We start from the raw sequence: 120,938 nt of genomic DNA, 5'->3' as shown, positions 1-120,938 counted from the left end.
TGGTCAGACCAAGTGCAAGGAGAGATTAAGAGAGATTCCACAGGGCAGTTCAGTGACCAGATCTGGTCAAGTGCGTGACCTTTAATGTGGGTGGGGGAATGAACATGTGAGATGAAACTGAGGGATTGAAGGGTTTCGGAAAACTCTTTAGAGGAAAGACATTCGGCAGGGTCAGAGGGCCAAAAATTAAAATCACCAAGAAGCAAAATGGACGAGTTGTTAACAGTAATGGTGGCCAGCACTTCCAAGAAATCAGGAAGAAACAGTAACGGGGATTGGGGAGGGCGATAAGTAAGAAAACAAGTCAGAGAGGGGGTGGTGGCAGTAGTGCGAATAACCAAGTATTCGGAGGTCGAGATGCCAGGAAGAGATAAAATTTGGAAAGGGAGGTCAGTACGAGCAATGACCGCTACACCGCCCCCAGTTCTGCCCGTAGAGCGGTCTGCTCGTAAGGCATATTATTGGGCAGGTAGAGTGGCTAAAAGGGCAGGGAGAGAGTCATCGCAAAACCAGGTCTCCGTTAGAAAAAGGAGATCCGGTGCATGGAGGTCCAACAGGACTGAAAGTTCATGCGCATGGGCGACAGCGGATCTGGTATTGAGATAGAGTGCCGTAAGGGCTTTGGGAGTTGCCGATGAGTTCACATCTTTGAACGAGTATAGGGGATCAACTGTGGATGAGGAGATGAGAGGAGCAGAGGCTAGGGAAAGACCAAGAAGGGAAATACGAGAATGAGTAAGGGCTGGGATGGGCCACGGTCCCTGGAGGTGGTGGAGCTGGTCAGGGGTGTAGATGATGTGGGGGGCAGAGTGACATGCCCCTCGCCCCGGACTGTCGCGGATGGGCGCAGACGGGCTTGCCTTTGGCGCGCCTTCGGCGCGCCATCGTCGCGCCCGCTGCGCCCGTCCGCTGCGCCTCCGGCCTAAACACATATTTTTATACAGGGATCCGAGGAAAAAAGGGGAGGAAAAGGGGCGTTGCCTGCAAGGTGGGCGGGGCTTACTCGCCCGCGATGGATGGCGGCAGCGAGGGAGGACTCCCCAAGGCAGCGCCCAAGTCGGCTGTCAGGGAGCTCCAAAGGAGGCAGGGGTAATTGCCAAGATGCTGGTCCAGTTTAAAAGCACACAGGTACAAAATACAATACAATTTTTAAAACGAGTGAAATCAGCGCTCCCGGCTTTCCGCCTCAGGAGTTAGTTAGAAGGGCGCGCTAGTGATCAGCGCGTGCTTTTAAACGAGTGAAAGGGGGCGTGGCCTGCAAGGTGGGTGGGGCTTACTCGCCCGCGATGGATGGCGGCAGCGAGGGAGGACTCCCCAAGGTAGCGCCCAAGTCGGCTGTCAGGGAGCTCCAAAGGAGGCAGGGGTAATTGCCAAGATGCTGGTCCAGTTTAAAAGCACACAGGTACAAAATACAATACAATTTTTAAAACGAGTGAAATCAGCGCTCCCGGCTTTCCGCCTCAGGAGTTAGTTCCTATCCACATGGAAGTACCCAAGCAGGTGACACTGATTACGGCTAGGGGGAGGAGCTAATCTGAGTATTCACCTGAGCATGGTGGGGCAGAACTGTTGAGAGGCGCTTTCATCTTCCTTATTACATGCTGGGCGCTGAGGAGGCCACGCGGCCGAAATGCATACGCCCGCCCGCGCCACTGTGCTCTTGCTGCATTAAAGTTTCTCCGCTGCATTTCCCCCCAAGTGGCCTCAGACTCTTCTTTTTGGAAGGCGTTTGGATATATATATATATATATATATATATATATATTTTAAATATATATATATATACACACACACATATACTTAAAGTTACCTTACTGATACTTACCTTAGTTATACTAATAATGCGTTGTAATGACGTGAGGTAAAAAAAATATGCATGCTAAAAAAATGCAAGGTAAAAAAGGCGTTGTAGAGGAATGCAATGCTTTTACCTGCGTTGTTCCGTCATACAACTGGCAGATCCAGGTAGAAGCACAGTGAGACAAACTTAAGCAGCTTATCACTAACTTCCCCGGTTTCAATGCCAGGGTGGATGGAGTGGTGTAATGAGTTTATTGTGATAGGTAAATTAAAACAATTTGTTCAGGAGTAAAGTGCCAGTTGGGACTTATTCCTTCCCCTGGAGTTGATTGAATGAAATCCACTCCAGCCACATTTACAATACATTTCCTTTGGAGCTAAGAACAGCAAACAAAGGTATTGCGTCTGGTTTGGTTTACTTTTATAACGCAGACCTGATGCAAAATCCTTTTCAGGATTTACAAGATAATGAAAATAAGTATTTGTGTTACTTTGTAAGAAAAAGTTATGCAAAGCAGTGCTTTGCGTTACTCTGCATCAAGGAGAAGTCCAATGTGGGAAGGGGGTACATGGGCTTTCCTGTGTAACCACCCATGTTTATTTTATGCAAACTCTGTCTACCAACAATAGTAGACACGGTTATGCACCAACAATTACCCCCACTTGAAAGCAGACATTAAAAAGGAGAAATGCTTTCATTTCTCCAAACTTGCATTGTACAGCACACATTCAAGGAGGGAAAAGATTCAAAGTTAGTCTTAGCATAGTATTTTGTACTGGAATGATAACCTTCTAGTACAAAATCTGTGCTCGATTCACGGAGACCCCTTTGCACTATGGTGCAAAGGTGTGTATGTGGCGCTGGTCAGCATGATTCTGCGCCTGTACTGGGGAGAGGGAGAGTAAGAAAGTGTCATAGCTCTATAGATATTGCACTTTTCTGCTGTCTCCCTGACGCAATGCTGCGCAGCAACTTTGGGTGCTGCACTGCCTTGTGTGACAGGATAGTAAATCTGGGCCTCGGTGTTACCATCACATTTACTTATGCATTGATCGCAAGTTGAGGCTCTCATTGATTTGCCAGTAATGCATTAATACCTTGAAAACTTGTTGTAATATCTGTACATTTATTTTGTGTTTGCTCTAAAGAAACTGTAGAAAACGTGGTGTATGAAAATGTATTATAATCCAAAGACCACAAAATATAGTATAGACTTATAGCCCATTGTAGTGGGCTATACCCGCCATTAAAGGCCCACTCCAGCGTTAAAGGCCCTAGCCAAAGGAGAGGACCTTTACCAAGGGAGTGGGACTTTAATGCCGGTATAGCCGCGCTACGGAAGGCTATAAGACTATTAAAACATTTCGCCACTAGAGGGCAGAATGTTCTAACAAATAAAACAAAGGCCTCACTGAGTTTGTTGACAGCAGCAGCTGTGAAAGGAAAACATTATAATGTTGGAGCTCCTGGCTTCTACCCGCCATTTGAAGCCCGGAGACAACCATTGTCTTCAATGAATCTCCCAACATTCCAATTTTCTAATACGAGATCACAGACAGGACTTTATATGCATCTTTCAGAGAAGGCAAGCCAAAGAGGATAAATGTGTGACTTTCTTGAAGGGTTGCTACATTATGGTGGCTAAGATGTCCACGTCTATAAGGGCTTCATGAAATCAGAGGTGCAAACTAAAAAGAGTCACCCTTGATCTTCAAAAATAGGTGTTGCGTCTCCCACTGGAAAGTACCAATCAAAGATCACTGGCAGACCCAGGCGGTACTTAGAGATGTTTATGAATACGTGTCTGAAATAAACGTTTTTACAGGTTTTAACCCCTCCCGTGTGCCCGCGATTTTGCGGAAGTGCGGCACTTCCGCAAAATGGGCGGGGCCGCGTCGGCCATTGGCCGACGGCAGCATAGAAGGGGTTAAGCATAAACAAGAGACCAGGAGAGAACCCCGAATCCACAATTGACTTGTCTAAGAATAGGCTTGGTGGAAGTGTATTTAGTTATCCAAAAAAAGCAAGAGCATCCAGCACACAGCAAAAGCAGCATCAACAAGGAATAGATCAATGGCAAAGACCTTTCCAAGAAAGTAATGGGGAACCAATGAAAGAGAAGTGTGCTTCCACAGGGATCGGTCAGAAAGCAAAAAAGAAGATACTGCATGCTGCTTAGTATGGTTCCAGCATGGGAGTGTGTTCCCCGAAAACCCAGTAGTGCTTAGTTGTTTTCAAGGAAGGAAAGGTTGGCGATCATCATGGAGCTTAGGCTCTGCCTGGACTGAGGCTACACGCTGTGGAGAACATGCCACATGTCAGCAAGCCAAAAACTACAAATCATAGCTGCCCACAGACACTTCTGTATTCTGGAGCAACAGCGACCATCTTGGATAGCGGAGCATAACTTTGCTCCTGTCCCATGCTGTCTTTGCAATGCAATTGTGATACTATTTGATTGCAGCCAGGACCTTGCTACACAGAATTCAAGTTTCCTTTTCTTCCTCTGGATTTGTATTGATGGACAAAAGATTCGGGAAAGTTGTGTTGTTGGTGACAGTGAACTTTAAACTATAATCTTGAACATTTATATGAACTCTTCTAAGACAGAGGTTGTTACATTATACTAAGGGTTATTCTGTGATAAACTAGGAAGGAGTCGTTTCTGTCCTGTAACTCCAGTTCTGTAGTAGGGGTATCTCTGTTATAGTCATAATCTAGTAAATAGTCCCGCCCATGTGCGTGGACCCCGGAGCAATCCTAAATAATCTCTTAAGGTGTCGAAAAATGCAGAACTGCACAGACACTTAAGAGAGAATTAAAGACAGATAATGCAGCCTATATCCACAGGCTACACTGTCCAGTACTTCAACTAGAAATGCCACCAAAAATCCACAAACAGCAAAGCCTGTCCAGATTTTCCTTGCTTTAACAGCAAAACCCCTCTGGAATGATAGAGAGGAAGACATGGACAGACAAGCCCCATAGGCTGCCATTATGTGGCTCAGAAAAGGATACTGTGCTTGTAAGAGAACTTTCCAGAACTTCACAGTATCCCAGAATGCACTGCAGGTCCCTTTTACTTTCAGTTCTTTTTGAAGGCGTAACACGCCAGACCTGTAGCATTCCTTACATGAATATCTCTCTCCACCGGGGAGGAGGGCGGGCGCTTATGACTATAACAGAGATACCCCTACTACAGAACTGGAGTTACAGGACAGAAACTACTCCTTCTGTAGTAGGGGATCTCTGTGTATAGTCATAATCTAGTGAATAGAATGGCAAGCCCATCCCCACACCAAAGCGGCGGTGGAGAAAAGAGAAAATAACACCACTACCGTGCGAACAGATTTCGCAGCGAAGCCTGCCCAACCTGAGCGTCTGCCCTGGCATCAGTGTCCAGGCAGTAATGCTTAGCAAAGGTATGGACCGACTTCCAAGTGGCCGCCTTGCAGATTTCTGCAATTGGAACATTACGGAGCAAGGCAGTCGTAGCAGCCTTGCCCCTGGTGGAATGAGCCTTAGGTTTACCCCCTAAGGTCTTACCAGCTTTTTGGTAACACAACTGTATACAGGACACAATCCACCTAGAAATGGACTGTTTAGAGGTAGCAAGACCTGTCCTGACTGATCCATAATTGATAAACAATTGGTCTGACCTACGAATATCCTTGGTTTTATCCAGATACAATTTCAACACCCTCCTGACATCCAGGGAATGCAGGGACCTTTCCGCTGGAGAGGAAGGATTATGAAAAAACGTAGGTAAAGTTATGGTCTGGTTAACATGAAAGTCAGATATAACTTTAGGAAGAAATTTAGGGTGAGTACGCATAACAACCTTAGCAGCATGAAATTCAGTATAAGGTTCTTGGCAACACAACGCCTGAATTTCACTCACCCTGCGGGCCGATGTAATGGCCACGAGGAACGCCGCCTTCCAGGACAGGTGCTACAACAAAGCCTTATGAATAGGTTCAAAAGGCTCCTTCATTAATCTGGACAGCACCACATTTAATTCCCATGAAGGCGAAGGAAGCCGGACAGGAGGGAACACTTTCTTCAAGCCTTCCAAAATATCTTTGATCACAGGGATCTGAAAGAAGGAAGTCTGTGAAGGGCATTTCCTGTAGGCAGTCAGCGCAGCCAGATGAACCTTAATGGAATGGACATTAAGGCCAGACTGCGCCAGAGGTAGAAGATATTGAAGGATAACATCTTCCTTACATGTCGTCGGGTCATAGTTCTTGGACGTGCACCAGATGCAAAACCTCTTCCACTTGTAAGCATAAGAAGTCCTAGTGGAAGGTCGCTTAGCCTCCTTCAGTATGTCCATGCAATCTTCTGGTAGATTCAGATGGCCATATTGCACTATCTCAGGAGCCATGCCGCCAAACTCAAAGACGAGAGGTTGGGGTGCAACATCTGCCCCCCGAACTTCGTGAGAAGGTCCGGCCTACACGGCAGCCGCATGTGAGGAAGGAGAGACCGGTGAAGCAGGTCCGTGAACCACCACTGTCTGGGCCAATCTGGGGCAATCAGTATCATCCGCGCCCTGGACTGGGACAGCTTGATGAGCACCGCCGGAATCAGGGGAATGGGTGGAAAAGCGTACAGAAAGCTGTTCGACCAGTTGATCCATAACGCATTCCCCAGCGTCCCCGGCTGGTAGTACCTGGAGGCGAAGTCTCGGCATTTGCTGTTTTTGGCGGTGGCAAACAGATCTACGTCTGGAGACCCCCACCTTGCGAAGACTTCTCCTAGTACTTCGTCGTTTATGACCCATTTGTGGTTTTCCTGAATCAGTCTGCTCAGTGAGTCTGCCTGAACATTCTGCACACCTGGTAGATGGGTAGCCGTGATCGTCAGTCCTCAGGCCAGAAGCCAGTGCCAGATCGCCTGCGCCTCCTGCGACAGAGTGCGCGATCTCGACCCCCCCTGCTTGTTGAGGTAATACATCGTGGTCGTATTGTCCGTCTGAACAAGCAGAGAGTTGGTCCGGAAGGACGGATGAAAGGCCTTCAGTGCCAAGTGAACAGCTCTGAGTTCCAGGAAATTGATGTGGTACGTAGACTCCGCCGGGGACCACGTCCCTTGAATCTGTAAGTCTCCGGAATGCACCCCCCAGCCGTGGAGAGACGCATCCGTCACGATAGTCTGCGTGGGAATGTCCTTGTGGAAGGGAACCCCTCTGAGGAGATTCTCCGCTGAACACCACCACTTCATAGACTGAAGAGCATGCAGAGACAGTCGTATCTTGTCATCCCAAGATCCTTTCCTCTGACCCCACTGATCCACCAAGCACTCCTGCAATGGTCTCATGTGCAGCCGTGCGTGTGGCGTGAGGAAGATACAAGAGGCCATCGATCCCAGTAGAGAAGACACCGTCCTCACTGTTGTAGATGGAGTGGTCATAAGAGCCTGAGCCTTCCGAAGGAGTGATAATCGTTCCTCCTCCGAAGGAGACACGCTTGCTGACAGCGTATTGATGGAGGCTCCCAAGTACTGTATGGACCGGAGTCGGGACAGACTTGGACATGTTGATGTGCAACCCCAGCTTGTTCAAAAGAACGCACGTCTTCTGGAAGTGTGCTTGAGCTTCCGAGAAGGAGGAGGCCTTGATCAACCAATCATCCAGGTACGGGTGGACAAACACCTTGTTCTTCCTTAGGTGTGCAGCTACCACTGCCATGCACTTCGAGAATGTTCTGGGTGCAGACTTCAGTCCGAATGGCAGTACTGTGTACTGATAATGATTGGCGCCGACTTGGAATCGCAGGAACTTCCTGTGTGTGTGTGCAATGGGCACATGGAAGTACGCATCCTGTAGGTCTATAGCACACAGCCAGTCTCCCTGTTGCATCTGAGGATAAATCTGATGCAACTACAGCATGCGCAACTTCTCTCTGCGAATCCACTTGTTTGCTTGCCGCAAATCCAGAATGGGCCTGAACTCGTTCTTGTCCTTCTTGCGAACCAGCAAGAACCGGGAGTACAGACCTCTTCCTCTTTGAGACAGAGGTACATCTTCTATCGCCCTTTTCCTTAACAGGATATCTGCCTCTGCCTGTAGCTCGCACAGTTGAAACTGCGAGCTGACCGGTGGAATCGATGGAGGCGGGCTGGTGAACCGAAGACTGTATCCATTGCAAACAATATTCAGCACCCACTTGTCCTGAGTAATTTTTCTCCACTCTACCAGAAAAAATTGAACGCTTCCCCCCACCGGAGCGGGTAACGGATGTAGGGGAAGTAACCGCTCAGGGTCGAGACCCGGCCACACCCTTGTTCGCTGTAGAGGACTGCTGACCTCCTCTACCCTTCTGGCGCTTCTGGAAGGGCCCCCGGAACTGCTGCTTTTGTTGCTGCTGCTGTCCCGAAGCCTGCCCTCGCCCTCTGCCCTGTGCCCCGAACCGTCTCTGGACCGGGCGGTAGGCTTTCTTTTCTTTGGGCTTCTCCAAGCCCACAGCCGTCAGAGTCTCTGCCTCCGCTTTCATGTGGGCAATCTCATCGTCCGTGTGCTTGCCGAACAGGGTTTCCCCCGAGAAGGGCAGATTGGCCACTCGCTGCTGGGCCTCCGGCTTGAGTGATGTGAGCCTGAACCAAGCATGGCGTCACAGGTTGATCCCATGACAGTACCCATGGGCCGCCAAAAGAGAGCCATCAGCGGCCGCGCTGATGACCTGGTTCAAAACCAGCATCCCTTCCTTCTGGATCTCCAGGAAATCCTCCCTCTTATCTTGTGGCAGGAGTTCCGTAAACTGCTGGAGGGATTCCCACAGGGCACGATCATACCGCCCCAGCAAAGCCGCATCGCTAGAGGCCTTCATGGGCGTAGATGCCGTCCCACAGGCCTTCCTGCCAGCTGAGTCGATCCATCGGCTCTCCTTATCCGGAGGCACGGTAGAAGACGGAGAGGTAGAGTGTTGGTTTCTGGCTGCCATCACTATAACGGAGTCCGGAACAGGGTCAATCCTCAGAAAAGCCGGGTCGGAATCCGGAGCCCTGTATTTCTTAAGAAGACGGGATGGAGCGGCTGTCGTCGCGGCAGGCGTGAGGAACAGCTCCTCCGCTGGCTCTACCAATCCTGGCACGAGCGGTAGTAGAGGGCGAGACAAATGCTTCTTGTGAAGTGTCTCAAAAATCACCGTGATTCCCAATTTTGCTGCACCCCTCAGGAGAACATCCTGGAACGTGCTGATGTCATCCACGGGAGACACCCTCGTCCCCGGGGAGTCTGACAAGGTCGGGGAGTAGGACCTGGTCCTGGAAGAGTCCGTGCGGGACCGTGATCCGCGCCTCCTGTGGCGCCGTCTTGACCTCGTAGAGGATCTCTGATGACTGCGCGACCTCCCTCTTTGTCCGGAGCTGGATCGCAACTTCCTTGGCTTCGGTCACCCTTCCGGTTCCACCGGGATGAGTGACTTTGGCTTGGATGGGGTCTTTGGCCGAGGGGTCCCCCTAGGAGGAGTCGGAAATCGTGGCAACGAACCTGTCCTCGGAGGAATCGGAGGAGGCTTGTCAGCCGGCAACTGGGGTTGCGGTTGAGGCTGAGGCCGAGGTTGAGGAGGAGGCGGAAGTGGAGGCGGGGTGGGAGCCCGCGGAGGAAGTCCTCTCGGTAACGGAGGAGGAGGAGGCGTAACTGTCTTCGGCCTAGCAGGGGTATACACAACAGAGTACACCGAGCCCGGTGACCCGCCCTCCTTACTAGGCAGGGACTTTGGAGAGCCCAAAGGCACTTGACACCTACCAGATTTACTCCTGGCGCCAGAACTCCTTCTGTGCCTTCTCGGCGTCGAAGAACGGCGACCGGACGGCGAGCATCGGCCCCTCGACGTTGAGCTACGTCTCCTTGACGGCGAGCGCCTATCCCTCGACGGCGAATGCCTTCGCCTCGACGGCGACCTTCTTCCCTCGACGGCGACCTCCTACGCCTCGACGGCGACCTTCTATGCCTCGACGGCGACCTTCTACGCCTCGACGGCGACCTTCGCCTCGACGGCGATCTTCTCCTCGACGTCAAGAACCCCCTCGACGACGACCTTCTCCTCTTCGCCGACGGCGAACGGTGGTGTCGCCTCGACGGCGAGCGCCGATGCCAGGCCTCTCGACGTTGAATACTCGACGACGACGCCGACGAAGGCGACGACGAAATCGTCAACGGAGACTTCGACGGCGGTCTGTTCAGTTCCCTCGACGCCGAGCGTCGACGTCGCTTCGACCCAGAGCCCTGGGGGGACGGTGAACAGACTGCAGTCATCCCTCTCGACGTCGTGGTCGGTGCAATCGACGCAGACAGAGAATGGGGACGTTTGCTGGTCTTCCTGCCCCTGGGGAGCCCCCCAGAGGCCTCAGCATGGGCAGAGGAAGCCCCTCCAGACCCACCTTGCGCCTTCAGCCTTCTGGCCTCCAGGCCCTGAAGTCTTATCTTCATTCTATCCCTCAGGGTCCTGCCAGAAAAACCCTGACAAATGTCACACTCCTCTGGGACATGAGAAGAGGGCAGGCAGATGATACACACCTTGTGTGGGTCCGATTTGGCCTTCTTCCTGGAGCACTCTGGACATTTGTCGAATAATGCAGGCATAATTCAATCAAAGAGTGCACCAAAAGACAAACAGGAAGAAAAAAACACCAAAGTACTTCAGAAAAGCACTCAAACAAATTTGAAAAAGTGAAAAAAATCACCAATAAACCCTTGAAAAGGGAGAGCTCAATGCTCCAGGGTCCTGCTTGCAGGACCCGGAAAAAAGAACTGAAAGTAAAAGGGACCTGCAGTGCATTCTGGGATACTGTGAAGTTCTGGAAAGTTCTCTTAAAGGCACAGTATCCTGTTCTGAGCCACATAATGGCAGCCTATGGGTCTTGTCTGTCCATGTCTTCCTCTCTATCATTCCAGAGGGGTTTTGCTGTTAAAGCAAGGGAAATCTGGACAGGCTTTGCTGTTTGTGGATTTTTGGTGGAATTTCTAGTTGAAGTACTGGACAGTGTAGCCTGTGGATATAGGCTGCATTATCTGTCTTTAATTCTCTCTTAAGTGTCTGTGCAGTTCTGCATTTTTCGACACCTTAAGAGATTATTTTTGATTGCTTCGGGGTCCACGCACATGGGCGGGACTATTCACTAGATTATGACTATACACAGAGATCCCCTACTACAGAAGGATTCTTACACTGGACTATATTGCACATGTTTACATGAATGTCACACACAAGGTTTCTAATGGATACTTCTAGCCACAGATTTCTCACCCTTACAATATTCCGAGATGCCAGACAGGATCTGGGAAATGTACAGCAATGCTCAAGTGCACTGATAAGTGGTGCCACGTGGCTCCAAAGGGATTCCGTACCACCCCAGATGTGATGGATCAGAGGTGCATATAAGCATCGCCCCCTGCACAATTTATCAGTTACTTTCTTTCTGCCCCTCTTATGTGGATCAGGAGCTCACTCTTAAGTTTGTTGGCGTTTTGACAACTCCAAAACGACCTCAAACAGAGTGCCAGGGAAGATGTCTTGCCTGGAAATCAAAGGATTCAATCCATGCCATCATTGCTGGAAGCACATGTCGGTTATGGTAAGACCGGAGGCCAAGTATCTAAAGTACTTGGCCTCCGGTCACAACTCAAGGTTCTATGATAAATGTGCCGTTATGCAATCAAAGGTGATCTGGGAGTGGGAGGAACAACTCTGTCACCAAACACAAGAAGAGGTCGCAAATGACACATAAATCCCATATCCACTCCAAGTCGCGGGGTCAATAGTGGTCTCTCTGAAGGAGCCAGTCCCTCATGAAATCCCAATCCCTGTTGAAGTCTTCAGGTAAGTTGAGTTAAAAACATGCTATTAAGTTCAAAAAAGTTAAACGTATCTCAACTCCATCCTACCACCCTAAATCAGTTTAGAAGGTGCAAGGGAATCAGTAAAAAGAGCGCACTCCAGGACAACTTCATGGAACTGTGAGGGACTCCAGTTGGACGTCTGTGGGTGTCCCTCCTTTGGCACTGACCAACTCCCAGAGGCCCATTCCTCGGCCTGTGCAGACTGCAGTTCAGAAATACTCCCTGGCTCCCGGGTCCATGCAATTACATTTTTGCCTACACCATCCTCAGACCTGCCTCCAATGCCATTCTCCGATCCCAGGTCTATGAGAGTATAAAGGCATAACCAGTCACCATGCAACCAGACTCTAATAGAGGGTAGAGGACCAATTTGGATCCAACACTGGTCAGTTCAGGGTACACAAAACGTTTTCCTCCCAACACTGAAGATGATAATAAGGAGGTGGGCAACCAGCTCACCCCTCACTACAGTGAGGATGGGTTACACCTGAATTTACAGAATTCCGGTGGGCTGGGCTCATCCTCAGAGACTGAGCCAGACTCTCCAGCTGGGTCACAAATGAAAGAAAGTGCCATTTTCTCTGTAGTAGCTTGAACGGCAGCAAAGGAGCTAGATTTACAGTTTCCTTCTATTGAAACTAAGGCAAATGTATCAACTGAGATCATTCAACCAGGTCCAAACTCTTCAATACAACTATTGCCATTTACCAAGTTGCTCGCAGACACTCTTACGGACACTTGGTCTAGGCTGTGCTCAGGGCCTCCAGTCAGTTGACTTGTAGCCAAGTGACATAGACTACCCCTGTTGATTCTGATTTTTCAATAAGGCAACTAATGCCTAAAAGTCTGGTAGTACAAGTGTCGACAAGTAGAGTCACTCATAATGCCTTTTCAACCAAACCTCCACGTAGAGTATTGAAACGTATTGATGCCTTTGAAAAGAGTATGTTTCTTTGGGTAGTTTAGCCTTAACATCCTTTTTTTTTTTTTTTTTTTTTTTTTTTTTAAAACCTTTATTAGCAAAAAATATAAGACAGGTATACGCCTACAACCCACTGGGCCGGCTAGCACAATATCACAAATCAACGTAAAATTACACAGCTCATCAGCCGACAACCAGGGGTCCGGCAGCCATGGTGCACGATATCAGTCAATTCCTGAACGACAGGATATGGAAAGGTTTCATTTTTAAAACAACCAAACGAGAAAAAATGAAGAGGAGAAAAACAAGGCTATGCCCTAGTTGCGTTGTCTGTTCCATATGATGCGGGGAGAGACAGTCCAAAGACATTATGAAAAGACAGGAGAGCCCTCAGGAGAACAAATAAAGGGGGGAGGGGAGGAGAACGGGGACCCAGAGCCAGTGAGCTATCGATAACACAATACAGGAAGGAGCCGAAACGCATAGTCAAGGGGAACAAGGCACGTCAGGGGGATCAATGAAAGGGGGGTCGCATATATCCCCATGGAATGAGTTCCATTGGTCCCATATCCTACCCCATTTTTTGGGCCTGCCACGAGAGATATAAACAATCTTCTCCCTGAACATGCACCAATCCATGTTGTCTTCCCACCTGGAGACCGACGGAGCCCTCTGGGAACCCCACAATTGTGCAATGTCCCTTTTCGCAACCATGTTCCCCAGCGTCACCCATTGAGTCTGAGCAACATTACAATCATTCAGTTCCCATACATTCAATAGACAGCGCCTGGCTTCAGGTAGCAGCTGAACATTCGTGACCTCACCCATCACCGCATGTACTCCATTCCAAAAAGACACAACCTCCGGGCACTCCCACACAATGTGGAGGAAGGTAGCAAGCATACCACAGCCCCGCCAACACAGTCCATCCTCAGAGAAACCCATATGCATCAATCGGGGACCTGTGACATAGACCCGGTGCAGAATTTTCAGCTGAACGAGTCGCAGACGCGCCGGAATCGCTACCTCTTTAGGAGAGGATATCGCGGCTTGCCAATCCTCATCATCCAATTCTAGCCCATCGTTAGTCCAGGTACTACGTAGGTGAACAAGCAAGTCCGATCGAGTATTAATACGTTTCTTATAAATAAGGGAGATAGTGCTGTCCGGAACATGTCCGTCCAGCACCCTGTCTTCCAGGGGGGAGCTCTCCGGGATGTCAGAACCGGCCGGAAAAACCGACCCAATGGCATGACGAACCTGAAGGTATCGAAAAAATCCCGAAGCATTCAAACCATATTCCTCCTGTAGCTCGGCAAAGGTCTTCACTCTATCCCTAACCCAGAGATCACCCAACTTACTGATCCCGATGAGGTCCCATCTATCAAACCCTTTTGAAGTCCATAGTTCACCCAGCCTCTCCGCGGCAAACAGAGGGGTCGCTCTGGTCAGCCTATCTGTCCATCCAGTAGCCGCAGTCGCGCTGCCCCATACCCGTACCGCCACTCCAGTGGGTCCCGTCAAATTCTTCCTAGCACCTCGAGAATAAAATGCCCTGTAGTAATCCCCCCTGGGCAAGAGCCACCGGTCCATTTCGAAAGCCGGATTCGGAACTGGACCATACATAGCATGATTTACGGCACTCAATTGAGATGCCCAGTAATACCGTCGTATATCAGGTAACGCAATGCCCCCATCGTACCAGGGTAGCGTGAGCTTAGCCAACGCAATACGGGGTCGGCCAGCCCACACTAGCTTCCTCTGGAGGCACTCAATTTCGCGAAAGTAGCCAGCCGGCACTAGATCAAGTGTGTTTTGCACAGCATACAGGAACCGGGGAAGAGACATCATTTTAAACAAAGCTGCCCGTCCCAAGGGGGATAAGGGCAGACCACACCAAGCCGCGACGTCCGACCGAAGCCGGGCGAGCGGAGGCAACAAGTTCCGGTCATACCGTAATGCAGGGTCAAGAGAAATAAAAATCCCCAAATACTTAAAACCATCAGTACAAACCGGGATCGGGCATACTCGGGACAAAGAAAGAGTATCACCGGTAAGCGGGAAGATACAGGATTTGGACCAATTAATAACCAGCCCAGAGTTACGTCCAAAGGAGCGCAGAACATCAAAGAGGACTCCCAGCGACTTACGAGGGGACGCCAAATACAACAAGATGTCGTCAGCATACAATGATACACGGTCCTCGAAGCCAGGGGACCACCGAATACCCTTTAGGGAAGGTTCCCATCTGAGCCAGGCGGCCAGAGGCTCAAGCGCAAGTGCAAACAACAGCGGAGACAAAGGACATCCCTGCCTCGTGCCTCGCCCAAGAGCGAAGGGCTCCGAAGCTCTACCATTAACCACCACCTGCGCCAACGGCTGTTCATACAGGAGTTTAATCCATGCAATAAATTTCGGACCAAAGCCGAACTTGGCGAGATTGGCCCACAAATATGGCCACTCGACTGTATCAAAGGCCATCGAGGCATCAAGAGAGACCAAGATGGCCGGTTCACTAAGAGATCCCGCCCTCGCGATGACGCCATGCAGACGACGAAGATTGAGGGCAGTGTTGCGCTGGGGGATAAAACCGGACTGATCCGGGTGAACCAGTCCGCTAATCACCGTCGCCAGTCGATTTGCCAGTATTTTCGCCAATATCTTGGGTTCAGCATTTAGAAGTGAAATAGGGCGATACGATGAGCAGCACTCGCGGGGTTTGCCGTCTTTATGAATGACCACAATAGAGGCCAGCCTTTGGTCTCTGGGAAGAGATCCAAGGTCACGCGACGCCGCAAACATATGCAGCAAATACGGCGCCATTTTGTCTGGGCAGAGCTTGTACAGCTCAACCGGTATACCGTTGGGGCCCGTAGCCTTCCCCGAACGAAGAGAGCGAATAGCGAGCGCAACCTCATCGACGGAGAAATCAGTCTCCATTAACGCCCCGTCTGACTCCGAGAGACCGGGCAACTCAAGATCACGAAGTAGCAAGCGCGAGTCCTCCTCCGGCAAGCCCGAAACCGGCGCGTACACGACCCGAAAGTGCTGAGCAAACACCTCAACTATCTCAACCGGGTCCACGACCCGCGCCCCATCGACTCTCTCAACCACAGGCACAACACGATTCATTCTATCACGCCTATCCAGCCAAGCAATCAACTTCCCCGCTTTATCACCCACATCATATAGACGCCCCTGCTGCATACGATGCAGCGCCTCAGCCGAGGCAGTCACCAAAGCCCTGTAATCAAATTGCTTAAGAGCCAAAACATGCAATATCTCAGGCGTAACCCCAGCCTCCAACCGTTCCTCCAACCCAGTAATCTCAGACTCCAAGCTCACCACCTCTTCTTGTTTACGCCGCTTCTCAGCAGCAACCAGGGACAGAGTCTGACCGCGGATCACAGTCTTATAAGCCTCCCATAGGGAGACCGGGGAAGACACCGATCCCTCATTTTCGGCAAAATAAAAATTCATGCATTTGACCACCTCAGATCTGATGATGGGATTCTGAAAGTGCCATGGATTGATTGGGGCAATTCGGCCCCCAGTCCCCAAACAGATATCTAAGTGGAGCCATATCGGGGAGTGGTCTGAGATCCCTCTAGCCAGGTGTTTAATTTCACGCACAGAGAACAACTGCACCATCGGCACGAGGATATAGTCAAGTCTCGAGAGACTTCCATGGGCTCCCGGGTGGAAAGTATACTGAAGCCGGCCAGGGTGCAGTTGTCTCCAACAGTCGGCCAGCCCGAAGGCATCCAAGAATTTCCCCAACCATAACTGTGATGTTGGGAGGAGTCTGGGGGGGCTACGATCACTCTCTCCATTCACCACAGAGTTAAAGTCACCACCCAACACCAGCAAACCATCAGGCAAACCCAGAATTACCTCACCCAAATCGGCAAATGTAGTGGATTGCAGCCCAGGCGGAACATTGATCGACAGTATGGAAATCAATTTCCCCTCCCATCTCCCCGTAATGCCTGCATAGCGGCCCCTGTCATCCAACACCGTGCCATCTATCTCCAGGGAAAGGGAATTCCTGACCAGGATACCAGCCCCTCTCGACCCCGTAGTGAAGCCGGAATGCGCCACCAAACGATAGCCTCTTCTATTCAATGCGTGACATGTATTGCCCACCAAATGGGTCTCTTGGAGCAGGACCACATCCGGGGAACACCTCTTCAAGTATTGCAGCACAATCCCACGTTTAACCCTGTCCCCAAGACCGTTAACATTCCAGCTCAACACCCTAAGCCCCCTACCCCGCATCCCGAAAGAAGACCGACCGCCCCCCCCATCTCGAAACAGTCACATGACAGTAAATGTAAAGCAAAGCACAGCCTCGAAACAAACAAATAGAAAAGAACCCCCCCACCACCCCCAGTGAACCCATCAAACTCAAACCCCCCTCCCTGCACCCCTGCGGTAGACCGAAGAGCCACCCCAACTTGCAGTGTGCCTGTCGCCCCATTAAACTAACCTACAAAAAGCGAGAAAAGTCCCCAGAGGAGGAAGATCCCCGGAACCCCCCCCCACCCCCGGGCATTCACACAATGCTTGAAACATACAGCCTGATTCATGAAGCGAAATAGCGCCCGCAATGGCTGCGAAAACGCAATTGCGGGTGCAAAACACGGAATCGGCATTCAAGTACGAAATAGCGAAATCGCTAAAAAATAATAGCGATCGGAATAGCGATTACGCTGTAATAGTCGCAGACTCCGGGAAGTCGAGCAATAGCGATACGGAAATAGCGACCAACCACGGAATCTGCGAATTGAATAGCGAAACGCAATATTGTCTCAATCGGCATTCATGAAAGAAATACATTAGCGAAAAAGCGCTAAATCGCACGTTTGCGCGGCGCAATTTAAGGACAACTCAAAGCAGGTGGTAACCATAAAAGCCATGATTAACCAAAATTTGAAAAACTGTTAGCCAATCACCAACAGGTCCAGGCCTGACCAATCACACATAAGGACATTCAGCAGCAGCATTAGGCGTTCCACAATGCTTGGGATGTACATGGTGGTGAGGCGGCGAAGGCTACAGCGAGCAGCACGGAGGAGACGCATGAGGCAGGCAAGGATTTACCGGCAGCGGGTCACCTTGCTGGGCCAAACCAGAGAACAGATTTATGCAAAATACAGGCTGAATGGGGAAATGATCACCTGGCTGATACAAGAACTCGACCCCATCATGCAGCACCCAACAAGGCGAAACAATTCTGTGCCCACACATGTGCAGGTATTGTGCAGCCTGCACCTCCTGGCCTCCGGCAGTTTCCAGGGCATAGTAGCCGCTGCTGGGGGGATATCCCAGCCCACCATGTCACGCTGCCTCCACACTTTTGTTGACGCCATGCTCAGCCAGCTCCACCGGCACATCACATTTCCCACGAGCCAACAGGAATTGGACCTGACAAAACTACAATTTTATAATGTTGCCCATTTTCCCCATGTCCTCGGCTGCATAGACTGTACCCACGTCGCCATCTGCCCACCAGCTGGCACGGAGTATATGTACCGCAACAGGAAGTCCTACCACTCCCTCAACATACAGATGGTCTGCAATGCCAAGACCATCATCACTGACATTGTGGCCCAGTACCCAGGGAGTACCCATGACTCCTTCATCTTCAGGCACAGCGGACTCCACACACGACTGATCAGGGGAGAGTTTGGGGAAGGACACCTACTTGGTAAGTACACTTTGTCGACAATGTCACATTGCTATGAAGTAACTGCGCTGCACAGGCAATCAACATCTGCTCCTCTCATTCAGGTGACAGTGGCTACGCCCTACGGGAATACCTCCTGACCCCTTACCTCAACCCTGCCACACCTCAGCAACGCCGCTACAATGTTGCGCACATCCGGACAAGGAACTGTATTGAAAGGACATTTGGCCTGCTCAAGAGCAGGTTCCGTATACTGCACAAGACAGGTGGGGCCATGTATTACAGTCCTGCAGCGTGCTGCCGCATTGTGGCTGTCTGTGCAATGCTTCATAACATTGCAACCAAGCGCCGGATACCAGTTGACATATCAGGCAGTGAATCTGAGGGGGACGACCGGCCACCAGCTCATGCGCACCATGCACGCGGGGAGAACCCAGCTGAAGGCCACAGACGTCGCAACCACATCACAGCTAACAATTTCTAGCCCACCCCCTTCCCCCACCCCACATATCACAATTGCATGCAAAATGTAATGATTACACAAGGCGAATGTGTGCAGCAAAATAAATGTATTTGTTTGATTCACAAGAAAAAAGGGTCATGGTAACAACTATTTACAAAAAGCAGTATTCCTGCATACTGCATGAGACGGTTCATGGCAGGCTTAGCTTCAGCCTGCGCCTGTGTCCCTGACACAATGTCATTGGCGCCTCCGGCGCACAATTCCCAGGCGTCTGTGAGGCTCTTCCTCATCCTGGGCAGCTGTACCAGGCGTAGCCCTGGTGCTGCGCCTAGGTGGGGGGGCCTGCGTGGCAGAGTGGCTGCTGACACTCGAGGCACCCTCACTCGCATCGTCTCCCCCCACAATGGCCGGTAGCACAGGTGCATGCAGTGCGGTGACGGCGGTGGTCAAGTGCTCCAGCACCCGGGTAATGTCCTCGCAGCACTGGACCAGTTGGTGCTGCTGGGTCAACGAGCGCCGCGCCAGCTGGGTGGTGGCATTTGCTGACACATAATTGGAGCGACTATAGGTGGACAGGCGGCTCAGCAGCTGGTGGTGGCGCCTGCTTGCAACACTGCGGTGCTTCACCAGCGCTGCAGTATTGTCCTCCATAGCCGCCGTCATGCGGTCCATGGCCGCCGTCATGCGGTCCATCCGCTCGCCGACTCCCGCCACATTGCGGCCAATCTTATGCAGCTGGAGCTGGATGGCTCCTTGCTGCTGCGACTGGCGCTGGTGTATTCGGAGCATGCGCCGCTCCACGCTCATGCAGGCATGGAGATGCCCATTGCCCCTCCTGCTGTTGGGCCGCTGTGTAGCGGATGTGGCTGGCCCAGATCTTGTTGGACGTGCTGCAGGTGTTGTAGCAGCTGGTGTTGCAGGTGCGGCAGGCACTGGAGGCACATTGGTGGGGGCTCTGGTGTTGGCAGCCGGTGGGCCTGCAGATGTTGCAGCAGGTAAGGTGGGGGGCCTGGTCTTGGCAGCCGGTGGGCCTGCAGATGTTGCAGCAGGTAAGGTGGGGGGCCTGGTCTTGGCAGCCGGTGGGCCTGCAGATGTTGCAGCAGGTAAGGTGGGGGCTCTGGTCTTGGCAGCCGGTGGGCCTGCAGATGTTGCAGCAGGTAAGGTGGGGGCTCTGGTCTTGGCAGCCGGTGGGCCTGCAGATGTTGCAGCAGGTAAGGTGGGGGCTCTGGTCTTGGCAGCCGGTGGGCCTGCAGATGTTGCAGCAGGTACGGTGGGGGGCCTGGCTGCTGGTGTTTGCGCAGCGGCAGGGGCTGGTGGCTGGGTATCGGGTAGGGATTCCTCCTCCTGGGCCTCCTCATCGATCAGCAGCCTCTCGCTGTCACTGCTATCATCCGCACCTGTGAGGGTAAGTGGATACTCATTAGGTGCATGTGACTGTCAGACGTGCAGATGTTACATGCATGCTGGGTGTCATTCCCTGGATGGCTGTGGATTTGCGCACTTTGGAACCTTTCTGGCCGCATTGTGGTACTACTACATTGTGGACATACTACGTCTCCCACAATGCTTCAGGGCATTTCCTGATGCACAACATAGGCATGACTAAGGGCCAATGAGTGAGCCTATTTGGTCAGGGGCGGTCATAGGGGACAGGGTCGCAGTCGCATGCCACTTACCTTGGGTGTCTTGGGTGGGGCGGGAGGAGTCCAGAGGGGTCACGCCAACACACGCCTCCCTCTCCAAGGTGTCCTCTACCTGGTCCTCCAGGGGGGTGTTGGGTGGGACAGTCGGTCCACCACCTCCGGTGCCTGATGCCTCACCAAGGCGCTCCGCCACCCTCTCCTTGGCACGCCCCCGGAGGTCGTACCACCGCTTTTTCAGCTCCTCCAACGACCTGTCCGCAACGCCCACAGAGTTGACGCTGGAGGCAATCCCCACCCAGATCCTCCGCTTCTCCTGCTCTGGGACCCTCCTTGAGTTGGCACCAAACAGCTGGTCGTGGTTGGCCACCACCCCTTCTATAAGGTTCTCCAGCTCCTGCTCGGAGAACTTTAGTTTGCGCTTGCGGCCAGCGCTGGTGCTGTGGCCAGGGAGAGGTTCGTCGGACATGGCGGTCGCAATTTCGGCAGAATCGGGAGTCGCTAACGGAGGTTTAGCGGCAGCTTTCCGTCGTCAACACTCCAATGATAGCGTCACTGTGGTGTTTGGGGGTGGGATTTGGCTGCTTCCTGGTTGTGATGTCATCACGGTGCTCGGAATGCGTCTTCCCGTTTTCCAGATCCCGCGAGAATGCGACTCGCAATCCCGATCGCACGGGATTGCGAGTCGCAATCACGTGCGATCGGGATTGCGAGTCGCAATCACGTGCGATCGGGATTGCGAGTCGCAATCCCGATCGCAGGTGGCCGGAAATAGCGATTTTTCTGCGTTTTTTGTAGGTCGCTAACGGCTTTAGCGCCCGCGTGCGAGTCGCTATTTTTTTCCCGAAAAGTACATGAATGCCGTTTTGCGTTTCCTCAATAGCGAGTCGCTATTAATCGCTATTAGGGACACGCAAAACGGCCCGTACATGAATCAGGCTGATAGTCTCTAAACCACTGCAGCGGATCCTGGTTCGCCGATGTAGACTCACTGCTCCTGGTCCTCCACGCCTCCCTCAGCTCCTCTCGTGTCCTCCGGGCCTTCATGTCGCGTCGATAGAGTGTCCAACCAGTCACTAACCACCTCAGGGCGGTCAAAGAAAAGCGCACGATCAGCATGTTCGATTCTCAGACGGGCCGGGAAGAGCATGGCATATTTTAGTCCCAGGTCCCTGAGGCGCCGTTTCACACCCGTAAAGCCCATCCTTTGCTTCTGCACTGCCTGGGTGAAGTCCGGGTAAAAACTAATTGAAGCGTTCTCAAATTTAGTGGGCCCATTGGTTCGGGAAGCTTGCAGGATAGCGTCTCTATCACGAAAATTGAAGAGTCTAGCAATTATGGGCCGCGGAGCGGCTCCCGTCTTTGGCTTGCCACCCGGGACACGGTGGGCCCGCTCCACAGCGAAGAATTTACTTAGGCCTTTCGGTATCAGATGCTTGAGCACAAGGTCCTCCACCAGGATATCAACAGGCATGTCGGCAGAATTCTCCGGGACACCCACAATGCGAACGTTATTGCGCCTGGCACGGCCCTCAAAATCTTCCAACCGATTGGCAAACAGGTCACAGGTAGTCCGAAGATGGCGGACCGTGGTCTGGAGTTCCGAGACATCCGTGGTCAAACTAGCGGTCTTGAGGTCGAGAGATTTGTCACGCTCGTTGGTTTTCCCAAGGTCTGCTCTGATGAGGGTGACATCGATCGCCACCGTATCTATCTTAGCTGCCAGGGTTTCATATTGCTGGCCCATGGTGGATCGGACACTCGCAATAGCACCCATAACGTCTTTCAGTGTTGGCTCCTCGTCATCAGGAGTACCGTCCCCAGCTTCCTCCAGGGCACCACTCGATCCGCCCGGGGATCCCCTCGGTCGAGTAAATCGATCAATGGTCTGAGACTGGGTGACCCCCCCTCTGGACAAACCTCTGGCGCCGCGTCTCTCAACGACTGTTCTGCCCATCATGACGTGTAAGGAGCCCCAACTGGAATTGCAGAATCCAGTCAAAATGATCTTCGTCGTGGCAGGCTCGGAACTGCGAGTAGACAGGGACACAGCATTAGTAAAAGGCTGGCAGCGATAGCAGAATCGGAACTCTGATCGGGAATTGGGCGTTCTCAACAAGGAGCAGAAACGAAACCGAAAGTACACCAGGGGCAAAGGGCGTGGCTTATCAGCCGTTGTTGTTCAATTGCCACCTGGGTACCTCGGGGACTCAAGCCCCCGGCTGGCATACGATGTAGGCCTCAAAGTTCAGGGTGCAGTAAGTCCGGTATCCGACGGCCAAATCGATTTTGGAAAGGATCGCTGGCATCAGCAGGGCATCAATAAAAAGTACCCGTCGTCATAATCAGGATCAGTAACAGGATAGTCGCGGGAGGCGGAAGGGGTCTCGGGAGCCCTTAGCTCACGCGTCCATCTTGGAATCGCACGAAGCTCCTCCCCCCAGCCTTAACATCCTTAATGCATTGTGACTTGATTTATGGGGCATGGCCAGTGAGAGATTGCTGGCCATCCAGGAAAACCTCAGAGTTTCAATGGCTCAAACAATACATGACTGTCAGGACGCAGTGAAGTATGCCTTGCTTGCTGGCTTGGACACCACAGACTGCGTAGGCAGAGCAACTGGCATCAGTGATGTGCTGAGAAAGCATGCCCGGATGAAATCAACCTTTTTTTGGTAATGTCCAAGTGCCCTTAATCAATATGTCCTTTGATGCGGCAGATTATTTGGCCAGACACCTGATTCGGCATTCGAACAATTCAAGGACAGTTGAGCCACAGCACGATCCTTGTGGCTCTTATCCCACCAAGTAGTTCCACCAACAGTACAGAAAATATAGGGGCTATTCCATGGTGCTGGTTTACAGGCAGCATCAGCCCTATCACACTGTGGAGCAAGATTAGACCCAATTATTTTGTAGCAGGGATATGAGCTGTGGCCAAGGGCATTTGCACCAACAGGGATAGCTCACCTATACACTTAACTGGCAGGAGGCAAGATACAACATTTCCTCCCACTTCTTCCCTGACTGGTGATCTATTATAGTGGATAGATGGGCCTTGCAGATCATTCAAAGGGGCTGTGCATTGCCTGTCATTTCCTCCCCACCTTGTCTTCCCCCAACATCAGAGCAATGCACAACAGGCCATCTGGCAGCTTTGCTGAAAGAAGTCAACTTTCTTCTGTCTAAAGGTTGCATCGAGTGGGTGCCTGATTTGAATTCCTTCTTCCTTGTACCGAAGACAGATGAAGGCCTCAGGCCTAGTTGGCCTCTACGGGTACCTTGGATGCCCTTCTGAGGAAAGACAAGTTCAAAATGCTCACCCTTTCTCAAATTCTTTCTGGGCTGGCCCCAGGAGTCTGGATAGTGTTACTGGACTTCAGGATGCATACTTTCATATAACCACCCGGCAGTTCCATGGGCGTTATCAGTGGTTCACTGTGTGGTTGGAGCACTTCCAATTTGCTGTTCTCCCCTTTGTCCTTATCTCAGCTTCTCGGGTGTTCACAAACGTGATGACAGTGATCACTACTCTTCTTCAGAGGCCTGGCATACATGTGTTCCTGTATCTTGACAACTGGCTGCTCAAGGCGGGCTGGCCTCAGTCAGATTTGGACCACCTTTAGATGGTAACCTAACTCTGGCTCATTGATGGAAATGCAAACGTTGTCAGATAACCCACCTGAGCCCCCAACAGAAAATTCCTGTCATTGACCCTGTCCTAGACACCAGTGCATTAAAGGCCTTTCCTCCTCAGCAGAGTCAAGAACATTCACCAGATGGCATATGTAGGCTCTACAATGTAGCATCAAGTTTCTGTAGTCCCGACATCAGGGCTGCCACTGTGATCCTATCCGGATCACACAGGAGACTGCTCAAGATCTTCTAGGGGGCAGACAAGTGCCAAACTGACCTGCGGCCAGGCACTTTCCCCACCTCATTTAAACTTCAAGGCTGTGACAGACTCAACATTACTGGGTTGGGTGTGTCACTTGGGGCTTATGGTGATCTGAGGCCTCTGGACTCCAGAAGATGGCCAGCTCCATATCAGTCTTCTGAGGCATAAGGCGATCTGTATGTCCTTGGCCTTCTTGCCATTCATTAAGAGGAGGATGGTGCAGGTTCTTACAGATAACACATCTGCCATATGGTACTGCAACAAGCAGGGCAGAGTGGGATCTTGGATCCTGTGCCAGGAGGCCCTACGTCTCTGGAGGTGGCTGGATCAGGAAAGCTATCTTGTAGCAGGGTCTCTGAAGATCAGAGCAGATGAGTGGTGCAGATGACTGGTGTATCAGCAATGGCATCTCCATCCGGAGGTTAGAGACATGTTGGATTAGTGGGGAACGCCCTGGTTAAATCTGTTTGCCACCACTGAGTACACACACTCTGAAGACTACTGTGCGCTAGAGAGTCCTCCAGGAAAGTCACCGGCAGATGTGTTCTGCCAGCAATGAGGCTCAGGTATCCCGTATACTTTCCTTCCGCTACCCGTCCTGCCTCAAATTCTGAGGGAGCTCAGGATAGAATAGGTTGGAGTCATCGTGATCATCCTAGCCTGGGTGAGGAGGGTGTGGTACCCAGAGTTCTTGAGCATGTGCCAGTCAATCTAGGTACCTCTTTGGGAGGACCTCCTGTTTCAGCAACAGGGGAGTGTACTGCACCCAAATCCCCACAATTTACACTTCTAGGTTTGGCGATTGAGCAGCGGCAGTTTAACAAGTTTGATATGTCGGCTTCAGTGGTAGATGTTATCCTCACAATCCAATGCTCTTTGACTAAGTCCATCTGTGCTGAGCACAAGGAAAAATGTGTTGCCTTTTATTGCAATTGTTATACCGACCTTTTGCAGGCCAAACGTTTGGATATGTTATTGTTTGCTTTATCATTGGCCCAGCACAGCTTTACAGTGTGCAGTTAAGGGTTATCTGTTGGTCCTTTCTCCGTTTCTGTGTTTTATCAACCCTTTCTAATCATATGTTTAGAGGTGTTTTATCAATGGTCTAACCCACATGTTTTCTCTGTAGCCGTTTGCCGTGCCACAATGGGGCTTGATATTAGTGCTGACATTTTTTATGTGCATGCTCTTTGAGTTCAACCACAGCTGCCCACTGGAACTTATGTTGATCAAAACAGTTTAACTGATTTCCATCACCTCTGAGCCCTGCGACTGATTTCCATCACCTCTGAGCCCTGCGTAAACAAACTGCATTCACTCTCAGTGCAGTCGCTCTACACTATCTTCTCAGGCAAATTAGATCTGATGATGATCCGGGTAACTTTCTTACCCAAAGTTATGACACCCTTTCACATCAGCCAATCTATCACTTGGCCAGTATTTTTTACTCCACCTTACCCTGCAAAAGAGAAGGAGATGCTCCTGTGGTTCGACTCTTAAAGGGTGTTCAGCTTCAACATTGACTCAGTCAGTCAGTCATGTAATTTTATTCGACTAAACACATCCATAAAAGTACAAATAATAAAAACATTTCTTGAATAAATAGAGCAGCATTACAAGATTCAGGGCACGTCCGAGGATAAATCAATTATTTTAAAAAAGGATGCTACATAAGTTACATACCAATGATAAGATACATAAAACATATATAAAGGCCAATGGCTCTCCGGCTAAAAACTAAAATGTTTTTTAAAAGACTTAAAAGAGATCAGTTCCTAACGTACAAATATGATAAGGGATAGGAAGTTATATTGAGACATATTTTTTTCTTACCCCCTATAAAAGGCGGACAAAATTACCCACTGCCATGCACATTTTCTCATTCTGCGGCCTTTGCAATCAGTCAAAGGCCTCTTTATGGGAGTTCATGTTAAAGGAGCGAAAAATAGGACATCGAAATCGCTTCCTAACATTAGCATACAGGGTGCAAAATAAAATAAAGTGCAGTGTGCTTTGAGTGGCAGTATTGTTGCACGGACATCTGGGCAGTGGTTGTCCCCAGACTATATTCCTGGGAAAAGCAATTATCAGATGCGATAGACTAAATTGTAGTCTTAATAAATAAAACATGAGGGGGCATATTATCAAGGACAGGCGATACATTATCGCCGCTTTTATCGGCAGGAAACTGCCGGTAAAGCGGCGATAATTGCCTTGATAATATGCTCTATGAATTCCAATCGAAGCCCATGTTAGATGTGTTCACATCTAACATGGGCTTCGATTGGAATTCATAGAGCATATTATCAAGGCCATTATCGCCGCTTTATCGGCAGTTTCCTGCCGATAAAAGCGGCGATAATGTATCGCCTGTCCTTGATAATATGCCCCGAGGTTCCCATTTGGAAACAAGGAGAGATAAGGCTCACACCCCTGTGTCAAATTAATTGGGTTAAAAGTGCAGCTTACAAGCAGATTATCAAAAGCTGCCTGCAGGACTCTGTCTTGCCTATACCAAAATGCCTCCTTTACCCTGGAGTCAATGCTTGCTGGATATTCTGCATGCTCCTACAGGCCCAACTCTATGAATTCTTTTTTTTGTACAAAACTAATCTAGGGTACATTTAGAGCATTATCCAGAGAAAGACAATCCCCCAGTACTTCCTTGGAGAGTTGGGCATCAGGGTTCCCCAAACTCCTCAGCCATAAGAGTAGAGGTGCCTGCTTTATCCCATCACTTACAGGTGTTAAGCTCAGCTCTGATAGGCACATAAAGGCAGGGCATGATTGGGGAACAGCCAATAACCTACGGACAAAATTATTTTCTAGTTGCTAATTTGGCCCGGGGCCTTTGTATCCCTAGACCCCTGCCCCATAAGTTGCCACAGAAACATATTTGCTCTGATAGATCTCTGTCAGTTCTTTGATCGGTTTGTGTACCAACTTCCTTGCAAAGGAGAACTCCACCTCCACAACTTTTTGAGTATGAGCGGCCCTGGATTGATGTAGGCTCCACAAAAGACTATTGTGTGGATGATCTTGTCTTTGAATGATTCTCTGGAGCAAAGAAAGGGAAAATTCTAGGGATCCAGTCTGGTGCTTAGGGATATTCTAAAGGATAGGACAAGATTTGACGTTAAGACCCTATGTGCCCCAATGGGTGGTCACGGCGGGTCTTCCTCAAGACAGGTGCGTGGGGGTGGGGTGGGGGGCGAGACAATCCTATTTGTAGGCCGGTGATCTCAGTCTGAGGCAGTTGGGCACAATGGGAAATTATCGTTACACTGAATTAGTCAGGTTACCAAACGAGATGATGGTCCGCAGTCCCATCCATTTCCTGCTTAAAGTCAGTATCCTGACTTTACGAAACGTCGACGCTTGTCTTAGGTCCAGTACCACCAGGATTCCATACTAGGAAGGATAGGAATCTTTGGATGTAAATCAAGCATCTGGCCTATCTGAACACCTGTATATATATATGTATATATGACATTGTTTTCAATGTATATAATGATCACCACCTAAACCCCATGCACATATGTCACCCAATTGCACTCTAATGTTGATCTTGACAGTCTACCCATGTCATTTATGTATCATTGAATGAAGTAATTCTGATATAAAGTACACATTATCATTCAAATCTTTTATCTCACATCCTATTCATTAATTGCTAGGTCTTAGATCTTTGTGTGTTAGAGAGCTGTTTATTCTGGTTGCATTAATAGCATCCCTAAATCACTCTTGTTCTACCCGACAGAACCATTTTTTTGTTTAAACATTAAAATATTAACAGTTTCTATTGATTCTGAGCATAAAATTAGTGCATCCCGTCAGGATCCTCTCCTTGCTACGCCGAGTTCCAATGCAGCACATATAGAACTGGTGCCAGTTACACCATGATGGTTCAACTTGTATAATAAAGGGTTTCAAGCTATCCTATTAGTGATCAGCTCCTTCAAGTTTAAAATAAACCCACTCCTGAGCACAAATGGTTGCTTGTTCTCAGATGACTGTACTAGTGACACGGATGATCTCCTAAATGTACTAAAAATGGAAATCATCACTTCTTTGCTTCAGTCTCATTTATTTACAGTAAAATACATTTCTCTGTTAAGAAGAACACACAAATATTGCATAATTCTTCAAATTTCTTTTTATTGCCGGTTTACAAAATTCATATAAACATAGAGAATGAATTGGAATAAGACAAATTCCATATCCTTTAGCAGTGCATACTACCAGAATATTGAGTCATAAAGGATGTGCTTCAAAAATGTTGCTGCCAAAATATTGACAATAAAATATTGTGACTGTAAGTATATGATGTAGATACGTATAGCACTACTATACTTAACTCAATATATATATATGTATCTTGAGACTATATAAATCTATATTCAATTTATACTGCTCTGTAGTTAAGAATAGTAGATAGGTACTTACAAACATATACTTAACCTTTCATATTTTTTGGGGTTCATATTCTTGCTGTGATATTTTCATTTCCAAATAGTTTTGAGTGTCGAGATTGTGACATGCCCCTTCCTGCACAAAAACAATCCTGTCTGCAACACAAGCACCCCCGCAACAGTATTGGCGCTAGGCAGCATATTGTGTGCCTGCGCAAGGAAAGGACAGGAATGCACCGTATGATGTTAAACACTGCGCATTCCTGCCCTTTCATGCAGTCAGCGCACAAGTTGACTAGCTGCGCTGCATGAAATATTGATTCATCTGCCCCAGGTTGTTCAACACAGGCAATAATACAAAAGCGGTCACCTTCAGACTATGTAGGGCCTCATGAAAACTAGAGTGACAGCTGGCGAAGTAACATGTCCATAGTAATGAATAATTAATTTACAGAACTTATATAATGAAAACCTAGCTACAGGAGAATGGAGCACTATACAGTGCAGAGAATAAATTCAGCTGGTACAGAAAAGTGTTTTCTAGATCACACAGTGAGTCGAGTATATATAAGATGGCTGCCGTATGGGCAATGAGAGGGGTATTCCATAGGGTACATAAGAGAGGTAGTTGCACAGTGGGACACTTTGTTGGTAGTCAGATATCTGGTTAGGTCACACCGGCACAAATAAACAACCTTTCAGGGATTCACATTTTGGTAGAGGCCATCATCCAAGAGGAGGGTGTGATCTTAGAGGTGACAGCTCAGTCACCAAGAAGTAGGGAACTCCTACAAATGAGGAGAAACATAAGTGAAATATTAAAACCAACTTATCAAAGAACATTTAAATAGTGGTCTTCTGCTCTTTGGTGGTGGAAGAAGCGGCTGTGCATCCTCTGGGTGAGGGGTTACAAGGCCATCCCATTAGCTGTGCATTTTCATACTGTTGCTCCGGGAGACTCATTGTTTCGCTGCTCTGGTGAAGACATTGGACCCAACTCTGAATAAAGAATAAAACAAGAAGAATTGTTGAAGAAACTCACAGTCACTGCACTTTTAGACAATGCATGGTGAAATTGCATGCAACACCCAAGAAGGGTGGGATCGCAGTATCATAGTATCCCACTCGAAATATCCACATACAAGAATATCTAGTCCATGTATCGCTAATTCATCAAGGTGAGCAGATGTGGAGTTAAGAATAGTAAATCTATCCTTGTATTGACTTTGACTTTTCCTTCCCCATTTGAATTGACACTTTGTGTAATATATTCTTTACCTTGCTGTTTTTATATTTTTCAATAAAAAGAAATATTTAAAAAAAAGAATAGTAAATCTATACTTGCCCATATATTTAGATGAACCCCACTACACTTACAAAGAACTCCCTGGTACTCTACATGAGCTTCATCACCTTGTACCCACTGTGTTTCTAACACCTTCCACTATTCCCAAACTGCACACAAATGCATCCACAGTGAGTTCACAACGCGCCCTGCTGCTTTATCCTTAACTAGAGTACATATACATTTACCTAAATACGTACTCATGCTGCAAACTGCATTCTCATTGCGGTCCATTTGCAGTGGATCAGTCTTTTCAGTGTTCTTTCTTTTTCTCTCTTCAACACTAGGCCTTCTCAAGGTTCCCCGAATTCGCCTGACTCGTACAGGGGTCATATCTTGCTCTAAGATATTGGAATAAGCTCCCGGTGGCCCTGCGCAAAATTTCTAGCTACTGTATCTTTAGGAAACAGTTGTAAGCCTTTTTGTTCTAAGTTGTCTCCTCTGATTCGCTCTGGTCCTTCTAATCCTCAGGTTACTATTTCTAGGCAGCGTCGAGATGCCCCAGGGTGAGTCGTGCGGTATAGAAATACATCTAACATATAACATAACATTCTCAACACCTTTTTTCTTCTCATCACTTGGGCTCATAGATAGTGTGGATGTAAAAGGTGTCAGAAAGTGGACGAGTTTCTCAAATCTTGACTAACAACATATTTAGTTTTAGTTTTAATGCAGTCACACATCAGCTGAATCCCTTACTCCGAACTTTGGGGTCTCATTTAGAGGCAAGCAGTAAAAGGACATCTTTCGCAACTTGGAGGTCAATTTGTACCTCCACCTCTCAATTTTCTCTCCCTCTTCAGCCATCAGTGGGGATGCAGTTTTTATGATACCGGAGCGACCGCAAGCTCCTCCATCATGAGACTTTTGATTCACAATGCACCGAAGCACTCACAACACTTACTCTTATCCCCAAAAATTCCCATTCATCAATAGTAGTTCCTTTCAGGTCTTTGAAAGAAGTCCAAGCAGATGACGGTACATAAAGTCTTTATTTTTATTTCAACAGTAGATAAAGAGGCAGGAGCCGACACATGTTTCGTCTTCCCGGAGTTTTTCACCATCATCTGCTTGGACTTCTATTAACGACCGTAAAGAAACTACTGTTGATGAATGAGACTTTTTTGGGATAAAAGTAACAGTGTTCTGTGTGTTTCGGTGCATTGTGAATCTATACTATACTAGACTGCATTTGTGTTGCAGCTTAGTAGATTTATATCTAAGGTGGGCAGGTATTCAGCGCCATGAGAGCAGTACTAAACAAGTGAATTCCTACAATTGTGGGTATTGAAAAGTAGTAAATTGACCAATAGATGTGCAGACATTATAGCATATCCACCGTAAAAGTGTTTATCATGAGTCTTTTGCACAGACGGATGTATGACATTACAACGCATGCTTTTACAATGCATGCCATTACGACGCAACTTTTACAACGCAAGTCGTTACAACGACTTGCGTTGGGGGGCGCTGGATAGTGAATAGTTTAATTTACTATTCCAACTCCAGTCCCCGTGGATAGGAGGGAAGGTGTTGGATAGTAATTAAACTATTCCCTATCCTAGAGCGCCCTCCAGCGCAAGTCGTTGTAAGGACTTGTGTTGTAATAGTTGCGTCATAATGGCAGTGCGTTGTAAAAGTTGCGTTGTAAAGGATGTTTCTTGCACAGACAGTGCTGGAGGAAATGCTGCTGGAGAAGTCGCCCTCCCAAATGTCCTCCACATGCCAAAGACAACTCTCTGCTTGTGGAAACAATGATTTGGTTGCCCTCTGTTGTCCATGTGCTTCTTTCCACCCCAATCCACGTTGCACTTGCCCTCGTATATTATATAAATATCTAAACTAAACCGAAAATACTCCTTTTTCATGTTGCTGCTCTCAAAACCATGTGTTCACCTCCAGAGATACAATAATCAAAGCTGGTGCCAGGTTCTTCAATAAATAGGAAAAAACGGATGCAAAGCTCTGCTCCAGCATTAAACCTCGACTAAAGCTGAAATATTTGTTTTCTGCCAAGAGACAAGAATGGTGGACAGGAGAGGCCATTCCCAGCATTTGTCTCACCAGATCCAATATGAAAGGTAAGATTCCAGGAAATTGTAAATTCCAGTGGTGCCACATATTGGGAACACCACCTCTGCCCATGCCTTAGTCCCAGATGTGTGGCCCATTTGAGAGGTGTTTCCCTAAAGAAATGCTAGTTCATGCACAAAAAGCTAAGGGCCTAATTTATGAGGCCCTTCTGGCACTTGTGCGCTGCCAGAATGTCACGTTTTTGATGTTCCGGTGGTGCAATGTGCCCTAGCAGACTTACAAGGACACGCAAAGCTACTTTACGTGGCTTTTCATGGCCTTGCAAATATGTGTCTCTTTCACGCAGAACACTGCGTGAAAGGGGCGTTCCATGGGTGTTGCTGTGGGTGTACCCATGCAACACCCATGGAATCTGAAGCATTCCCAGATTTACAAAAAATCATAAACCTGGGAACGCGTCAGAATCTAACACCACCCCAGGGGTGGCATTAGGGAGGCGCAACAAGGAGAAATGTTTTCATTACTATTTGTTTTTTCCTTTTTCTATGTGTGCTGCATTCTGAGAGGAAATCTCCTGAATGGAAAAATTTGGTCAGGAAGGTGTCCCTTCCTGTACAAAAACATTCAGCCCCGAAACCAAGGTGCAAGGGTGCCTGCGTTGGCGCATGGCAGCCCATTGAATGCTAGCACAGGAGAAAAGGGCAGGGATGAGCCGTATCTATAAGATACGGCGCATTCATGCCCTTTTCCTTCGACGCAGGGCAGCGGAGCAAGATTCCTTGCGGCGCTGCCCTGCGCCAAAACCCCATAAATTAGGCCCTAAAGGGCTAATTTACAAGCCCCTTGGGCCGCCGGTGCTTCACTTTTTCCCATTTTAAAAGTGGCCCCTTCAGCGATGCGAGGGGCTTGTAAATAAGCCCCTACGTCTTTTGTTGGGAGCAGCGGGCCCATCATTAGGCAGCCTGATACTCCTGGTAAGCAGGGCAAGGGTTGCACACTCATTATCTGATATTGGCAAAATTCTAGATAATTTTGCATCAATATAGTGAAATATGTAGCCATATGTATGAACACTAGAGAGTCACTACTTAGGGGTCCATAGTCATTAGTTAAAAAAACAGCACCCTACTTAGGGGTTGTGCTAGCAGCCAGAATGGGAGAGGCTTTCATGCTTACACCACTGCAGATAGTAAGTTGTCATTCGTGAGTTGACTACCGCTCCTAGAAGTTTAGGAGCATTTAGTGCCAAGCTTTAATAGGCGATAAGAGTTTGGGAGGGTCGATCGCCAATAGTTGGGAAAGCGTACAATTTATCCTGAATTTTTAAAGGTAGGTGTAGTGTGTCTCATTTAAAGGTTAGTTGCATAGCATGCACGCTGTTCCCAGTCCTGCTCCTTATCCCAAGACCTACTTGGAAGGTTGTGATCCCAGAAACCAGTTCAGCTTGTTCTCAAGTTTAGGGCTTGTATTTCTGGTGAACTGCTCCTACGACGTTTGCTGTTTCACCCTCTGCTTTTGTATTATCTATCTACTGGCCAAGCTTAGTTTTTTTGTGGGAAGCAGTTTTCATATGTATCCTGGCCCCTGCCTAGGACAGATCCTCTTCCTTGATACTAAAGGTATGGGAGATTTACTTAGTCCCAAATGTGGACTTTAGTCCAGTACCAAATATAATGCCTTGCAGACACTTCACAGTACATACAAACAAGATTATAAATATAAGGAAAGGAGGCTGGAGACAGCCTAGTGGTGGACCACTGGATAATAAGTGGCAGCAATGATTTTGATGTTGGGAAACGCCTTTACAACGCGGGCTGAGCCACGCACACCGTATCCCAGCAGCGGATCAATCCCAACAAGTGGATGCCTAAACCACGCATCTTCCTCAAACACGCATATGTGTCGGTTAAGGCAGACAGCGGTCTAGATGTACGGTTGGGCATAGAGAGGAACAGCAAATTCTGTCACGTCCAGGTAAGTGGGGCTGGGGGCAGGTTTTAGTGGTGGGGGTTGGTTTTAGGACTCAGGGCTGGGGGGACTGGGGTCAGGGTAGTTTTGTCAGGGGGCAGGGTTTTAGGCTTCAGGGCGAGGGGAAGGGGTAGTTTTAAGGACTGGGGATGGGGGCTTTAGGGATCAGGGTTGGGACGAAGGGGCAGGTTACAGGGGTGGGGGTCAGGGTGGGAGGTAGGGTAGTTTTAAGAACGGGGTCGGTTTGAGGGTCCAGGGCGGGGGAAGGGGTCGTTTTTTGGCAGGGGCCGGGTTTAAGGGCTCAGGGTAATTTTAAGGGCAGGGCGGGTCGATGTGCTGGCTCAGGGTGGGGGGGGGGGTAGTTTTAAGGGCTGGGCAGGGTCGGTTTGAGGTCTTAGGGCAGGGGTGAGTTGTGAAGGTAATTTAAAGGGCTGGGGCAAGGTGGAATGCAGGGCTGGGATATCGGTGTAAGGGTGCATTGGAAGGTGCAGTTTACTACACATAGCCCTTTAGCAATCACGCCTTTACAACGAAAGTCGTTGGAGGCATACATGGTAAAGCCATGGTCGTAGTTCAGACCGCGTTTTTTAGGCATGTGTGGTTTAGGCATGCATGGTTGTATCATACAAACATTAATGTTAAATAGTATAGTCAATTTGGCTGTTTGAGTGTAGGAAACAAGATGAAGGGGAAATGCTGAACGGTTGGGGATGACGGTAAATTTGGGGGTTGTGTAGCATGTAATAGGTCCTTCTCGGTCAGAAAATCTTTGATGTGAGTCCGGCAGGGACAATTTAACTCACATTCCTTTATGAGTTTGGGTTTTATCATTTTTATGAAGATGAGGAAGTTTGGCTGAGTTCTCGAAGTTGCATGTTTGTTACTGGCCTTGGTAGTCTGGACCTTTGTTGGTATCCTCCCTGTATAGTTGTGCTTTCTTTCCCTACTAGTAAGGCTCTTTTCTCTGCTCTGTGAATGTGTTTTGCACATCATGACTACCTGTGGCTTTATAGTATCTCATATGAAACTTCCAGAAAACTCTGTTGCCCATGTGAATGTCACTGTTGTTAACTATCCTGAAGGTTGGGTTGCTGGTTATAAACCATAACTCATAGCTCTGTGATCATGTGAATGTTCTTACTTGGTACATATTTTCTTGAATCCACTTGCCGTCTGGTGCTTGGGCTATCTGGTAAACATTTGGTACCAGACCTGTCTAGATAACTGATATACTCTTTATATCTTTGAATGCTATGTTTCCCTGCCTTCCAGAAGAACTGAAACCCATGGGCAAGTTATGTGTCTCATTTCCTTCTGTACCTGGATAGCTTTCTGTAAATACACATTTGCATATTGTGTTATCATTGCACCACGTGAGAATCCCAGAGTGTTTTCTGGAGCCTGATGACCATCATAGATGTACCGTGAATGTTCATGTACCATGTCTGATATTTTTGGGTTATTCCTTTGATGATTGCAAAAGTGTGAGCTACAATCTGACTGTGACCTCCTCCCAGAAGTGTCTCCCCACTCTAGCAGTATATTCTATGTTTCTTGACAACATTTTATGTTTTTATAAATTGCACTATTCCAATTCATCTGCTGATCTCACCTGCAGGCTCGCCGGCTGTTGTAAACCGAATGTGTATCTGTCACTCACATAGTGCCCTAAACTCTGAGATTTCTAATGAAAGACTGACTCCACTCACCTTGAGGCTTTCCAGTCATCATTATACTTTTCAGCATGGTCTCTGAGCAGCCACATGGTCTTCAGCACCTCTTTTCCATTCTGGTCCAAGAAGCACTGCCCTGCGAATGCTGTTGTTGTGGCTGCCAAAGGAAAGGAAATGGGTGCAGTTAGTCTTGATCTTTGTTAACTGTAGTGGAAAGTTATGCTAAGTATTGATTTGGGGCTCTTCCTTGAGCTTGACAGCACAATATAGTCCCCAGAAAGGATCACTGCAAATAACTGAACCAGCAGAGCTAGACTCCTGATCCCCCGCATAGTCCTGGGTCTTAGGCCTATGCAGTAGAAGCTACCACCAAGTATATGGGTGGTGCAGAGGGTGGAAAATAAAAATAAATTAAAAGCTACTTACCTCGCTACCGCTCGATGCCTCGCCTCCATCCTCTTCTGTTCTGGCCAGAAGCAGCAAGCACACACAGGCTTCCCTAACCCAATCACAACGCTGCTGTCACCATGACAGCAGCATCGTGGTTGGTCTGAGAGCCGTAGTTCACCTCTCAAATGGGGACTGTGAGCCTGTGCATGTTCTCTGCCCAGGCTGTACAATGCAGCCGGTGGAGAACATGCAAAGTGCGCATGGCTGTTTGGCCAGCCTAAGATGGCCAGCCAAACCATCCTGCGCCCTTAAGTGCCCCAACCACCCCTCCCCTGCTGGCTGAGATGACAGCCCAGCCCCTCCTCTAAACCTGCCTGACAATTGAAAGATAAAATGATAATAACATAGTGTTATTATCATTTTCCTTTTTCCACTGGTCAAAAGAGAAGTGGGGCGGCGCTTCTCCGCCTTAGCAGAGTAGCCGCCGCTGGGCCTATGTATCGGTTTGTAATGCTGCTGCCTGTTTGCACGCTGCTTCACTCTAGCCTTTTAACTTTATGATGCCAAGGATAATCTTTGCAATAAAATACATAACCCTCCACTGATTTAAAGCCGTCACCAAATTAATTTCATCTCCTTGCATAGGGCAAAAACCATGATGGTTCGAGGGGCTTGCGTCCATATTGCGTAGAAACTGTTGATGGAATCCAGTTATTTGAAACAGGCTCATCTGTTTCCTAATGCATAACAGTACATTCTCTACTTCACAGTGCTCTTGGAGCCCATTCCAATTTTAGGGTCCCTGAACAGATACGATTTTGCCACCAACTGATAGCAGGTCTTCTAATGCAGGTCGCTGAGGGCCAGATGTATTAAGGTTTTGCGTTGCTCGTGAATCATGCACGGGGACGCGGTGGGCAACGCAGGCCCTTGAGTGAGATTTACTATGTCACGCAGAGCCATCTGGCATGGATCTGCTTGACACAGTAAATCTGGAGTAACGCAAGGCAGAGCAAGTCGCTGCCTTGTGTTATTTTGCCCTGCGAAGGCGTTCAATGGGTGTTTCCACGCACCCACCCACGGTTTTTGGCGCATTCTCAGATTTACTAATAGTAGTAAACCTGGGTGCATCAAAATAGTATGCCTTCCCAGGGGAGGCACAACGAGGAAAAATATGTTTAGTTCTCCTTGTTTTTTCTCTTTATGCGTGTGCAGCATTTTGCCTCGGAGGATTTTTTTGTGCAGGAAGGTGTCCATCCCTTCTAGCACAAAACAATCCTGGCTGTAATTATGCAAGAGGCAGTTCGGGCTGAACTGTACCCATTGGGCACAGGGTCAAGACTGATTTGCATATTGCTGGGTCCAAACTGGAATGGCATGGTAAGCAAAAAAACAATGGATTTAGGCCCAGATCTCTGTACTGGGGTGAATGTATGAAATTTTTCTGCTTTCTGTCCATCAATTGTTCTTTTTGCATTTGTCACCCTGAGTGGGACGGATATGCTTAAACGTGGGTCCCGTGCTCTCCATGCCCCTGGAGTCAAGCTATCCTGGCTGATGAGGGCTGAAAGCCTGAAACCGGTCCTAGGATGCTTGTTTCCAGTCCAGGGAGGACCTGGTCTGGCAGTTCGGGCTGGACTGTTCGCATTGGGCACAGGGTCTAGACTGATTTGCATATGGCTGGCTCCAAACTGGAATGGCATGGTGAGCAAAAAAACGATGGATGTAGGCCCAGATCCAAGTACTGGAGTGAATGTATGACATTGTTCTGCATTCTGTCTATCAATTGTTTTTTAGTGCTCGCGCATCGGAAGACATTTAGTGAGTGAAAAACGGGGATGTGAGGCTGCCCTAGGAATGGCACACGCACAAGCGTGTGCCTTTCCTTCTAGAGCACGTTATTGACCTTTGTGTGCGTGTTTTTTTTTTAAACCAGCACGCAATAGGCCGAAGGCGGGCGCGTTGCTCCGCCCACGCCCTATTGGTGTCTATTACGCGCATCAAGCGCGTAATAGACATCATTAGGCTATGGCTCGCAGTGGCGCGCACGCACCACTTGCGGGCTTGTTTATGTTTTTCTAAGAGCTTGCTTATCTAGGAGCAGCCGAACTTCGCCCGTTCGGCTCTGTCCTGCTCTGCCCTGGTGAGCGGCGACTGAAGTGAACTGTGCAGAATGAGTTATATCCTACCATCTGTGTGTGTATAGCCCTCAAGTCACATTATCTCGAACAACGTAGATGATTGGTTTCATTTAATTGCTAACTCAAAAATCCCCCCAGGCACTTCTTTCCCGAAAGGACATTATTTAACATGCGCAGCAGCAGAGCGTGTAATATCTCATTTATACCACAGCTCTGTGAGGGACGGGACCGGTCGCGAACACCTCCACGTGTCGAACAGTGAAACGACATATGGCACATTCAAGCGTAGATGCAGCATTATAAGGGCCGCATCATTCAATTAATAGTCACAAAACACTACATCAATTTCAGTTTACGGAACAGCTCAATAACATTTATTGTGCTACATTTATTGTCATCGAAATATCATAAACAAATGAATGCATGTGAGAATTAACGTGCCTCAATAAATTGCGTTGAGACATCGTATAATAAATCAAACCAGCACGTTAGAAACACTGCCCTCCCCTGCCACAATCAACAAATGAAGGACCCTCCGTGCGTTATTCCGTGTGCGCCATTACTATATATGTGGGAGGGGGAGGCGGGCAGTGTATTGAGCACAATTTCAGAGCCCCGCCCCATATTCGTCAGGACATAAATGGGAAGAGTTAATCACTTGCCCTGATGAAAGAAAGCATATTTAGCACTTGAAGTGCAGCTCTGTTACACTGCCCTGAGACACTCACGCACATGAATGTAACGCAAACCAGGCAGATTAACTACTTCACAGTCATTCCAAGCAGGTCCACACCCTGCAATTAGGGAAGCTCAGTTTCCCAAATATTTGCAGATGAATCACATACATGTCGCTCTGTTAAGTAGGAGGAGCGGATGAACAATGGAAATCCACTCTGTGGGTGGGGGCGAATAGGCCTCTTCCACCTTTTGACGATGCCTGAAACCTAAGAGCCCCGAGAAGGCCCAGGAATGCCTACATCTCCCCTTGCATGCGGTGGGGTTCAAGCCCGGTGTACATTGCATCAGATGCCTGATTCCAACTTGCCTGTTTCCCTGGGCAAGGTCATGGCTAACACCTGCACCTCCTGGTACGGAAATTAAGAAGATGCAGGTCACGGCCGAAGCAGGGACCAGGAAAGAAAGAAGCCCATCTCAACGATACCGTGGGAAAAGCCATGAGGGAACTACAGAGTATGGTATCAATCAGGGCTTTTATAGACTACGGCTAATCACACATCTCAAGGCGCTAGGGGGTGGATTCTACAGTTCAGTCCAAGAGCCAGGTCTTGAGGTCCTTCCTGAATCGAGGCAGTAAGGGAGATTGCCTAAGATGTAGATGAAGAGATGGTACCACCTTGCCTCAGGGGAAAGAACTGACAACGTGTCTGTCTTACTCAATGCTTATCATAAACAAAATTACCGATGTGATCTTTTCATCTGTGAATGTATGATCGGCACTGGCCCAAGAAAACACTGTGGAGACATCATTTCACATGCACTCTCCGTAGCACACACGTCTTAAGCGACTATCACAGTGTGGCAGAAAATACGCCTTTGCACCCAAGAAGAATGTAAAAATAACAAGAAAACTAATGTTTGAGAGCACAACACCTTTAAAAAGCGCAAAAATCATATATGACCCTATTCTACCATGAATTGTAGACCATAACAGGAGAATTTGCATGGCTTACACGGGCCATAAAGCATTTGCAATGCAATAGGTCTCGCATTATTAAAGTTTCAGCTATTGGTGTTGCATTATTTAGCAATGCCACTAGCTCAAACTTTAATAATGCGAGACCTATTGCATTGCAAATGCTTGTTTTGCATACATTGGCGCTTGGCAGCCACTAGTACACCACCACAGAGGGAAAGCAGGAATGCGCCATATCTTAGTAGGTATGGTACATTCCTGCCCTCTCCCTTTAACGCAGTACAGCAAGTTGTCTTGCTGCGTCGCGTTATGCCAAATTTGAGTAAATCCAACCCTAAATCTTTGCGATATCAGTTGCTAGATTATATATTAGCCATGCATCCATTGTCTGTTAAGACTGTGGCCTGCATGTAGAGGGACATCTAGTTGCAGCACCAACATTCCATATTTTTATGTACAGCTTTATAGCACTACTTTCTGCAAGACACATTGTTACCAATGCTGTAAAATATACATAGACGGGGGTTTGGCTCCACCCACAGGAGTATTAATCTCTCACCTCATGCAATTGCTGTTTGTTGTTGTCAGATATGGGCGAGCAGGCCCAGCTGCATACTGGTGAAGGGTCGGAGAGGGCACTCACAGCCTAAGATACCAGGGGTATCCGGCACAAATTAGAGCGATGGGGCGGGGGTGGGTAGTCGATAGACGACGGGATAGGTAAAATAAAAATAAAAATAACCACTTACCTTACGCGTCGCCGTAAAGTGGTTTTATTTATTTTATTTTACCTATCTCGTCACCTGTTGACTCCCCCCCCCCCTCGCCCCACCCACTGTCTCACCTCTCTTATCTGCGCCGGCCGCGACTGCAAGATACACCTCTTTCCAAGCTTTCCAAGCAATAGGATCCAGTTATATGGGGCAGAGAACTTCCACTAGTGTTCCAGGTATGGTGCTATATTTTCATTGAGTAGAAGGCAATTATGTCTTGTGCCCGGATTTCAGATACGTTGGAGGGGAAGAAGCAATCAGTGCTTAATTTGTAAAATAATAATTGCTGGTGCCCAAACTTTTTCCCAGAAGCCCACAGCTGGCACTGAAGCATATTGGAGTTGCCCAATACCAAGACAGTGTCAGTTTGATTCCTCCTCATGCTCTTTCATCCGCCGTCAGACACTTCTTACCCCCTTATTTCACTCTTGCAGGTTCTTTTTCATTCCTGCTTTCCACCATCTCACTGTTTCTTCGTCATGCTCTCCCTGTTTCTTGTCCCCCTTCACTGCCTTTCTCTCTCTTGTTCTGGGTCAAAGTCTAATGATGGAAAAATAAGTGCTTGTCCCCAAAATAGGGTGCAGGAGGGCTCCACCTACAACCACCAACTTAAATTAAGCACTGTTGATGCTTCCTGTGACACTACCACACCAGCAGGGACTGCTATAGATGCTGTATTGAGTGTGCCATATAACTGTACTCTCTCTCTTTCACCGTTGAATTGAATCCTCTACTATCAAATCTGAACTGATAGCCTGAAACAGTGAGTTATTTTGAGAAGTGTTTTACAAGATGATTACTTGCATGCAACCAGCTATTGTTTACTTATCTAATAAAGACGCTGCGCCCTATTTAGAGTTTGGCAGACAAGGTACTGTGTCAAAAACATGGATGCTTTCCCCTTCCGCCGTACTGCAAGTGCATTATAGCAAAAGTACTCTTAATACAGGAAACTGGACATCCACCACGCTTTGTCGGAATACGCTGTCCGTCAAACTCCAAATAAGGCCTTCATTTTTGTAGGCCTAGGTGTGTTTGGTCTTACTTTGGTTAGTTAATATTAAACCACTGTGAGATTTGCAGCTAAAATGTAAAGGGGTGTGGGCTGTTATAAGCAGGCAAGAGAGTCTCTGCTTCAAAGCTAGCCATTGTAGTTGGTATTAAAAGCCAACATGGCTCCAAGATGTACTCAATATTATTCAAATACAAACACCACTGCAAGGTGTGCCCACTATATCCATTGTTAGCTATCTAATTTGTACACCTTTAGCATTATCTTCCTACAAATAATCCACTGAATAGATGAATAGAGAAGAAACAGCTGATCTCCCTATGTGGACTCTTGCAGCTAATGTATACCTAATATGTTTATATGCCATATCATAATAAATGCAAGTCATAATACTTGCAACCAGGCGCTCCCGAAACGGTTAAGAGTGGTGGGGCAGTGAGGGGAGGGGGGTGAGTCGACAGACGACAGAACAGGTAAAATAAAATAAATAAATAAATAAATCCACTTACCTTCGGCGATGCAGTGAGCGCAAGGTAAGTAGTTTTAGTTATTTCTTTATTTTATTTTCCCTATCCAGTCATCTGTCGACTACCCCCCCACCCCGCCCCAGCCCCACCACTCTAACCTGTACCGGCCGCGCCTGCATGCAATAACAAATGGCTGACGACGATGGTCACCTTCCCACTGTTTGAATGATTGAATGTAAAACCTCAGCGAGCCAGCTACAGCATTCTCAAGCAAGACCTATGCACAAGTTAATAGTTCTAGGGCCTGAGCCATACATCCCCCAACCACAGAATACCAAAAGGGTTGAGGGAAGGCAAAAATGTGCCTAAATACTTACCAGTGACAGAGATATCATCAATCAGAATCCTGCCATATGTTATGTTACTAATATTTATATAGCGCGCATACACCAAGTCGGTTTCTTGGCGCTTATGCCCAGAATTTAGGCTGCATATTGAGTGTTTTCCTCTGATCTTTTTCACTGTAAGAATCTTCCATTGATGCAATGGTGCAATTTGAAGGCCAACAATACATTCAGCACAAAATAACTGTGCAATCTTTCAGAATGAAGCATGGGAGTGTCCACAAATACTTGGCAAAAACTTGGTGTTGGAATTAGTAAGATTTTGTGTCCAGGTTGTGCAACTTTTGTGGCGCAGACCCGAAGCAAAATCCATGTTGGTACTTACAATCAAAGTTTTTGTGGTTTTATGAACACAAAAGTAAGAAAGTACATAGCGTTACCTTGTGTCAGGGAGGCAATACATGGGTGAAGCATGGGTGTTCCCGTGCATCCACCCATGTAGTTTAATGCAAAGCCATATTTACACACACTTATAAACATAGGTTTGTGCCAAAATGGTGTGTCTACCCAAGGCTAGAATATAGAGGAGAAATATATTTTTCACTCCTCATTACCAGGGCACAAGTCCTAAAAAAAGAAGTGGGGGGGATGCTGTCACTGGAAGTGAAGTCACGAAAGGAAGTGACGTCATGAAAGGTGGCTTGCATGGGTCCTTGCGTTTGTTCAAAAGCTACATTAAGTCTGTATCCGTGGCCATGCCTTGTAGCTCAGCCAGTACGGTAGACATCACCTATGGGAAAACGCAATATCTCATTCCACTAAACCATATGGCCGCCGCTATAGGTTCATTATCCGAATTCTTTCCTTTAATATACAGGCAAAACAACTACCCCTCGTCCTGCTGCGTGAACTTTCAGCATGGTCGGTGCTTTCGTGTCCATTATCCCAGCACTTATTTTGATACGGCTCAGACTGTGACATATCAGCTGACACAGTTTGACCCCGTGGTCTTTAACCCCTTCTACGCTCATGACGATCTCAGCTCGTCATGGGCGTAACCTGCACTACGCGGATGACGAGCTGAGCTCGTCACGTAGCGCGCATGTGGTTAAGTAACAAGCTGTAAAGGAAGTCTGACTGCTGAAGGCGCGCTGCAGCAGATAAACCAGTCACCTAAAGCCCGTGTCATGTAATTTAGCTTTAATACAGTCAAGCCCAATTCAGGCAAATTTAGATCCGGTTGGCCTCTGGAGGCTGATGTCACAGCTCGCCGTGAGCTCCGGGCTGACAACGGCGGATGTGGCACGCGCTACCTCTGGGAAAAACAGCTTGGCAGGGGGAAGGCGTCCACCCGGTAAAATAAGTGGGGGGACGCCGTCCACCCTCGTGGTACCCCGACTCGAGCCCTGCTCATTACTACCTCTTTGTCTATGTGCTGGATTCTGTGGCATACATACAAAGAGGAATAAGCCTCAAAGGAAACTATCCTTACCATAATGCAAGTACACTTCTGGTGAGGCACAGCGGTGCCTGCGTTAGTGCTAAGCAGCCCAAAGTGTGCAAGCAGAGTGCTGAACTGTACCAAATCTTTGTAAATATGACGCGTTTCTTGTCTATCCCTTTCATGCGACTTAGCGCAGCAACTTCCCTAGCTGGGCTTTGTTGCCCGAAACCTTAGTAAATCTGCCCCCTCAGTTTGCTCAATTGGAAAGAATTTAAATGGAAAATTGCCAGTTATCCTCATTCACTCAAATGATGGCTCCAATGTTGACTTAGAAATGGCTTATTGTAGATGCCCCCTTAATTTGGAACGGCTAACAATATAAAACAAGCATTTGCAATGCAATAGGTCTCGCATTAACAAGAGTTTAAGCTATTGGCAATGCAATACCTTAAACTCTCGCAAATGTGAGACCTATTGCCTTGCGAATATTTGTTTTACTAGCGCCTATGCAGTGCTTTCACATTCATGGAAGCCGTGCCCCTTTCTTTATACAAGCCGTATCTAAAGAAAGGGGTGTGTCCAACATTAAAGTGAAACCGCGGGTTGGTAAAAGCGCCCATGCCGCACTTTCACTTTTATGTCAGGTACGTACCTTTCTTTAGACACCGCTTGTGTAAATAAAGGGGCCCGACCTTCATAAATGTGAAAGCGCGGGGCGTGGCCAAGCACGGACTGCAGATGGCCGCGTAGTCCGTGAGCTCCGTCGCCCATGTAGCCCTCAATCATCCTGAATTATTATCCGAAGCACCTGACTGCAGCCCCGGATTCCGAATCAATAGCGGAGCCCATCCTGCTTGCTCCGGTGTGCGGTTCGTGTGGAACGAGGGAGCGAACACCCTTACATGGCTGCAGCCCACACGGCATCCTGAGGCCAGGGCCCACAGTAGCTGAGCCCCCAGAATAAGGCTCCAGCCAACCCACTGTCACCAGTCGGTAGTGTCGCGGTTTGAGGCGCTGCCGCAGATTTGTCCCCACCTGCAATATCTGAGGGAGCCCCGAAGATCAGTAGTGGCGGAAGACACAGCGCAGACACAACAGAATGCTGGTGAGAGTAAACGGCGCAAGATGGCGGCGGCGCAGCTCGCATAGTAAAGCCTCTCACCCCGCATTCTCCATCGTTGCCGCATGCATTAAGCTGTGGGGCCTGAGGCCGAGGCACATGTGGCCTGTCCATTTGTTACCCCGCAGGGACGCCGCAAAGAATAGCGCCGCCACGAGCCGGACTTGATGGAGACTCCTACGGGGGCCCTTGCTACGCAGGCAACAGGGGGGTCGCAGCCCCATAACCGATGTCCTGATACAGGTCGAGGGCACAGCGGTTGCGAAACAGGGCGCGCCGGCCGTGACACAGCTGGTAGCAGCAGCGTGCCCCTGAGGGTGATGGTGATGACCCTCCCTCGGCCTGCTTTGTCCTAGTTGACTCCGCTTGCCCTTGTTCATTGTGGCCCGCAAGGAAGCCTGAAGCCGGGACCCACAGCAATAGATCTCCCGGTCTCCAGCCCCCATATATTCTACTACTGCATGGCGGTGGCGCCGAAAACATACAACACTGCTGCGCTCCATTTACAACGGGGGACCTGCACAGAGGGTGGCCCCAGACAACGCTAAATGCGGCGATTGTGGCCTTGATTGTTGAAGGCCTTATTCTCAAACACCTGCAACCCAAAGGCCGACCCAAACCGGGCGCTCCCCCACGGCCCATGCTGGCTCATGTCCTAAACTACCGAGACAGAGATGTCATCCTCCAAAACTCCAGGGCTGGCGCCCCCCCACCACTATGAAAATGCAAATATCTCCTTTTTCCCTGACTTCAAGCAGAGGGTGCAGAAATAAAGGAGATCATTCCTGTCCGTTAAACACAACCTGAGAGAGAGGGGCCTGAAATACTCAATGCTGTTCTCGGCACGCCTCCGGGTTGAGGCAGACTGGATTGAATACCCGGGGACTAAAAACCCAAATGAGCGAGGAGCCGGGGGCCAAGAAGACAGTGAACCGGCTTGAGATGGAGTTTTTTGACAATGGCAACCTTTCTGAGGGCAGGGGGACAAGTGGTGAGGGGTGGGTTAGGGAGGGGGGCTAACGATATCTACTGGGGACTTCTGACTTATCTATGGTCTTATGCTAAATGTTTAATAAGGGTGTGATAGTGATGTAGCATACGGCAGGGACGCAGAGCCCACTACTTTCCTCCTCTGTTTTTTTTTCCTTTGAACTTTTTTAGGGTGACAGGCACTCTGCGAGGTTTTTGATGGGCAGTTTTGAGCCCAGAGGGCAGGGCAGCAGGGTGGGGGGTTGTTGGGTTGGGGTATTTTGTTTAGTTGTTTAGTTGTTTTGTGGTTTTTTGTTTATTATTCTCGACAATATCTAGATGGTGCAGTCCTAGTCTGTAGCAGAGGCCGCTGCTGCTTTAAAAATACAGGTAAATGGGTGTACAGCATCACAAGGAAATTAGAATCTTAAGTTGGAATGTTAACGGGTTGGGGGACAAAATAAAGCGGAGTATAGTATTGCAATATGTCAAGAGACTGTCACCGGACATTGTATTGCTTCAGGAAACACACCTCATTGATAACACTTGTAAAGCTATGCACAGATGGGGTTACTCGATGGTCGCGCATGCAGGTTTCGCGTCTAACTCCAGAGGGGTGGGCATCATGCAAAGGAAGTCATTCCCCCATCACCTACGTCCACCTATGTGGATGACCGTGGCAGGTATGTTGGTATTACGGGCACATGGGAGGGACGAACCATCACCCTCATGTAAATATATGCACTCCCAGGGTTACAGGCCACAACATTTTCTGACATCAGCACAGTGCTGCTAGCGCTACCGGAAGGGCACCTCGTGCTCGGCGGCAAAACTCCATAATTTCGGGCTCACTAGACAGGCATCCCCCTCACACTGCACACTCCTTCTCTAGCTTCTTGGAGGTGATGGGATTAGTAGATGGCTGGATGGCGCACCATTCTGACAAGATCCAACACACTTTCCACTCAGGAGCCCATAACAGCCTTTCTCGTTTGGGCTATATAGTCTTCTCCGCCCCACAGGTTACAGATATTCACGAGATACGGCATCTCGCTAGGGGCATTTCTGACCACTCCCCCCTTTGGGTTCATATTGTTCTTGACCATTCCCAGGTTGGACGCGTTGCCCCAATCAATCCCTAATATCTAAAAAGCCCGAAAATACGCAAAGGCCTGATTAAATCCATTGACAACTACTTTTTAGAGAACGACCACACTGTTGACCCACCACAAACATTATGGGAAGCCTTTAAAACTGTGGTCCGGGGTGAGGCTCTCTCCCTAATAGTGGGATCCAAAAAAGAGAACCTAAAGGACATCTCCGACATGAGGCGGACTCTTCTGAACTCCTACGAGATAACTCCCTCCCAGTTCTATCAGATAGCGACCTGGCATTTATGGATAGTGCCCTCGCCGCTACCGAAATAGCGACCGCAATTTGAGCTCTTCACTCTGGCAAGGCTCTTGGCCCAAAAGGTATCCTGATCGAACTTTACAAGCTCCGCCCAGACAAATTAGCCCCATACCTGAAATCTATGTTCGAGAACAGTTTGGAACAGGGGTCGCTGCCCCTGGATCAAAGAATCGTAACCATTGGCACGATTCACAAGGGGGGGAATTCCAAAACTGACCGCGCCTCCTACCGCCCTATTTCATTGCTTAATGCAGAGCCCAAAATCTTAGCCAAAGTGCTCACAAACAGTCTGATCAAGGTAATAAGCGGTCTGGTGCACCCAAATTAATCTGGGTTTATGCCCAGGAGGAACACTGCTTTGAATCTACGCAGAGTTCATGGGGTATTGGGAAGGGTGCTGACTATTCCTGAAGATGCAGTTATAGTCTCCCTTGGATCCACTATGGCTTTCGACACAATCGAATGTCCTTATCTCTTCGCTGTACTTACAAAGTTGGGATTTGGACCAGGTTTCAGCCAGTGGGTGTGCTTTCTGTACAGCTTCCCGATGGCACAGGTAGTGGTGAACAATAAAACGTCAGATGCCTTTCTCCTTAGCCGAGGGACCCGTCAGGGATGCCCCCTCTCTCCCTTATTTTTCGTATTGGCCCTCGAGCCCCTTGAGGCTTGGATTCGTAAGGACGTAATGATCCGTGGTCCAAGATGGTCGACAGATTGGGAAGATCGTATCTCCTTATATGATGACGACATCCTTCTATATCTTGCATCCCCCAAAAGGTCCCTTATTGCAGTATTTGACATCTTGGCCATTTTTGGCAGATACTCCGGATTCTGTATTAATTGGCAGAAATCTCTCCTATATGTCCTCTGTGGAGACCCCCCCCGATACCCTGAAACTGCCCCATATCAATAGCTTCAGAAGGCTTCAAATACCTGGGTATATTCATCTCTCTTGATAGCTCACTCTGATTTGCCCGTAACCTGGCTCCTCCGCTGCAAAGGCTCAAACATGACATCACAAACTGGAAATCTCTTCCACTCTCTTTGCTGGGCAAGGTGGCTCTTTTTAAAATGATGTCCCTGCCCCGCATCCTATATGCCCTCCAGAACTCGGCTGACCCTGTACCAAATTCTTACTTTAAAGAAATAGAAGGGCTCCAACGGGACCTTCTCTGGGATGGAAGGCCACGTATCGCTCTACAAAAACTTACGCTCAGCTGGTATGATGGGGGCATTGGCTTGCTAGACATCAAGAAATATTATTGGGCAGCACATCTTATTGCAATAAACCATGGCACCTATGGCTGGCCCAATGACCCAGGGTTCAATATGGACACGTTGCTCCTACCAAATGGAACCTATACCTGAGTCCAATACTCCAAGCCAAACAGGTACCCACTTACTGGTCCTACCAATCACACAGTCAAGATCTGGCACAGGCTGGAGCAATAGGCTGACTCTTGCCAAACCTCTGTGGGACTCCCAGAGGCTAGGAGACCTGTGCAACTCCAGGGGCTTCAACAAGTGGGATCCAATCAGCATGTCCAACATCAGAGACCTTTGGGACAAGAATGATGTTAAGTCGTTGAAACCCTCCAACGTCAATACGCTAGGGCAGACTCGGAGCATTTTCAATACCTGCAAATTTGACACGCACTGCACACAGCATTGCCCTGTGATTCCTCCCCACCTGACTATTTTCCACTAGAGGACAGATTACTAGACGGTCATCTACCTGAAAAAGATATTTCCCTGACTTACAGCAAAAACTCATTAACAATAGGGAGGATCCCCTACTGTCCCTAGGAGAGAAATGGGTTAGAGATGGGATTGAATTAGATGACGAAAACTGGCAGGCAGCAGCCTCCTCCCCCAAAACTGTCGCCATCCCAGCACGTCTCCGCCTAGTGCAACTAAAGATACTGCACAGAATTGACATCACGGGTCCTCAATTGACACACATGGGTGGTCTGGCAGATGGGTATTGTAGGCGGGGTGCACCCAACTGGGCACGTTTATACACATAATATGGCACTGCGACCCAATCCAGGAGTATTGGCGCAAAATTCACGAAATAATGAGCGAAACACTTGAAGTCGAAATCAAACTGGAGGGCCCTAGATGCCTCCTCAACATCTGGGAACCGACCGACCTTAAAGCGCATGACACACAATAGGTCGCACTGGGCTGCATGATCGCCAAAAGAAACATCGCGCAACCCTGGGGACGACACATGCTCCTAAAGTTGCGGATTGGAAGAAAGATCCCGATTGGTGCATGTTGAGAGAGAAAACAGTATACACAGCTCGGTGCTGTCCCCGAAAATGGTCTAAGATTTGGGCTTCCTGGAATGAATAGAGTGGCAATATATGTACTTCTCCCTGTAACCTCGATTGTGATGATCTCCCACCCCGTGATTTCCAAGCATTACCCTACTGTACCTGTATGTACCTTTGACTTCACTATGCTCCCTGTTGTTGATCCATGTGGAACTGTACCTCTATGTCGCGTATGTTCAATAAAAAGATTTATAAAAAAAAAAATGTAAAAGCGCTGTATAGGCGCTAGTTAACAAAATTAAATAAATACATTTAAAAACGTGACCTCTGTTGTAAAAGATTTAAATAAAAGCACACGGCTGCTGCAAGGTAGTGGGTAGAATAGGGGAAGAACGTTAAATAAAATAGTGCTCACCGACCTTTAAAAAGAGACCATGTAATAACACCAGTAAAAGATCCAGTCATTATGGGAGGTAACAAATGCAGAGAAGGCGGTACCAAGGAGGGACTAACAAGTCTAATAAACACTTAAAAGCCAGAATTTATGAAGGACAATGACACAAGCCGAATAAAAACATGTACGGAGAGTGAGCGGGCTTCAAAGCCATACTCCAATACTGCATGCCTCGCAGCAGTGCATGCGCTGCCCAGGCTCAATCTAACAACCATTATCAGATTCAGTAGGTTCTGCTTCACACAGACACACAAAACATACAGTAAGACATGGACATGTAGAACAAATGACGTAACCAGTCATGCAAACATACAGGCATACATGAACGGGAAACATCCTATACGACGCAGTAATGACACCGCAGTGCCATTACAACGCGGGTTTCACAACGCAAGTCGTTACCACGACTTGCGCTGGAGGGCGCTCTAGGAAAGGAATAGTGTAATTTACTATCCAACACCTTCCCTACTGTATGTAGACTGGAGTTGGAATAGTAAATTACACTACTCCTAAGTCCAGCGCCCTCCAACGCAAGTCGTTGTAACGACTTGCGTTGTAAAACCTGCGTTGTGATGGTCTGCGGTGTTTTACACCACGTTGTACCGTCATACATCCACATGAACACATAAATAACATACAAGCATGCTTGCTAAATATAGGAGCACACAGAGGCATACATACTGCACACACACAGAGAACACAGATTCTAAAACATACACACAGTCACAAACAACAAACATACAGGCATACCTGCTCTCAATGGTGGAAGGATACGCTTAGGTTGATGAAGTAATGGAGAAGGGAGTATGTCTGATACATTGATAGAGGGACACATTGTTAGGTGGATGAAATAAAAAACTGTGGTCTTGACTTTAACAACATGTCATTTTTTTTCTTTTTTCTTTTTTCTCCATTCAGCTTTTGTGAGAACACTCAGCTGTGAAACCCTACTACAAATCATGATTTGGCAACGATGGAGAAAGGACAAAATAAAATGAAGAAATATGAATGACTTGACTGTTAGGCAACATTGTACTTTGCCTTATTACTGCAAATGACACTGAAAACAAACATTTCACCACACCGGTATGAAATCTGACAAATGTTGCACCAATTTTTGGCCTTTACCTCTTTTCTTCCTGATCTCTGTCAGAAGTGGCGTTAAATAGCCATGGTGCATCCTGGACAGTAATGTGAACCTTGAAGTTAACGTTACTGTTGGAAAATTGAGTTGTAAGTCGCTAACTTTACTCTTGATGGGTCCTTACCTGTTGAAGCCCAATTCACCGTGAAGCCGAATGTTGGCCCATCTGCGTTTCGGGTGCTTTTCTGCTGATAGCCAACCAGAGGAGAGGCGTTGACAGGGTCGTCAGACACAGACACAGCTGTCTGATACGAACCTGAGAGCAAACCATCTTTATCCACTTTTGAGAATGTCATCTGGGATCCGAGTTCATTTTCCCAGACTCCAGCCAGGTTACACTGAAAGAAGAGCAGATATTTGGGACCATTCACAAGACAAGTTTGTGCTCTACAAGAAACTGTAGTTCAACATTAAAAGAGAAGGCAAGTGATAGGGTGTGGAGAGCAACCACAGTCAAAGAGCAAAGTCAGCAGGCCTGAGGCAAAGAACAGAAAGAAAAATAGACCCCAGACATAATAAAACAGAAGAAAAGGCAGTTACCAGGAGACCAGCAAGTGTTGGAGCGAGCTGCTCCTCCCTCCCAAACCAGTGAGAAGACAACTTGTGAAAGGTTACAGTTCATTCACAGTCACTACCTGCTTCACCCAGGCTGAGCGCGCAGGTGCCGTCAAGATGCTAATAATGCGATATTAATGCATTTTAATCCGGTGATGCGGACCACCACATTAAAATGTGTTAGTCTAACACCTGATGCATGGTACTTGGCAGGGCTGACAGGAGAAACGGGAAGCTTGCGCATCCTCCAGTCGTCCCCAGAGTATCTGCGAGGATGGTGGGGCCCAATAGGGGACACCCACACGTTGAAGGCCTTGGAAGCAGCATGGGGAATTTGAAATAACTTGCTCCAGGAGCCACTCGTGATAAAAAGATTAAGACGATGCAGCTGTGCTGCACTGTGTGATAGGGAAAGGGCAGGAATAGGCTGTATTTAAGGTAATACGGCACATTCCTGCCTTTTCCCCTGCGCTGGTGCCATTTTGACAGCCTAGCGCCGATGCAGACTCCCTTGCACCATGGTACAAGGGTGCCTGCGTTGCAGGCATGATTGTTCTTGTGCAGGAACAGACACCTTCCTACACAAAAACGATACTGAGAGGCACATTCCTCTTACAGAAAGATGACGTAACGAAGAGAAATAAAGATAATTCTCCTCATTACGCCTCCCTGGGAAGGCGTATTTTTTGGGCGCATTCCCAGGTTTACCAAATTAAAAAATCATGGGAGTTGCATGGGAACACTCACGCAACGCCCATGAAACACCTCCCTGGCACAGAGGAAGGCTGTGCCAGGCAACGCGCATCATCGCATTGATGATGCGCATTGCGTTCCTTTATTCCGGATTTATGGAGCCACTCAGGGCCAAGCAAAATGGCCTTGAGTGGCTTCATAAATCTCACTTAAAGTTTGTGTTGCCCATGTGCTACGTTGCATGGTGCAAACGTGATGCGAACCATCCCGTAAATGGGACCATTTGTGTGCTAGGGGAAGTGGGAGGGAACCCACTGCACCTTAGTAGAAAATATGTCACGTACTCTGAGGAGAGAGAAGGGGGAAAGAAGTATAGTGCCTAGAGGGACAGATTCCACTTTGAAGTGCCTAAGACTCATAGCAGTGAATACCTGTAAGTAAGGTGTTCTCAAATTCTTGAAGTGTGTGGTATTTCTGCTTTATGTGTAATAAAGTACTTGTCTCTTACAAAGAGAAGCAGTGGGTTGGATATTCATTTTATGAACTGCTGCCGGTGGTGTTGAATGCCAAGCCTGAGTGCTCCCACACTCATCTTCAGAGAAGCCTAACTGTTCGCCATCGCTACCACATAGAGTCAAGTGCTGAAAGGGTTGTATGGCCCTGTTTGAAGAACCAAAGCAGGAAGGCCCTGGGACAGTATATGCAATTGACACCAGGCCCCATGGCAGGGGTGTACCAGACACCCCTGCAGCCCCCATGCTGCGGGGAGGGGCAGTCTTCAACAGGTGAAGGGGGGCCCCCTAAGCTCATCTGTAGAGAGCTGTTTGTGTCTTGCTCTAAAGCAGCACAGTGTGCAGCCTGCTCTGAGCTCCTGGTGTTGACCCAGGACTGAAGAGAAACAAAGTAACAACTTACATTGTTTGTGTTCAGTCAGAGCCAGGTCCGGAAAACGGATGGGGTTGGTGGCCCTCAGAGAGCATTCTCCAAAGGGCACTGCTACTCTTAGAAGGTACGAAGCAGCACAATGCGGCCTGGGGCAGGGGAATGTGTGCAGCTCCAGGAACAGGATCTGCTGGGACGCATTGGAGGGTAAACAAGCATTTGCAATGCAATTGGTCTTGCATGTTTGAGAGTTACAGCTATTGACGTAAAGGACAATGCATTTTACTTATGCGTTTTCTGTTTGGAGTGGAGTGAATGTGTGTGTGGTGTCAAGTGGACATATGTGGTCTTGATTCGAATTGTTAGTTGTGGAATTGTGTTGTGTGGATTGGATCTGTGCAGTGAAATAATGTGGCATGGTGTGCAGTTTAGTTATGTATATAGTAATTATGGGGGAATTGAGTGCACTGGAATTATGTGGAGTGGGATTGTGTGTCATGGAGTGCGATTGTGTGTCTTGGAGTGAGATTATCTGGAATGGTATTTTGTGTTGTGGAGTGGTATGTAGTGGAGTTTACTTATGTGGTGTGCTGTTAAATATTGCAGCATGATGTGGAATTTTGTGGTGTAGATTGGATGTATGTGGTGTGTTGTGTAATTGTGTTGTTGGTTTGAATTATGTAGTTTGTTGTTGAATTATGTGGTGTGGAATGGAAATCTGTAGAATTGAACTGTGTGATGTGAAAGTGTGTGGCGTTGAGTAAAATTATGTTGAGTGGTATTATGAGGCATGGTGTGGAGTGTTTCTACGTGGCATAGTCTGGATTTATGTGGAGTGTATTTATGCAGTATAGAGTAGACCATACTTATGTGGAGGTTAATTATGTGGTGCTGGGTGGTATTATGTGGAGTGTAATTATGTTGTGTGATGAATTGTGTGGGGAGGAATTGTGGAATTGATTGACGTGTGGATTTATGTGGAATGGTGTGGTGTATAATTGTGCGGAGTGGAATTATGCAGAATGTTGCAGAGTTGTATTTTGCGAAGGATAAGTATTTGTTTAGGAGTTGAGTATAAATATGTTGTATGTAGTGTAATTATATAGGTTGAAGTGGAATTATGTGTAGTTGACTTGTGTTGTGTGGAGTGTAATTATGTGGTTTGGAGTGGTATTAAGTTGTGTGGAATATTATTATGTGATGTGGAATTATGGGGCATGGAGTGAAGTAGAAATATGTGTTTTTTTCTTTTTTAGGATTGTAATTATGGTATGGAATGTTGTAGAGTTAAATTATTTATAGTTGAATTGAGTGGCATAGAATTATGAGATATTCAAATGTGCTGTGTGTGGTAAAATTAGGTGGTGTGGATTTGGACAAGCTGTGCCCGCTAAGGCTTTTATGTCATAGAGTATAAAGTTGACGATTGTCTATTTTTCTTTGTAAAAATAATATGGGCTGTTTCTTTACCTTCTGGTACATTTCTGAACGATTTGTTAAGCTAAATTGTATTAATGCATTGTGTGCACATGCAGGGAAGAACGAGTGTCTGGCAGGTATGCAAAATCATCCTACGTCCCAATATTAACTTCCACACTTCTAAACAGTAATACCAATCCTAAAATGAGTTACCTGTGTGCTTTATAACAACAGTTAGTAAAAAAACTTAAGTGCTTTGCCAGCCTGTATAAATAGCAAAGGTTTTAAAGGAACTTGTTTTCGTACAAGGCATTGCTTTTTCCAGTTCACCAGTTCACAGAAGGGATAAAAACATCTCCAGATAATAATATGGTTGATAGGATGGTGCAATAGCAGAATATTGATATGTGTGGATCTGGCGAGGACACTGGGCAGAAAGTGCTTGATACGCTATTTGCATAAGAAAATACTATCATTTTTTTGTTATTCGTCACTAGTATTAGTAAGGAAGGGGGAAGAGAAGCGTTCACCGACAGCATTCGGTAAGTCTTAGGGGGACAAACAATGCTGTGGTATGTGGTAGATGCCACCCAGAAGACATAGGTATATGTATAAGGAGCTGCCGATGAAAGGAAGTGGAAATGCTCTTTAGACTTTGCCGGTATTGATGGCTACTGTGCGCATGCAGACTTCGCTGGGCTGACAGTGGGTGAGGAAATTCTACGTTGTCACTGTAGGTTTAATTACATGAATCACACATTCTCTCTGGTGTTTGTCCTTGGGGTCCTTGCTGACTGGTGCTACACATGGGCTCAGGTTTGCCTTTGACAGGAAGTATGGTTTAGTGGGTTACATAGTGTAAATTAATGTTGGTGTGAGAAAACAAAAATTAATGTTGGCATGAGAAAACAAAAATTGGACCCTTTGTACATTTAATATTATTGTGTGCATCATGCAAACGATGAAAAGTAGCAGGAACGGCTTTGGTGCTGTAGAGGCCAGCAGGAAGAACTGTTTAGGGGTGGTCAGTTGAAGAGATTTTTGAACATGTTGTTTTAAACTACCACAGTAGCATTGGGGAGGGCAGCAGCTGAAAGTCTCTGTCTGTACTGGTAGGCAGTGGTTAGATGGGGATCGTCATCAGTCTTTCTGTCGTTGGTGTACAGGGGAGCAGTGGACGGCGGTCACAGGATCGCACTGACATCCGAGGTGTGGTTTTAAAGGCGGGCGGGAAAGCATACTTGCTGGTTTCGTAGGGGTGGGAGTAAAGTGTAATAGATGCATTAGTAGCAGGCACGACGGCAGTGGTCTGTGTTTGGAGGTGGTTAACTGAGCGTGCTTCGCTTGAAGGTGGGTCATCAAGCAGGAGGATGTGTTTGGTGGGCCGGCTGGAGGCAGTGTTCTGTAACTTTGCTGGAGGGCGCAGCAGCAGTATTTACTGATGTATGTAAATCACCCGATGAGAGGGGGATGTGACCAATGGAGGAACCAGAATCCATTTTTTATGGCCGGGATGAGAGGCTCTGAGTTCTGATGAGAGGGCAGGGAAGGAAAAGACATTTGGCGAAATGACATCACAAACTGTTGTCTCCACTTTGAAATAACCGTCACACGTCAAAGTACCTGCACTACGTGCCGCAATCCTTGAATTTTACATTATAAATATGTCCTAGTGAGGAATCTTATTACTAATCAATGACTCTGTCAACGACATTGTTTGGATTTAGGATATATTATGGCCACGATTTACAGGGGAAGAGTACTTGTGACTCTCCTACTCTGAGGAATTTTTACTATTGATCAATGATTACGTGAACTATGCTCACAATAATAATAGGATTTTGGTTATACTGTGGCTACATCTGTCAAGGGAAGTCTGTGATTTCCAATATTGAATAAGCAGTCCACGCCCTGAGGAAGTCTTTGGGTATTGGCCTATAGACGAAACACGTGTTGGCTGTTGGCTGTGTCATCAAAGAACTGAATTGATAACAAACAAGTCTCCTTGAGAGCACAAGACATGAGAATAAAGATCATGGACTAACATTTGATATTATTATTGTATATGGACCAACAACTTGAAATTTGCCTATATAACAAATATTTTGCGCTTGCTCAGGGAACCTTTACTTTTTTTTTTCTTGTCACATCAGAGAGGGTGAATGCGCTGAACTGTACACAGGGGAGTAAAGTGCTACAGTCTAAATAAAACATTGCAAGGCATAGTTATAGCTGTTCGCTTCCTGTCTCTTTTCACTCCCTGTCTTTTCTGTCATAGGAGGAGGGCGCGTGTCCATATGAGTGGAACAGCTATCCTCCAACAGTAACACGTTCACTAAATGTACTGAAAACCTAATAATTAAAAGAAAAGCATTTGCAATAAACATTAGCAGCAAGCTCTATATAGATGCACCATGGAGGTCAGCACACTGTAACATGGTGCAGAGTGTCCAAGGGCAGCTGTATTGCACTGAGGAGCTGGGCTATATTGTCCTTCCTGCTGTGGTGCCTGTGCCGCCATCTCCCTGAAGCACAACCCAAACAGCGGCCACCCAAATGAAAATAGCGTGCCAGGCTGTTTAAAAAACAAATATAATATTAATTTCTATAAAAATGTGTTGACCCGCGCATTACAAAATTAAAGCACGCCAGGGCTGCTTACAAATGAAATATAATATTTTTTAAAATGTTTGAAGAACCGCGCACACAAGTTGCAATGTAATAGGTCTCTTAAAGCAAAAGCCAGGTCTTGACATTGAAAGTGAAAGACTGCGAAAAAAACATGCAAGTGTAGCCTTTTAATGATGTTCCCTCGCAGGTTTCTTCCCTTCAGCGACAGGTGGAGGAGCTTGAAAATCGAAATAGGTGTAATAACTTACGCATTTACAGCCTGGTGGAAGGTTGTGAGGGGAACAACCCAATTGCTTTTTTCAAGTCTTTTTTGCCTAAACTGCTACATCTTCCGGAGGACACGATACTCAACATCCAACGTGCTCATAGACTTGGGCGACCGTCCTCTTCAGTCTCTCCCTCATCGAGGCCGAGAGGAGTTATCATGTACTTTCTGGAACACACGGATCTCCTAAAGGTCTTATCCGCAGCCAGAGCATCTCCCCGGCTCTCCTGGTCGGGTTCCTCCTTGTTCTTTGCTCAAGACTATGCTAAGGCTACGGCAACTCGACGCAAAGATTTCTTGGATATGAGAGCGGATCTTCGCTCCATTGGTGCCCGCTATGGACTTTTCCATCCTTGCCTCTTCAAGGTCACCTACAACAACAAGACTACAACATATGAAGATCCTGTTCGACTTCGAAGTTTCCTGAACTCCTGCAAAGCAACTGCTATGGATATGTCTAGTCCCTCTCCTTTTCCTCCTTGAGCCTATTTGTTCTGTTGTGATTCTCTCTTATTGAGATTTGTGCATGGAAATTCTCGTTATAGTTCTTCTTCTCAACCTTCATTACGTGTTTTTATTATCCTTGTAATGTCGGTTCTCTTGTTTTGCCTTCCTTTTTCATACAGCCTCTCCTTTTTTGTCATTCGCCTGTTTTTGTAGGTTTTGTATCTCGTTCCGTGGTGTTCTTCGAGCTGCACGTCTCGCTGACCCCACAGATTCAGTCTGCTTCATGTGGCTCCACCCTCCCTCCCCATTCCTGCTCCTGCTTCTGGTTCCGCTCCTGGTTCCCTGCACCCGTTCTCTCCTTCTATGTAGGTATGTTTCCCTTTTTTGTCTCACACTTAGGATTTTTCAGATGTCATTCCTTTTTTCCCCTTTTATCTTTTTCCCTGGTTCTGCTCTCATGATTGGTGTCATTTATTTCATTGGTTCTCTTTTTCCTTTCCTTTCTGTTTCACCCTGTCCTCACATGCTTCTCACCATTTACCTTTTTATCATGCTTTTCTCTTTTTTCTCTTCCTTCATCCACTTGCTCTTTTCTCTGCTGCACTATATTCTATTGACTTGCTCTTTTGTCTCTTTTACTTTCCTTTTTGCATCTATTCCTATGTTATCAGTACTCTTATTACAGGTTTCTTTTCTTCATTTGTTCCATTTGTTCTCCTTTGTTGCTATTATATTGCATGTCGTTGAAAGTAATTACGTGGAACGTTAAGGGTGTTAATTCTCCTATTAAGCGACAAAGAATTTTATCCCATCTAGCTAAATTGAATGTTGACTTGGCCTTTCTGCAAGAAACTCACCTTTCAGATGTAGAATCAGCTAAACTTAAAAGAGGATGGGTGGGTGAGGTCTTTTACTCCCCTGGTGATGGTAAACGAAATGGAGTTCCGATTCTGGGTCGTAAGTCCCTTTCTTATACTGTTACATTCCAAGAAACTGATACTGAGGGTAGATGGACTCATGTCAAACTGTCTTTAAAGGGTGTTCCACTCTCTCTTCTTAATATCTATGCCCCTACCGGTGGAGATCCCACTTTTTGGCATAATCTCTCTACCCACATTACTAAATTTGTAGATGACAACTTTATTTTAGCAGGGGATTGCAACCAACCCCTTGACCCCTTCCTTGACAGGAACTCCAAAGTTTCATTCACTCCAAACAGATCCCACAAGCTTTTTGTTCAAGCCATCTCTCAACACAAACTCACTGATGCCTGGCGCCTTTGTAACCCGACGACGAGAGAATTTACTTTCTACTCGCCCTCTCATCATTCTCAATCGAGGATTGATTATATTTTTATCTCCCATAACATTGCCCAGGCGCTTATGAATGCTTAAATTGGCCCCATCTTATTGTCCGATCACGCCCCTGTTTTTAGTCATATTGATATTCTCCCCAAAATTGTTGGTCCTAGAAGATGGCGTTTTAATAACTCTCTTCTACTGGATCCTAAATTCACCACATCTTTCTCTACTTTCTTCACTGAGTTTTTTTAGATCAACGATACCCCAACCATACCTAGGCACACTGTCTGGGACACCTTTAAAGCCTCGGTAAGAGACTTCATAACTGGATTTGTTGCCGCTAGACGTAAGGTCTCCTGGAAGCTTATGGGTGATTTTCTTCAGAAAATCAAGAGACTGGAACACTCTTATTATACATCACATTCTCAAGACAGTTTGACAGCCCTTGTGGATGCTAAAATGCAATTTAATAAAAAATCTACGAAAGATGCTTCCCTATATTTACTTAAGTCAAGTGCCAAATTTTATGGGGGTAGGAATAAAGCTGGGGAGGTCTTAGCCAATTATTTGAAAGTCAAGCACAATAGGCTAAACATTGAAGCTATTTATTATGACAATGCTAATCTTAAACACAAAGATGCTGATATTCTAACTGAATTTTTCCTTTTTTACAAACATCTATACTCGTCTGACACTCATCCTTCCTCCATTCCTTATCCCACTTTTTTTTCCAATATTAGCAAACCTCAACATTTTCCCCTGGATCTTACCCACTTGGAGTCAGACATATCCCAGCAAGAGTTACTTAATGCACTCCAACATATAAAGAAAGATAAGGCCCCTGGACCGGACGGTTTCACAGTTGAGTTTTACTTACACTTTTCAAAACTTCTCATACCAAACCTACATTCCCTGTTAGACACCTTCCTTACTCTGGGTCAATCCTCTGGTTCCTTCTCTGATGCTCACATCTGCCTCATTCCTAAGGAGGGGAAGGATGCCAATTATTGCAAAAATTATAGACCAATTCTTTAGTTAACATCGATTATAACATTTTTTCTAAATCACTTGCTGCGAGACTGGATCTTTTGTTACCTGACTTGTTGGGAGCAGAACAATCCGGTTTTGTCAAAGGACGCTTTATTACTGACAATACCAGACTTCTGTTTAATGTCCTATCAAAAGCACCGCACTTACAACACCCTCTCGCAGCGATTGCATTAGATGCCGAGAAGGCTTTTGACAGGGTCGAGTGGACTTATCTTTTTGAGACCCTCAAATGGTTTGGCTTTGGCCCCAAATTCATTTCCCTAGTCTCCCTTCTTTAATCCAATCCGCGTGCAGCAGTTTGTGCCAATGGCTTAGTTTCTTCCTTTTTTGACCTGGGTAGGTGTGTCCGTCAGGGATGTCCTTTGTCCCCGTTCCTTTTTAATTTAGCTTTGGAGCCCTTCCTTTCCAAACTACGTCAGCATCCCAGCATTCATGGCTTTCAAATTTCACAATCTCATATCAAACTAGCTGCTTATGCTGACGATATCTTGCTTTTTGTATCACATCCCTCTGAATCCATACCTGCCTTTTTAAATGTAGCCCATGAATATTCCCTAATTTCCGGTTATAAGCTCAACAATGACAAATGTGAAATTCTCCCCTTACAAAATTTACTTTCAAACCTGACTTTAGCGCTTCTAACTTTACTTGGAATTCTTCACACATTAAATATTTAGGGTTACATGTTACTCCCACAATATCAGGCAGTCTCTTTATATCTAAATAAATGTATTCAGAAAATCTCAGATTTACCGTCACGTTGGCATCCTCTTACCTATCCTGGTGGGGCCGCCTTGATACTATCAAGATGATGCTGTCCCCTGTAATTATTTACACAATCTCTAACATTCCAGTGCCCATTCCCTTAAAATTCTTTAAGAAAATTAACTCCATTCTATCCTCATTCCTTTGGAATGGTAACATGCCTCGAATGTCCCTCAATAGACTAATCCGACCTAAACCAGAAGGTGGAGTTAATTTCCCAGATTTTCTGGCCTATCAAAAGGCCTTTCTCCTGCGACAAGCTTCTCTGGTTACAAGACTCAGCCGACCCTTCCCCCCTTTGGGTCACGATTGAACGCCTTTCTCTTTCACCATTCTCTTTTGCTGAATATCTTTCCTTCTCTCGTAAACCATCCACACTTTCCTCTCCCTTGCACAAATTCACCACCAAATTGCTTTTATCCTCTCACCCTACTCCCATCAGCACAGTGGCTGACCTTCTTAACTCCACCATTTGGCATAATTTATATATTCTAATTAATAATAAGCCCTTTTACTGGAAATCATGGAGGCAAAAGGGGTTAATATGGGTATCCCAACTGTTCTCTAACTCTGCATTCATACCTTTTTCAGCTCTTCGCCAATCTTTTGGTCTGCCTGCTTCTTTTCTTGCAAGTATCTTTTACTCAAGGAAGCAGTACTGTCCACTTATACTCATCTCTCGCAATCTTGTGCTCCCTTCGCACCTCCGTCCTCCACTTCGCTACTTCACTCTTTCCTACGCTCCACTTCTAAAGCTTCTGCCATTTACAAATACCTCCATCCCACATACTCCACGAGGCCTAAGACCAGGGTAGAAGAACAATGGGAAGATGACTTTGCTACGTCTTGGCCGACGTCATTATGGTCCAAGATCTGGGCCAAACTTCGCAAATCTTCTAGAGCTGCATCCTTGACACAATCCGTTTTTTATTTATAATAGGCTTCTCCTCACACCATTCGATCTCCACAGGAGGTTTTCCACTACTCCAGACTCCTGTTGGTCCTGTTCCTCCCCTAATGCCACCCTTTTTCACATGTTATTTTCCTGTCCAATTGTTCATAATTTTTGGGTTCTAGTCTGGTCCCAAATCAATAAAATCTTTCATACTCATATTCCTATTTCATACACACACATTTTTCTGGGTAGTCTTTCCTCTTGCTGGGAGGAAGTCTCATTTGACGTTCGTATTATTGATCTGTTGCTCGCTGTTGCTTTTCTGCAGATTATTGTCAATTGAAAAAGATTTTTCAAATATCTCATTTAAAGCGTGGTGGTATAATGTATGTTACAATCACAGATTAGATACTGCTTTTGTCTTCCCTCTTCACATGGCAACAAAGCGTATGCACTTGTGGCTCCCAATTACATTGTACCTTGATGTCTGCGTCAAGCGCTCTTTCTACCGGTCACCTGCTGAACAAGAAGTGTCCAAACCCCCTTAAACACCCTAACTATTCCTTCTTTCTCCACTATCCTATTGTACCTCCTTGTTATTGCATTGTTTTCTATTGATCACTAATGTACACTCTTTGTTTTGCTATGACTATCAGTCTTTGTCTTGCTGGTCCAGCGTGCACCCTCATCCTGTAAGCTGGTGTACTCATAAGTAAAGAGGACTAGTAAGCTCCTAAAAGTCTTGTGCCAGAGATAGGATGCATGGGCCCCTCATTTTGTCAAAGTTTAGCAACTTGTTCTCCAGGGAAGCAGTAAGCATTTCCATCCCTGCAAGGTCCCACAGTTTATGCAGCCAGTCAAAGTGAGACGACAATGTATCTGTGCCCCATTTGGCTTTGATGACATGTTTCGCCCCATACAAAGCCAAAGCCACAATTATTGCCTTCCCTTTGTTAGAGTGTAGAGGGTGTGCCGGGCTTTGGGGAGTCGCAGTAGGATGTAGCTAGAAAGACAGGGTATATCTGTTGTAAAAATTTAATTGACACATTTCAGCACTGCCTTCCAGTAGCGTTTAAGTTTCTGGCAGAGCCAGAGGAGATAAGTCATTGAATCTCGGTGGCCGCAGTTGCGTTAACAGCCATTATGACTGTTGAGTTTCCATTTCACCTTTTGGCTGGGGTGTAGTACCAAAAGTGCGTTATCTTAAACATTGCTTTATTTCCCAAGGCACAAAATGAGAATGTGTTCATTTTGTGTAGGATGTCAGTCCATTTTGTTTGGATGAAGTAAAGGTCCAGCTCAGCTTTCGAACTGCAGGGCTAGAATAGTTGCACAATTCCCATGTTTTGAATTGTGTACCCAGACCCGCCTTATCTAGTATTTCTCACAAAAAATAGCCAGTGTACTCGATCAAATGCCAATTGACTAGAGAAGTGCTGGGACACACTTTACAGCGAACGTGTGTGTGTCTTTCAGTCTCTCAGACATCCTGGAAGAGAAGGCTGCACAGCGTGAAAGGTTACGTTTGTGACTGGTTGTCTTTATCAATTTAGAGAAATTTAGGAAAGACATCATGGATTTTTTCTGCAGGACAGTAGGTTGGAGAAAGAGGTAGGTCTTACTTTTGTGCTGATGATCAATAAGTCAGGAGTTGGGGAAACTAGTGAGTCTTGAGTAGCAGCATCACAAGTTGGTACGTTGGGGCGGTTGCAGGACATCCTTGAGTTGTTCTCTGAACAGTAGTAGGTTAGATGGGTTGCTTGTGATGCGCTACAGGAAGTCTGTTTCAAGGGCTGTTGTCAAACATTAAATGGATCAGCCCTCTGCAGAGTATTTTAAAGGGAGTTATTGGGAAGACAGTGTGGGGTTGGAATACAGCTTATTTTTTGGGGTGATTTTGTCTTTGATCGATAGTTGTACTTATCAGTAAATGGCTTTGTGAGGTAGTGGTGTGGAAGTTGAAAAAGAAGCAAGCGAGAGTTGTTAGCATCCGGAAAATACAACAATGGACTGTTTAAACACATCTGTCCTTAACAAATACTATGGTCAAGAATGGTAACAGGCAGTTGCATGTGTTAAAACCTTAGCCCTGCCTGATCTTTACAAGGTATTATCAGAGTGTGGACACCAATGAATTTAGCAAAATTAAAAGGCAGCAGTAAGAGATTCCAAGACCAGGTTTACTAATGTGACAGCTGATGGAAAATGTTGATAAACGTACTCTCACCACAAGAAAAGTGTGAATCCACTTTAAGCTAATGTGCTGACCTAAATGACGCACCTCATGGATTATACTCTTTCTTACCTTTTCCTGTGTTGTAATATGCCTGGGGGAGTTTGGGAGTTGTGTCAATGTGGATGTTTCTGTGTATGAGGTATTGTCCTAATGGGGACTTTTTTTGCAAAAGAGTCCACTACAACATTGCTATGTCAATGTACAGAATACAACTAGAATACTGTATAAGTGATAGGGGAAGTAAAGGGGTTTGAACAAGGCTCTTATACATTTATCCAAAACAAAAAGTGCTTGTGGTGGGACAGAGGTAAGGATGTGTCCCCAACTCTAGCAAAATCCTCTCCTCCATCAGTGGCCTTTTTGCATGTGTGTGAGTATGTGTACGTCTGTGTGTGTGTATGTAGATGGAGAGAGATTGAAATATTTTAATCAAACAACACCAATTTGCTACAAAGGGTAGTTAGACAATTTAATGTTTGTGGCAAGGTGCAGTGTCTGTTTTTTCGGTGACGTCACCCATTACATTGAGCAGCTGTGGTGGGGGGGCACCAGGGGAGCCAGGATAAATAGCACTGGGGATCAGGTACCATCTGGCCTCTAAATACAACCTTTGAGGCTAGGGGTTCTGGGAGAGTATGAGAATGGCAATGAGAACACAAGATGAGAGATCCAGGCTCCAGGTCTATACAGGATTGATGAAGAGCATAGTGCTAGATAGGAATGCACTGGAAGCTCTAATCAAGGGACACTGAGAACGTATGCAGGAAAGAAATCGCGAGGTGATATATGGACAAGGCCAGCTGGAAAGCTAAGAAGAAAGAGAGAGTGGGGTATAAAAGAGAAAACGAGAAAAGAGAGGTAGGGAATTGGAAGGGTGAGAAAATGTACAAAGGAAATACAAAGCAGATATCATAAAAAGAACTGAGAAAGGGAGAGAAATACTGCACAGGAGAAAGGAAAAGCATAGTGGAATGATTTTGACGGGATGGGAGAGAAAGGGTAGGAGATAAAAGTGACAGAGAATAGGAAGAAAAATGCTGTGTTGAAAATAAAGACAAGATAGGATGATCAGAAATAATGGAAAGGAAGAGATAAGAAGCAAGAGGGAGGAAGGAGGTGTGAAAGAGAAGGAGCAGTGGATGGATTTTTGGCAAAACTGAACGATGAGTGGGACAGATGTTGTATATCATGACAGGAATCTGGTTCCGGAAACCCACCTAAAATATGGCAAAATAGGGACCCTCTAGTGGATAGACCACCATCTGTGACAGACTGCTGGCAGACTAAGCCGAACCATTAACTCCACTATCCAGGGTTACTTATAACGGCTGTATTGGTGACAGTTATGTAACAATAGCCCCACAGCCCCTGCAGTATGGCGGGTCGCTGGCCCGAGAGCTCTTGACTGGCGTGTAGAATGGGGGGCCCCCTCCATGTACCTTGTAGGGGGTCCCTCAAGTTTCGTTATGCCACTGACCCGTGGCTGTGGTCCAGTAGCCCCTTCCTGTGGCCTCCCATACTGGGTCTGATTAAAATGGGATCGGTGAATGCAAAAAACACACACACACAACAATGGTCGGTATTGGGGCTCTTGAAATACCAAGGATAAAGACTTAGTGGGCAAATCAGGAGGCCACTAAAATGAAGGGGTATATGATTTGCCAGGTTTGGCAGCAGCTCAAGTGTACAGGGACTCTGACCTCTAGTAAGTAACTCTAAACTGTCAGAGGGATGAAGTTGTATGAGGCTGCGTATGAAAACTCAGCATCCCATGGGATAATGTCCCTAAGAATGGAGGCACATCAGTGGATGTAAATTTGAGCAAATCTCTAGTCAATGGCCAAGTGGACTGCGTTAAACTTTGCACGTTGGTGGGCAGGACGATAAGCGTGGTAAAGGTACAGAAAAATGTGGAAGCTGATGCGGTGCAGCAGGGAGAAAGCCAGCTAAGCATTCTGGTAGTTGTGGTCTTGAGTGCTGCATTATAAATTCAGAACTATCAGAATTATAATGAAAAGTCTATTTGCTACTCAAGCATGGAATTAGAAAAAATGGGAGCTAGGTCAGGCAGTGATCTCAGGCGTCTCAAGAATTTGGCCACTGTGACTTAAGCAGAAGGGTTCTCGGTTGTTGCTGGTGCGGTCCAGTGTGTTCTTCAAAGACATTGTCATCCAAATGGAGTTAACTTGAGTGACAAAAGCCACCTTAATAAGACATGTCTTCAAAGCGTTCTTGAATCCCATTAGGCTGGTCCATGCCACAGAGGTGGGACTGAAATTGTTCCAGAACTTTGGACCAAGAACTTTGATGGTCAAAAGAAGTAGCATGGGGAAAAGGCACTTTTGCAGCTGAACAAGTTTAGAAGGAAGCTGAAGTGGTTACAGCTGGTGGCTTTTTTAATGTTAAAGGGTACTTGTAGAGCACACAGCTACTTAGGCAGTGTGTCCCGGGGCTAATGAACCTCGAAGCTGGACTGTTGATGTCCCTGAAAGGGGGTGGGGGGAACCTTAAGGTTGTTGTTGATGCATCTCTGATAGAGCCATTTTTCGTGCTCTAGAGTGGGAAAGATTGCACAGCAGTTTCCCCTACCCTCTCCACAGAGAATCAATGGTGAGAAAAGTATAAAGAGACCATCTACTGATGCATACAGTTTATGTGCTGATTGTACATAGTAAATTAATTCTTATTGTAAAATACTAAGGGGCAGATTTACTACTTCTTGCGCATCTCTGCTAATCAGCAGGGATGCGCCAGAAGAGTTGCGATGCATCAGCCCACCCGTGTGCCACCACTGATGCGCCGCATTTACAATGCGGCGTACCATGGCGCACGGATGGGCAGATGCGTGTCGCATCCCCCGTCGGACAGGCGGCGCATTGCTGGAGTTCCAGCAAGGCTCGGGGGTGCCCTATCCTTAACATGCTGCGTCAATCCTTACACCTACTTCAAGCAGGCGCAGGGTTTTGACGCACCATGGCCTTAAAAGTGACTGAGTGAAATCTTGTAGATTTCACTCAGCCACTTTTAGGAGGCGTTCCTGCGCAGGAACGCCTACATGTGGCGCAGGGCTTTACAACATGACGCATCTCCCAGATGCGTCCCGTTGTAAATACCCTGCAGCATGGCGCTGGCTTTGCGCCGCCTCTGCGTCACAAAAGTGACGCAACGGCGGCATAAAAGAGGCGCAAGGGGCTTGTAAATCTAAAAGTGGAGGTGCTGAGGTGAGGGTTCACGCATATACATATAACCCCTGCAGAGAAGACTTTCTCTGGCAGGGTTGGCGGAGTCATAAGACTTTGAATCTGGATGAGCCTAACTTGTCATAGAGACACTGATCTGTTCTTTTCTCTAAAAGAGCTGTGACACCAGTGGTGGCTCCTCCACAAAGGTAGAGGAGCGCTGCCCCACTTCTTTTCGCAGTGTAAAAAAGGGGAAAATAAAATGATAATAACTTGACGTTATTATTGGGTTTTTTGTTCCTGCTGTGGCATTTTTTAGGGGCGGGTAGATCAGCTCTGCTGTCAGAGCAGAGGGGAGGAGTGGTGAGCACTCTGTGAGTGCGCAATGACTGATTGTCCAGCCCTTTCGGGCTCACTTTGCATGTTCGCCACCTAGGCTGCATTACAGTCTAAGTGGAGGACATGCCGAGGCTCCCATTTCCTGGCTGAGCACCGAACTATGCGCTCAGACCAATCACAACGCTGCATTGCAATGCAGCATTGTGATTAGCTATGGGGAGCCTGGGAGCCCGGATGCTTCCTGCTTGCACAGAAGAAGGCAGAAAGAGGACAAAGGAGAGGCGGTGACCGGTCGGCAGTTAAGTGAATTATTTTTTAACCCCTACCGCCCCACTGCTGCCCCACAGCCACCACTGTGTGACACACATTATCCTCTTGGGGCTAAGGACATATACTTTATGTGCTAACATCCTCCTAACCCCCTCTCTCACAAATTGGGAGTTCTACAACAGTATGACAAAGTTTTTGTATGGTTTGTGGTGATAGTTTAGTTAACTTGATGGTCCCAGTTTTTTAATTCAGTTAAATCTTTTGCACAAAATGTATCTTTGTTTATTCTTTTAGTTTTAAGGATCATTTTATGCAGCTCGGTGAGGTTTAGGTGAGAATCTTTTAGAGGTGGATTGCTCAGGGTGATCGAAAGAACTTGTGTAAGGATGTGCAGGCACCAGTGACCAGCCGACTTGGAAGACGAATGCCCTCCGATGTCGGGTGCTGCATGAGAGATGACGATGACATTGACTCTTCAGCTGTGAGGACCAGGCGATGCTGAGGGAGACCAGGAGCCATGCACAAGCTGCCCCATGAAGGATGTTGAGTGCTGAGGGGTCGGTGTCTAGTGGGAGCACCAACAAGCCTCGGCAAATGCAACCAAGGCAGGAATTAAAGAAGGAGCAATGACGGGACCTACAAGGTCCAGCAAACTCACCACAAGCAGGGGAGTCAGGGCAGGCCCCAAGCAATCAGGGGGGCCCAAAATGACCCTCAACAGGACCCACAGGCCTGAGGCACTGGAGTCGCGAGAGGACCTCGAGCAGCTCACCAAAAGATGCAAGCCACAGTGCACCCAATTTGGTGTGGCTGAATATTCTGGTCACTGGAGGTGCTGGAGGATGGGGCTACTTGGAGACCCAAGATCTTGGTGGAAGGAAGCCAAGAAGCCTTTGCAACTGCAAGCTGACACAGTGCACAGGAGTTCAGTTATTGCAGCCCCCACAAGGGATAGGCCTCAAACTAGCTAAGAGGGCAGGGAAGGCCTCGGGAGCCATGGGAAACCACCACCTATGTTGCAGAATCTTACCGAGTTCGGAGGAGCTCAGGATCCGCAGACCAGTCGACTTAATTGCAATACCTGCTAATCCAGGAAAGGGACTCCTGCACTTTAAAGAAGATTCCTTCAGGTGTCTGGTGCCCACAGGCCTTGGAAGGTTCCTTTATGGTGCACAGGCACAGGTACAGGCACAGACGATGCAGCAGACTGGAAGGGAAGACGAAGTCGAGTCCAAACGAAGTCCAGAGTGCCCAGGCGGTAGAAGAAGTGGTGGTGTCTGATCTGAATCTTGTCCCATGATGAATCTAGGGCCCCACCCACAGGTAATCCCTTAAGTACCCTAAGGAAAGGGTTGGGACGATTCAGGGGACCCTCCCAGGGGAGGGTCTGGACAGGAAGGTGGTTACTCCCATGTCCTTTGTCCAGTTTAGCACCAGCTCCCGGGACTGGTTTGAACTGGACTGTGCACGGGGGCACCAAATGTGCCCCTCATGCAGACTTAGTGGCATACCCAGTCCCAATACACTAAATCCCGTCTGAGAGGTGGAAAGGATGCTTATTGTTCTGCCTTACCCTGCTCGAGCTTGGCTCAGCAGCAGTAGGGCAGAAATGTGTCTCTGGTTGGAAGCAACCATTTTGTGCTGTCCGGGTCTAGAAAGCTGGCAGCGGGAACACCGAGAGCCTAACGGAGGGCTCTTGCAGTGCTTGGAATCATACCCCCCTCACCGTTTATGGTGTGGGGGTATGATTCCAAAATGTTTGACATGAAGGGATTTGTTGCAGCCTGTTTCGAGATGGTCATTGCGGAATTACGTGGTGCCCCTCTATATGGTATATGTCTGCTTCACTGACAACCCGGGAGAATGGACTCCTTAGGCTATATGGATGTCCTGCTCATGCAGGGGCACCCTCTCACTTGGAACCAAACACCCTGCCTTCAGGATTGCAAAGGCCTGCCAGAGGGGTGACTTATAGGTTTTAAGTGCAGTGGCCTTCGATATAGGAAACCTATATCTTTTGCAAGTGGGGCTAGCACCAACTTACACAGGCTGCACTGGCAGGCCTGTAGTTCCATTTTGAATGGCCTACCATGGGTGGCATAACACATGCTTTAGCCCGTGGGGGACCTCTGGGGTACCTATGCCCTGAGTACCTTAGTGCCATATACTATGGACCTATAAGGGTATCCCAGTATCCAATCTGGGATGTACCTAAGTACTGAACATAACAATTTAGGGAGAAAGCATACAGACTGGGGTCCTGATTAGCAGGATCCCAGTCAGACTAGTCAATAACAGCTTAGCACCAGGCAAAACGTGGGGGTAACAATAGAAGCAGATCCTACTTTCCTACGGACCACTACAGGGATGAAACAAACATTGGCCAGGCAAATAGGTCAGGCTTTTATATGTCGGCAGATGCATACTCAACTGCTCTTTATCACATTAAGCCTAACCTAGTGGCTTTGGCAATGCTTCCACAAAAGAAGCAAACAACGAGTCTTTTCTATACAGAAAGCATTCAGGAGATGAAGAATTGAATGTGACAAATAGAGTCAAATGCCAATCAATAACAACAAAATGCAGATCTCTATCAATAGACTTACCTAATGTTGCATTTTTTAGAAAGCTGTGGTTTGTTGGGGACGTATTACTTGGCCAAAAAAGGGGATGTAGAAAATGGCCCAGGGAAGACTGGCTTGGCAGTTCGGGCTGGACTGTTCCCATGAGGAATAGGGTCATGAGCGAGCTAAAGAACGATGATGGATTAAACCCAGATCTGTGACCGGGTTCGAGTGTTTGAAAAGTTTTAGTGCTTCGTTCACCATCTCCTTGTGTTAGCTATGTAGAAAATGGACACCAGCCATTTATCTCATTACTTTGTGCTTCTCAAACTCCGAAAACCCAGTGGAGGCTGGAGGTGTAGGGGGTGGGGGTCTAGTATGCACCATAGTCTCCAACTGTGGAGAGGAGGCTGAACCTGAGGTAGCGACCAATGTTTCAGACAACAGTAAGAGCTACCACCAGGAACAACTGATCCGTGAGATACTGACATCAATGGCCCATAACATACAATGGGGCCACAATATTATCTGCCAGCCAGTTCCGGAATACCAAATAGGCAAAGTAGGCACCGGCCTATGGGCCCCACTCATTTTAGCGGCCCGCGACAATGGATCAAAAAAATATTGATTGGATCTTTAAAGAAAATTACAATCAAGCTTTCTTAAAATGTGAAGCAGTGGCGGCCCTTAAAATTTTGTACAGGAGCAACGCTGAGGTTGGAATTGAATCATAAGGTGTCGGTGTGCATCAGCACACGAGTCCTTGACTTGAGCGTAGTCACTTCGGAGGTGCTGGACTGCTTTAAAAAACAATGGAATTCCAGTAGCTTGTAAATTGTCCCACAACGTTATTTATTTTTTATTTTTTTCAATTAACGATGCATGTTTACTTTGAAATCATCACTGCGTTGATTTAAGTCTAAAGTCTTGCACTAGATTTTCTCTTCAGACAGCAAACATCAGCAGGCCCTCTAAGTTAAAATTGTCTAATGAATGAATGAATGAATGAAAGGAATCTTATACCGCGCAACTTAGCCCAAGGGCATCAAGGAGCTACAGGTTTTATGGGGCACTGGTTTGTTTTCATTAGAGGACGATTGAAAAGTGTTCAGTCAACATTTATACTGGTGATAAGGAGTGTAAAAAGCACTGCCAGTCTTGGGAGGGGGCTGTGTGTATGAATAAGAGAGTGAAAAAATGAAAATGTGTGAGAAACAAAGGTGAGAAAGAGAGGGACATGATAGAGAGAAGGCAGAACGTAAGAGGGTTAGGTGTGTAACACTGTATATGAGAAAAGCAAGTATGGGGGAAGAGGGTCTGCGAGGGAAAAGAGCATTGGGAAAGAGAAATCTATGGGTACGGGGAGTGTATCAATGAGAGGGCGGTGTAGGACACTGCATCTGCCTGAGAGTCAGAGGCGCCTCCTCCACTAGCGCAGTGGAGCGTCGTTCCACTGCTTTCTCGTAGTGCGAGAAGCAGAGACATAAAATGGTAATAAATTTCAATTATTACCATTTTGTTTGATTGCAGGCGGGGGAGGTGGGCGGGGCTGCTCTGAAAGCAGGGCAGGGGAAGAGTGGTGTGTCCACTCCTAAGTGCACAAAGACTGTTTGGTCGGCCCTCTGGGGCCACCTGAACCAGTCATGCGCAATCTGCCCTTCTCCATGCAAGCTGCAATGCAGCCTGCACAGAGAACATGGCCTCCCCATAAGCCTCTGGCTGTGCGGCGTCCCGGCCAATCACAACGCTGCCTGGAACATTGCGATTGGCTTAGGGGAGGGAGCCTGGCTGCCTGCTTCCTCTTCCAGAGAAGACACGGGACCCGGCCGGCAGAAAGGTCATTTTTTTTTTATTATTAAATGAAACCTCCCACACAACCTCCCCCACCCGCAAGCCATGCCTGCAGTGACAGCTGAGAGTGGGATTGTACAAGGAGTTTGTGGGACCGAGAGGAGGATGTTTAAAGAGAAGGATGTGAGAAGGGATCACTAGAAGATGTGTGAAAGGAATGGATGCGAGCGGATGGTAAGATGACAGGAGGAGAGGAGGGTATGTGTGAGGTAGCCTAGAGGAAGGTGAGATGGCGGGGCAGAGCATGCTGTGTGAGGGTGGAGAGGGAGATGGGGCTCGCCAATGGAGGGTGTGAACAAGCAGAAAACCAAATGAAGGTGCAACAAGAGGAAGATGAGAATGGGGAGATGTTGGACTTGGCCCTTTGTGGCTAAAGCTCCTTAAACTTTTTGCCTTCCACCTAGACCTTTTTTCTAACATTATGTTGCCGACTTAGATGCTTTGGGCACTTTGCCACTGCTGATCAGTGTCAAAGTGCAAGTGCTCCCTGTATAAAGTGTTATGGTAATTGGTTGTCCATAACTGGTATGTTTGTCTTACTAGTAAAGTCCCTAGTAAAGTGCATTATGTGTGCCAGGACTGATAATGCAAATGCTACTAGTGAACCTGCAGCACTAATTGTGCCACCCACACAAGTAGCCCTAAAGAGAGAACCCAGGCCTGCCACTGCAGTGCCTGCGCGCAGTTTGCTAACTGCCATGTTGTCCTGACAAGTGCACCCACTTGCTAGGCCTTACCCTTCCATTTCCATGCACATCAGACACCCCTATAATAGGCCCAAGGTACCCCCCTGGGCAGGGTGCAGTGTCTGTGAAAGGTAGGACATGTACTGAGGTGTGTACCATGTCCTAACAGTGAAATATTCTCCATTTCGTTTTTCACTGTTGCAAGGCCATCTTGCCCATTGGACAGAATGGGGATGGCTGTGTTATATGTTTCCAGCCTATCTTCCCATAGGCTCAAGATGGAGAGGTGACGTTTAGGGTGCCTGAACTCAGAATTTAATAACACATTTTTTTGGGTGGGTGTTTTTTGAATTGTGTGTTTAGAAACCACGCTTTTAGAAGTGGCAGTTTTTTTTGTTCTCAAAATTCTGTGTGTCTCTGCCTGGTTGTGGATTGACTGTCTGGATTTGAATGTGATAGGATCTGGGAAATGTCTTGACCCAGGGGAGGAGTAGGTGAGACTGCAGCAGGATGACCTGCATCTGGAGTGTAGGGGGGAGGAATACCCCCTGGATGTGAAGAGGCCTGGGCTGCTGCCATAAAAGAATGGCTCCACCTCCTGCTGAGTGATTGAGGAACCAGACCCCCGCTACCAAAGGAAGAAGGTGTCACTGGCAGAGAGACACCCAGAACTTGTTTGGACAGGGGTCAGTGCCCCCTGAACACAAAGACTTCAAAGAGATTTAGGGGTATAACTATGAGAGCTGAAACCCCTGAATGCTGGACTGATCAAGACCGAAAAGGTTTGAAACTACTTCGTGGTCAAGAGGAACCTCTGCCAAGGAAGAACAGCTGAAGAGACTGAAAATAAGGACTGACTCTTCTTGTGTGTTCTGGGGCTGGCCTGTAGTTTGCTGATTTAACTAAGGAGATGCTAAGGGACTTTGCTGTGTGCTGTGTCTACCTGCTTGAAAGGACTTTGCTGTGTGCTGTGTCCTGAAGTAACTTGTCTCTAAGGGCCCGAGGAGAGCTGGCTCCCTGTTGTGAAAACTCAGGAACATCAAAGTTTCCAAGTGTGTCTCAGCAATGCTGTGTGCCAGTGCTTTTTTCAGCCTGAGACCTTCGTAAGCATTGCCCCGGGACTGTGTGGCCCGAAACCCAACCAAGTCTCAGCGACGCTTTGTGCGTGTGCAGCCCAAGACTGCCGTTGGGTCCGTGGTGCTGGTTGGGAAGTACCCCGTGACTGCAGTGCCCCCACAGCGTGAATCATCGTCCACACTGCTGTGTAGCTGTTTGTGGCCCGAGCCGTCATCGGAACAGAGGCTGCGGATCAAGATCGCCGGCGCCGCCAGCCCGAGCCCCAAATATGCTGAAGGATTTTGTAAAGCTAATAAAGTTGTGAGGTAAATGTGATCGTTGTTCGCAGGACGAATCTGCCCAAGATCTTCAGCAATGGAGAAGGCAGCGCGGATACCTGTCCAGCTACAGCGTCGCCTTACATCGAAGCTGCGTTGTCATTGGGAGCACCCAGCAGGATGCCCGACGAGCAGGGAGAGAAAGAGAGTGAGGCAGCGCATCCCCCGTGTAAGGCTTGGACTCCGGTCGGGAGCCGTAAGCGTTTCTGGCCTGGGGAGGCGTGCAGGAGGAGTGCTCCCATCCCTTTCCCGCAGCATCTCGTTAGAAGCGCTGAGTCCTCGAGCGGCCTGGACCTGCCCAGCAATACTGGGGCCGCCCTCGGAAGTTCAGGACAGTTGTCTGTGGTTGAAGCCTAGTGGTGCCTGCGCTAATCGCGTCAATTGGCCTGGTATTATTCCTGCATTACGAACTGCCTTATTACTTACATTAGGGATGGTATTATTCCTGCATTACAAACTGCCTGATTATGTGCATTGAGGATTAAATTATTCTCGCATTACGAACTGCCTTATTACTTGCATTAAGGAGTACATTATTCTTGCATTACGAACTGCCTGATTATGTACATTGAGGATTGAATTATACTTGCATTACGACCTACCTTATTACTTGCATTAAGGAGTGCACATTAAGGAGTGTGTTATACTTACATTACGAACTGCCTGATTATGTGCATTTAGGATTGCATTATTCTTGCATTACGAACTGGCTGATTACGTGCATTGAGAATTACATTATTCTTGCAAAATGAACTGCCTGATTACTTGCATTGAGGAATGAATTATTCTTGCATTACGAACTGCATTAGTCTGACAATACGAACTGCATTACGAACTGCATTGCATTAGGCTGCATTTGAACATCGTCAACTGCTCATTAATACCGCAAGAACCTACAAGTGTTTGTTGGCCTAATAACCGGCAAAGTGAAATATTACGAATACTCATATGTTGGATTTTTATCGTTTGTTCTTACCGTATTTTTCTTCTTGATAAAGATACCACTATTTTCATACATCAGTGTGGTGTCCATTTGTGGTGTTATCACTGTGTCACTGGGAGTGCGGTTGCAAATACTTTACGCATTGCCTTGAAGATAAGCCTGGCTGCTCGTGCCAAGCTATCAGGGGGTGAGCAGGGGTTTTCAAAGAGGGTGTCCCTTCTTTCCCTGAGTAGAAGCAAGGGTCCCTATTTGGACTAAGGTAACAGCCTCAGCCAACTAGAGACCTCCAGTTCTAACAGGAGAAATCAAACTAGAAGAGGTAAACGAGGGAAAGAGAGAAAGACAGTGAAGGGGAGTGAGTGGGTGAATGGGTATAGACAGAAAATAGATTTGTGAGGGGGAAATCAAGGAGAGATGAGAAATCAGACGAGGCAACGAAGAAGGGAGAACATAAGAGCAGCATAGAAGGGAATTATTTCCCATGTCATCTTTAAATAGTTTTCCATTGGGGACCACCATCTCTCTCCTCCCCCTTTCACACCACGAGTAAGCAAGGTCTCTGTTTAGGTACAGCAAGGCCCCCAAATCTAAATGTCAAATGTGCATGTGAATGGCACAGGGAGGGGCTGCAGGAAGTGAAAGCAGCAAGAATCCAGGAAATGGCAACACAGGAAGTTACATCAGTGGCAGCAAGAGTGACCGCAGCAGGAATTTCAGTGCATGATAGAAACATCATTGACAGCATTGCCAGTAACTGCAGAAGGCATACAAGAGATTGACAGCAAGTAATTTCACCCTAGTGAGAGTAGTGTCAGCACATGCATATTCACTCACTGATCCACCTATACACTCATCTCTTGGGGTTAATCACCTGCACCTGAGATCTGTGTTTAACCTACGTCCCACTAAAGCCTTCAGGGTACATGTTCTGCGAGCCATGGAAGCTTGCACTACACTGCTGCTGTGCTGAATCTGGTCTGCAGGGGAGGGAAGCTTGCACTGCAGCTGCCTTCTGTGACAGAGAGAAAGATGTATAGCCTTCATATAAGGGAGAAGCTTGCAGTGCTCCTGTCCAACATGGATCTGTTCTGTGAGAGGGAGCTTTGGGTGCTATCCTGGTTCTATCAAAAGGATTTTTGTCCACAGCTGTTGCTCCAGATGTACCTGTACTGTGAAGGAAAGAAGCTTGCACTGGTGGTGCTCCAATTGGACCTATTCTGTGAGGAAGGGAAGCTTGTACTTCTGCTGCCTGTGTTGTAGCTGTTATGGATTTCTGACAGACCCGGCTTTTGCCACTTGTCCTTTATGTATTGTCTGTATTAGGCAAGGTTCCACTGCTGCTGCCCTATTTGTAGGTCTGTTATACAGTTTTAACTTTTACAGCATAAAAAAGACAAAATGATCTGACTTGTTACTGTTTATTTGAATTGTTGAATGCATGGTGTGTAGGGAAGCCTCAGCCCGCACACAATATGTGAGTGACGTTTATTTGGGACTTCGTGAAACAGGGACAGTTTTCACCACCGCAGGGACGCCCTACCCAACAGCTGTTGGCTTTGGCTTTGTTCTGAAGGTCTGTGGGAGGGAAGGCATGCAAACATAGTTGCTTTGGAATTTTTCAAAGGTAAGGTGAGATAAGATGAGAGAGGATGGGTCTGACCTCGAAGAGGGTCAGTGTGTTAGTGCAGTGTTAGTGGTTTTTAGGGGGACGCAACAGGCAGTGGGCATGCGCTGTTGCTTGGCGACCTATTGTATCTATTTAAAAAAAACTCTGTAAAGGGGCCTTTAGCCTAACCATTACTTACCATTCGTTGGCATCATTATCACTCAGCTCTACTACCTTCTCGTTTGGTAGTGTTCCCAATGGCGTCACTTCCTGCTCTTTGTGTGGAGCATGGACCGAGTACAGATTGATTAGGCTTAACCAGCGTTGTCCGCTGCTCGTGCTGTAATTGAGGTACAATTTCTTCTTTTTTTTTTGTTTGCATTTTTACATCGGGCGAACTCAACCCGAAGGCACTGGAACACTTTATTATGAGCACCAGTTACATTACACAAGCTCACATTCATTTTGTTTTAGCCATGGGGTGGGGGATTATAAGAGATTTAACCAAACCACAGGATGTTGAGCCGACACCAAGACCCGAACTTGGTTCCCAAGGTTTCTGAAGTCTGAAGGTGTACAGTAACATCACATCGTCTTCCTACTGCAAGTAAAGCTGCTGTGAGTCGGATTTTTGGGAAATATTAAGACTTGCCGTGAAGTGTAATTTCCTGGACCCGCTAACAGACTGTCCCCCACCTGCCCAAGATGAGGGCTTCATGATAAAGAGAATGGGAGCACTCCGAGCACAGCTTCACAGGTCACATTGGAAAGAGGGAGAAGAGGCGATTAGCAGGAGAAAGGCACCTCTCTCTGCACCACTGTGCTAGTAAAGCTGTTAAGGTTCATTCCAAGCTGTAGTACAGCACCTCAGCCCCTCCTTCCTCGGAGAAGCACTATTGGACTACATTTGGGCTACAATACGGTTGGTTTGTGTTAGGGTTTTTTAAGTCTCGGCTAGCACATGCGCATCAAAGAGACATGTTGTTTACAATTCAGTAGACATATCATGTGTTCTCACCATCTGCACTCTAGTATCCATTGTTCCCGTTTGTCCATGGGATGCATGTGTCATGCCTCTTCTTGTGTTTAGCCTTTTCCCCAGAGCAGGGAGCAAGTTCTCAAGTCCATCCACTCAGAGGCGGCTCCTCCGTAATGGTGCAGGAGCATCGCCCCACTCATCAGAGTAAGTCACAGAAAAATAAAATAAAAATAAAACTATCACTGTATTTTTCTGTGACTGGCTCTGGCTTAGGCATGCGTGTATGGCGGGCTGAGCCATGACAGGGAGGAGTGGTGGGCACTTAGAAGTGTGCATGTCAGTTTGGCCGGCTGTCTTAGGCTGGCCAAACAGACATGAACACTTCTATTTCTCCAACCCAGCTGTGTTGCACAGCTGGGTTGGAGAAAAGCCACAGGTTCCCAGGCACTATCTGAGTGGCAGACCAGGCCGCTTCAACCAATCCTGGCGCTGCTCTTATAGCATGAGTGCAGTGTATGGATTGGGTGAGGAGCCTATCCTTTCCCAGAGGCTGCTGGGAGAGATACACAGAGGTGGGCGTTGGAGGCAGCATCAGTGAAAGGTACGTTTTTTAAATGATTATTTTTCCCTAAATTCCCCCTCACCCCTGATGGAGCAAGGTGGAAACAAACATTTTTGTATACCCCTTGTGAAATTAGCTATCCATAACAATAATATGTACTAAACGTGTGGTTTTGAAATTAACCAACATAGAATAGAATGCACACACACAAATACACGTGGGATACTAATTTGCATGAAATTGCCAAGCATAATTTACTAATTTGTCGTATATTGTGTCATAAAAGGTACGCATTTATCGTAATCTAATTGAAAATTGCATGAATGTGCTTTTTGTCTGTTTATTTGTGGCATAAATAATGAAGATTGAGAGTCAGGGGCCCCTCCTCCACTAGGGCGGTGGAGTGTCGTTCCACTGCTTTCTCGCAGTGCGAGAAGCAGAGACATAAAACGAGAAGCAGAGACATAAAATGGTAATAACTTTCAGTTATTACCATTTTGTTTGATTGCGGGCGGGGGAGGTGCGCGGGGCTGCTCTGCAAGCAGGGCAGGGGAGGAGTGGTGTGTCCACTCCTAAGTGCACAAAGACTGTTTGGTCGGCCCTCTGGGGCCACCTGAACCAGTCATGCGCAATCTGCCCTTCTCCATGCAAGCTGCAATGCAGCCTGCACAGAGAACATGGCCTCCCCATAAGCCTCTGGCTGTGCGGCGTCCCTGCCAATCACAACGCTGCCTGCAACATTGCGATTGGCTTAGGGGAGGGAGCCTGTCTTCATGCTACCTCTTCCAGAGAAGACACGGGACCAGGCCGGCAGAAAGGTCATTTTTTAAAATTATTAAATGAAACCTCCCACATGACCTCCCCCACCCGCAAGCCATGCCTGCAGCGACAGCTGAGAGTGGGATTGTACAAGGAGTTTGTGGGACCGAGAGGAGGATCTTTAAAGAGAAGGATGTGCGGAGGGATCAACAGAAGATGTGTGAAAGGAATGGATGCGAGTGGATGGTAAGATGACAGGAGGAGAGGAGGGTATGTGTGGGGTAGCCTAGAGGAAGGTGAGATGGAGGGGCAGAGCATGCTGTGTGAGGATGGAGAGGGAGATGGGGCTTGCCAATTGAGGGTGTGAACAAGCAGAAAACTAAATGAAGGTGCTACAAGAGGAAGATGAGAATGGGGAGATGTTGGACTTGGCACTTTGTGGCTAAAGTTCCTTAAACTTTTTGCCTTCCACCTAGACCTTTTTTTAACATTATGTTGCAGACTTAGATGCTTTGGTCACTTTGCCACTGCTGATCAGTGTCAAAGTGCAAGTGCACACTGTATAAAGTGTTATGGTAATTGGTTGTCTATAACTGGTATGTTTGCCTTACTAGTAAAGTCCCTAGTAAAGTGCACTATGTGTGCCAGGGCTGGTAATGCAAATGCTACTAGTGAGCCTGCAGCACTAATTGTGCCACCCACACAAGTAGCCCTAAAGAGAGAACTCAGGCCTGCCAGTGCAGTGCCTGCGTGCAGTTTGCTAACTGCCATGTTGTCCTGACAAGTGCACCCACTTGCTAGGCCTTACCCTTCCATTTCCATACACATCACACACCCCTATAGTAGTCCCAAGGTACCCCCCTGGGCAGGGTGCAGTGTCTGTGAAAGGTAGGACATGTACTGAGGTATGTACCATGTCCTAACAGTGAAATACTCTCCATTTCGTTTTTTACTGTTGCAAGGCCATCTTGCCCATTGGACAGAATGGGGATGGCTGTGTTATATGTTTCCAGCCTATCTTCCCATAGGCTTAAGATGGAGAGGTGAAGTTTAGTGTGCCTGAACTCAGAATTTAATAACACAATTTTTTTGCGTGGGTGTTTTTTGAATTGTGTGTTTAGAAACCACGCTTTTAGAAGTGGCTGTTTCTTTTGTTCTCACAATTCTGTGTGTCTCTGCCTGGTTGTGGATGACTGTCTGGATTTGAATGTGATAGAATTTGGGAAATGTCATGACCCAGGGGAGGAGTAGGTGAGACAGCAACAGGCTGAACTGCATCTGGAGTGTAGGGGGAGGAATACCCCCTGGATGTGAAGAGGCCTGGGCTGCTGCCATAAAAGAATGGCTCCGCCTCCTGCTGAGTGATTGAGGAACCAGACCCCCACTACCAAAGGAAGAAGGTGTCACTGGCAGAGAGACACCCGGAAATTGTTTGGACAGGGGTCAGTGCCCCCTGAACACAAAGACTTCAAAGAAATTTAGGGGTATAACTATGAGAGCTGAAACCCCTGAATGCTGGACTGATCAAGACCGAAAAGGTTTGAAACTACTTCGTGGTCAAGAGGAACCTCTTCCAAGGAAAAACAGCTGAAGAGACTGAAAATAAGGACTGACTCTTGCTGTGTGTTCTGGGGCTGGCCTGTAGTTTGCTGATTTAACTAAGGAGAGGCTAAGGGACTTTGCTGTGTGCTGTGTCTCCCTGCTTGAAAGGACTTTGCTGTTTGCTGTGTCCTGAAGTAACTTGTCTCCAAGGGCCCGAGGAGAGCAGGCTCCCTGTTGTGGAAACTCAGGAACATCAAAATTTCCAAGTGTGTCTCAGGAATGCTGTGTGCCAGTGCTTTTTGCAGCCTGAGACCTTCGTAAGCATTGCCCGGGGACTGTGTGGCCTGAAACCCAACCAAGTCTCAGCGACGCTTTGTGGGTGTGCAGCCCAAGACTGCCGTGGGGTCCGTGGTGCTGGTTGGGAAGTACCCCGTGACTGCAGTGCCCCCGCAGCCTGAATCATCGTCCACACTGCTGTGTAGCTGTTTGTGGCCCGAGCCGTCATCGGAACAGAGGCTGCGGATCAAGATCGCTGCCGCCAGCCCAAGCCGCAAATATGCTGAAGGATTTCGTAAAGCTAATGAAGTTGTAAGGTAAATGTGATCGTTGTTCGCAAGACGAATCTTCCCAAGATCATCAGCAATGGAGAAGGCAGCGCCGTTACCTGTCCAGCTACAGCGTCGCCTTACATCGGAGCTGCGTTGTCATTGGGAGCACCCAGCAGGATGCCCAACGATCAGGTGGAGAGAAAAAGAGTGAGGCAGCGCATCCCCCGGGTAAGGCTTGGACTCCAGTCGGGAGCCGTAAGTGTGTCTGGCCTGGGGAGGCGTGCAGGAGTACAGGAGTGCTCCCATCTCTCTCCCGCAGCATCGCGTTAGAAGCGCTGAGTCCTCGAGCCATCTGGACCTGCCCATCAATACCGGGGCCGCCCTCGGAAGTTCAGGACAGTTGTCTGTGGTTGAGGCCTAGTGGTGCCTGTGCTAATCGCGTCAATTGGCCGGGTATTATTCCTGCATTACGAACTGCCTCATTACTTGCATCAGGGGTGGTATTAGTCCTGCATTACGAACTGCCTGATTATGTGCATTGAGGATTAAATTATTCTCGCATTACGAACTGCCTTATTACTTGCATTAAGGAGTGAGTTATACTTGCATTACGAACTGTCTGATTATGTACTTTGAGGATTGAATTATTCTTGCATTACGACCTACCTTATTACTTGCATTAAGGAGTGCGCATTAAGGAGTGCGTTATACTTGCATTATGAACTGACTGATTATTTGCATTGAGGATTGCATTATTCTTGCATTACGAACTGCCTGATTACGTGCATTGAAAATTACATTATTCTTGCATTACGAACTGCCTGATTACTTGCATTGAGGATTGCATTATTCTTGCATTACGAACTGCATTAGTCTGACAATACGAACTACATTACGAACTGCATAGCATTGCATTAGGACTGCATTTGAACATTGTGAACTGCTCATTAATACCGCAAGAACCTACAAGTGTTTGTTGGCCTAATAACCGGCAAAGTGAAATATTACGGATACTCATATGTTGGATTTTTATCGTTTGGTCTTACCATATTTTTCTTCTTGATAAAGATACTGCTATTTTCATACATCAGTGTGGTGTCCATTTGTGGTGTTATCACTGTGTCACTGGGAGTGCGGTTGCAAATACTTTACGCATTGCCTTGAAGATAAGCCTGGCTGCTCGTGCCAAGCTATCAGGGGGTGAGCAGGGGTTATCAAAGAGGGTGTCCCTTCTTTCCCTGACTAGAAGCAATGGCCGTATTTGGACTAAGGTAACTGCCTCAGCCAACTAGAGACCTGCCGTTCTAACAGGAGAAATCAAACCAGAAGAGGTAAACGAGAGAAAGAGAAGGAAAGAGAGAAAGACAGTAAAAAGGAGTGAGTGAGTGAGTGAGTGAATGGGTATAGACAGAAAATAGATTTGTGAGGGGGAAATCAAGGAGAGATGAGAAATCAGAAGAGGCAACGAAGAATGGAGAATATAAGAGCAGCATAGAAGGGAATTGTTTCCCATGTCAACTTTAAATAGTTTTCCGTTGGGGACCACCCTCTCTCTCCTCCCCCTTTCACACCACAAGTAAGCAAGGTCTCTGTTTAGGTACAGCAAGGCCCCCAGGTCTAAATGTCAAATGTGCATGTGAATGGCACAGGGAGGGGCTGCAGGAAGTGAAAGCAGCAAGAATCCAGGAAATGGCAACACAGGAAGTTACAACAGTGGCAGCAAGAATGACCGCAGCAGGACTTTCAGTGCATGATAAAAACATCACTGACAGCATTGCCAGTAACTGCAGAAGGCATACAAGAGATTGACAGCAAGTAATGTCACCCTAGTGAGAGTAGTGTCAGCACATGCATGTTCAACTCACTGATCCACCTATACACTCATCTCTTGGGGTTAAACACCTGCACTAGAGATCCGTGTTTAACCTACGTCCCACTAAAGCCTTCAGGGTACATGTTCTGCGAGCCATGGAAGCTTGCACTACACTGCTGCTGTGCTGAATCTGGTCTGTAGGGGAGGGAAGATTGCACTGCAGCTGCCTTCTGTGACAGAGAGAAAGATACTTTACTGTTGCCAGTACTGAGAAGAAGCAAGCACCGACTTGTCCTGTCCAATTTATAGCCTTCATATAAGGGAGAAGCTTGCAGTGCTCCTGTCCAACATGTATCTGTTCTTTGAAAGGGAGTTTTGGTTGCTATCCTGGTTCTATAAAAAGGATTTTTCCACAGCTGTTGCTCCAGATGGGATGTATGTCGTTACAACGCATGCTTTTTCCACACATGCCATTACAACGCAGGTTTTACAACGCAAGTGACTTGCGTTGGGGGGCACTGGATAGTGGAATAGTTTAATTTACTATTCCAACTCCAGTCCCCGTGGATAGTAGGGAAGGTTTTGGATAGTAAATTAAACTATTCCCTATCCTACAGCGCCCTCCAGCGCAAGTCGTTGTAACGACTTGCGTTGTAATACCTGCGCTGTAAAGGTACTGCGTGGAAAAAGTTTCGGTGCAAAGGATGTTTCCCCTCCAGATGTACCTGTACTGTGAAGGAAAGAAGCTTGCACTGGTGGTGCTCCAATTGGACCTATTCTGTGAGGAAGGGAAGCTTGTACTTCTGCTGCCTGTGTTGTACCTGTTATGCAATTGTGACAGAATCAGCTTTTGCCACTTGCCCTTTATGTATTGTCTGTATTAGGCAAGGTTCCATTGCTGCTGCCCTATTTGTATGTCTGTTATACAGTAGTGAAGCATGGTTTTAACTTTTACAGCATAAAAAAGACAAAATGATCTGACTTGTTACTGTTTATTTGAATTGTTGAATGCATGGTGTGTAGGGAAGCCTCAGCCCTCACACAATATGGGAGTGGCGTTTATTTGGGACTGTGCACTTGAAACAGGGACAGTTTTCTAAATGGACTAGACCACTTAGTAAAATTGTTAAAAATACCGGTCACTAGACCAATTTGTAATCTTTTAAGACATACCTATCAAGTGGTTCCATGTCATGTGTGACACCTTCATACAATTTTGGCTTTTTATGCCTTTATTACTTAGCATGTTGGTTTTTTGTAGCCCATAATGACCTCTTTAAAAAAAAAACCTCGGAATGCAATATGCTGTTGGCTGCAAAGCTATGAGTGGCTGATGGTTTCACATGTTGAAAAGCAAAATAAAGTGAAGCTCCTGATGTCCTGTTTTTTTCCAAGGAGGCAACAATCATGGGTTAAACAGTTCAGTGGGTGAGAGGCTGGAGGTGGCCTATCAGATGGCGGTGTTAGCACAGCCTGCGCAAGTTATATGCCAGGTGAGCCATTGCCCAGGGCCCAGCACCAGACACCACCGCAGGGACACCCTACCCAACAGCTGTTGGATTTGGCTTTGTTCTGAAGGTCTGTGGGAGGGAAGGCATGCAAACATAGTTGCTTTGGAATTTTTCAAAGGTAAGGTGAGAGAGGAAGGGTCTGACCTGGAAGAGGGTCAGTGTGTTAGTGCAGTGTTAGTGGTTTTTAGGGGGACCCAACAGGCAGTGGGCATGCGCTTTTTGCTTGGCGACCTACTGTATCTATAAAAAAAAACTCTGTAAAGGGGCCTTTAGCCTATCCATTACTTACCATTCGTTGGCATCATTATCACTCAGCTCTACTGCCTTCTCGTTTGGTAGTGCTCCCAATGGTGTCACTTCCTGGTCTTTGTGTGGAGCATGGACCGAGTACAGATTGATTAGGCTTAACCAGCGTTGTCCGCTGCTCGGGCTGTAATTGAGGTACAATTTATTCTTTTTATTTTTTGCATTTTTACATCGGGCGAACTCAACCTGAAGGCACTGGAACACTTTATTGTGAGCACCAGTTACATTACACAAGCTCACATTCATTTTGTTTTAGCCATGGGGTGGGGGATTATAAGAGATTTAACCAAATCATAGGATGTTGAGCCGACACCAAGACCCGAACCTGGTTCCCAAGGTTTCTGAAGTCTGAAGGTGTACAGTAAGGATGTATGACGTTACAACGCATACTTTTACTCCGCAGACCATTACAACGCGACTTTTAATCCGCATACCGTTACAACGCACAGCGCCTTGGGGCGCTGGATAGTGGTAAGTATAATTTACTATTCTAACTCCAGTCCCCGTGGACCCTAGGGAAGGTGTTGGATAGTAAATTATACTTATTACCTATCCTAGAGCGCCCCCCAGCGCAATGCGTTGTAATGGTATGCGGAGTAATGGTCGCGTTGTAATGGTAGTGCGGAGTAAAAAATGCGTTGTAACAGGTGTATACCGTACAGTAACAACACATCGTCCTCCGACAGCAAGTAAAGCTGCGGTGAGTCGCATTTTTTTGAAATATTAAGACTTGCGGTGAAGTGTAATTTCCTGGACCCGTTAACAGCCTGTTCCCCACCTACCCAAGATGAGGGCTTCATGATGAAGAGAATGGGAGCACTCCGAGCTCAGCTTCACAGGTCACATTGGAAGGAGGGAGAAGAGGCGATTAGCAGGAGAAAGGCACCTCTCTCTGCACCACTGTGCTAGTAAAGCTGTTAAGGTTCATTCCAAGCTGTAGTACAGCACCTCAGCCCCTCCTTTCTCGGAGAAGCACTATTGGACTACATTTGGGCTACAATACGGTTGGTTTGTGTTAGGGTTTTTTAAGTCTCGGCTAGCACATGCGCATCAAAGAGACATGTTGTTTACAATTCAGTAGACGTATCATTTGTTCTCTCCATCTGCACTCTAGTATCCATTGTTCCCGTTTGTCCATGGCATGCATGTGTCTTGCCTCTTCTTGTGTTTAGCCTTTCCCCCAGAGCAGGGAGCAAGTTCTCAAGTCCATCCACTCAGAGGTGGCTCCTCCGTAATGGTGGAGGAGCATCGCCCCACTCGTCAGAGTAAGTCACAGAAAAATAAAATAATAATAAAAATATCACTGTATTTTTCTGTGACTGGCTCTGGCTTAGGCATGCATGTATGGCGGGCTGAGCCATGACAGGGAGGAGTGGTGGGCACTTAGAAGTGTGCATGTCAGTTTGGCCGGCTGTCTTAGGCTGGCCAAACAGACATGAACACTTCTATTTCTCCAACCCAGCTGTGTTGCACAGCTGGGTTGGAGAAAAGCCACAGGTTCCCAGGCACTGTCTGAGTGGCAGACCAGGCCGCTTCGACCAATCCTGGTGCTGCTCTTATAACAAGAGTGCAGTGTCTGGATTGGGTGAGGAGTCTATCCTTTCCCAGAGACTGCTGGGAGAGATGCACAGAGGTGGGCGTTGGAGGCAGCATCAGTGAAAGGTACGTTTATTAAATGATTATTTTCCCCTAAATTCCCCATCACCCTTGATGGAGCAAGGTGGAAATAAACATTTTTGTATACCCCTTGTGAAATTAGCTATCCATAACAATAATATGTACTAAATGTGTGGTTTTGAAATTAACCAACATAGAATAGAATGCACACACACAAATACACAGGGGGTACTAATTTGCATGAAATTGCCAAGCATAATTTACTAATTTGTCGTATATTGTGTCATAAAAGGTACGAATTTATCGTAATCTAATTGAAAATTGCATGAATGTGCTTTTTGTCTGTTTATTTGTGGCATAAATCATGAAGATTGGTAAATTAAAACACGCATATGTGTTGCTTAAAGCTAGGTAAACATTTGGGTAATATCTGTTTTCTTATTTTCCTAAACTGTCATGCTTAAAATAAATGTTTTGAACTTAATCTTTCTTTTAGGATTATTAATGCATAACTGAATTGTTTTCCTTTAAGAAAAAAGTAGAGATCATGCTAGGTGATTTAATCTCTAAATACAAATTAAATAAATGGAGAATTAAGCAGGTCTTGTTGTCCTTTAGTTAACTTTTACTAGCTGATCCATCAAAGAAATGAATAGTGGGGTGTTTTAAAAATGTTCTTTTAGAAAACCATGGTATTAAAATAAAACTGCAGTTGTAAATAATGTATAAAATTTTAGTTTAGGCACTCCGCTATAGCATTGCGGCTCTCCTTTTTAGGTCTTCACTGAATCCTCGGAATAGAATAAATGTGTGAGTGAATGAAGTATAAGAGTTATGGGCCCAGTTGTGAGAAGATAATGAATAACTCCGTGGGTTAAGGTGATGGTTTATGAAGAATTTTTGGAGCTGCGCTGCATCACTCCCACTTTTTTACATTTTCTTCTGGCTACCCAATCTTTCTGTCTTATGTCTCTACCCATCACACCTATCATTAAAGATTTCTAGTTCTGCTTCACCTATCTCAATATACTGTCTCTTTACCTCTCTGTTCACCTCCTCTTTTACCCCCAGCCCCAAGTCGGTACTACCCAGGCGAACTGGGACTCACTGTCTAACTAGAGTAGTGCACACAAAGAAAGAGGGGTGGTAGGACAAGGTGGCAAAAGGTACTTACATTCAGGGAAAAGTGCAAAATTTGTGAGGGAGCTAGATTTAATTTCTTTTGAGTGTTTTGCAAAATGTTTTTATGGCTGATATGCAAAATGTATTTCTTTACTGTTTGTCATTAGAGGTTCTATTCTCCAAGGTAGAGGTTCAGAGCTGCTCTTACTCTTCCTTTTGTTATTACATGTTCTATTCCCAGATTCAAGTGTTACCCTTTCCCATTGACTTTGTACTAGATTTCTGATTTGTGTGTGATCAGTGTCAATGACATATCTGGTTGAGAAAGAGTATCTAACTACATTGTGCAGAGAGTAATGACTGCAAGTATTCAGTTTTCAGAACTGCAGAGCTACTAGTCTTTACCAATGTTACTTCCTCTATAAGCTTTAAAATGTTAAACTTACCAAACATGTCTCTATAAATTAGACTTCTGAGAGTAACCAAATGGTGTTTCATGAAAGTGCACGCCCCGTGAAAGTGGGCCACCTTTTTTTTGTCAGTGTCCGAGCCAAATTGTGATCCCAATACGACCCCGTTGCATAGGCCAGTACAGCAGGTGCTGTGTTGTGACCAGAGTATGTATTCTTCAGGGTAATAGATACCATTGATGCAGCACAGGGCAAAATTTGAGGGTATATGCAGGTAGATGGCATCTACCCACTATTTTCTCAGGGTGGACGCCGTCTACCCAGCCAAGAGGTTGGGCCCCACCGAAATATGCTAATCTTGTCCATGTGTTATTTTCAGGCACCAGAACAATTTCAGCAGTGCCTGAACGTTGTCTGCTTTTGTTCCGAGCAGCAATGTGCAGACGGGAAAGCACTTATGAGATTTCAGCTGCACCCATAACAAAAGCCAAAGTTAAAGGACCATCGGGCATCCTTTTGTTGGAGTATCCTGGCTGGGAGTTGTCAGGCGCCTCACGCTGAGATACAATGGAGAGGAAACAAAGGTTCACAGCTTATCATTTCACAAGTACTTAAAAGAGGCATGTTTTTGACTTATGTTCAGACCTGCATATAGGAGATATGCATGCACTGTAAGAATATCATATATGTTGGTCTGTTCAGTATTCACACAAATGATTTAAATCCCACTGTTTTGTTTGATTTCTTTTATGGAGCTTTAACACTATTCATCCCAATGCTGGGTACATGAGTGCTTTACATGACATGTACACATTATACAGTAACAATAAATCATATGTGTGTAAATTGATATACAGTAAGTGTTACGTAAGAGAGTGAGGGTTACAAGATGTAGGAGCCACCTGTTCTTCATAGCTCACCGTGCAATATTAGAAGGATTACAATTTATGAACTGCAGGTAACAAATTCATCTCGGTGATAACCCCCAACAATGTCAACTCCACCGCCCTCCTGGAGAACCTGAACAACATCGGCCTCACCCTACTGGTTACCCAACCCATGCACAAAGCCGGACACACACTCGACTACATTTTTACCTCCAGTGACAGCTCAAATTCATCCACATCACAGACCTCACCTGGACAGGCTCACCATGGTTCACTTACCCATCTCCCATGCTCAGCATACCATCCCCAAGCATTACAGCTCCTCACAACACAGCTAAGGCAAGGTAACAGAGACATAGTGGACACAGGCCCTCAGCGCCACCCAACCCAATGCTTTATCAGACCTTGACCAGGTCGTCTAGAACTTCTCCGCATGCATCACCAAATGCGCTGACAGTCGCCTCAATAAAACCAGCAAAAACCAACAAAATCTTGAAACGAGCCAGCTGGTACACCCCAGAGCTCAGAACCACTGAGCACAACAGTTACCGCCGACTCAAGAAACCGTGGTGCACCACAAGGAACCCCTCCGACAGAGCCGTTCACAAAGCAGCCCTCAGCAATTACCACCAGCTCATCAAGGAAGCCAGAACAGCGATCACAGCCTGCATCGATACAGCAGCCGGTTTAACCACATGAAAGAACTCTTCAAAATAGTCAAGAAATTCTCCAACCCAGCTGCTAAAGAAAACACAATTCACCCCTTTCAAGAACTCTGCGACACCCTCGCAGACTACTTCCACAGCAAAATTACCACCATCTAAACAACTTCGACCCTCAACCCACCACTCTCAACCTCAACCGCCTTGACCAACCAGCACACATCAGCCAAATGATCACCACTTGGTCTCCACTCACCACTAGGACCACCACGGCCATCATGCAATCCATTCATTCTGGGGTACCCACTGATTCCTGCCCCTACTGCTTATTCAACCTCGGAACAGACCCTATCAGCACGGAACTCACTAGCATCATCAACAGCTCCATCACCACAGCAGCCTTCCCGGACAGATGGAAACACACAGACATCAGACCCCTCCAGGACCGGACTGAGAACCAAAACCGGCCTTGGCAAAGTGCTGGGCCGGCCCCCTCAGGGTGCGACCGAGCTCTTTGCCGGGGCCGGTTATCGGCCGATTTTGTTACAGGGCTGATTTTGCAGCTATGCTGCAAAAACGGCCCTGTAACAAAAACGCCCCCCAGGGCCCAAAACCGGCCCCCACCCTTGCGGCGCACAGGAGAATTGCCCGGTGCCCGCAACGGCCAGTCCGGGCCTGGACCCCTCCTAAAGAAACCCTCTACTGACCCCAGGAAACTCAAAAATTATCGACTGATCTCCCTGCTCTCCTTCCTGACCAAAGTACTCTAGAAGGCCATCAACAAAAAGCTTACCAAATATCTGTAACAGAAGCACCTACTTGACACCTCCCAATCGTGATTCCGTGCCAACCACAGTACTAAGACTGCCCTGATCGCTGCTACAGATGACATCAGAACCCTCCTCGACCACGGAGGGACTGGGGCCCTAATCCTCCTCTACCCCACTGGTGCTATCGACACCATTTTCCCATCATCAACAGAATCTACAACATCACCATTCATCAAAACACCCTCAAGTGGGTCGCCTCTTTCCCCACAGGACGCCCTAGAGCATGGGCTGCCTCCCTTCACCTCGGAACCCAAGGACATCCTATGCAGTGTACCCCAAAGATCATCATTGAGCCCCATCTTGTTCAAACCTACCCGCCTTGTAGACATCGTCAGATCTCATGGCCTCAGCATAATTTCCTAAGCAGGTGAGACTCAACTCATCCTCTCACTCACTGAAGACCCCTCCATCACCAGAATCAACTTCTGCAATGCTGTGACGAACGTAGCCACATAGATGAGAGACAACGGCCTTAAACTCAACTCCAACAAGACTGAACTAATGATCTTTGGGAAGAACACAACTGTATGGGACTACAGCTGGTGGCCATCAGAACTCTGACAAACACCCACACCTACAGATCATGCATGCAACATACGCATCATCCTCGACAGCCAACTGACCAAGAAACGACAAGTAAACGCAGTCGCCTTCTGCTGCTTCCACACCCTTAGCACACTCCGCAGAATCTTCACATGTATCCCAGTCAACACCAGAAAAACTGTCACTCAGGCCCTTGTCACCAACCACCTCAACTACGGCAACATTCTCTACGCCAGCATCTCCATCCAGTTCCTAAAAAGACTCCAGACCATACAGAATGCTGCAGCCAGACTTATCCTGGACATTCCCAAATGGACCCACATCACCCTCTACCTTAGAAACCTCTGCTGGCTCCCCATCCAGAAGAGGTATCATTTCAAGGCCCTCATGCACACCTACAAAACCCTGCATGATCAAGGGCCGGCCTACATCAATGAACAACTGAAATTTCACCTACCCGCAAGACACTTGTGCTCCTCCCCTCTATTCCGTGCTCACCCCTCCACACATCTGTCGCAGTCGCAATCACGCCTTCTCTTACATTGTCAGCAGGACCGGGAACTACCTACCCTTCCATCTTCGAACAGCTCCCTCACTGGCGGACTTCAGTAAGAAACTCAAGACCTGCAATTTTGACTGAGACGTCACACCCATAGTACCCAGATACCCCCTAGGGGTGACAGTGCTACACTATACAAATGCGGATTGTGTTAAAAGCAGTAAACAACTTATCCATTTATAGAAAATAAAAATCTGTCATCTGCATGTTGCATAAAGTGCTTTGCAGGAGACATAATAACCCTCTATGCTACTTGGATTCAAAACTGGGAATAGACAAAACACTGATCTCTCCAGCAAATACGTTATCCTCCAGAGTTATCTTACCTTTATTATTATTCCCTGATATTTAGCTGGCACTCAAAGATCCCTGCAGCAGGTGTCTTAATCCCATAAGATATTTTAAAATACAGACTTTTTAACAAATTAAGCAGAAAAGATTTACTTCAACGTTTCTCGTTGTTGCCAGTTTCTTTGAGGCAGGGTTTAAAAAAATAAATGTAAAGTAGAGGCCCAGAATTTGCATCGGGCTGTGTAAATTTTTTGGCACAATCCAAAGCAAAATCTAATTTGTTAAATATTGCAATGCGCTCAAAGGTACTTATGATAGACCTGCTAAACATATATTAGGTCTTAAGATTTGATGCCACTTCCTGTGAAGTCATGGGTTGTGATGCCACTTCCTGTGATGTCACGCGCTGTGATGTCACACACTGTGATGTCATGTGCCATGATGTTATTTGCATACTACCCAACTTGTTAGTTCCCCCCTCCCACAAACTTGTTTTTAGGACTTGTGCCCTGTTGCTGCGGCTTTGGGGGCCAATAGTTTTGGGTGGATCTTTTTACTTCCATTAAGGCTGCTGCCTTTTACTAGGCAACCAGAGCAGTTTCCTTGCATGTATTAGGACCTGTGGCACAATCACTACACCACAAGTGCTCTTAAAGCCTGAGAAGGGCTCACCCTTCCATGCACATGGGGTAGTACAGCTATGCAGATGCACATATACCAAGACGGCATTTAATAAAAATATTTATTTTTAGCATGAAGCTAAAGAAATGTGGACCCTGCAGCACTGAAAACAGTGTGCTTCGAGAAAACGGACATTGTGTGATGTAAACATGAACATAAAGAGCTGCAGGGACTACTTTTTATTTAATAATCTGTTATAGTTATACATTGCTCCCACAATGTAACTGTAGCTTCTAATCTAAGCACTAGGAAAAAAAGGATGAAATTGAAATAGTAACAATGGGCAATGGAGCAACAAATCTGACTTATTATTGATATCCCTACCGGGTAACGTATCTCTTGTAAAGTTTCTTCCATGGTCCCGAAGAGAATGAGCGGTAGTGATGTCATTTCCTGTGGTGTTACTTCCTAGGATGCCACGGCACATCCCACCCTGAACTCTGAAATTACCCCAGGCCCCCCAAAACCCATACCCACCCTGAACCCTAAAATTACCCCCGGCACCCCAAAGCCCATACCTGCCTTGAACCCTAAAATTACCCCCTGGCACCCCAAAACCCATACCCACCCTGAACACTAATATCCCCCTGGCACCCTAAAACCCATACCGACCCTGAACCCTAAAATTACCCCCTGGCACCCCAAAACCCATACCCGCCCTGAACCCTAAAATTACCCCCTGGCACCCCAAAACCCATACTCACCCTGTACAATTATATTATCCCCCTGGCACCCCAAAACCCATACCCACCCTGAACCCTAAAATTACTCCCTGGCACCCCAAAACCCATACCTGCCCTGAACCCTAAAATTAACCCCTGGCACCCCAAAACCCATACCCACCCTGTACACTAATATTATCCCCCTGGCACCCCAAAACCCATACCTACCCCTGAACCCTAAAATTACTCCCTGGCACCCCAAAACCCATACCTGCCCTGAACCCTAAAATTACCCCCTGGCACCCCAAAACCCATACCCACCCTGAACCCTAAAATTACTCCCTGGCACCCCAAAACCCATACCTGCCCTGAACCCTAAAATTAACCCCTGGCACCCCAAAACCCATACCTACCCTGAACCCTAAAATTACTCCCTGGCACCCCAAAACCCATACCTGCCCTGAACCCTAAAATTACCCCCTGGCACCCCAAAACCCATACCCACCCTGAACCCTAAAATTACTCCCTGGCACCCCAAAACCCATACCTGCCCTGAACCCTAAAATTAACCCCTGGCACCCCAAAACCCATACCCACCCTGTACACTAATATTATCCCCCTGGCACCCCAAAACCCATACCTACACTGAACCCTAAAATTACCCCCTGGCACCCCAAAACCCATATCCACCCGGAACCCTAACATTACCCCCTGCCACCCCGAAACCTAAACCCACCCCAAACACTAAAAATACTCCCTGGTACCCTAAAACCCATACCCAACCTGAACCCTAAATTTACCCCCTGGCACCCCAAAAGCTGAACACTACAAGCTTACACTACATTTGCATATTCGGAGGGGACTGTCCTCCTTGATGTTTCCATGTATGTACGTCTCTAGAACACCATTCACTTAGAGTAACCTAGATATTGTATTGTAATTGAATTTATATAAGATATGCAGCCAGTATGTAATGCTGATGCTGTAGAATGCATTAAAGTTACTGGAAGTTACTTAAAAACTGCTGCCTGCTCTTCTGATAAAATTCTCTGTAGTAGGACTGATCAGCAGCACTGTCGTCCTGGTATCCAGCCCCTCCCAAAGGTGTCACTGTATAGATAGATGTGGGTCAAATGTCTCCTGGTTTCTCCTTGCCTGGGACTCCTCTGCTTTTTTGTCTGTGCACTTGGATGCAAAAAAGAGACAGATCCATGGCCCTGTTCACCATTTATTTGGGTGCGGGAAGGCCTCCCCCCAAAGGTTGCGAGCCCGCGAAAGGGAAGCAACCAGGATTGGTCACCCCAGGGCATTAGACGCCCCCCCAATCAGGGGGCACAATTGTAGGCCACGAGGGGGTTTAAGAAGGGGGCGAAATACCACCCTATGCACATAACATACTCCCCCCTCATTGAAGAATCATGAATCGCACCCACCCACTCCAAATGAAAGGCGGCGTTGCAGCCGCAGGGATAGAGGTGAGGTGGAGAAAACCCTAGAATGATAGAAAAGGGAGATAAATTGCTAGAGGTAGATGAAAGGTTCACACAATGTCCTTGGGATGCCTCATGGCAGGGGCACTGAGGGAGCCAGTGGGGGCAATCAGACACAGTCAGAGTAGATGTGATGCCCCCGCAGGGCCCTTGGGATGCCTCACAGCAGGGGTACCAGAAGGAGCAAGGTGTCAGAACTCAGCATAAGGCTAAATAAATGAAGTGTTCACACAGGGTCTTTGGGATGCCACAGGGCAGGGAACCAGACGATCAGGGAAGGGCCAAGAAGGGGGTCAAAGGCGAGCGGGACGGCACTGCAGCCCGGGCTGATCCTGACGCACACCCACCAAATCGGTAGCAAGTTGAAGCCTAACAGCGGGAGCAATGGCCCAGGTGGTTTGGCCCCTCCCCAGAGATTGGCCTGCCTGAAGGTGAGCAGCACTGTGGATGTATATTCCAAACAAGTGCACAGAAAGTAGGGGGAAAGGGATGGCCAGTGCCAAGGCAAACAATAAACAAGAATGCGGGGCGACGAACTCGCCCCGCTGAAGACCCCGCCGAGCCGACCCGGCAGCAAGAAAGCCCCATGGTTTAACGACGAACTCAAGAGCTCCAAGAAGAACTGCAGAGCACTCGAGAAAACCTGGCGCACAGACCCAACACCGGACAACATGACTGCCCTCAAGCTCGCCACCCGAAAACACCACCAGCTGATCCGCGCCACCAAGAAAACTGCATTCAAGGAACGACTGGACAACAACGCACACAACAGCAAGGAACTCTTCAACATCGTGAAAGAGCTCTCCAACCCCAACGCCGGAAACAACAACATCACCCCTTCGCAAGACCTCTGCAACTCCCTCGCCTCCTACTTCCACAACAAGATCGCGGACATACACAACAGCTTCAGCACTCAACCGACGCACGCCACGACCAAACCACCGCCCCCCACCACCACCCTCCGTGCCTGGACCCCGATCAGCACCGAAGACACCATCCGCACGATGAACTCCATCCACTCCTGATCTCCGACAGACCCCTGCCCTCACCACGTCTTCAACAAGGCCGACACTGTCATCGCACCCCACCTGCGGGACATCATCAACACCTCCTTCGACATCGCCACCTTCCCGGAGAGCTGGAAGCACGCCGAACTCAGCGCTCTACTCAAGAAACCATCAGCAGACCCTACCGACCTCAAGAATTACCGCCCCATCTCGCTGCTCCCGTTTCCGGCCAAAGTCATCGAGAAGACCGTCAACAAGCAACTGGCCGCCTTCCTTGAGACGAACGGCTCCCTCGACCTCTCGCAGTCTGGCTTCCGGGCCAACCACAGCACCGAGACCGCCCTGATCGCAGCCACAGACGACATCCGAGCCCTGCTCGACAACGGAGAAACAGCGGCCCTCATCCTCCTGGACCTCTCCGCGGCCTTCGACACTGTCTGCCACCGCACCCTAGTACAGCGCCTCAGCAACGTCGGAATCCAGGAGAAGGCACTGGAGTGGATCACCTCCTTCCTCACCGGAAGGACACAGAGAGTCCGCCTCCCCCCGTTCAGATCGGAGGCCACCGAAGTCATCTGCGGCGTCCCTCAAGGCTCCTCGCTCAGCCCATCTCTCTTCAACGTCTACATGAGCCCCCTCGCAGCCATCGCACGCCAGCACAACCTGAACATCATCTCCTACGCCGACGACACCCAGCTGATCCTCTCCCTCACCAACGACCCCACCACCGCCAGAGCCAACCTGCACGAAGGGATGACAGAAGTAGCCAAATGGATGTCGAACAGCCGCCTGAAACTGAACTCAGACAAGACGGAAGTCCTCATCCTGGGATCCTCACCCTCCGCCTGGGACGACTCCTGGTGGCCCCCCGCCCTGGGCAGCGCACCCAAACCAACTGACCACGCACGCAACCTGGGCTTCATCCTGGACTCCTCCCTCTCCATGACCAGACAAGTCAACGCCGTCTCCTCGTCGTGCTTCCACATCCTGCGAATGCTACGCAAGATCTTCCGATGGATCCCCACCGAGACCAGGAAGACGGTCACCCAGGCCCTCGTCACCAGCCGTCTGGACTACGGCAACTCCCTCTACGCCGGAACCACCGCCAAACTCCAGAAGAGACTCCAGCGGATCCAGAACACCTCAGCACGACTCATCCTGGACATCCCCCGCCGCAGTCACATCTCCGGACACCTGAGAGACCTGCACTGGCTCCCGGTCAACAAGAGAATCACCTTCCGGCTCCTCACCCACGCACACAAAGCCTTACACAACCAAGGACCAGGATACCTCAACAGCCGCCTCAACTTCTACGCTCCCACGCGCCAGCTTCGATCGACCAGCCACGCCCTCGCCGCCGTCCCCCGCATCCGAAGAGCCACCACAGGAGGAAGGTCCTTCTCCTACCTGGCCGGCAAGACTTGGAACTCCCTTCCGACCCACCTCCGCCTGACCCAGGACCACCTCGCCTTCAGGAAGCAGCTCAAGACCTGGCTATTCGAGCAGTAGCGGACCCCCCCCCCCCCCCAGCGCCTTGAGACCCTCCGGGTGAGTAGTGCGCTATACAAATGCTCTGATTGATTGATTGATTGACTTTTCCTTTGTTAAGGAATTCTTTCTGGCGTCATAACCCAGGGTTTGCTATCTGTGCACTTGTATGGAATACACATGCAAGTACACAGACAGCACACCCTGGGCTATGACGCCAGCACGATTTCCTTTACAAAGGGAAAGAGTCACCTGCACTGGCCATCCCTTTCCCCTGCTGTGTAATCTTCCCATGATGATGATGGCTCCACATGTCATCCAGAGACGATTGACATGGTTGGTTACTTTAAATTGACAGAAGCATGTAAAAGACTTCACTTTTGCCCGCTACCAACAGAGATCTCTTGAGTATAGTGTCCAATCTCAGTAAAGGGGAACCAGTGAAAAGGGCAGTTCTGGCGTGCACTTGTCTGACATGCAGCATTGTCCAAAGTGCTTGTACAGCAAGTGATGCGGAAGCAGTGAGAAAAAAGGCTGCTTCAGCTGCTGGACATGAAGTATTACAGATATGTCCATTTGCTTTTCAAGGGTCATGTTCTTTTAGCTGGTGGGACCACTGATAACCGCCTCTTAAGTTGCCCCTGTTGGTGTAAAATACTAAGCAACAAATAGAACTTGACAATGATAGAATCACAGCTCATTAAATAGGCAGCTGTTGCAAAAAGAACCCACCCCCAGCCCCATCCCTAACTTTCCCGAAGCTGCAGCATTAAAACGGATAGGTTACACACAGTAACAGTGCAGCTTGCACCACCAGTGGACAGTGCCAGCGCAATCAAATACAGCGCCACATTGCTACCACCATCACACCACTACAAGGTGACATTCTAGGGTAACAACACCCACCTGATGAATAGACTCTGGGGCTCGGTTACCAGGCTCCCACCATTGAAGTTGGCTAACAAACTGAAAGATGCTTAGCCTAATGACGTAAACAGGAATGGCAAATCTAGCCCAGTACAGTGTTCCTGTAGCAAAACCCACTTGTCCCGCTGGGGCCGTGCAGGGCGGCAACAGATTATGGCAGCAATCTCAGTACATAAGGGCCCTGATATGGCCTCTCCGATTAGGCCAGGGCTCATACTTTATTAGATTTGAATACATGCAATCACCTTATGTTGCTCCTTTTCAACAGATCTACATACTGGGGTCAAAGGAAGTGGGAAGCAGTATTTCGAGGGTGAGAATGTCCCCTTTTTGAGTCTGTGCAAACCTACTATCTTGCATGCTTTAAGGACCTCTTCTCTAATCTTTTTCCATACTGAGATATGTTTAAGAATTACGCCTGACAATGGCATACGTAAACCTTCTTCCAGAGTTTCGCAGGAGCAGATCTACACATGCATATTTGCCCACGCTAAAATGCAGTTCACAAATATTTCCCAGGAATACTATTTCTTGTCCGGCTTCTGTAAATTCTGTAAATTCTCGGGAATTCACTACAGCAGTATAGCTGCACTTAATACAAGGACATATATAATTGGGGCACTTTTGAGACCTTCTCCAAGGATTGGGCCCCTAGTTTGGTCTGGTGTTGACTATGACCTTTTGAGTTTATAAAAACACGGCTGGGGTTTATATAAATACTGCAGGGGTACCAGAAGGAGGGAGGAGTTAGAACTCAGCCCGGGCTGAATAGATGAAGTGCTCACACAGGGTCCTTGGGATGCCACACGGCAGGGACCCGGAAGAACAGGGAGGAGCCAAGAAGGGGGCGAAGGCGAGCGGGACGGCACTTGCAGCCCGGGCTGATCCTGACGGACACCCACCAAATCGGTAGCAAGTTGAAGCCTAACACCGCAGAAACAATGGCCCAGGTGGTTTGGCCCCTCCCAAGAGATTGGCCTGCCTGAAGGCAGACAATAAACAAGAATGGACTAAAAGGACTATAAATGCAAAAAGAATATAAATGTCAGCATGATGTTAAGCATGAGCAGGAAATTGGCAATATGTATATATATGTATGTTATAATAAACTGCGACCTTTTAAGGCACCAAGCACATGGTCACTGGTGTATGTCAGAGGTTAAAAGGGACACTGTTGGAAAGTTAGAATGGTGGGGGGTACTCGCTGCCTGGGAAGAGTTTTAGCCTGGGCTGTAGAAGACGATGGGGGTGGGGGGTGGGCTGAAGACCGGTGAGCCCAATTGACATTGCGCGCCTGTTTGCAGGTGCAGCCAGGCGAGGGGCCCCAGAAACAATTGGCCACTAGCTAAATCGCTAAATCCATTCTGAGGTGAGGAGAGAGTCAAAAGATAGAGATTAAGCTTGCATTGGAGAGGCCTAGCCAATAGTGATATAAATCCACTGAGGCAAACAAGCGCAGATCTAAAATCAGCCCAGCCTCACTGTAAAAGCTCCCACAGCAGCACTAACCTGCCACCGGAGAGATCAGCATGCATGGGGATCGTCGGAACTTAACTCTGCCACTCTCTTGAACCTACCTGCTGCCGCTTACTTTCCTGGCACCACAGACCCCTGGGACCAAGGCAGAAACTCGCGGGTCCCGCAGCGCGGTCTTAACCGCAGGAGCTGCTGCTGATAGAGTGGGGTTCTTTGCTGACAGCTAGGGGTGCACAGCGGACTCCGGCAGGGCTGCGAGCGGAAGGCAGGGACTCCGTGGACCAGGAGTCCCTGCGCGCCTGATCTTCTCCACCTGGGCTGCTCTCCCTGCCGGCCCCGCTCACCCGTCCATCACGCCCCTAGTCGGCTACTTTAGAAGGACGTGCACCCGCTGCGCGGGAGCGCCCGGGGGCTAAGCCCGGGCAAAGGGCGGGCCCTCTGTGGCCCCAGGGGACCGAAGAGGCCGGGACGGGCCACCCCCTTAACATCTACCCATCTGATATCCTGGTCATAAGGGAACCCGTGTGCTAGGTACATAGCACATAGTAATACATCTACACTACAAGGATGAATCAAGTAAGGAAAACCCCGGTGGCGACGAGATCCACCACAAGAGTAAAACCTGTTAGCACACCACTACCGACTATAACTGCCATAGACCTTATGTTGCAAAAAACTATTGGCGTAGTGGCGGACGCCATACAGGATACAGAGAGACCACTCTCATTGACCCCGGATTTGTGTTTTCCAGACTTGTCTTTACACACCAGCAGTAATATACACATCATGGATGCCACAATTAATTCCCAGGAATCCTTGTTAATGCAGTCATTTACAGATTTGCCAGGTTCACATATTAAAGACAATACCCCGTGAACCTTGTTCACATACCATACTGGGAACTCCATGGAGAGCAGTCCCTTGGTGACGATCAGTCGTGACAACAATACAAGTTGCCTGCACACATCGTTTCTTCACCCAGAGTTTCAATTAGTGGAGGATTCAACACCTGCCACTCAACTTACATCTGGCATAACTCATGATCCATCAAGTGTAACCCAGCATCACAGGAAAAAACGAAAGACAAAACTCCCGTTGAGGAAAACCTATCGTCCAAATACTAAACCGAAATATTCAATCAAAGATATTTGGTCAAAACTTAGACAGTCTAAACTCACCACGAAAACCACGACTGAGATCCCCTCGACATCCACCCAGGACCCAGATACAATCTCAAGCGAGAAGATTATAGAGAGTAACCCGGTTAAAGACCAGACAAGTCAAACTGATCATTCATCTACATTGAAAATACCCCTCCTGAGTGAAATAGAATCAATGGTCAAATCTCTCTTACAGCCCATTAGTAAACGAGTTATTAATATAGAGAAGGCCCTAGGAAAATTTGAGAGAGCACAAAACGAAGTTTCCTCCAGCATGCTTAAAATACTAAAAACGCCCAAACCTACTTCTATTCTCGTTCCAGCAAGTAAAACCCTTAACGCTAATAACACTAAAACTGCGAAGGCTGTTGGAGACACAACAACTAGTGCCATCAAACAGCCTTCGCATCAGCGAAAGGGATCCCCAGCTACCCCAAACTTAGTAACCACTACACAAGTAGCCTTCAATCTACCGCAGCTAGTAGCCACGCCTATAAGTAATACACAAACTATACAGGTAGCTGATGAGTCTGACGATAGTGAATGGGCTGCTGAGGGTCACCCCCCAGAACTAGTTACAACAAATACAGTGCAGTTGCGAAACCCGACCTCATTAACACCGAATATTCCTATTAAAACAGTAGGGTCAAATCAGCCTAAATCCATGACAGCAAAAAGACCCATCTATTTAAATCTCCCACCTGAATCTAATGAATACACCATTGTCATGATTGGGGTTCCCAAGCTGACAGACAATAGGGGGGAGACCTATACGGAACTAAAAAATAAGGTAATGCAATGGTTAACCATACACAGACCACTTCCCTCTTACATAAGTGGGCAGATCTGTCATGTGAAGAGAGTAGATTGGGTGGGCCCTAGATTCAAATCAACAGAGGGAGACTGCATTGTGGTTAACTTTAGAGACAGACGAGTGGCAAACTTTATTACCAGCTGGAGGAGCTCCTCGACAAATAGCCTGATTCGTACGATGGGCTTAAGCTATTTTTACCCTTCCAACATAAATGGGCAAAATAAAAACACTCAGATTTCTTATAGCCAGGAAGGGCCGCTGGTGCCTCAAGTCCAATATCAATCATGGGCGCCACCTCTTGCTCCTAACCAGGTGACGACCTCAGACTTTGAACAAAAAAAACATGCACAATCTTGGGAAGGCAGACCGTATAATTATCCCCCAACAATGTTTGAGAGATGGGAATCTGTACCATATGTACATAAACGAGACCAGGCACACCCCTATCTGTCCCATAACCAATTCAGAGTTCCGACCTCGAACAGATATGATGTCTTCTATGACCACGGTCAATTGGATGAGGTGGATTGACTGACACTTGCCCTGCCCCTCAGTATATCACCTGGCATTCCGAACCGGGTGGAACAATTTAACATAATAAGCACTGACAATTTAGCAAGCACTTTAGCCCCCCCAAAAGTGGTACCTGTCATCAATGCTATAGAGCCCATAATAATTTCTCCTGAGAATCTTTCCCCACAAGCGGCATCTTCTTTTTCTTCTACTCATGAATTTTGCAGCTCTCCTCCCAATATAGTTCCTAACTTGCCATCTAGCACTGGAAACCAATTAGCAGTTGTAACAAACCGACATAATCAAGACTTGCATCTGCATATTGGTATGACCCAAGAGTCAATGTCCGATCACGATGTACTCAAGACTATAAAAATCTTGTTGTGGAACATAGCAGGACTGGATGCAAAAGTGAAGGATCGCACGTGGGTGGAATTCATAAGGAACTTTACTATACTGTGTTTTCAGGAAACATGGCTCGTAGATAATAATGTTTTCATCGAGGGGTTCCAGAGCTTTTATGTGCCAGCAACTCCATCGCCCAGTGGCAGAGCAAAGGGGGGTTTGGCAACATTCATCAGCCTCTCCCTTATCTGTCAGGCCAAAACTAAACAACTGGAAAATAGGAACATCCAGGTTATGGAGCTTAGAAAGGGCAGAAAGGCACTAACCCTGGTCAACTTTTATAACTCAGTAACACCACTAGGAGAGTGTAACATCGTCAAACTCCACAATTATCTGCAAGGTGAAAAGGTAAAATTGCCACGGAACATAATAATCACTGGTGATTTTAATGCGCATATCTGTGGAAACCCTGCCGTGACAACTATGGGCTCCCTGGGGTGCGAAAACAGGTCAGGCCTTCATTTTGCTCATTGTCTGCGAGGTACCCATGTTAATAACCTAATTGACGATTTGAACTTGAGTATCGCTATGTCCCTGAAAGATGACTCCTTTATCTTTGAAGTACCAACTTATAAAGGCTCTGAGCGTGGCTCTTTCATTGACCATATTTTTCTTTCTGTTGATCTGGGAAATTTAGCCTCAAATTTCAAAATACACGAAAGCATCTTTAGTGACCACAATCCAATCTCAATTGTATTAGGAGTGGGACTTTTTGATTCACAGAAAAATCATAAAGACATGGGTGCTTTAAAGTTGATCAATGGAAATCGTCGTTTGAAATGGTCTATGATAAATAGTGACACTTTGTATAAGTCGGTCAAAACTAGTTGCAACCAGGAACTTAACCTTTGTGTCTCTGAGTCTACACCACCTGAAACCATCCTATCTGCCTTTGCTGTCGTGGTCCAAAGAATTGGACAATTGCTATCTGTACCAGTAAAGGGCTCAACTTCTTATCAGCCAAGATGGTTTGACCATGCTTGTTCGGTAGCTAGTCGGAACCTGAAAATGGCCCTCAGGAAGAAACCAAGGGATTCCGCACACATTAAGATCTTGCGATCTGAATACAAATCAACTATGGCATGCCGGAAAAAGGAAATAAAAGGACACATTTGGGAGTCTTTGCTTGACCCATCAACCCTGGGTAACAGCTCTAAATTCTGGAGCATAATTAATAAGCCTATGTTTGATGACCCTAATGCTCCCAGTCTTGGAACCAACATACCCGAGGATGAGTGGGTTTCCCATTTCAGTTTAATTTTCAAGAGCGAAGAACCACAGACAGTATATGAAACTAAAATTACAGAAGAAGCTCCTTTGCACTTTACACTTGAAGAAGTAGAGAAGGGGATTTGTGGCTTAACCAGTAATAAGGTCCAGACAGCCTTCCTCCAGACTTATACAAATCAAATATCTCACTATGGGCCCCAATTCTCACTGCGGTTGTTAATGCTGGAGTCGCAACCGGGAGCCCAAAGTCCTGGGGGACCTCAACCATAGTACCCGTCTACAAGAAGGGTGACAGAAACAATGCAGCATGTTACAGGCCCATCTCCCTGATAAACTCAGTTGCAAAGGTAGTGGGAGGAATAATCTTAAATAGGCTGACCATGTGGGCCAAAATCAACAATGTAATGTCCCCGGTTCAATATGGGTTCAGACCAGTGCACTCAACAATAACTCAATGCCTGAACCTATATTTAATTAGTGGAAAGTATACTATGGCTAGAAAAGGAACTGTGTACATGGCCTTTATGGACTTATCATCGGCCTTTGATTGTGTTGATAGAGGCAGGCTCTGGGACGTTTTGCTCCAAATGGGGGTTGAGAAGAACTTGCTTAATTTTTTAGCCGACCTCCACAGTGATACTCGAGCAAATGTCCGCTATACAAAAGACTTGAAAGTTACCAGAGACTTTAAGATAAATCGGGGGGTTAGGCAGGGCTGCATTTTAGCGCCGTTTCTTTTTAATGTGTATATTAATGGTCTTGAGGAGCATCTTTTAAACACAAAAACTGATTACCCATATATAGGGAGAAAGGGCGTGCCTGTCCTGCTTTATGCAGACGATGCCGTCCTTATCTCCAGAACCGCACTGGGCCTTCAAACATTACTTGACTCTTTTTATTCATTTATGAAATCAAGGGGCCTAAGCATCAATAATACAAAATCATTTGCCATGAAAATAGGCTCTGGCTCAAAAAAGTCTTATCCCTTTTTCGTTAATGGGGAAAAAATACCAATAACAAAGACTTTCTCATACCTTGGCGTTTTATTTGACCATAAACTTGCTTGGGGACCTGCGGTAAGGAAAAAAAAGGGAGAAACAGCAAGGACAAATGCCGCAATAATAGACTTTGCACACAAAATGGGAAACACACCAGTGGTTGCTCTGTTGAAACTGTATCAAGCTAAAAGCACCGCTGTGGCCTGTTACGGGAGTGAAATCTGGGGTTTTGTTCCTGTGGGCGATCTCGTAACAACTGAAAACAACTTCCTAAAACAAGTACTAAGCCTACCTAAAGGCACAGCTAACTTCTCCATTCACGAAGAACTTGGTATGCCCTACCTAGGAGATAAAATAGCTGTAAACCCTTTGCTGTGCTGGTTAAACTGCTGGACAAATGAAGATATACCGTTTACCCAAAACATTCTCCTTGAAGCACTTACTTGGGAAGGGAAATACAATATACCCTGGTTAAAATATATCAGAAACTGTCTTCATGAATTGGGTCGGCTGGAATTTTTCCTAACACCACAGCAAGTATCCAAACAAGTTGTTACAAGATTAACAAGAAAACAAGATTAGCGCTCTAGTTGTCAGGCGCTCGGCGAACATAAAGTCAGCCATGCTGACGCGCAGCGTCATTACACAGCGTCATTGCCGGAACGTCGGCGGAGTTTCGCCAGAGTTAAGCCCGTCTGGGCCCGTCTGGGCCAAGACGGGCATAGGGCGCGTTACTCTGCTCAACTCTGCCGTGCATATGGATTCAACTCTCAGGTACTCTAGGGATACTCTGTTGTCGTTACGTGCTCCTAGACATACCAGCTGTAGCTACCATTGGGTAGAAGGTACCCTTTTTACACAATGCCTTTTATGTGGTTCGGGTAGCACCTTTAAGGACCGGACACAGATTTCTATGGCTCTGCTCAACTGCAGGTCATTACCCTGTCACGCCACGGAAATTAATTCCTTGATTTTGGACCATAGTTTGGATGCCTTGTTCCTTACGGAAACTTGGCTGACCTCTTGCTCTGGACCCGATATTGTTAAAGCCCTCCCTTCGGGATACCTCATGTTTCATCTAGATAGGCCGGGTGGGAGGGGGGGAGGAGTGGCCATCCTGTATAGAGATAAATATGTATGTAAAGCTGCAGATTGCGGTATTAATAACTCTGAAGGCTGTCAATTTTCGCTACGCATATCTTCTACTACCTCTATCTCTGGCCTTCTTGTCTATCGGCCTCCTGTAACGATGGGAAATTTCTTAGATTCCTTCATTGAGGCGGTGATACCACTGGCTGCCGCGTCCTCCAACTTTATAGTTCTCGGAGACCTCAACTTACATTTTGATGATCCCTGTGATGTAGTGGCGAGAGACCTACAAGGCATGCTGGGTGCACTCGATCTACACCTTGCTAATGTTGGTGCCACCCATAATAGGGGTCATCAGCTGGATGTTGCTTTTGCTAACTCGGAGAACCTGCAAGCCCTCCAGCCTTTGGCTCTTCCCTGGACGGACCATTGTCTAGTCCCCCTTAGATGGCAGCTGGGGAAGGGGAGAGATCCGGTACCTAGACGGTATATAGTGGAACGACTCTGGTCGAGGCTGCCAGTGGATAGCTGGGCGGCCGAGTTGGCAAGAACTTGTCCCCCCCCTGTTACTGACCCCAGTATTGCTGACCAGCATGTGGGAAACTGGCTGACTAATACTCTTGACTCGTTGATTCCGAAAAAGAGGAGGCCCATCAGGGAAAGAAGAATCGGTTCCGCTCCCTGGTATACTCCCGAACTCAGGGGTCTCAGAACATCATGTAAAAGATCAGAACGGGCATGGAGGAGAGAGCGGACGGAAGAAAGTCGGGAAGACTACAAGATATCGATGAGGAAGTATAAAGTCGCTTTGAAAGACGCCAAAAGGAACTTTTTCAGCGATAGGATCGAGAGGGCAAGTAACTCACCAGGGGAATCCTTTAAAATGTTTAAGGAACTCCTGAAGGCTCCGGTCCCTTCAGTTGTGCACGACAACCCTCAAGAAAAATGTGAAGAGCTGGCTGACTTTTTTCATTCGAAAATAGAGAAGATTTTGTCTTCGTTGCCTGCGACCTCTCAGATCCCGGAGATGGAATTTAGCCCAGTAATATGCCCCGCTGAGCTGTCCTCTTTCGGCCCTTTTTCGGAGGAGGAGGTCGTAAAAGTCCTGAAAGGGATGAAGAGTGGGTCTCCTAGTGACCCAGTGCCTATGAAATATCTCAAACAAGTGGCAAACACTCTGTCCACTCCGCTTACTGACCTCATTAACCTTTCACTCTCCCAGGGCACGGTGCCTCAGAGATGGAAAAAGGCAGTTGTCAAAGCACTACTGAAAAAAACAGGATTAGACTCCTCAAATTTGGCCAATTTCAGGCCTATTTCACTTTTGCCCGGCTTCTCAAAAGTCGCAGAAAAGATGGTTAACCGCCAGCTCTCTTATCATCTAGAATCCCATCATCTGCTGGGAGACTCCCAGACGGGCTTTCGCCCTGGTCAGGGGACGGACACAGCCTTATTGGCAGTGGTGGAGGAAGCAAGGAGCATTCTTGATTCAGGGGGGTCAGTGGCAGTGATCCTCCTGGACTTGAGTGCTGCCTTTGACACCGTAAGTCACCAGGTGCTCCTCCAACGTCTGTCAGAGGTGGGTGTGACAGGGATGGCCTTGAAATGGCTCGAATCCTTCCTCTCCAACCGCTTCTATCAAGTCTGGGAAGGGGCAGAGCAGTCGACCTTGTTCCCTCTTCAATGTGGAGTCCCTCAGGGCTCATCCTTGAGCCCTACCTTATTTAATATTTATATGACTCCTCTTGAAAGAGTGGTTTCCCCTTCAGGAGTGAAGATCATCAGCTATGCTGATGATACTCAGCTGGTTGTAGGCCTCACCCAGCTGACGGAACAACCTGAAGTTCTTCATGACTGCCTTGCCAATGTGCATCGTTGGATGTCCCACTCTGCCCTTAAGCTCAACGGAGAGAAAACTGAGCTTATGCTGCTGGGCAAATCTAGTCCCTCACTCATCGCTAGCTGTTGGCCTCAGTCTCTGGGTGACCCACCATCTCCCAAGAAGGAGATCAAGAGCTTGGGAGTTTGGTTGGAGGAAGATCTGTCCTTCAGGACGCACGCCAGGAAGACCGCGGGGTGTGTTTTGGTCTGTTGCGGTCAGCTCGCAAGGTACTACCACTGCTCCCTAATCCATCTAGGAAGCTCTTGATTCGTGGTTTAATCTTGTCGAGGCTTGACTACGGGAATGCGCTGTTTCTCGGTGCTCCCGAAGTGACTTTTAAAACCCTTCAACAGGTGCAGAATGCAGCCGCTAGAGTGCTGATGGAGGTTCCTAGAAGACACTCAGCTGCCCCGGCCCTGAAAACGCTTCACTGGCTCCCCGTTAAAGAGCGGGTGAAATTCAAAGCGTTATGCACGGCTCATAAAATCTTGCATGGTAGGGGCCCCTCTATCCTGTCCATTATGGCACGCCCCTACAAGTCCACACGCCCTCTGCGTTCGGACCAAAGACATCTTCTGCAGTCAGCCAGAGTAAAAAGAGCTCGCTCTGGGGGCCGGCGTTTTTCAGTGCAAGTGGCGGCACTGTGGAACTCCTTGCCCTTTAAGATTCGTTCAGAGCCCAATATTCTGCACTTTAGGAAACTCCTGAAGACTCATCTGTTTCCGGTGTAGTGACGGAGTCTGAGCTTTCCCTTCTCGTTCTTTACAGCGCCGGGATGCCCCTGGGTAACTGAGCGCGTTATAAATTTTATATAATAATAATAATGTAATTCATGTGAAAGATACCTTTATGTTGAACCGGCAGTTAGCTAGAGAAGAGTCTGAGCTTAAAAAAGGTAGTGTGAGGAAGCATGGTTTTTTTTTTGGTTTTTTTTTATTTCAGTAATTTTTTATTGAAAATAAAGAGCATATTTACATGGTACTGGGTGAAACACATGGGGAAAAAGAAAGAAAGAAAAAGCGCCGGGGGGGGGGGGGTTGTCAAGCATTGTATACATTGGCTTTAATTAGTTTGGCTCTTGACAGTCCATTCTACAGTTTGTTTCATCTTCTTCTCTTCGTTCTTGCACGTTCCAGTTTCCCCCCGTGTCCCTTTGCCAACCAGTATGGTTATCTTTCCGCCCCCCTGGTGATGTGAGGAGATAGAATATCAAAAGAAGAAAGGTGTCCGAGTAGAGAGAGAGCATGTTTTAACAAAAACCTGCGTGCAAATTGAACCCTATCTATCCTGGTCCATTTCCAGATATGAACGTTTTCTGATGTCCAGATTCCGCTTTGATTTGTATCATTTGTTGTTAGCTGTGCCTAGTGGGGCCCACAGGGGACAAGTGTTGCCAGCTTGCGGCTGCGACAATAAGTCTCCGCAAGATCTGGCTCACTTTTTAGGTCTCGCCTGTCGATGCGCATGCGCATCGAGCTTGCGAGCCTATTGCGGCTTAAACAACTTTTAACTAAGAAGCAAGGAATCGTGGCGATTCCTTGCAGTGCCCGTGACTTTTAAGCTCAATGCGCATGTGCATTGAGCTTAAAAGCGCGTGCACAGCCGCAATCGCCATCTGTTCCTCTCTCCCGCATTCCTCCGACACCTTTTGAAGTGAAGCTTAGCTTCACTTCAAAGGCCCGGCTTCTTAACACCCACATGCCGCTCTCCCCGCTCCGCCCCCTCCCCTGCCCGCCTTGTTTTTCTGGCACTCGTCCTCTACTCGTCTTAAGCTCCGTGCCCTTTTTCCGACAGCTGACCCCCCCCGCACCGCCAGCTCTGCGGCACAGAACCAGTAACATCCAGCGAAACCTTAATCTTGTGAAAATGAAAGGGTTATTAAGAAAGAGCAGATAATTACTGCGGCTTCTTAAACACATCGTTTCGTGTCCCACAACGTATTTGCTGAGATTACTTGGAATAAAAGAAGGCGTTCAATTAGGATTGAGAATGATGCGTGTCAATTTGCCAACACCCTTCGAATTGTTTTTACTTTTTTTCCAAATTTATCTTTGTTCGGTGAGACATCGTAAACCGCGCCTCCTTTGTAGCCGATGCCGCAGCGCTATCGTCCGATCAACTATTGCAACGTTTCATTTGGAGCTTTACAATGCTTTCCTGAGCTTCCTAGTTGGCATAATGTTCTTGTGCTGTAACAAAGTCCCTTTTCATTAAATAATCTTCCTCAGTTGGAGCACGTGACCAGTCGTCACAGATGGTTTAAATTACTTGTTTTCTCACGGCCGAGGCCGTGAGCTACATCAAAGGGTTCGGCTCCCCGACCCCTGCTTCACGGACGCTTCTCAGGCCACCAGCCTGCCCAATATATTTATTTTGCATAGCTCTGTCTTGTTCACTACGTTTCCTTGGAATAAAAAAAGGCGTTCAATTAGGATTGAGAATGATGCGTGTCAATTTGCCAACACCCTTCGAATTGTTTTTACTTTTTTTCCAAATGTATCTTTGTTCGGTGAGACATCGTAAACCGCGCCTCCTTTGTAGCCGATGCCGCAGCGCTATCGTCCGATGAACTATTGCAACGTTTCATTTGGAGCTTTACAATGCTTTCCTGAGCTTCCTAGTTGGCATCATGTTCTTGTGCTGTAACAAAGTCCCTTTTCATTAAATAATCTTCCTCAGTTGGAGCACGTGACCAGTCGTCACAGATGGTTTAAATTACTTGTTTTCTCACGGCCGAGGCCGTGAGCTACATCAAAGTGTTCGGCTCCCCGACCCCTGCTTCACGGACGCTTCTCAGGCCACCAGCCTGCCCAATATATTTATTTTGCATAGCTCTGTCTTGTTCACTACGTTTCCTTGGGTGCATGGACGGTCCAGCAGAACACGACTTTCTCACCCTCACTCACCCTCAACACTTCACCCTCAACCCCTCACTCACCCTCACTCTCACTCACCCTCTCACCCTCAACCCCTCAGCCTCATCCTCACTCACCCTCACTTACCCTCAACCCCTCACCCTCACTCACCCTCACTCACCCTCAACCCCTCACACTCACTCACCCTCACCCTCACTCACCCTCAACACCTCACCCTCAATCACCCTCACCCTCACTCACCCTCAACCCCTCACCCTCACTCACCCTCACCTTCACCCTTTCACCCTCAACCCCTCACCCTCAACCCCTCACCCACTCTCAATCCCTCACCCTCACTCACCCTCAACCCCTCACCCTCACTCACCCTCACTCACCCTCACTCACCCTCACTCACCCTCACCCTCACTCACCCTCACTCACCCTCACCCTCACTCACCCTCAACGCCTCACCCTCACTCACTCTCAACCCCTCACCCTCACTCACCCTCAACCCCTCACCCTCACCCTCACTCACCCTCAACACTTCACCCTCAACCCCTCACTCACCCTCACTCTCACTCACCCTCACTCACCCTCAACCCCTCAGCCTCATCCTCACTCACCCTCACCCTCACTTACCCTCAACCCCTCACCCTCACTCACCCTCACCCACCCTCAACCCCTCACACTCACTCACCCTCACCCTCCCTCACCCTCACTACACATATTGTGTTACAATAGGTGTCACATTTGCGAAAGATAAAACTATCTAGGGATGTAGCATAACGACCAGAGCTGCCATATAAGTAACATAAATACAAAACATGTTGCATTCCAAATGCTATAGGTGTCACATTTGCAAAAGTTATAACTATTGGCATTGTAAATGACAAAGCCATCAATTTAGCAATTTGAACAACGAAAAAAGAAATAAATTATGTCATTTACAAGACCAATAACTACAACTTTTCTAATGCGAGGCCTATTGCATTCCAACCCCACTCATCCACGCAACGCCACTCACACACGCAACGCCACTCACACACGCAACGCCACTCACACACGCAACGCCACTCACACACGCAACGCCACTCACACACGCAACGCCACTCACACACACAACGCCACTCACACACGCAACGCCACTCACACACGCAACGCCACTCACACACGCAACGCCACTCACACACGCCACTCATCCACGCAACGCCACTCATCCACGCAACACCACTCATCCATTTGCAAAACGAAAAATGTCAAACTCTTCTATTGCGAGACCTATTGCATTTTCAATGCTGGTTATTCATATGCTCCTACTACATGATACCACGAAAACTATTTTTAAAACCCCTTTTTAAACAACTGAACTTTGTATAAATAAGGCCTGCATTACTTTATCTTCAAATGCTACATTGTGAAAGTACTATGTTTTTATGTAACTTCTTAAAAACAGCCTTGAAATTCAGAAAAAGCATGGAAGGTTAATTGTTCTATGAATATGACTTTACCTTGTAAGAGTGTCCAGAGCAAACTTATCCGCATACTTTTTTTTTTTTTGAGAAACTGTCCCTCTTTTTGCAAACTCCTCGCTCTTGATAAATTGTCTTTTTAAACTGTTTTTAACACTGTTTTGAATGTATATGTTGCTTTTATTGTACTTTTATGACTGTATCTTATACAGTCGAATAAAGGAATTTTGAATTGAATTGATCAGCATGCCTTCACTTTAACAACCCCCAGTTCACCTCTGAGCGTTCAACCCATCTTTACTTTTGTGGCCCCTCAGCAACCTCCGTATTGGTCACAACTCACTCAGTCCAAACACTGACCCCCGACAGCATACCGATCCTAACTGTTGGTTGGACCCCTTACAGTACTCGACCCTGAGAGGCCTGTCTGACTGATTTTTTGTAAATACCGGCACTTCTCAGCAGGGTTGGATTGGCATTAAAAATCGGTCCAGTCACGCTAAAAGAAAGTGGCCCACATTTGTATATTGTCTTTCCACAAAACACTGCTTCGGCAAACATTTATAAAACAAGCATTTACAATGCAATAGGTCTCGCATTAATTACGTTTGAGCTATTGGCATTGCTAAATATTGCAACACCAATTGCAACAAAAGTCTATAAATTGTAGGCCAAAAAAAAAGTGTATATATTTTTGTAACAATGGTGGCATGCTGCGCTTTAAATGAATATGTTTAAAATTAAAGTGCGCCATGCTGCTATTGTTACAATAGTTAATTGTGGATGCGTTAACAATTGATGTGTGCGCTGGTGGTGTGTGTGTGTGTCTGTAAAAATTGTGCACTGATGGCTGGTAGTGTGTGTGCCTGGTAGAAGTGTGCATTGCCGGCTGGTGGTGTGTGTGCTTGGTGGAAGCGTGCACTGACGGCTGATGGTGTGTGTGCCTGGTGAAAGCGTGCACTGACGGCTGATGGTGTGTGTGCCTGGTGAAAGCGTGCACTGATGGCTGGTGGTGTGCGTCTGATGAATGCATGCACTGACTGCTTGTGGTGTGTGTGTGCCTGGTGAAAGTGTGCACTGACGACTGGTGGTGTGTGTGTGCCTGGTAAAAGTGTGCACTGACGACTGGTGGTGTGTGTGTGCCTGGTGAAAACGCGCACTGACGTCTGGTGGTGTACGTCTGGTGGTGTGCGCCTGGTGGAAGTGTGCACTGACGGTTGGTGGTGTGTGTGCTTGGTGGAAGCGTGCACTGACGGTTGGTGGTGTGTGTGCTTGGTGGAAGCGTGCACTGAAGGCTGGTGGTGTGTGTGCTTGGTGGAAGCGTGCACTGACGGCTGATGGTGTGTGTGTGCTTGGTGAAAGCGTGCACCTACGGCTGGTGGTGTTTGTGTCCGGTGACAGCGTGCACTGATGGTGTCTGTGGTTGGTGAAAGTGTGCACTGATGGTTGGTTCGGTGTGTGGTTGTGTGTGTGGTTGTGTGTGTGTGGTTGTATGTGTGGTTGTGTGTGTGGTTGTGTGTGTGGTTGTGTGTGTGGTTGTGTGTGTGGTTGTATGTGTGGTTGTATGTGTGGTTGTGTGTGTGATTATGTGTGTGGTTATGTGTGTGGTTATGTGTGTGGTTATGTGTGTGATTATGTGTGTGGTTATGTGTGTGGTTATGTGTGTGGTTATGTGTGTGGTTATGTGTGTGGTTATGTGTGTGTGGTTATGTGTGTGTGTGTGTGGTTATGTGTGTGTGTGGTTATGTGTGTGTGTGGTTGTGGTTGTGTGTGGTTGTTTATGTGTGTGGGTGTGTGTGGTTGTTTATGTGTGTGATTATGTGTGTGGTTATGTGTGTGGTTATGTGTGTGATTATGTGTGTGGTTATGTGTGTGTGTGTGGTTATGTGTGTGTGTGTGGTTATGTGTGTGTGTGTGTGGTTGTGTGTGTGTGGTTGTGTGTGTGTGTGTGTGTGTGTGGTTGTGTGTGTGTGTGTGTGGCTGTGTGTGGGTGTGTGTGGGTGTGTGTGGCTGTGTGTGTGGCTGTGTGTGTGGCTGTGTGCGTGGCTGTGTGTGTGGCTGTGTGTGTGGCTGTGTGTGTGGCTGTGTGTGTGTGGCTGTGTGTGTGGCTGTGTGTGTGGCTGTGTGTGTGGCTGTGACCCTCACATTATATCCTCAAATGACCTTCACATGAGATAATAAAGTGACCCTCCGGTGAGACCAGAGAGTTAGCCTCTTGAGATCCAAGGGTGATTATACCTGAGACGCCAAAAGAAGCTGCTGTGACATGTCCAGGAGCCACCTAAATTACCCAACTGGATTTACAAAAACTACCGAAATGTGAGAAAATAGATGCAAAATTGGTCATGTGCGAGACCCCGACATGCCGCCCCTACGCTAGACGATTACAAAAGAATGCACATGTCTATTTCTGAGCTTTTAAACTCTCCTGACATAGAAATAGTGGTCTAACTAGAACATTATATCTAGGACCACTGGGATTATGTGGCTGTGATCGACTAAAGTATGCTGCTAAATTATATGGCAAGAAAAGTCTAATTATGCGGCATAATGCAACACATTTTGTTATATTACTTAACTATTTTATCTTTTTTACTCACAGTCACACCATCTGGGCAAGGATTTCTCAGCAGTACCTGTTTAACATCCAAATGCAACAATAAACAAATGAAAGATAACTAGTCAACTATTGTAAAAGGTCTTCCACTGAGCTTGAACTCATCGTCAAGCTTTAGTGAGGCTTTAGTGAGCTAGAAGCATGCAGCGCTAGGAGGAAGCAGCTGTGTGCAGAGCGAGGCGCTACGGGAGATAGATGTACAGAGAAGGAGAAGAGACGCCGTGTGCGCAGAGCCATCAGGAAGGAAACGAGGACTCGTGGCATTACCTTACAGTACACTCTTCACTTAATGCCGTCCACATCAGCAGAGCAGAGACCTGTAGAGAGGTCCTGGAAGGCGCGGCTCCCTGAATACTGGAGGGCAGAGGGGGATGGGGGGGGGGGGAGAGATTGCCTTGTTGTGGCTCAGCCTGAGGTCCTGTTAGCACCTCGAGCCCATGACGAGCTGAGCCTCCATGTGGCATTGCCTGCCCCTCTCCCCTTACCCCAGGATGCGGTGTAATGGCCAGACCTGCTGACTTTAGAACTGGGAATCTGGTTTGAGTCAAGGAGTCGCTCGACATCCTATAGTTCTGTACGAATAAGCTAATATTCCCGGGACAATAAAAATGAATGTGACCTTTTGTAAGGTAACCGGAATGAATGACGCCCCTTAACAGGAGACACACCCATCCAATACCTGGCCTCTCTGAAGAGAGTACGCAGCGATGGTCAGCTATGTGCGAGTGTGTGAAGAGGTGCACAGCGCTGAAGGAGGTTACATTGAGGTGAGAGGGGGTGAAGGGTGAAATAACTTGCACTACCACCTACCATCGTCCTGCCCTAACAGCCCCACATAGCGCCTTAATTTGCTAAAATGTGAGGGACAGTACATCAGCAAAAAGTGGATTGAAAGGATAACGCCAGCAGCGTGGGTAATGTAATAAAGGGAGTGGCTTTAATAACGTGCAAAAAAAAAAAGCGTGCTTAGCTTAGTGTGCTGCCCCACTTGTATTTTGGCTGTTTCTGTCATTGCATCCAAATATATGATACAACGAGTAGCAGCATACTGACAATAAGTCGGGTCTATTTGCTTTGTCAATGGTTGTTAGTTGTATAAGACAAATAAGCAGCAAAGATGGCTTGGGCTATAGTTTGCGGCAGGGGTGGGTATAAAAAAAAAAAAAGCAATGCGCGCTGTGTGCTGGGGAGGGCCAATAAAGGAAAGGGGCAGAGAGAAGCCTGTGAGAACTCGCGCTAAAAGTTCAAAGAAAAGCGGAGATCAAAGGAAGGGTGGGAGGGACATTGGCGAGAAAGCATATGGGAGATGAGGGGGGGTGCAGCCAGGTGAGCTGAATACGTGTGGCAGCAGAGGCGGAGCGCACGAAGTGTCTGGTGGCAAATGAAAGTTGTGCACAATGCGCGTGGTTGTGCTCACATGCACTGTACCCAAATGCACTGTACCCAATCCGCATTTTAGAAGCACTTTTCAAAGCCCTTACTCCATATCTCGCAAGCATTGCTAACGCAGCGAGACCTAAAAAGGAGCAACATCTCCCTTACTTCACAGATGCCCATTCTATGCCTTTCACACCGCTCCAGAGTAGCCCGGGAATATTTGCTGTTGAACCTCACAGGTGATCTCATGCAATTCTAGTGCCATACATCACCCCGCTGCACCTGTGCTGACAAAAGCACGCTGCCACCCAGTGGGTTGATGACGCAGAGGCAGTCACAGGTCTGCCACGCGGCAGAATCCTCCTCTCCAGATGCAGCAGGATTGCTGAATTTGACTATGTATATTAAGTCCCATTTGGGACCCCCAGCATCTCCTCCCTGCAGGTGTTCTGGAACAAGCCATACTGCCAAAAGTGCAAATGCTGACTAAGCGCCTACCCGCAAATGATACAGGAATCGTCTGTGAATGGACAAGAAGCATTCTAGCCATAAGCGAACAGAAAAATAATGCCTCCTGCAACCATGTGAAATTCTTTCATTACCCTAATCAAAACCTTAAGTTGCAATAGGGCTGGGCAGAACTCTGTGTGTAGCTCAAGTACGTGCTTAGAGTAGATTCACTCCGAGTTCATCGTTTGCAGCCATCCGATATTACACTGGAGCAGTCTCGTCTACAAAGGACAGTGGGGTCAAGATCACTTGATGACATAGCACATCAGAGCCTGGCGAGTCTGTGGGCATGCATGTTGGGGCCACAACGCTTTCTGGCACATATGATCACTGGGTTGTGCCTGTTCTGGCCCTGGCTGGGTGTTGCCCCCCATTCTCAGTCGTCTTTACAGATAGCCTAGCTTAGTCTTAGCTCAGACAGCTTGGCAGCCCAGTTCTGATCGTTTTCCTAGATAGGGGTGAGAGGGTTTTTTACCTTCACAGTAAACCCACAGGTGATGTAACATCATTCAGCCATCTATCCAGAGAAGGATACTTGCTTTCATAAGGGGAGGACATTTCAGATTTCTTGAGAGCAGAAACATGCTTGATGAAATTTCACAAGCTCCTATAGGCAATTTTCTTCGATCAATAACGCAGCTTGCAAGCTGGCATGGTGGCACAAGCGCGTGGATGTTTTATCTGGTTGGAACGCCATATAAACCCCAATAGTACAAACCTATAGAACACTGCAGGGGCTTGCTTGCCCAGCTTGCTATGAACAACGAGTCCAAAATGCAGTATCAATGTGTCCCTAAAATATAGGCGGCGAGGACAGAGGTGGCTCAAATTTCTGTATGGATCTATATGAATACCACGTCCGAGTCCGGTGGACGAAGGTCTGGGTGGGCCCCATCGCCCAAGAAGGACTCTACTTAGGTTTCATAATAGGAGTTATTGATACCCCTATAAAGGTAGATTGACACACAGCTGGCTGTACTGAATTTGAGGGCAATGCCATCCAGGAGTGTCACAATCCACTGATAGACATAGTTGAAGGTAAAAGGGTAACAAAAATGATGGCCCCCTCCCCCCCATAACATGTGATGAGGGGGCCGTGAGTCTCCCATATCTCAGATATTTTATGGTCTTGGGCTTAGTGGGGAAACTGAAGGGTTGGTGTCATGGGGGCATGGAAGCAAACACCCTACACTGGACCCAAAGATGAAACCAGCACATTGGGGCATCCTACAAAAGATGCCCCACGTCTTGTCCTCTTCTTTGGTATATGCCCGTCTTGGTGGGTCTAGCGGCACTTGGATGGGCATAAGGACATCAAGGGCTACAATAAAAACACAGATCCATCCTCGTCGGCAAGTTACAGATTTGAATCCCGGGCAGGTGTAACTCCATCTTTCTTCATTCTGAAATTATTACATTAGGTACCAAATAACATGCAAAAATAAATACCGCCTTTGGGTAAAGTCCGCGCTATATAAAAATGCATAAATACCGCCTTCGGGTAAAGTCCGCGCTATATAAAAATGCATAAATAACTAAATAAATAAATACCGCAAATCACCGCCGTCACTCTGCCGGCCTGCGACCAGGAAGTCAGGCAGGCCGGCGCGACAACCGGAAACAGGCAGTAGGAGGGCGGGAGCCTACCCCGCCTCCCACGGAAGAGCCGCGATTGGTTGCAGCACCGGAGCAGGCAGGAGCCAACCCTGCGCCCCGGTGCCGAAGAATGGAGGAAGAGTCCTGCTGCCGGTGAGTGGGGCTTCGCTTTGTGGCTGGCCTGCGAGGGCGGGGGGGGGGCATGTGTGGGCGCGCGCGTGGCGGCGGGCTGTGTATGTGTGTGAGCGTGCGTGTGTCTTGGAGTCTGTGTGTATGCGTGTGTGACTGTGGGGGAGGAGGAGGGGGTTGCCTGTCTGGGTGCCTGCGTGTCTGTGTAAGTGTAAGTGCGTGTGCGCGTGCGTGTGTGTGTATGCAGTGTGTGTATGTGCGCATGCGTGAGTGAGTGTTTGCGCAAGGGAATGTGGACAGGAGAGGGGCACGGCGCCGTGCGCGTTCACGAGGTGAAAACTGAGCTACTCTGCGCTCGTGCACCCTTTCCTGTCCACATTCCCGAAAACGGGCGACATAAGGTCTTTCGCTGACGCGAGACCTAAAAAGGGGGGGGTTTAAATAAAAAAGGAAGAGATTAGTTTACACTGGTGAAACACACCTGAAAACACATGAGGCCACTTTTGCTCAGGCCCGCTCAGGCCCCCCCCCTCCCCTCCATATGCATACATTAATGGGCCGGCAAGAGTAAGGGCGTGACACCTCTGTCCGTTAATAAAAGGGAAGTAATGGACGCCCATCTGCCTCCAGAAAGGCTATTCAGGCACTCACTGGGCCGCTGGCGGCATCGAACAACAATTAAACTGCCCAAATCGCCTCCCCAGGCTGCTCAAAAAAAGCAGCCCACAGCTGGAATTCGGATATTCGGATACCGGCCTCTCAGGCATTGCCCGACCCTGCTTCTCAGTTTTCTCCCCTTGAGTACCGGAACTTCTCATTGTGCTAGGAGAGTACCTGCACCCCTAGCGGCAGCTGGCTGGGCTCAGCCTCTGTGGTATGGATTGTGCAGCAAACGAGGCTTTCAGAGTCGCGCATGCGCCCATCTGACAGTCCAGATCCAGTTTATTCCACACTGTGTTGCAGCTGCAGCTGCAGCCTTACAACGCGACTGAAATGAGGCGTGGCAGTGGCCAGACATGGAAACTGTAGCGCTGTGCGTTAGAGTATAGGACTGCAGCAGCAACCTAGCGCTGTAAGTGCCTAACGCACTTCGGTCAAGTTCGGCTCACGCGTGCAGGGCGTTATTTGTACTTACTTGCAGTTTTATAAAGCGCGGACTTACCATGAGGGCATTAAAGCGCTTTTCATGAGAAGCATAAGTTATACATGAAAGCATACAACTTTTTTTTTGTATTTAAGGCACGGGGTGCTCACACCCCAGCGTCGGCTCAAAAGTCCTTAACTTAACCTCCCCACGCCATAAAACCAGACATTATGCTTTCATGTAAAACATTTGCACTTCGTGTAAAGCGCTTTAATGCCCTCCGGCCAAGTTCGCGCTATATAAAGCTGCAAAAAAAGCACTGGCTGTGCCTTGCACATATGAGCCGAACTTGGCCGACGGCAGCGCACTTGGGCGCTTTCCGTGGACGAAGAAAATACCGATATCGTTAATATTGCCTCGCAGCCCGGTTCCCAGACACGCCCCTACCAGACCCCCACTCTAATCAATTTCGTAGGTTCCGAAAAGTCTCTTTTTCCATTTAAAGCACGAACTACTTCGCTCTGTAAACACATCTTTGTATCTCGAGTTCAGTCTGTTTTGAATATACTTACTAACCACCATCGGTATGAAAACGGGTGCAGCAGGTGCAGTGGCGCCGGAGCCCAGAAATGTAAGGCACCCACCCGCGTCCCTTACCTGGGTACTGAAATAACGGGACATCGCAGCTAGAGTGAAGAAGCGCTCTCCGAAGGGTGAAATGAAACTCCTCTCTCTCTCTGATGCAGCCCGAGTATTTATAAGCAGCGCCCAGTTTTACTTTCGGTTTGTAGTTGTTGTGTGTTTACTTGTCCAGGGTGGGAGGGGCCGGACTGGGGAACAAAGAGAAGCCAGCCTGCCGGGCCACTGCAAAGGGGTTAGGGGAGGTTCTTCCTCCACAGCTTGTCTAATCATTGAATGGAGGGATGGACATGACTGAATGAATGCATAGTTAGATGGGTGGATGAATCTACGTGGAACAAATGGTCTCAGTGAACTGACCAAGGGTGGGTGCTGTGGCTTACATTTTAACTTGTGTATAAAACATCACCCTTCCAAAACAGTACTACCACCAATCCTTGTGAAACATGATTTGACCTCAGTTTTTGTACAATTGTTCTATATTTGCACTCGATGGTAGACGCAGCACTTTTTTTTTTTGAGAACCACAAAATGTAAGCTATTATATATTGTAAAATGTCACTCCTATTTACCACCATTGGAATAATCTTATCATTAAATTATCAACACTTAATTTACGTATTGGGTTCGTAGAT

General features: G+C 47.4%; 1 protein-coding gene across 1 annotated transcript; it reads right to left on the bottom strand.

The window, feature by feature from the left end:
• Positions 1 to 28,395: 28,395 nt before the first annotated feature.
• On the bottom strand, positions 28,396 to 120,476 carry LOC144782010 (avidin-like). The gene is made up of 4 exons (XM_078661118.1): positions 120,322 to 120,476; positions 51,418 to 51,631; positions 35,726 to 35,846; positions 28,396 to 29,668 (listed from the first exon to the last, which is right to left on the bottom strand). The coding sequence occupies exons 1-4, from the start codon at positions 120,343 to 120,345 to the stop codon at positions 29,629 to 29,631; spliced, it is 399 nt and encodes a 132-aa protein (XP_078517244.1). The 5' UTR covers positions 120,346 to 120,476; the 3' UTR covers positions 28,396 to 29,628.
• Between the last annotated feature and the right edge of the window lie 462 nt (positions 120,477 to 120,938).

Source organism: Lissotriton helveticus, chromosome 9 (genome assembly GCF_964261635.1).
Source record: "Lissotriton helveticus chromosome 9, aLisHel1.1, whole genome shotgun sequence".
NCBI classification, from domain to species: Eukaryota; Metazoa; Chordata; class Amphibia; order Caudata; family Salamandridae; genus Lissotriton; species Lissotriton helveticus.
This window is presented reverse-complemented; position numbering and strand designations above follow the sequence as displayed.

Bases quoted from the DNA above. Each gene is read 5' to 3' on its own strand.
- LOC144782010 (XM_078661118.1), bottom strand. From the start codon at position 120,345: ATGTCCCGTTATTTCAGTACCCAG. The intron at 51,632-120,321 runs GTAAGGGACGCG...CTCTTCTTTCAG, and splicing joins CCCGTTATTTCAGTACCCAG to TGTAACCTGGCTGGAGTCTG. The intron at 35,847-51,417 runs GTAAGGACCCAT...TTCCTTTGGCAG, and splicing joins GGTGAATTGGGCTTCAACAG to CCACAACAACAGCATTCGCA.